The sequence below is a fragment of the Pollicipes pollicipes genome, unplaced genomic scaffold (assembly GCF_011947565.3).
Source record: "Pollicipes pollicipes isolate AB1234 unplaced genomic scaffold, Ppol_2.1 Scaffold_6686;HRSCAF=7923_pilon_pilon_pilon, whole genome shotgun sequence".
NCBI lineage: Eukaryota > Metazoa > Arthropoda > Thecostraca > Pollicipedomorpha > Pollicipedidae > Pollicipes > Pollicipes pollicipes.
The window spans coordinates 20124685-20255539 of record NW_023596921.1 but is presented as its reverse complement, the minus strand read 5'-3'; the positions used below and the strand labels follow the sequence as shown (position 1 = coordinate 20255539).

The 130855-nt window shown below is 51.6% G+C and overlaps 3 protein-coding genes across 9 annotated transcripts; 2 read left to right on the top strand and 1 right to left on the bottom strand.

Moving 5' to 3' along the window:
• Positions 1 to 13785: 13785 nt before the first annotated feature.
• Positions 13786 to 47176, top strand: LOC119107361 (calcium uptake protein 3, mitochondrial). Of its 7 annotated transcripts, XM_037230787.1 has the most exons (14): positions 13786 to 13998; positions 26598 to 26739; positions 27495 to 27605; positions 31422 to 31469; positions 31915 to 31997; positions 35622 to 35708; positions 39022 to 39088; positions 40496 to 40552; positions 41408 to 41458; positions 43769 to 43889; positions 44243 to 44371; positions 45170 to 45333; positions 45887 to 46044; positions 46342 to 47176. In XM_037230787.1, exons 1-14 carry the CDS (start codon positions 13786 to 13788, stop codon positions 46411 to 46413), a joined length of 1503 nt encoding a protein of 500 aa, XP_037086682.1. In that variant the 3' UTR covers positions 46414 to 47176. The 7 variants fall into 7 exon arrangements, with proteins under 7 accessions (XP_037086682.1, XP_037086685.1, XP_037086684.1 ...); XM_037230790.1 differs by lacking the exon at positions 35622 to 35708; XM_037230789.1 differs by lacking the exon at positions 40496 to 40552.
• Positions 47177 to 47491: 315 nt separating this feature from the next.
• Positions 47492 to 100563, bottom strand: LOC119108034 (secretin receptor). Its single transcript, XM_037231617.1, has 11 exons — positions 100555 to 100563; positions 68884 to 69078; positions 68284 to 68449; positions 67344 to 67468; positions 61309 to 61461; positions 57544 to 57708; positions 56864 to 57038; positions 53531 to 53658; positions 53120 to 53190; positions 48476 to 48659; positions 47492 to 47839 (listed from the first exon to the last, which is right to left on the bottom strand). Exons 1-11 carry the CDS (start codon positions 100561 to 100563, stop codon positions 47492 to 47494), a joined length of 1719 nt encoding a protein of 572 aa, XP_037087512.1.
• A 4056-nt stretch (positions 100564 to 104619) lies between these two features.
• On the top strand, positions 104620 to 105782 carry LOC119108033 (GH3 domain-containing protein-like). Its single transcript, XM_037231616.1, has 3 exons — positions 104620 to 104834; positions 105022 to 105238; positions 105561 to 105782. The coding sequence occupies exons 1-3, from the start codon at positions 104620 to 104622 to the stop codon at positions 105780 to 105782; spliced, it is 654 nt and encodes a 217-aa protein (XP_037087511.1).
• Positions 105783 to 130855: the final 25073 nt, after the last annotated feature.

Here is a 130855-nt window from a genome sequence, read left to right as displayed (position 1 = left end):
GAGTGGGCCGCTGCCTGTCCGTCGGTGTGAGCTCCCAGCCGCTGTCTGTCCGCCGGTGTGAGCTCCCAGCCGCTGTCTGTCCGCCGGTGTGAGCTCCCGGCCGCTGTCTGTCCGCCGATGTGAGCTCCAGGCCATTGTCTGTCCGCTATCCGTCGGTGTCCGCCGGTGTGAGCTCCCAGCCGCTGTCTGTCCGCCGGTGTGAGCTCCCAGCCGCTGTCTGTCCGCCGGTGTGAGCTCCAGGCCATTGTCTGTCCGCTATCCGTCGGTGTCCGCCGGTGTGAGCTCCCAGCCGCTGTCTGTCCGCCGGTGTGAGCTCCCGGCCGCTGTCTGTCCGCCGGTGTGAGTGGGCCGCTGCCTGTCCACCGGTGTGAGCTCCCGGCCGCTGTCTGTCCGCCGGTGTCAGCTCCCAGCCGCTGCCCGTCCGCCGGTGTGAGTGGGCCGCTGTCTGTCCGCCGGTGTGAGTGGGCCGCTGTCTGTCCGCCGGTGTGAGTGGGCCGCTGCCTGTCCGCCGGTGTGAGCTCCCGGCCGCTGTCTGTCCGCCGGTGTCAGCTCCCAGCCGCTGTCTGTCCGCCGGTGTGAGTGGGCTGCTGTTCGACTGGTGGGCTCGCAGACCCTCCGACCGCGCGCGCCGCGGGCAGCGGGGCGGAGGAGTGAGAGGGATGGTTAACCGGTCGGGATGCCGCCGGCAGCGTGAGCCAAAGCTGCCTGGTCGAGATCAGATTGGCCGGCTGAGGTACAGACCGAGCGACAGCGACGTGTCCACTCGGTCCCGCCCTGGCACCACTGCCCCAACGGCAGCTGGTTGGCTGCAGGATAATTCTCTGCACGCCCGACGGGGAGGGGCTCTACAAGCGCTGGTTCTCTAACATAATCGGCCTTCGGCACGCGTGTTGTCACCGAATTAAGTCACTCGGCGTATGTGAGAAGACATACGTGCGTGTCACTATTGGCACGATAAAATCGGGATGTGAGTGTTTTGTAACATGTTGTGAGATTGTACCCATGTTTTTGACAATAGGAGCTGAAAGCTAGCTTTGGAGAAGACGTACCAAATTCGATATGATCGGCCTGACCACAAAACACCATTTGCTTATCGAACTGCGTATATGATTCTAAGGACAAAGTAGATACAGGGCGATGAGACCCGGGGGCACGGGGCACGATAGTGAAAATGTCTTGTGTGTCCTGTCCGGATGTCTTGTCCGATGTCGTTATCCACTGGCATCTTTACCTACAACTTTTACGTCAGCTTTTACACAGGTCAACCGACATGGTTCATTGCTCATGATAATCCTGCCTGGTAAAACAAGTTCTACATGCATGATATTTCCGGTAATTAAACACGACATAAAGCATGACGCCCGCAGATTCACGACATGGAAATACCACCAAATCATTGCATTGATTTACAATGAGCTACCGTTGGTGAAAGGCAGAACTTGTTTAGGCGACATTCAGACGGCTGCCGGCTACCGACAGCATTAAGCGTCTTTTGCTGTGATGGTGTGCTGCGGGCGACGTCCAGGTGCCACCAGAGGGTCCGCGATACCAGTGTTAAGAGCAGTCCAGTCACTACAGAGGCTGGGCCATTCCTTCTAACTGCAAGCAATTCAGACGAATATATTCAAACACGAGAAAAGAAACCTTCGTGTTTGTCAGAAAACTTTTTGTCCGTTCACTGACAATGGGTTTTATTACGATGCTGCGATAGGTTATCAAGCCAGAAATGCGATGCTGGTTTTTATCCACTGGAAGCCCCGGCACATGTTTTATTGCATGCATTTTGCTCACACGTCGAACGGGTTTGCATCCCACCCACCGCGCTACTGCCACTTAAGGGCCATGGTTTACGTTGTTGTTGCCTCACAACTTCATTAAACTCTCTCCATGCCCACACTAGGCTGAATCACACAGGCCGTGTCTGCGTCCATGTCTGTGTGCACGGTTGCTCCTCCCAGAACATGGCTGTCCGACGGCGCGGTGAAATATTTCGGGGTCGGGTCGGGCCGGGTCGGGTCGGGACCGTTCTGGATTGGGTCGGGCCGGGCCGGGTCAGGTCGGGCCGGGTCGGGACCGTTCGGGATTGGGTCGGGTCGGGTCGGGGCCGTTCGGGATTGGGTCGGGCCGGGTCGGGTCGGGTCGGGTCGGGTCGGGTCGGGTCGGGTCGGGTCGGGTCGGGCCTAGCCGGGGCCCCTCGTGCCCGGGCCGGGGCCGGTCCAGACCGCGGCCTGAGCGGGGACCATTCCGTGCCGCCGGCATGACCGCGTCTCGTGTTCGCTGTCGCCCATCGACGACCCGTCTCGGGTGCTGACGACCGGTACACTGGAGCCGGCTACACGGCAGCGGGCCGGCCCCCGCGCTCGCTTCAGCCAGCGCAGGGCAGTCGGCCACGGCATCAGCCCTCCGACCGCCCAGAGCCGGCGTCCACCAGCGTCCTCCATCGGCAGATGTCCGGGGAGATGGCAGGAAGATGTGGGAGACACGCATGGGAGACGTCGGTGAGAGACGGCAGGGAGAGGTGGGAGACACACATGGGAGACGTCGGTGAGAGACGGCAGGGAGAGGTGGGAGACGCGCATGGGAGACGTCAGGGGAGACGGAGCCGTACCGCGACACATTATCAGTGAGGATCAGCCATCAGCAGACGCATCTGGGGTCAGCCCGCACCCCCCAGCGCGCCGGGCGCCGCGCGGCGGCGGCAGCGTCACCTACCGTACGGACTGTCCTTCTCCTGAGTGCTGTTGACGACGCCGTTGGGCAGGATCTGCAGCAGATAGCCGGTGGACGAGTAGACGGAGCGCGCCTGCTCCGAGGTGCGTACGTTACGCTTCACCTTGCCGGGGCCGACGCCGGGCCGCTGGGCCGCCGACGCCGGCGGCGTCAGCCAGAGCAGGGCGCACAACACTAGTATCGCGGCCGGCACTCCAGCTGGCCTCATCGCTGGCAGTGGTGCGCGTGCGGTCAGCCGCCGCCCATGTCAGGCACGTGGCCGGGCCCCGTGAGCGCGCTCGGCCCGGCCGTCCTCACATCACACCCGATGCTGACACCGCGCGCCGCTCGGACCGCGGCGGCTGCGTCGACTGGCGCGCGCCGGCCGCCGCCGCCGCCGCCGCCGCGCCGCCGCCGCTGCCCGCCGCTGATTGGTCGACGCCGGCGGCCGCGCACCGCGTAATTAACGACGGTTTTCGGCTTAGTTTTATCCGATTAATTGATTGTCGTGCGCGGCCGTGTGGCGACAGCCGCCGGGGGATGATGAAAGAGCTGGGGCCAAGAGGCCGCCCGCGCCCCTGTGGCCACGGTCGGCACCTGCCGTTAACACCCTGGGCCCTGGCCACCAGGCGAAAGATGGGCACAGGGGCGAAATGCGGCGGTAACGTGTTGAGATTACGGCAGATTTGTCATATGGGAAGGAGGATGACTTCTTTATAAAGCTGTGATGCTTTTCTGGCTTCTGTTTAATTTCAAGTAGCGATAAGTGATGACCGTGGTGAGTTATGAAGCTCATCAATATATCGTCGTGGCCTATTTTAGTGCTGGTACATGACGTACTTCTAAGATGCTCAAACCGAAGCGTCTTAGACGTGATACACCTGACCTGATACAGATTGATTTAACTCCTGACCTAATGAAAAATATCATGCACGTATATCAACAGTTAACGATCGAGGAAGACACGAATTTAACACTCCCAGACTTCCGAAAAATGGGCTTTAGGGATCAAGTGTGCGTAAGGAGACATGATGCGTAAGTTTCGTTGTAGGTCACACGAACCCTTTGTTTGTTGAACATATATATAACCTTGTCGCACGGCACAGGTTAATCACCCAGTTCAATGTTGTGAAGAGCTTGCCTACATACGGCAACATGCAAATCCCTGCTTTAGGTACTGTTGCAACAGGCATATTGTGCGAGAAAACAATGGGGAGAGTTTCACTGCCTTGCCTAGTCGGATTATGGAATGTCATGTGAGCTACACGGTTTAAGTCAGGTGGCGCGCAAGTTTCGGCGCGAGCCGCGGGACTCGAAGACACTTGAATCCTCAGCCACGCGCAGGTGGCCGTGCGCTGGGAGCCAGAGCAGCGCATGGCTTAAATGGCTTTCTATAGTCTAGCTGTGCGAGGCATTGAAACTCTCATCGTTGTTTCCTCACGCAATACGATTGTTGCAACAGTAGCCATACGGTGGGGGTTTGCGTGTTACCGTGATGAGCGTAAGCGAGGTGGCCACCTAAGCAAAAGGGGAAATACCGCTGATCAGCTTGGCATGGTTCATTTGCTTTTGCAGTCCCCGCGCCACTGAAGATCTTAAGAGACACTTTCTGTGAATGGAACCGAGATTAATAATATCCCGCGTGGTGATGTTACACGGCAGGAAACGGTGAACGATGGCGGGTGTTTTGTGAGTGTCGAATCTTTTTCTAAATTATATGCATGATGTTTAGAGCAGCGATGTGATGCGAAGTTCGGCATGTAGAGGAGGCAGTCGCTTTTATTCGCAGTAGCATTTTGGCTGCGAGAATACGTGATAAGACTACAATGCAGACAGGCTTGTCTGGGTTTAGTGTCGTATGCGACTTACGAACGTCCCTAATTCAGCGCGCGCTCAAAATCGGGCGCGCCGATCTGGGTAACTGATCGGGCGGGTGAGTCGGGCAGGCGGGCCCGACCGCCAAACCATCCCCAAATGCGTGTTCATCATTGAAATGAGACTACGTTGTGTTGAAGAATGACAATTTATTTTCTTCCTTTTTTCATATCATGCGTAAAAGCACTGATTTGAGCAGCGTGACATACATGGCCGCCAAAAAGTGTGCAAATAGGGTAGGCTTTATATGATATGTAATTTGTTCCTTAATGATTGTAATATTACGAGAAAACATTGGTGGTCAAAAGCGAGCGGACTGGTGATCGGTCGCAAGTTTCACGGGCCTGCAGGTTCACGGAGAAACGCAATTTGACACCCGTGTGCAAAACGGTTTTTGCAGGCTTCCTCATCATTTTATGATTCAAGCGGTTGAACAAAGCATGCTTAGAGCATCATTACTCGGATGGTGTATTCTAAAGTGGTCTAAGTACCGTGAGACCCTATCGCATGTTTCGGGGCGGGTTAGGCTAAGCCGGCAAAAGCTAACTCCAATGGATCGACTTCCGGTGTGATTCGGGCTCCCCGAAGAATATCGTCGATGTCATTATCATGGTCTGCATATTGCCAGATACTATTTACGATATTTTTGCAGCTTCTGCCCGTATCTTCCTGTAAATATATTCTCAGCACACCCCAGCTCCACCTCGTCGTGCCTGGCCTCTGTGGCTGGCAGCAGGGTCCACAGTTCGGGTATTTGCTTCTTGTCAGACCCCTGTTGGTGATGAACATGGTGGGCGCGCATGACTCTTCGTTGAGAACGATCTCGTTGAAATGGGAAATCAAGCGACAGACGCTGAACACCGCGGTGCCGTTGAGTTCTGTCTGCAAGCCTTCCTATCTACGTGTACACTTAATGACTTCATGCTTCAGCGTGGGCCTAAATTTAGTAAAGTACACCAAATTCATGTCAGTTTTAAGCAAATAAACCTACATAAAACATCGATTTAAATTTATTTAAGCTGATTGTTTTGACTGATTGATTAATCAAAAAGGATGATTAATAAACTTTTTATCACGTTTTATACTTAGGCTCTTTGCAACTTTATGTCTTATCTAATCCCTTGTGTGCCCTACAGGACTCTGTAAGCATCTGGTGTGTTAGTATTCATCCGTAACCACCTCCTCAGGATCTGCCCTTGATGCGTACACAGGATCAGCCAACCATCCCGATGGGCGGTCAGTCAGAATGATTGCGTCATTGGGCTCGGACATGCTTTGTTTGTGGTTCGCAGGCATGGGAACACGACGCGCTGGATATAGCTACTGGCTGTTCTGTCCCATCCACGGCAAATGAGCTCGCGCCAAATGTGCTCCCGTACGTCCCCGAAGACATTAGGCTAGTAAGACACAGGGATCTTGTACAAGTCGTCGTTATCCTCTGCTCTGTCTCTGACGTTCACCCACTTCTGCCGCATCTGCTCAGACGGACCAAGGGGCCGGTTCAGCCGCTTCGTAACTCACGTTAGCACTGACATACTCACTGGTGCGAGTGAATAAACTGTACTAACGGAAAATCACATTTCAGAATCAGGAGCGATGAAAAGAAGACATGGCTCGCGCTGTACCGTTGAATGCACCTTTGTTCTGAATTTTGCCAATATTCGTGTGTAAAACCCTACAGATGCGCCGTACTACCCAGTCGAGTCACTGAGCCAGCTGAGAGTCTCTGACGCAGCCGTGCGATCCGTGATAACTATGATCAGTCCCAACAAGGCCTGTAGGGCTGGCAATACCAGTTCCCCATAATCAACGGGCGAGCGGACTGCGAGCTAGTCGCTCCGCTCACCAGCAAGCAATCTTGGTGGGCGGAGCGACAAACTCGCAGCCCGCTCACCAAGATTTGTAACCCCAGTGTGAGTTCTAGTGTCTTCCTGGGAAGGTGGAACCAGGCAAACCACACACCAGTTTTCAAGAAAGGCGACAAAAAGTAACCATCGGATCACAAAGGTATTTCCCTGCTTCCTCTCTTCCGAAAGCTACTGAAACAGGTTGCGTATGATGAGCTGCGCCGCCATGTCTCGCTGATGTGCCGTCATCAGCATGGTTTTATTGTTGACATTAAGTTGGCTTGGGCAGCCATGTCAGACGACTACCAGAGGCATACTATTTACCCTGTTTAGTCGACTGCTTTTCAGAGCGTTAACCGTGAGCTCCTAACCCGCGAGCTAAACCACTCATAACGTTTGAGAGAATCTGCACTGCAATGGCCTGTTTCGTAGTGGTCCGACAGACGTCAGAGGGCTCCCGTCAAAAGAAAAACTTCCGATTGGAAACTGGTGACCTCCAGCGTGCCGGAAGGTTCACTTTTGCGCCCCCCCCCCCTCCCCCTTTCTTTGTTTATTTAACATATTCCGTGCGTCATTGAATCCGGCTGCCTTTTGTATGCCAATGACGTAGCAGCTTTCCATAAAATTACACTTCCGGCTGACGGCCTGCTGCTACAGAATCATCTTGATTATCTGGTAGTGTGGTCGGTCAGGTAGGGGCTGTCCCTCAGTCGTGTACAAAGTAAAACACTCGCAATGACCTTCATGTTCCCGGCATGTTGTGCCATGTGCCCGTCCAAAGTGTTCCAAGTGAGTAGACCAGACCAAGTATGCATCCATAGAACAGCGCTTTAATATGTGGGTAACAGTAGAGACCTTGGCGTAATGCTGAATCAAACTAACCTTCGCTTCACATGTCTCTGACATAGTCAGCAACCAAGCAATTGAGCACTTGGTCCCCTAATTCGGTCATTCCAAGTCGGAAGCAATAGGTCAAAATTCAACCGAAGCCCAACGATGGCTGCGCATGTTGCAAACGTGCGATCGGTTTTTGAATATTGTAGCGTGGTCTGGCGGCCAATTTTCACGCAGTGCTTGCCGGTCCAGTACACTGCAAGCCTCTTATTTGGTTTTTACTCACACATTCTCCGGGCTCACAGCTTCTCGTTCTATGACAGCCTTCTGTCTCACTTTAAAATCCCATCCGCAGGAGCACGAAGAGTACAGCACGACTTACTCTTCTGAGAAACATTTTCCTACGTAAACTGGACTCTCAAATCTCGCCCAGCTGCTCCCCTTGCTTGTGTCGCCTCGATCGACCCGCACCCGAGCTGTGCTCGCTGTACCTCGCGCTCGTGCGCAGACAGTACAGAGCGGTCTGTTTTGCAGGGCGCCTGACATTATGAACACCTTTTTAGCTAGCAACACTGGCACGGATATCTTTCATTACAGTTTTGGGATTTTTAGAGTTCAAGTGATCAAGTTTGTTTGAGTCTGCAGCTTTACTTAGCTTTGAGACGCTTCACCCTTTACTTATGATTGCAATACTGTGTGCTATGTGTTTATTGCATTTCATTTAAACGGCTTCGCCAGCTAGGAAAACGTTGCTCTGTTGGCGATAAAAGATAATAAACAAATAAACCAAACCCCAGGAGCATGCATGAGTATGCCCCAAACAATGTTTGCCGTTTTTTCCTTAGCTACATACGTGCGGGTTTGAGTGCAGCGCCCATGTACTTCGACAGAAATTTTAAAAGTGAATCCAATGACTTGTTGCCACACATGTCAGCCTTCTCGACGTGGAGAAAAGTTCTGGAGCCTACTGCCCGCAATAGAGAAGGTGGATGCCTTCCAACCATCTGGTTGGCGTTTGTCTCGTTATCAGTGGCAAGAGCTGTTCCAACTCCTACAGAACTGCTCCTTGTGGAATTTGACAGGGTTTTCACATGCTGAACACCGCAGTCTCGTTTTGTGACAGCAGGCGTCGGCCGATTTCCCGCCCCACTTTCCTTGCTGCATACAGCTGTGCATTGCTGTACGTCATGTACATTCATCAGCAAGCTGTACAGGTCCGGGTTAACTAGTTTGCTTGCTTCTATGATTCCACCGCAGCACAGCACACCCTGCTCTCGCATTACAATGCATTTTTCAGATTCGATAGTTTAAAGGCCGCAGTGAGTTCAAAACCTCCGTCAAACCACAGCATTTAGTGAGCATTTGCTTCCGTATGCGTTGAATCGGAGTGCGTGAGCACTCCGATCCCCCGAGAATCGGACCACCAGGATCACTCTGAGAATCGGAGCAAGAGTGTCAGCCGCCTGCCGGAAATTTATTTGCGCGTATTTGTTTTCAAACACTGCCTAAACGGCATTGGAGTTGATGCCTGCCTGTTATCTAGTCACCGGTACACTCGCCCGTTTTAAGTTTCATGCAGATGGCACGATGTTGGTGGGAGAGTAGGCAGATATTGTAGGACAGTAGGCAGATGTCATGGAACAGTAGGCAGATGTCGTGGACGGTAAGCAGATGTCGTAGGACAGTAGGCAGACGTCGGTGGGACATTACGCTGATGTCGATGGAACAGTATACAGATGTCATCGGACAGTAGGCAGATGACGGTGGGACAGAAGACAGATGTTGTGGGACGAACGCTTGTCTATGCTCGCTGCTGCACCTTCAAGAGGGCAGCAATCAGCAGCGCAATCTTACTCAATAAATTACTCATTGAAAGTTTTGCCATCAAAACACTGGTACTGGTGGCTTGACCTGGTGACTGAGGTCCACGCTGCGAGTGTGTCCAGCTGACAGTTGCTCACTCTGTGGAACGTCCCGTATCCTGATCGAAAATCTGCAGCCATCTTCTTCAGGCTCGGTGGTCGTTTCCGCTGTAGGGCAGCGTACCAAACTGGAGATAGGCCCGGCATCTGATGCAAACTCTGGAAAGTCATCTTAATGTCTGCGATGTATCCATACAGTGCCATTGTATAGTTAATAGACACCGCACGCCGCTGAAAGGTATACAGCGTAGAATTTATATTCTCTTGTCGCCATTTTAATGTATAATATGCCGCATTGCTCTCTACAGCACAATGACGTCTTGTTTGTCATGTGGCCCCTTTGAAACGATTCAGCCTGCTGAATATCCTTTAATCAATTTTGTATTACTATAACTTTAGGAAAATCGGGACCCCTTCAATTCAAATGTCACCGGAGCACAGGTACGGGGGTCACCAATGTCACAAGGTACGTAGACCATTGCACGCATTATCCCATACATCGAAAACCTTGACATCCAGAAACCATAATTTGCCACATCTATATTTGACATGGACTTACAAAGCTGTTAACACCAGCCAATTTTTTGTTCTTATTCCCTTAAAATGGACGCCAAGGTATGAGAAATCAGTCCCGGGTGCATAATTCTACATTTGACCGTTTGCATAATTTCACAGCCCAGGAGTTCACTGGACGACTCAGGAAAAATATTGGGCCAGGTTAGGTCATTTGTAAAGGAAAGTTATGTTATCCAAGCAGATAAAAGTGCAATGGGTTATTTATATTCTGGTGTCCATTCCCAGGCTACACAAGGTAAAATTGGGTTGCTGTCAACGATCTTGTTGGTCAATGTCCAATATCGATTAGTGTACCGCGACCTCTAGAGGTCAGCTTGCATTGAAAGGGCTTACAATCGCATGAGTTTGCATGATTATCTGTCTCGGGGCGGCATTTTAAGAAGCTTTAAAGCACATAAAACTGTTCGCGATTTATCGCTACGAAGGATACAGTGTTAACATGCCTTGTAATTTAAGATCTTTGGGATGTAAAGTATGGGGTGCACAAACTGATACATTTCATGGGCACTGGAACAGGAGTTGGGAGTGGGGAAGGGACCGTGACCCCATATTTTAAGGTGGAGGCTCAGCAATGATAACTGGCTTACCCATATTTTAAAGTTTAGTTTGCGTTTACTTTACTTTTTACTACCCTTAACGTGTATGGCAAATAACCAAGCTCACCAACCATCAAAACGCGCTGGACAAAACCGTGCATGCGGTAAACAGCAGCATATCTTACTACCACGCAAAGCGAATGGAGATATTTCGGAGAAAACTCCAGGTCACTCTTGTACCAGAAGCCCTGTTGCGTCTTTTAATATAGCCTTGTTCTTTTGCCTGTCTGTTAATAGTCCCTGTAGTATATGCTTGTGAATTCCAAGATTGATATCTCACGATGACATTTGGCGTCGTCCAGCATGTCCAGCAAAACTCGTGCTTACATAAAATGCTGGTGTTTGACCCAAGTCCGCAAAACTGCAGTTATGATACTAACTGGTTCACGGTTTTAGCAATACTTTAAACGCCCACGAGTTCGTGGGCGTTTTCGGTCGGCTCCTTTTAACACTTTTCCATATTTGCCTGACCGATGCACCATTTTTAGGCATTTCATGCGACGCCAAAACAATATAAGGCGCTCCAATGAAGGCTTCACTTAACCGAGTATAGGCTGAAATAAGAATGCACATGCTCACATGCATTCCAATGATAATATCATAAGCATAAAAACAAAATGTAAAACGATCTTTCGGCCTTAAGCCATCCACAACTTCTTCCAGCCATCTACGGTTGTACGCAACCCGTAGATGGCTTGAGGCCCAAAGCTAGTTGTAACTTTTCGCTTGCTTTTATATTTATAAGGTAATCATTGCCATGCAGTTGATCATATGATGTCTTATTACAGTGTCTAAAATTAAGCCAGAGACCCTCTGCACACTGAAGGGCGGGTAAAGACTGTGTTGTGAAGCCTTTTTATGCTTGTTGTTTGCATGAACCATCATTGTTGCCCATTGTGGTTTCGCCTTATAGGATATGATTAACCACACTAACTCCTCACGCGCCAGGCATGAGACACTCCGACGCTTCGAAAGCCCGATTTATTTAGAGTAAGTCTTCAGGAGGGTGGCGGCATGCTTGCGTAGGTACGTGCCGCTAACCGCCGCGGCCAGCAACGGCAATCAGAAAGTCGTGATCTGCGCCAGGCATTTGTGAGCGGCTCTGATGTCAGGGGCGGCGACAACGGTTCACGAGGTGCGATTGTCGGCCAGGGGCAGCACATTGCAGCACCATACACAGCAGATGCTGCAGAGCACTTGTAATGAGCTTATCTAGATGTCACGATTCATCGCCCGCGTCAACAAGCAGACTAAAATGCACCAGCTTTATGACTTTTGTCGCCTTGGTTTGGCAGGTCGTCTATGAAGCTTCCAAATTCGTTCTGCCTCACATCGTGCGAAAAGCTTATCTCTTGAAAAGTGCTCGGCGAAATGCAGACTCATAAGAAAAAAGGATTGGGGATGGATTCAAATTCAAATGCTGACCAGTCTGTCCCCGGACTTTATTTTGATATGTTAGCCGTGGAGGCCTCTGCGACGACCCAAAATGCCCCCCTCGCGCTGATGGAATTTTGCTCTCCCACTGGAAGCAACGCTGAAACAGATGAACGATTTAAGAAAGCTGGATATTCTTGTTTACCAAATGGTGCGGATCAGTTGAGCAGAAAAGATTGTGCACCAGTCAAAAACAGCTCCAAGCTCCAGGCGTATGCAGAGCATGATAACAGAACATTTGTTTTTCTCCAAAATTTGTTGTGGTGGATTTAAAGTGAACAAAGTCCTGAATCTCCCACTCCCCCTAGCTGGTCGCTCTGCCTTGTCTCTCAGGAGACGTTCCTAAGAATACCCCGAACCTGCCTTCCCTCACTTTTTGAAACGTGCCTTCGCCTATGATTACTTTTAAACCTAGCAGTCAAAATCACAGAACACGATGACCCATTAACGAATGATAGGATTGTATTTTCGGCACAAATTTACTCTGGATTGTAATTGATTATATCGTGTTGAAAAAAGCTGTGGCATTTTCTGTCAACACCCATAAGCCCTAGCATGGAACCCATGACGTGGCCATTTGTATCTCCGTCGATTTCTAATGGGGAGACAGTCCACAACCGTGTGAAAAATGTCGAGGCATGAAAGCTTTTCACGTGGCGTGAATGACCAGAAAAAGCATGCCACCATCACATAGAAGGAATTCGATGGCCGAAATGTCTGAAAAAAATGCTAGGTCAATTAAGGTCAATGCCAAACTCATACCCAGATGACGTCACATGGGCATCGCTGGAAAGCTGATTTCATAGCAAATTAAATTATCTTCACTAAACTATGCCTTTCTTATTTATCGCTCAAGGACGAATCGAATGATGCATAAGAAAATGCAGTGCCGTGCACCTGGAGGTTGAATTGAAAATGCATCATCAAATCCGTTTAGTTGGGTAGTCGGGGGCCATGAACTAAATGTGGAGCAGGCTTGAGTGAAAACAAGGGAGTTGCCGATGTCTGCGAACTGGGCAAATTAAACCCACGACAACTTTGTGCACGTAGTCATGGTACTCAAGCAGCACTTAACTTGCAACGGAGTCGGAGTAAGATTTGAGTGGCCTGGTTTGGGCAGAAGAAATGTTTAGTCGACCCAAACATAAGCGATAGTAATCGATAGCCTCTGAAGACGATAAATAGAGAGTCCAATGTGTGCATCGTTGTCTGGTTTTCAAAATGCATGTCCCAATCGGACGAAGTTCCGCAAAATGAGTCATGGAAGCTGAGCAATGAAAAATAACACAGTTAAACTAAATTGTGCCGGCAAATAGGTTTTCCAGGACCTATCCCGATTTGTTCTCAAATTTGTGCGTTTGGCGGGGGGTTGGGGGGTTGGATGGAGCACCCTTGACTGAATAGAAAGCTGCACCTTCACATGTCTCATAAGCGCGAAACAAAACGAGGCCAATTCTGTGTGAATTGTGGATATTCATTCAGTCCATGTAACGCGGGTTGCTATGCCGCCAGCATGACACCGTACTATCGCCTCATGCCAATCCACGTCTAGGTTGATGAAGAAGCTCACGTAAGCTCGCATGACGTGCAGTATGAGGCTTGACTTTGCCTCCCCGAAATCGATTTCATCTTCGTCTCACGTCTCTTTGCGGTTGATTCCGACACTGAATCAAAACAGCAGCAAGCGGAGTTACCCAACATCATTTGCATACTGTTGACTTACTCCGTTCCCGACTTAAATTCATGCTTAAATCGAACTTACATTCGTGTGCATCAATTTCATAATTCAATGTGGTGAAGTGCATTTTAGAGGCAACTCAGCAGGTAATCGTTCAGTGGGATATGTAAGCCGTTGCTTCAGTGCTCTCGGTAATCACGTTTGTTCGTTTCTCAGGGAAGAAGGAAATTTGTTTTCTCCTTCATATATGGCAGCCGATTGAAAACGGCGTTTGGCTGGGTGACAACAGCTGATATTGTAAACAGAAAATCACAATGGCGGGCTGGAGCGGGGGTAGGCTTTTGAGGTCTTGGTGGCGTTTCTTCGATAAATTTGAGACTACTGCCTTCAAGAATTCTCAGATACTGACGAAAAGGTCTTTGGCTGTCAAATCCATCGGTGTTCCGGCGATTATTGCTTCCGCTGCGCTGTGCTACCTCGCCTCAAGAAAGCACTGGTTTGGCGCAGTTCACGCCCTGAAGAAGCAGGTATGTGGAACCTACACATGTACATAAGTTTCAGGGTTGACAAGGCTCTGAGCTGCATTAGGATTGAAAACGGCGAGACATTTATTGGTACGAATGGTAGTTGTACCATAGTAAAAGGTAGGTTGCTCAGTGTAAGAGTGAGCTCCCTAAGGTCCAGTCTGCCAGCGTTGGCAGACCATTTGATGAGATTTTGGGCCGGGCTTCATCCCTCCACAAAAGGGTTAACCAGCTTTCTTGCTTGCAGCAGGACCCATGATCTGATGATTAAGGGTGGTCTGTAATATTTTTTCATAATCAAATTTGTATAGATAGTACAGTAATAATAGCCTTACTCCCCAGATAGAAACCAGGAGATGGGGATAAAGATTTTGGGAACACACATTTATCAAAACAAAAGCAGACGTGAATACCTCCGCCATTGATTTGATAATGGCTAGTTGCTGAAATATCAATGCACATGTATCTCCATTCTCACAATTTTTCTCCAAGGAATGAGGCTGTTGCTACCATCTTATCTATATGAATAATGTTTCTCATGATTGCACTTAAAAACATATGTGATGATCTGATTTCCATCAAAGCTATCAATTGTTTCCATTGCTCTGCTCAAGAGTAATGCAATTCACGCAATGTGGCATCTCACAGCTTGCATTACATATCCACTTTGCGATATGCCTCTGCGTCATGTAAAAATATGGCAACCATGTTGCAAATATGAGGTAGAATTCACGGGCGGAGATCCTGCCTAGCCTTTCTTGTGTATGTAATTTGCTACTGGGTTGCTGTAAAGGGAGTGGTCCTCATCTGTATGGTAGTTTTGAACTGAAATAACCATCTTGAAGACATTTTGGTGCAGTTCACAGCCCTGCCTTTCTTAAGACTTAAATCCCTTTAGTTTCTGAGATACAGACCCTCAAAAGTAAGGAAAGTATGTGTTGGAGACTTTCAAAGTCACCTTGACATTCATGACATAACATTACTCAAATCTGCCATTCCATAAGCCATGCAGCAACCAAGGCTGAGAAGAATATAGTGGTTGTCATTCATATCTAGCATTTGTGAGCATTATTTCAAGATATAGTACCATGATATAGTTCTCAACTAATGTTTTGAGGATGTAATGATATCCTCAAATTATGAAATTCTGAACAGCATATTTACTAAACACTGAAATCATGTTGCACCACATCAATAGCTCTTCTAAATCTGGTATGTTTTGCAGACTGGCTAGAGGCATTGAACTGCAATGCCATCTTCATGCACTTAGGCTTGTTTGATGTGTGTTGATCTGCAATTGAAGTACTGGTCAGTATGTTGCCATGTTGCAAGTGTCCCCACATTTCCAGTACACAACATCCTAATTACAAGAACTCAAAATGGAGGAGAACACTGACTGCATGACCAATTGCAGTCAATGCTCCTTAAAACCTTTGAAGAAGATACTGATAATATCATATGACCCAACATGTGCTTTTTTTCTTATGCATAACTATGATCTCAATTTTTCATTATGGATAATTTTGATGTTAAACTTTTTAGTTATAATGAATGATGCTACTTAATCATGATAGTGATTGATATGATGATAATGGTGCTAATAATTTACTATAACTGATGTGTACTCACAATTATCCTCATAATTGATACTACACTTCAGAAATAATCATCTAAGGTTCATTGGTATTGGTTGGTGGAAGTTATGGTTATTTATATCTTGCATTTAAAGTGGAGGTTTCTATGCACAGATTCAGGTCCATGTTCAATTTAAGATTAGCAGGCCCATGGCTAGATCTTTCTACAATAATATGTTTTGAAGGAAAGAAGTAAGGGTAATGCATCCACCACATCATCAGAGAATTGCACACAAACAGTTTTTCAGCCTCTTATGTTTATTAGATCCTGCTGTTAGCTGTTTTAACAATGTTAGTGTTTCATGACTTGTTTTTAGGTCAGTGTCAGGAAGTGTGGGCATTTAAGCTGGCTGAAGCTGGTTTCTGCCACTTGTTGGCCATTGTTGCCTTTTTTTGGGGGGGGGGCTATAGCTGGCAAAAATTCTGACAGACCTGATATTCCAAATTTGATAAAATGCAGTGGCATATTTCAAAGGCATTGTTTCATGTTTATTCAACAAGAGCACCAACAGTACACTGAAAATGCAATGACGTGATCAAAACATGTAGCATATTTGGAGTAATTGGAACATGAAGTGGGATCCTAACCATGGGCCCTACTACTACTAGTGCCCATGGACTATGGTCCAAAACATGTCATTTTAAAATTATTTGTAAATTATGGCTGATTCAGACTTATTTTTCGTCATTACCCTGTAATTATGAAGCACTTTTAAGCCTACTACGAGTGAGACTTCAGCCCATGGACCACATTCTTCCATCTGGTGAATAAGCCGGGCCGACTGTTGGGCCTCCGCAAGAAATCAGTCCGTCGCGGGAAGCGAGCTACGGCGTCTGGGACGTCCTCCGCCATCGCCAGCGTCCGAGTGTGGCCAGGGAGGGCCGGCCCGGCCGCTCGTTAGAGTAAAACCTGGCAGTCACAGCTTGGGTGCTCAGCATCCTCAAGCACCCCACACTCCGGGCACAGGCCATCGGAGCAGGGTCTGTTCCGCCGGAGCGGCGCTGCACAAGACAGCGGACATTGGCTGACGCGGAGCTGATGCAGCACCACGTGCTGGTGTCTGCGCCGGCCATCCTCATGCTTCAGACTGGGGCCCCTGTTCGGTCTGTTTTGGACCTACTCGGGCGGCACGGTCGTGTGGTAGGTACCAGGCCACTTCTTCAGGCCCGGAGGTCGGAGAGCGCTTTAGCCGAGAACTGGTCGACACCTTCATTTCTTTTGGTGTAGCTGGCTGCCCCCATTGGCTGCTGGGTTCATTTACCCTTCGCCCACGATTTCCGCATGGTCCGGAATCCAGACAGCTCGGTCGGTCCTATGTCGACTCAGACTGGCCAGGCTGGGCGCGTGCTGAGCCGCCTCCAGGAGCGCCGCCGTTCTGACTGGCATTAGGCTGTTCAGGCTGGCCAGGCTGGCCGCGTACTGGCCCGCCGCCAGGAGCGCCACAATTCTCACTGGCATATTAGCCTGTCCAGGCTGGCCAGGCTGGCCGCGTGCTGAGCCGCCGCCAGGAACGCCACCATTCTGACCGGCTTTAGCCTGTCCAGGCTGGCCAGGCTCGCCGCGTGCTGAGCCGCCGCCAGGAACGCCACCATTCTGACCGGCTTTAGCCTGTCCAGGCTGGCCAGGCTGGCCGCGTGGTGAGCCGCCGCCAGGAGCGCCGCCGTTCTGACCGGCATTAGTCTGTCCACCAGCCACCAAATACGCTCCAGGTGGCGTTTCCTCGGCGTCACTCTTCGTTAATGACGTCATCAACGCCCGTCCTGAGCGCGTTTTCGGAGGACCCGTCGGTGAAGCAGGTATTGTCTACCGCTGGGTAAGCTGCAACGGCACCCTCAGCCGCTGCTCTTCTGGGCCCGGTAGAGTCGATCCGGCTCGCTGTCCTGGCTGAAGTGTCGAGCACGCTGATGCGGCCTCCGGTGCTCGGGCAGTGAAGTCCCTGCTCGTCCCTTCCGACGGGACGTCCGCCGCTGGCTGGGCGGCTTGCTCCGGTCAGCTGCCGCCCCGGAGACGGCGTCTGGCTTGCCTTCAGGCGGTACGGTGGAACGGCACCTCCGTTGGGAGACGCTCGTAGTGCCACGCTTGTTTGCTTCGGCGGGCGCCATTCTTGCCCTGGTGAGAGCGGGATAACTCGTGATGGGTGGTACGCCTGTGACGGCACGGCTCGCCTGTCAACTGATGACTCGTGATGGGTGATACGCTCGTGACGGCACGGCTCGCCTGTCAACTGATGACTCGTGATGGGTGATACGCTCGTGACGGCACGGCTCGCCTGTCAACTGATAACTCGTGATGGGTGGTACGCTCGTGACGGGGCGGCTCGCCTGTCAACTGATATCCTGAGGCTCCAATATCGCTCCACCTGACTGATGCAAATTGGGATCTTTTGCAGAGATCTTGGGATTTGAAATCCTGTCTTCGAAAATCTTGAAGTTTTGAAAATCTCGAAAACTCGAAATCTTGCAGAAATAATTCCCTATTTGTTATCAACTATTGGAGATAGTTGCGCTATCAATATGATATTGTTTGGCTCAGGTCTAGATATCACTCGTTAGCGATGGAGAGAACGTTTTGGGTAGATGATTTTATTGTGCACGCCATTGGCCGAATGCCAATTTGTAGGTGGGCGGGGAGGAAAGGTGGGGGAAAGGGGGGGGGGGGGTTGAATCGTCCGCTCCTGGTCCCATTGCGTCATTATCTTTGCAGGTCACGCCACAACACTCTTAAAAAACACTTGTGGAAAATAAAGTGGAAACTACGGTATCGCAGATCATCCCGATCTCACGTAGGCCTTCAATTCGGTTTGAAAGGAGCAACTCAACCCTAGAGATCGATTGGCTCGGACGACAAGGTTTGAGACATCTCTGAGGGTACGTCAAATAATATTCATGAGCCAAACAACGGAACTTATTCAATATAAGCCAATGGAAGCCCACCTCTTGCGAAGAGGATCATACAAGCGGCTGATATGTCCCGAAAAAGTGTTCTATGCAGTGGTTTAATCCGGGAACACATACAATTATGGAATTATAGATCTGCGAACATAAATCACATTATGGAATTAAACTCAATATCGCGCTCGTGTCAGTCCATGCTAGTGGACTTGCTGCCCCTGTTTTTTCGTCCTCATAGCAGATACTTTGAGCTGCGAAATAAATGACAGTGCATGTTGCAATATCACGGGGGCTTAGTTGCACGGGATAGATCGGGGAACGAGCAGGGAAAATGGCTACACCTGACCCCAAAATACGCCAAAAAGACGGGTCCTTCTCGTCCTTAGGTCACTTCGTTCTCAGCGTTTGGAGCGGGAGGGGCTGGAGATCCTTAACTAAATAGGAAGTTTCCCTTGCAACATTACCACGTGGTCAGCACCTGTCTATTGGCGCTGCAAGGACGGTTTTTCAACTCGGACTTGATTGGGTTTTATCGCAATCCCCCCCCCCCGAGACCTTTGTATTCGTACCCCGTGGGAATTCTCCCGGGTGAGAACGCCTCGTGCAGAGTGACACTCAGGTCTTGAACGTCTCCAACGTGTCCCAGCTCCATAACAGCGATAGCACATGTTGTCGGGACGAGTGCGTCTGAGAGTCGTCGTGAACAATTTACGTTTGATTGGATTACGTGTTTGTCGGCGCCGGAAGCACCGCGCTGTCACGACGATCGAGGTCGCGTTGCAGCAGAAGTCCGTCAGATGGTGACGCAGGTTTGCGAGAGGAAGCCGGCGTTGGTGCCAGCGGCATACTGAAGGCAGCCTGACTGCAGAATGCGGCAAGTTGTCTCTAAAACAAATGAGAACAGTAGAGCCGAAAAGGACATTGCCAGTCAAAAGGAATGGACCACCAGAAGTTTTTTTTTGCTGTTGACTATCACTGATGTCTGACAGGTAGGAGAGAAGCCATTTGAACGCGAAACCTCTTAAATAGCAAGTCTGTTTTAGTTATTAATAGCCAGCGAGGGATCGACGTTCTGAAAAGCGTCGGAGTAGCCGGTGTATATGACACCCGTCCGGAACTCGTCCGATGTGGCCTCTTACGCCGCCACAGAATAAACTGCTACATTTGTACCGCAAGATCGTGGGAGGTAAAATCGTTTTGTTTCGCGCGCAGAACTGATGAGGCGGTAACGATAGAGTTCGTGGAGGACGACGCGCGGCAATATTTTTCCGGAGAGAGGAAGTTGATACACCGACCGACGTCTTGATGGGAAGCGCTCTTACCCAGACGCAACAAGCATGGGTGCAGTTCAAAAGTGCAAAAGTGAGAACATTTAAGTTGTTCTGAGCCTATTCGGGCTGAAAAGCGACTTTGTGCTGTCAGCGTTCACCTCGTTCAAAAAGAACATAAGTTGAATGTATTTTGGTGGGAGCCTCTGCATGGTAATGATGAGTAAAATGACACTTGCCATCCCGTGAGAGGTACATGGCGGCGCCCGGGCGTGCGGAATCCCTGACACCGCACCTCGCTGACGGAGGGTAGGGGGGGGGAGGGGTACCGCGGCCTCCATGGCGGCGCGTCTGGCGCCGCTGTCTCCGTGCCCTGTCGCCGGTGTCCGGTGCCGGCCGGCCGGCCAGCCATAATACGTGCTGACCCGCCGGCCCGCGGAAGTGCGCCGGCCGGCGGAATGTGGCCGGCCGGCGGCGGCCGCGGCGCGTGACCGGCCGGCCACACCCCGGCTACAGATCGTGGTCAGGGGTCAGCGCAGAGTGCCGGCTGGCCACGCGGCGATGTGGCCGCCGACGCTGCTCGGCGAAGCACAGGTGCATTGCGCTTTGGCTGCTTGGCAACGTCCGGGCTGCGGTGTTGGGGGATGAAGCTGCGATTGGACTGTGTCCACCGGGACGTGGCTTTTGACGCTGCCCGGACGTCAAGGCGACGCCGGTGCAAGTGTGTGGGCACAGAGCCGCATGGGCTGAGCAGTGACGCTCCCTGGTGACGGCAGCGACGGTCGGTTAGGTGTCGGTGACGGGATGCCGCCCGCCGCCGTCTGCTCCTCGTGCCCTGTCGCAGGCGTCGTGGCGGGATGTGTCTGGATGCCGTCCGCCGCCGTCTGCTCCTCGGAGGACCGGGTGGCGGGATGTGTCTGGATGCCGTCCGCCGCCGTCTGCTCCCCGGAGGACCGGGTGGCGGGATGTGTCTGGATGCCGCCCGCCGCCGTCTGCTCCTCGGAGGACCGGGTGGCGGGATGTGTCTGGATGCCGCCCGCCGCCGTCTGCTCCCCGGAGGACCGGGTGGCGGGATGTGTCTGGATGCCGCCCGCCGCCGTCTGCTCCCCGGAGGACCGGGTGGCGGGATGTGTCTGGATGCCGCCCGCCGCCGTCTGCTCCTCGGAGGACCGGGTGGCGGGATGTGTCTGGATGTCGTCCGCCCCGTCTGCTCCTCGGAGGGCCGGGCGACGGGATGTGTCTGGATGCCGCTCGCCGCCGTCTGCTCCCCGGAGGACCGGGCGGCATGATGTGTCTGGATGCCGCCCGCCGCCGTCTGCTCCCCGGAGGACCGGGTGGCGGGATTTGTCTGGATGCCGCCCGCCGCCGTCTGCTCCTCGGAGGACCGGGCGGCATGATGTGTCTGGATGCCGCCCGCCGCCGTCTGCTCCTCGGAGGACCGGGTGGCGGGATGTGTCTGGATGCCGCCCGCCGTCGTCTGCTCCTCGGCGGACCGGGCGACGGGATGTGTCTGGATGCCGCCCGCCGCCGTCTACTCCTCGGCGGACCGGGCGACGGGATGTGTCTGGATGCCGTCCGCCGCCGTCGGCCGTGCCGGTCAGGCTCGGCCGCCCTCGTGGGATCACGCCTGTCCGGCCGTCGTCGGCCGAGCGGCCGTGCAGGCGGCGGTGTTGAGTGGCGCGCCGGGGTCGCGTCTCCCGCGGGCGCGGCCCTGCACTGTCGTCACTGGTCCTGCTCAGGTGTCTGACACTGCCGCGCGCGCGCGGCGAGCTGGGCGCACCAGTGGCTCGTCTGCTCTGGGCCTGATCATGTGGCCCGGCCATGACGTCACGTGCGCCCCGCGCCTTTTGAATCTTGCGTTCGATGGCAGGTGTGGGAACTTGTCTGTGCAGGATTGTGACGGCTTGTATCACACCGTTTTGCATAATTAGCTGGAGCAATGGCTCGAGTCGGTCAACTGTAGATGAGACATGCTCTTATAAGCCAGCCTACATTGCCAATAACGATGGCCTCAAAATACTCATGCGTTTTGAGGCGGGTGGGCCGGGCGCCGCCTGCAGCGGGCCGCGCGCCGCGCGCCGGCCGTGCCTTATGCGGAGATGGCCGGCGCTGGTGGCCGCTCGGCACGTTTGTTTTGGCCGGCGGCCGGCGGCCGAGTGAGCCATCCGATCGCCGGTGGCCGCTGATTGTTATTGCCACCCGGCCGGGCCGGCGTGCCCGCCAGCGGGCCCTTCCTGCACGCGACCCGCCGCCCGCAGCCGGCCGGGCGGCGGCGCCGCTCGCGCGCAACAAGGGCACGCCAGCGGCGGAATTGAGCGGTGGTGGCCCGGCCGCCTTCCCCGACATCCCGGCCCGTGTAATTGTTTTTCTCTTGTCGCAGGTGATAGATAGCGCACCGAGGCGGCCTGTTTTGCTCATGTAATGCATGCTAAACGGCGGATACGGCCGGGCGAGGAATGGCGCATTAGCGGTCGTTTGTCCGGCATGCGGGCGGCGCGCGGCCGCCCTCTCTCGGCCCCAAAACACGGCCGGCAGGAAAATCTCGGCCATTTATCACGTCCGTCGCTCCTCAGCACGTCATCAATCGGAAATCGTGCCGTCTCACGAGCCGAGGCCGCCTGACAAATAGACGAGCGTTGCGGCCCGGCCCGGCTGCCAAACAGGTGGCGAGGCACCGACTAAATTTAGGCTAATATAATCAGCCGGATGAGTTGATTGGCGCGGTAAACGGTCGGCTGTGGCTGGGCAGACGGGCACCAGGGGCGAGACTGGGCCAGGCGCCGGCGCGCGGCCGCCGTCTGAGCCTGCCCGGCCCGCCAGCGCTGCACGGCACCGGCCGTCTGGGCGGCGCGGACCCGGCACCTCACCGGCACCGCTGGCCGGCTGCACGCGCCGCTCCACGGACCAGCCGGGCCGCCTGGTCTTGCGATGGCAGGTGACTGGGACACTACGCTTGTAATGTGGCAGGAGAGCCGACCGGCGGGAAGCCTCGACTGGCTGTGTCTTTGGTCAGCAAGGGATGCCTTTGGAATAAGTTCTTTCCGCCTCCTTTGTTAAGTGCGTAGCATACCGGCTTTACGCTATTGCAATTGCTTAATTGTTTACAAGTTGTAGTTGCTTAATATGCTCATCTGAGGCTATTTCGTAGAAATGCACTATAAGGTCAAAGGTCAAAATAAGGTCAAAATTATTGACGCCACCTGTTTACGGTGCCCTTTATTTAACTCCTTGGAAATACTGTACTGCCAAGGTGTTCTGACAATTCTTGGATGATAGTTGATATTGTTTCTCGAATCACATGCGTTCTCATGTCATTCAGCCTTATCAATTCCTGTCGTCGACCGCCATTTTTAGTGGCAGGTCAGGAACTACCGTTTACCGTTCATTTTACCGCTACTTGAGTCGGTGGCTTAATCCGCGATCGCCTATGGTCAAAAGTAACCCCTCCAAATTCCTGCAGTAATTTACGAACCATGCCAGGAATGACCACGAAATCTTCGGGACCCGTCAAACTGTCGACTGGACACATTCTGGTGAAACTACTGTTTCGATGCCGGATCCGCTGACGGAGCTGTGACGTCACTCATGACGACAGGCCGCCGGGCTGCATGTGCGTACAGGCTGTAGCCCGTTCCGGCAGGCTTTTGTTTTCAATCATTTTGATGTGAGCGAGCAATTAGATGGGCTGTTTGTCATCCGTTATCGATCATGTCATATGAGGGACGCGTGTGACCGAAAGGGGTCATGTGAGGTCAGCTTGCAAGTCTCGCACTGAAGTGATATGACCCGCGCATTCCTGGTAGTTAGCCAGGAAATTTGAGTCATTTAACGAGCCAATTAAGAACCGACCAGAGGACACTATGACACAATAGGACGCCCTCGCCGATTGTACCGCCTTCACGTTACATAGTTCTTTCGTCTGTGCGTAATCCGTCGTTTTGACCTTCCTGAAAATGGTTTATCATGCAAAATGACCATTAAGTATTAAATCCTATATATATATATATATATATATATATATATATATATATATATATATATCATGGATTAAATACACGTGTTGTATTTTTTACTGTTATGTCATTGTAAATTTTGAAAGGTCATTGTTTGAATCGTGTGTGTGTGCACTTATTATGTTCGGCGCCATTCTGTTCAAACATGTTTAAAAACAATCGCGACACATAGTACTCCCTATCACCGTAGTGATGTAGCATATATCTTATCTGCATGTACGTCGCATATGGGATGTATATGTATCCCAAATACGAATGTCCAAAACTCGATATTCTTAGTAGGTCACAAAGGTCATTGCTCCGGTCACATTAGGTTGGTGGAGCGACCTGACATGCATTTTTCTCCAAAGGAAGCGCCAAACATCATTTATCTGCGTAGCATCCTTGACATCACCGCCAGCCATCGACCTGTGTTTTACCAAGCATTGGAGAAGTGCAGGCGACACCGGCCTCTCATCCGAGTTTTACAGTACCGGGAGCACGGCGGCGGGGTGATCGGGACCGCGACCTGCATTACAGAGCGGCCGCCCAGCTCTGGCGCGCGGGGCGTCGGGCCGCCGCCGCCGCCGCCGCCGCCGCTCGAGTCGGCCGGCCCGTGGCTGGCCTGCGGCGGCGGGTGGGGGCGCACCGAGCCAGGAGTAGGGGGGGGGGGGGGGGGGGTCGGGCCAGACGCCGGTGAGACGTTCGACAGCGTAGTCGACAGCGACTGAAGGAGCGCGGGGAGGGGCGGGCTCGGGGCGCCTCGGTGAGGCGGTGATGGCTCGGCACGGCCCCGAGCTGCGACTGCCGTCTGCGCTGGACACACGGCGGTCGGGCCGAATGTCCGCGGCCGGCGGCCCTGCGACGGAGGGCGCGCTGCCAGCAGGCATTGTGTACCCGTCGGCAGGGTGCATGCCCCGCGCAAGACGCGATGCTCTGGAGGGGAGGGGGAGGGGCTCGACGGATGCCGTATGGCGTAACTACCAGCGCGGCCGGGCGCGGCGCGTGTCGCCGGGTGCACCGGGCCCGGGGGTGACTACGGGCAGGCGCTTCGTAGCCGAAGCAGGCGCTGCCGGCTTCGTATGCCCTGGTTCTGTGCTTTTGTCGGGCCGATCTGGTGTTGCTGATTCATTAAGCGAGTAGTGTTGCACTACAATGAACCAAACAAGAAACCGACCGGATTTTGCACTACTGGTTGATGAAAAGTCCCTATAATGGAATCTATGCAGATTTCGTGGAAAAACTCAGCCGACCGCCCTCCATTTGATGAGCACGCCGGCACATTCTCAGATGATTTAAACATCGTGCGGATTATTTGCCATTCGATAATGAACCTGCTTGAAAAGTACACCTTTCAATGAGCTTTAGGCACATTGTCTTTTTGAATCGTCTTATCACTCGCGCGTAACCATCGCTGCACACAATCCTGGCTTGTAAGATGGCTTTTGACACGATCACTGCGTGTGGCGCGGCGCGATCTGATTTCGCACTGTGGGACCACTAAGCCCACGAGCTCCTGATTACTAATCGGATCAACGGGAGCTTAGTGGCGTTTGCGTCAGTCGGGTCTTCGCTTGACGGCCTCAGCCCGCGCGTCGCACGGCCGGACCCACGCGCGTCGCGCGACGTTCTGTGAAGAGATTAATCCTGTCTGCAGGATGCTCACGGGGACGAAGGAATGCACGTGGCGCGCTCCCGGTTATCCTGGTATCGATCATCGCGTGATCCCAGACGATCAATTATGTGCCATCTCACCTCCCAGAATCGTCCTGATGCTTGCAGTAAGCGGAACCCCCTGCTAGCCTCCGAGAGCATGTCTTCCAGTCAGCGGGCCGTGGAGGTACCTTCCCAGGCCCCATCATCCTGGGATTTTCGCGACTGTCAGCGGCGACATTGCGGCGCAGATCGCGCGTGGCGTTTACTGCGGGCCGTGTATCAGCCCTGCGAACCGGCGTGGAGGCAGGCTGTGGCCGGGCGTCGGTGACGGTGACCTGGTGACGAACCGACGGGGAGGCTGGCTCTGGCCGGGCGTCGGTGACGGTGACCCGGTAACGAACCGACGCGGAGGCTGGCTCTGGCCGGGCGTCGGTGACGGTGACCCGGTAACGAACCGACGGGGAGGCTGGCTCTGGCCGGGCGTCGGTGACGGTGACCCGGTAACCCGGTGACGGCCGGGCGCCGGCTGGCGTCCGGCGGCCGGACGTGTTGTGCTGTGACGGCAGACGCGGCGGCCCGGCTCGGCAACAGGGCGCCCGCCGGCCGTGCCGGACCTGACGGCCGCGGCGCACCTGCTGACCGGCGGCCAGCCGGCCAGCCGGCGCGCTGTCAAGCGGCCGAGCCCTCCCGGCCGCGACGCAGCGCAGCCCGGAGGGGGCCGGCCCACAGAAGCACTCGGAGCCGGCAGGGCGCCACTCTGTGAACCATCCATGCGGACTCGGGTGGCCGGCTGACGGCGGCTGCGCTGCTGGTGCCCAGCTGTGTGCCGGTGCGGCGTCGGCCACACGGCGGCGGTTGATCGCGGGCGGCGGCGGCCCCGTTGGCCAGCTTCTGGCTGCCTGAGGCCCGGCCGGCTCCCCACCGCTGCCAGCTGAGCCTGGCTGGCGACCTCTCGGTGGCTCGGGCCTGATTGGCGACACCTCGGTGGCTCGGGCCGTGTCTACAGTCTCTGCCCCACATGAGAAGCACACCACTTCAGTGACATGGTGTTGGGTGCTCATGGCACCCTAGTTCTCACCACATCCCGCTGATGTGGGTCTCGTGTGGAAGCTGGATGTCCGCGTTGTGAGCGGCCGTGTCAGTGCCTTGTCTGTTTGCAGAAGGATGTGCTGGAGTCGTCGGCGCTGAAGCTGACGTCCCGCGAGCGGCGCTTCATCAAATTCGCCTCCGTGGAGTACAAGGGCCAGCTGTACATGACCACTCAGGACTTCATCGAGAGCATCACTGAGGCCGAGCCCAGACGTAAGCCGGCCAGCCCAGCTGGATGACGCGTGCGCTCGTGCAACTGCGGCTGCTGCCGGGTCTCCTTTTTGTCGCGCGTACTAAGACGTGTCTCCTCAAATGGCACGTTCTGGCTAAGCCAGTCATGTGAGGACTCATGTGTGATTAATGGCACTAAGTTTGAGACGTGCCGTACGGGGACGGCGGCCCCTGACGCTCGCCGATTTTTAATGTCTCCTCCCCCCCCCCAGCGATGACTTCAGTGACCCATTGCCTTCTTGCACCGCGTTGTTGTACAGAAGACGTCGCTCGATGTCGTATTTTTCGTGTTCCGGACCAACCTGTTCCTTGCATTGCCCGGAACCCCCAGAAGTGGCCGTCACTAATCCTGTCCTGATCGCGTATGCGATGTCCAACGGCGGAGCGTCGCAGAGGTAGCCGGTTGGTGGTTGCGCGCCTCATGTTGCCACATTTGCTCATCGCCGTGCCCGTGGCTGCTCAAGTCGGCAGAAAGGCCGTTGGGGGCATTCTGCCGACTTGGGGAGGGGGAGAGGAGAGGGAGAGGCCGCAATCACTCACGTCTGGACGTGTCCCCCCCTGACGGGGCTGAACACCTTGACGCGTCGGGCGCTTGCGCAGCTCACGACTGGCCACCGGCCTGCAGAGCGTGCCGCGGCGGCAGGCGGCAGCGCGGTCAGCACGGGTGCCGGTGCTGGCGTGGCTGCGCGTGAGCGCCCTCCGGCCCTGACGAGACCGCGGCCGGTCGTGTGTTGCAGCGCGCCTCAAGCGCCGGATGCTGCTGCAGCGCGACCTGGACCACTTCTACGCGGTAACGCCGCGCGCCAGCAAGAGCACCACGCACATGTTCCGGGACCTGCATGACACGGGTAATCAGAGGGGCCGACCGCCGGCGCCCTCCAGCCGACCGGCGCCGTGGCGCGGGACCGCGCCGCAGACGGGTGGTGTGAGGTCGGGCGGGAGGCGGGCGGGGGCTGCGTGTGTACGGTGGCGCCACCTGGTCGCCATGTGCCTCGCCCTGGTGGCATCTGTGTGCACTGGCCGCTGGGGGAGGGGCCTGTCCTGGAAGGTCCTGTACAGCGTCACCGACCTCAACGCCTCCACACAGCCGTCATTTGGCCGTCCGTCTCGCCGCCGGCGGGCTGAAAGAGCGGCGCCGCTAGCCAGCCGCGCTGCCGGCCCGACGTGGCTGCTGACCGGCGCCGAGCTGGGTGGGCCCCGCCCGCGCCCCCTCTCGGCACTGGCAGGCGTCGGGGCCCTGTGGCGGGGCTCTGACCGGGTGTATTTTGCACACAGGTGTGGAGCGCTGTGCCATAGTGGCAGACGCGTCCTCTGTCGAGCACAGTGAAGCTTTTGTCCCATTTTTTTTTCTCAAAGATGCGTGGACAATTCCTCGACCACTTATCGACATTGGTGTTGTGTTTTGACGCCGGGTAAAACGGACGCAGCGCTGCGTGTCAGAACACCGTGGTTAGAACTGCGTCATAATGAGGAATCGGTGAGGTTACGTCCAGATTATTAGGTCGATCATTTCGCTTGGACTTGTAAGGATTGACTGTAAATCAAAGCCGCACACTAAAGCACCCGGTTTTGGCTGTGGTTAAATATAAAGGAATTTCCGGAAATATTTTCCTTCAGCGATAGTTAGATCATATTCTGATTCTGAATATCATGCCATACGACGGGTGAGGAGGCGCAGCAGCTTCTTGACTGTACTGGCCTGTCTCCTCAGCATACAGAGGGCACTGATGTATCTCTCTGCAAACGAACACGGATACGACAGTGAGAAGTCCCAGGATGTGGTCGGCGCCTCGGCCGCAGCGTGGTTCTGCTCTGACGGCTCGGTTGGGGCTGTGGTCGCTGGCCTGTGGTAATACGGTATTGGACGGCTGCTTTCCTGCGTACCGCGTCCGCACAGTTCCGGCAGTGGACAGATGTGGGCGGCTAGAAATCCGTCGCGCTTACGTTTCTGCGGCTCCTGCTCAGACAGACGAGCTCTTCTGCGTCGCACATGGAGCGAAGTCATACGGCGTCCGCTAGGAATGCAGCAGCCTCCGCCGGGCATGCCGCACTGTAGCGTTGCGACGCTTTGCGCAGTTCAGAGGCCCAGTGCATCGCGGCGGACCGCTAGCGTATTACTGATAGGCAAAGCAAAGGCGCGCCGGCACATGATTTACTGTCAATAAGCGTCTTAGGCTGATTGATGCTTGTCTAACAGCCGGCGTATTCCGACGAAAGGAATTTTATCAGCCATTGACACGTCTCTACGCTCTTGACTCGCTCTTGATTTAGTGAGTTTTCAAACAGATGCTGAAGACACTTTTTTTCGCTAATCTTACCTATTGTGCATACTAATCAGCTGGTACCAGCCAAGTGTCTCAGATAAAGGGAACAATACCGCCTTATCTTGTTAATGTCATCTCTCCATATTCCTTCCAACGTCTGCATTTAACCGCAGCACGGGAAGTGGGCGGCCTTCTTGGACCTTCTGGTTACATGGCACAAGGTCGCCATGCTGGGGACGATTGTCTGGCCCGCTAGAGGTACCGCTCGCCAGCAGTGGCTCACGCTCTCCATGGCTGCGGGCCGATGACAGCCTGCTCCACCCGTAAACGCCTGCGGCGTAGCCGGAGGGGAGGCTAGGGGACGGGACTGGTGCCGCTGCTCTGAGGCCACGGCAGCTGGTGGTGCAAGGCCTCTGCCGCTGCTTGTTGCGCGTCTCCAGCGCGCAGTGTCGTACCGCATGCGGTCGTCACACCCCTAAAGCGGCTGCCATTGGTCTGCTTCGGTGCGTTCGCTGCCAGTGATCGGACGCAGGGTCGGCTGACCTGGCTGGGTGGTGCGCACTGGTCCGCTGGCCTGGTGCCGGTGAGGCCGAGTCCGTTGACCTGGTGAGAACTGCATGGTGCGCTGGCTAACGCCCGTGCTGACCGGTGAGGACGCCGTGCACAGAGCCGGCAGCCCAGCACGTGTCCGGACAGGCCGGCAGCGCAGGCGTCAGGCTGCGGTGCGGTGTCTGGCACTGTCGAAGGTGCCCGGTGGGAGTTCGTAGCACCAGCGATCTGTGGCGGCGCCGCGGCTGCACCCGCACCTACAGCTGAACGGAGAGCGGGCTGAGTGCGAGATGGCGGGGGACGCTGCCCGCCCAGCTGGCAGGTACGCGCCTCCGGGCCAGGAGACCTTCCAGTGACGACAATGCCGAGGAGGGAGTATCGTCCGTGTCCTGAGCAGCGGCAAGCCTGGCCTGTCGTCGGTGGGACCACCGGACGAGACATGCCGGGTGGTCGGCGAGCTGCGCTGCTCGGCCTGTGCACTGAGCGGGCACCGCGGTTACGGCGACCGTACCGACTACAATCCTGATGACGCCGGGCCAACCGCGCCGGGCGAAGACGCGTCGCACGCGCAGAACTGCACGTGACGCGAGATCACGTGGGATCGCGTCGCGCTGGTAGGCTGAGGCCGATGTTTCTGCCGTGGCTGGTAGTACACTGAGGAAGGACCCGCGGCGTGTGTGGGGATTGGCCCGCGCTGTCTCCCGGACCGTGTCCGCATGCATGGCGCGCTCGTGAGGTCCGCACACCTCTCCCCGGAGGGAGGGCGTGTGTGGGGATTGGCCCGCGCTGTCTCCCAGACCGTGTCCGCATGCATGGCGCGCTCGTAAGGTCCGCACACCTCTCCCCGGAGGGAGGGCGGGGGTGGGGATTGGCCCGCGCTGTCTCCCAGACCGTGTCCGCATGCATGGCGCGCTCGTAAGGTCCGCACACCTCTCCCCGGAGGGAGGGCGGGGGTGAGGATTGGCACGCGCTGTCTCCCAGACCGTGTCCGCATGCATGGCGCGCTCGTAAGGTCCGCACACCTCTCCCCGGAGGGAGGGCGTGTGTGGGGATTGGCCCGCACTGTCTCCCAGACCGTGTCCGCATGCATGGCGCGCTCGCGAGGTCCGCACACCTCTCCCCGGAGGGAGGGCGGGGGTGAGGATTGGCCCGCGCTGTCTCCCAGACCGTGTCCGCATGCATGGCGCGCTCGTCAGGTCCGCACACCTCTCCCCGGAGGGAGGGCGTGTGTGGGGATTGGCCCGCGCTGTCCCCCAGACCGTGTCCGCATGCATGGCGCGCTCGTGAGGTCCGCACACCTCTCCCCGGAGGGAGGGCGGGGGTGCGGATTGGCCCGCGCTGTCTCCCAGACCGTGTCCGCATGCATGGCGCGCTCGTGAGGTCCGCACACCTCTCCCCGGAGGGAGGGCGGGGGTGAGGATTGGCCCGCACTGTCTCCCAGACCGTGTCCGCATGCATGGCGCGCTCGTAAGGTCCGCACACCTCTCCCCGGAGGGAGGGCGGGGGTGAGGATTGGCCCGCACTGTCTCCCAGACCGTGTCCGCATGCATGGCGCACTCGTGAGGTCCGCACACCTCCCTCGGAGGGAGGGCGGGGGTGAGGATTGGCCCGCGCTGTCTCCCAGACCGTGTCCGCATGCATGGCGCACTCGCGAGGTCCGCACACCTCTCCCCGGAGGGAGGGCGGGAGTGTGCCTCGCAGGATTACCTCGTTCTGTGCGATGTCCCCATGTTTCTTGCGTACACACTGCGCGGTGTGAAAAGAGAATGCAGCGTGTTCGTGTCCACCTGGCGCCCGGGCGGGCGTGCGTTGTGGACGCGGGTGAAACTAACACAGTCGTGTTCTTTCCAGGGATTATATCGTACACAGAGTATCTCTTTCTGCTCTCTGTGCTCACAAGTAAGTGCGAGAAAATGGGGTTTGCCATGCAGTTGACTCATTTAATTTTGATTTGTTTTCTTTTAGTCACAGTGTACTAAATTTGTCACGCCTCATGTGCATGTGTCGTGTCACTAATCGGCATCAAGTTCGAAGCATCATTTTCGTGTGGCATCATTCCCTGCCGTGCCATGAGTCGAGAGCCCCACGCTTTCTCCGAATGGCCGCAAGTTTGCCGGTCACCCGTGTTTTATTGACACGTGCATGGTGTCTGGAGTCGTGTTTGTTTGTTTTTGACCGCTGGCTGATTTGTATGGTCGCCTGTCTAGTGTGGGTGTCTGTATCGTGCTCCCGTGGCTGGCTCTGTGCGTGTTGCGTACTGTGGTGCTGCCTGCCACCGGAAGGGGTGAGCACAGCCGCCCGGCGAGACGGTGAAATGAGTGATGGTCCCGCCGTGCGTCCACAGAGCCCGCCACAGGTTTCCGCATCGCCTTCAACATGTTTGACACCGACGGCAACGAGCGGGTGTCCCGAACGGAGTTCCTGGTGGTACGTACTCGGCGCCGGCGGCCGACGGCTGACTGGGGCTTGGCGTTGGGTCGGCGGGACTGGGCCCCGGCTGGCTGAGTGTCTGCTGGGCGTATGGCGAACGAGGCTGGGTGGGGTGCGGTGGCGGCGCACGGACCGCTGGCCGACCACGGCCGCCGTCGGTAGCCCCTCCCGGGCAGCGTCACGGTGCCGTGGCTTTGGTGAGTGTGACAATTATTCACGAGTTGTGGCCTTGTCATTGCAAACGTAACTGTTCCCAAACGATTAACACCAATTGGTCGCGATTCCTGATATTGTGTGCCTTCGTGTTGAGTGTGGCCGGAAGGCATCCTGCCATTGGAGTTTTGCATGGTGATGGTTTGGTTTCCCCTTGTTTATGGTTTTATTGGAGCACACGCTTCTATTTAAGAGACACCATCTCCCCGCCACATGGCACACACACACACACACACACACACGGGCGCTCGTCCCAACCCTGCCCATATTCCACTGCCCTGACGGTGCATATTCCCTCTGCTCCGGGGGAGGGGACGTGCTGTACCATAACGTGTCGGGAGTCCGCCCTGCTTTCTGTCTGGGGGCGCCTTCCCATCCGCTGCCTCCCGATCTTGCCTTTTCAGCCCAGTCTGGAGGCTTAGTGGCTTTTCTTCCACGCTGTGTTCTCCGCGGGCTCTGGGGTGGCTGTCCTCCCTTGTCCCGAGCGTTCCCATTGTCTGCTGCCTGGCACGGGCTTGTTCTCCGTTGCTAAGGTCAACTTAAGTCTGCATCCTTCTCTGCCTCGAGGCTGCTTATTTTCCTCCATCGCGAACGTGCTGCCTATTTTGCCTCTGGTGGCTGCGTACTTCGTCTTGAAGGAGCCTATTTTCCCTTACTGAGTGATATTCGCCGACGCGTGGTGTTTGTATTCCTCGCCGTCCCGAGCCTGTCACTCTTCCCCGCTTCGATACAGGCCGTTCTAACTCGCCTCGAGGCTGCACTACGTAGCTCCCCAGCCTGGGAGGGGGAGGGAGGGGGCGCCCGCCCCATTACAAGGATACCTCATTCCATTCCGTCTCATAGGTCCCTGCGCTGTTATGTCTCCAGGGTGCCTGTTGTGTCCCATCACGAGCGTGCCCTTTATCCCATGCCTCGTTCCGAGTCTACTTCTCGGACCGGCGAGTGTGTGGTGTGCCCGTCTCCGTCCGTCACAGCCACACTGTCCAGCTTCGCGCCCACCGCTTCGGCCACGTCTTCGCGCCCACCGCTTCGGCCCCGTCTTCGCGCCCACCGCTTCGCCCTCTCTTCGCGTCCTTCTCTGCTGCTGTGCAGCGTTGTGTCGTTTCCTACCGCCCGTACGCGTTCTGGGTTGTACATAGGAGCTACCGCCTTCGCATGTGCTATTCTCGGCCGAGAACGTTTTGAAGGGGACAGAACAAGACGACATTTCGTGGTCGCTGACCCTGTGGGGCTCGCAAACTTCCTGACACTGCCGTAAGTCATCATGCTAAGAACATCTTAAGAGCGTGATGGTTTAGCACAAGGTGTTTAGTGCATACGCACTGCACACGTCAGCAAGCGCGGCTGGTGTGTCTGCATCTGTTACGACAGCTGGCGGCGCCGCGGCCCGGCATGTGGTGGACTGAGGGTGCGCCCCGGCCCGGCATGTGGCGGACACGGGGCGTGCCCCGTGCCCGGCATGTGGTGGACTGAGGGTGCGCCCCGGCCCGGCATGTGGCGGACACAGGGGCGCGCCCCGGCCCGGCACGTGGCGGACACAGGGGGCGTGCCCCGTGCCCGGCATGTGGCGGACACAGGGGCGTGCCCCGTGCCCGGCATGTGGCGGACTGAGGGTGCGCCCCGGCCCGGCATGTGGCGGACTGGAGGCGTGCCCCGTGCCCGGCATGTGGCGGACACAGGGGCGCGCCCCGTGCTCGGCTGGTCGGGAGCCGTGTCGCCCCTCGCATGGACGCGTTACTGAGTGGCACAGTGCCGTACCCAGGCTGTGGTGGGGTCGTTTCATAAGCACGATCGCACCAGCCAGGATGTCGTCAAGTATTTTGCTGCTGTGCAGTTGTACAATGACATGTGGTTCGGTAACGTACGTAAGGAAGACGGCTCGGCACACACAATTTCGGTATTGAACAGCCACTGAATGCTGGTTAAAGCTACGCCCCACAGAACGTCATGGATAAATTGCCAACCGTTCTATGCGAGTCCAATAAATTTCCCGCGACCCGCAGTCAGAAATTGCACACATTCTGGCAAAGAGGTATGTTGAAGGCGCATCGGGTGGCGGTGGCGTTATCTCATTTCTAAAATAACTCTTTTCGCCTGTTTAAGTGGGGATGAATGCTTTGCAAATCAAGTTGAATGCTTTGCAATGGGTATCATCTAAATTGGTTTAGGGAAGGAAGCATGCGTCACAATATAAGGCTTTATGCAGCATAATCACGTGTTCACCAACACTTTTATCAAGATAACTACTAGAGGCCAGAGTGACGTTTTTCCTGTAATGTTTTCTGTCGTTTGAAAGGCGTATTTATGAATTTCTTTACATTTTGACTGAGCACAAGAAGGTTCATAGGCATTTACATGAAATTGGCGTACTATGTGAAGTAGCAAGACGCGAGATAATATTCCCCGCCCGAGAATACACATAAGAATAATGAAAAAGTTAGGATAAGTGCGATATGGGCGAAATTGAGCAGGTGGAAGCATGCTTACGCAAGTGTAATGTGCTTGCTTAAGTTGGGTATGATGCTTGGGTGCCGCCGTTTCCTGATGAATTTACAAACCACAGTGTTGTTCAAGTTCATGGTGTCCCCTCATGTATTCACCTTTTACACGTTGCTCAGGGCTGAACAGAAGCACGCTAACCAGGTTTTTGCACGCCGCCCGGGGTGGAACAGAAGTACACTAACCGGGGCCTCGCTTACACGCCTTCAATAATACGCTCATCGTTATTATGCGGGGTAATATGGCTAGCGCCAATGATGCGTATTTTCGGGCCAGTACAAGTTTCGTGATTTAGATAGAGCCTTTGACTGCAGAGGAAAACGCACAGTGGCCGCTGTTGTTAAAGCGCACAGTCTGTTTCGTTTTTTCGGGCTCCTTTGGTGAGAAATCTGTTGAATATCAATTGCCTATCAAAGTGTAAGATTGCAACGTGAACTATGGTGATGGCTACGCCGAATGATATTTCGGTCGGTACTCCCACTTTTCAATACGGAAGGGAGGGGAGCGGCGGCACTCAGACTGATAATCGCGCGAAATATGTTACCGCACAATGCGGCCCGCTATGGATCGAGACCAGTACTGGCGGTGGCGGCCAGGCGGAAGGTGCTGTCCGTGCTGACCGGAGCGCCGCGCCCATCCGCCTGAGGCGCCGCCGGCGTCGGCCTCCCCTGGCCCGGTCCGGCCCTCTTCGGAGCGCCTGAGGCGCCGGCCCGGAGCCGCCTCACGGGGGCACGGGTCGCCCCCAGACAGCGCCCTAACTCTGCAGCTGACTAACGTCAACGGCGGCCCCAGCCGACTTGTAGTGTTGGCGGGCGCCCGGTACCGGGACACGAGCGGCGCCCCGCCCCCGGCCCTCGACCCGCCCCCGCCGGCGGCAGCAGCTCGGTGACCGCGCCTCTGTAACTGCAGATCTTACGTCTGATGGCACTAAACATGCTCGAAGAGCTGCGGGTAACGTTGTCTGACGAGGAGGACTACGTGCGCACGCGCGCCGCCGTGAGTTGGCCTGACCTGACCTGACCTGACCTGACCTGACTGACCCGACGTCTGGCCTCCCTCCTCGCCTGATCATCGGCCTTCGTGTCCCTGGCTCGAATATCTGGCTGGCTGCTTTGTCTTGTCCGGGCCCGGCAGGTCCGGGCGGTGTCGATCGCCGTCCCGTCCCGCTCGCGCTCGCGCTCCGGCTCGCTCGCTCGCTCGCTCATGACGCCCGCTCAAGAAATGCAGCAAGTGTAGTGGGCGGCAGGAGGCCTGAAGCTAGGAGGGAATTAATTTTTTATATCCAAGGTGTTTCGAAATCTATAGCAATGCGTTGTCTCATCTGCTGCATTCGAACCCAACGGACGACACATTCCACTGCTGCGATTTTTCTTCCTGCGGTTTTATCTCGATTTATGGCAAAACTTAGTAACAGCTCGATGTTATTTTTTAAAAGGCACCTGTGCAAGGCGCTGCGCTGTACAGCTGTGAAGAAGCTGCTACATTACCCCAGGTGCCCTGCGGCTGTGTGGGGCAGCGTGTCAGCACTGAGCCGAGCGTCGTAGCCGTCGCTCAGGGCTTGGTGGCGATGGCCGGCTGGCGCGAGAGCCGAGTGGGAGCGGGCGGACGGAGCGGCGCCGTTCCGGCCCGGCCCGGCCCGGTGGCCGCGCTGGGGGCTGATGCACCTCACTCACCGCCCGTCGGGAATGCGCTCTGGTGGCTGTGACTAACTGGCACGCGTTGCTCCTCATCCTCCTGGTCCTGCCCGCCAGCCGGGCGACGGGGGCGCGCGCCCGCAGCGGCCTCTCGGGTCCCGTCGCCGCAGTGGTCCACCGCGCGACCAGTGCTGAGCCGCCCTCCGGCTCGGCGGATTCGAGTGAGCTGCGCAGCTGCGCGCAGACCCCGCCAAGCTGTGGCGCTGGGCGCAGACGAGTGCAAGGCATGCTGCCAATTAAACTAGGCAAACTGACACCATGTACTCGTCGTGCATATATGATGCTAGTTGGCCGGAATTGGTCATTTGGCAAGAATTACTGGTCACTGTTCGTCACAGGACCTGTCTCAGCATGTTAATTGGGGGAGAGTCCGCACCAGTAACGTCCAAGCGCCCCAGTACAAACGAACCCCCCTCCCCCCAGGGACAGTGCTGCTTTGCCGGCCGCTCACGCTCGACCGCGTCTTTGATACGCTTCAGGCCGAGAATGCGATGATGATATATCTGTTGAGGCAGCTGTTCACAAATAGTATGATTGAGAAAAAAAACTGTAAATGAACTCACAGCTGACTAAAAAGTCGAGATGGGTTTCAGAATTTTGCCAGCTGGAATTTAATAGACGTGGATGATTGCATACTGGAGTAGAGATATCGCCAATAAGAGCTCTTCACGCTTTTGACGATTCTTTTGAACTCCGTTCTGATTGGTTCAATTTCATGAGCTGCTGCGATCGCAAGCGAGGTAAAACATCTTATAAAATGTGGCGAAGTGGGTTGATAGTCCACGTAGAAGGGGACACCGGAATGCTGATACGGCTGAGAGGACATGCTCATACGCCAAAAAGCCATTCGTCCACGTGCGATGATTGCAAAGCAGTCCACCACGCCACGCGTTGCCGATGTCTCGAAGGCAGTAGTGCTCAAATGGGTAAGTTTAACCTTTACTGACCACTGTGACATGAAATTTGGAATCTATACTTTTTTCGTTAGTCTAGCTCCGGTAAAGGGACTGAGGCACGTCGCTTTGTGTAGTTTATATTGGGATCCAGTTAAGTGGAATATTTTTTTGGGGGGTGGGGGGTGGGGGAGGGGGACCGCAATCAGTTGGCAATTTTGAACTTGTGAACGTGTCGTACGACGTTAATGACCCACAGTTTCCATGCTTGTTGGCCTCCGGTAAATCTTACTGCGCCATGTCCGGTGGTGTACTTATTGCAATGGTGGCACGGAAAGATTGCTTTAAGCATGGCGGCATGTCATGTTAGGCGTGTCAGCGCTTAGGTATCTCCGTAATGAAAAGTTCATCAATCCTCCAGCGATTTGCTCTTAAAACAGGCCCTGGGTCACCACTTTGTGCAGCTGGTCTGTTCATTTAATTTGTAGGAAGCGTTCCTGCAAAACCCGACAATTCTCAAAAGTACAAGCACCTTTCACAGAGCACATACCGTTTATTGGGTACCTCTATGATGTCTGCCTCCTTTCAAGTTAGGGCAAAGCCACATTTCAAAGCGCCTCCAGCAAATCCCCTCACACATATGGGTTGCTTTGGGAATTTTCATTTATGTTGAGTTACACTCGGGTCTGTTTTTGTCGGTTGTTGCTTTGAACTCTAGAATAGGGGAACTGTAATAATAAAATCGATAACGGAACCCGTCACTCGTCAGAAATCTATAATCTCTGAGTTTAACAGGTCTGCAATGAGCGTGAGGGAAGGTGCCTGGAAGCACTCCCAAAGCACCTTCAGAGCTTTGGTTGCAAAATCGCGCCGTGTGGTCTGGTTTCTGTTGCGTTAACTTTGCTGTGCGAGGCAGTCCTCGATGGTGACAGTGTTGTTGGCCCGTTTCCCTCGCGTCAGTGGGTCTCGCGGGGTTGTAGTGCGTGAGCCGTGGCCGGCGTGCCCCGTACCGGGACGGCAGCGACCGCCGTGGTCGGGGACGGCCGTCCGGTCCGGCCGCGGCCCCGCTGGCTCCGGCCCGTCCCACCCATGGGCGCAGCGGCTGCTGCGCGGCGTCAGTGGTGCTCGTGAATTTCGTGTAGTCGGCCGCGACGTTCTGTTCGCTTTCGTCCATGGTTTGCGTTGTATTCTGTTATCCTAGGTTCCCTGTGTTGAAAAAATCCTAGAGCAGCCTGGGCCTCCTGCAAATATGCAGAATTTCTAGCGCCTCTACTTGTATGAATGTGCTGTGCCTTCTGTTTTACTAATAGCACTCGGCTTAGTCTGTCAACTCTGCATCAGCTTTAGACTTCTGAGCATTTGTTGGTGGACGGATCTCTACTTTTATTCAGCTATTCTTCTGCCGTGTGCGTGCACTGAGGCATCGACGCTTAAGGCCAACACGCCCTGTCCTCAGGCTTATCCCATCCACTGTTCTCCACAATTGTAATAAGTGATTCGTACGTATACATTTTTTCATTTAAATATTGAGGATTCTGTCTGACTATCCTAAGTGCTTAAGTATTCCTCGTTTGACATTTATTACGCTAAGTATGTGAACTGTTGAGTTGCATCGCCTCGGTTCATTTTGCGTCAGTGGTTGAGTTTGTCGCCGCTAGATGGGAGATGGGACGCTAACATGTGCTGACCAGTGTCCTTGTGGGTCTGTGTTTTGCATGGCAGCTGGAGAAGATCTTCAGCCACGCGAGGAGGGAGCGGCGCGGCTCGAGCACCACCACAGACTCCGAAGGTGGGTCCTGCGCTGGCCAACAGCTGCGGCACCGCCGCCCAACGCAACGCCGCCCAAACGGCACCACAATTGTCACGTTGACCATAGGGACGGCTTGTCGGACCAGGGCAATGGTGAAGCCCCGGGCTCGACTGGGACTATGTGCGCCTGTTACACTGTGTGCCAGGAGCTGCCAGTCTCGCGTGCGAAGCTGGAACAGAACCCTGCGCGTGCGCTGTGTATGGTCACATTGGCGCTGTGATGTCCTGGCTTTTGTTCTTCCGTACTTCTTCACGTTCTGTACGTAGTTCTCTCCTTTCATCTGCGCGTTTGGTCGTGGCTTGCGCCGGTCGGTTTCAGGTTTGCGCAGCTTCGGAAGAGCGCTGTGCCAGCGGGCCGCGCGCCGGCCGGTGCAGGCGGCGGACTGGGCCATCGGCCGGGGTCCGCTGTTGGCGGCAGGGCGGGGTGGTGCCGCCGCGGCCGGCGCGCCGGCCGGTGCAGGCAGCGGACTGGGCCACCGGCCGGGGTCCGCCGTCGGCGGCGGGGCGGGCTGGTGCCGCCGCGGTCGGCGCGCCGTAGCCGCTGCACGAGGCCGGCTGCCGGGCCCGCGCCGGTGCGCTCCGGCACCCACAGTCTAGCTGTAGCTGCGGTCGGGGCTTGGTCGGGGACGGTACATCACCACAGCGACAGCACACGGCGGCGCGCCGGCAGCAGGCTTGTCGGACGTGTTCTGATGACGGCCCTCTTCGGGATATGCATGCGGTACTATCGCACTTCTCAACTTCGTAGGAGATCGGCGGGCTGAGACAAGTTTGTTTGACATTTAACATGATAACGAAGTGCTCCACACTATTTTGTATTGAGTGTTCAACTGCTTGAATACCCAATAGCTGAAACAATGCGAACTGCGTGATACTGCTGATAAGGTGGCATTTGCCACAGCTGGTGGTGCCTGTGGTGTGGTCTTTATGACTTGCTGGATATCACTGGGGCCAGCTAGCTCAGCGGTGCCGTACGTCAGAGTGAGTTGATTTCGGTTGGCACGAGGACATTGGATTAAGGGAGGAGGAAGCGTGACCCTGGATATAATCAACTTGCGGTATCGTCAACCGTTCCTCCTTGGTCAACACGTGACATGCGGGAATCGTAATAAGCTTTATGATGTTACGGTGCTATGACCCTGTTTAAGACGGATCGGAAGTTCAGTGTTCAACTATGACACATTATACGGTGTACGTTCTATACACATGCACACACATTGCATACACCTGCACATATACACACGCAGATAAGGCTTGGGGCGCTGCGCTGGGTGCTGGTGGCGGCTGTCTGTCTGGGTGCTTGGGCGTGTTATCAGGCGTGAGTTGTGCGCTCTGGCCTGGCGTTGGTGACCTAAGCCATGTTCTCTCTTTCTCTCCCACCGTGTAGGCTTGTATAAGCTCGACTACGATCCCCGGGCTCGTGTCAACGTGCTCAGGAGCGGCCGTAAGTGGCACCATGGGCACAGGCAGTCGGAGGCGGCGGGCGGCGCCGGCTGCCCCGCCCGTGTGGATGACACCCTCCCGCCCTCACCGTCGCCCACGCTCGTGCATCGCGCACACACGCACACCCATACACACATACTCAGACCATCCACTCGCGCACACACACCGTCACCGACGCCCACGTGTCGCACACTCGGACCACCCACCCACTTACACCCGCGCACACACGCCGTCACCGACACCTTCATGTTACACACTGAACACCCGCTCGTTCACGCTTGCTGGGCGTCTCCGCACTCGAACGCGGACTGATCACACACACACACATATGCCCCTCACTATGCTCGCAGACGCATCTCCACTCTCTCGGCGTCAGCCGTGCGCTCGCCGCCTTACACTCACGTCCTGATACACCTAGTCGCGCACACCCTTGGCCTTGCTCGCAGTCACTAGCACCTCCCTCTCCCCTGTTTTCTGTACCATTCCATCACTTTCTCCCTTTTGCTGTCCGTGTTATGCTCTCCTCTCCGTCCCTGCCCCTTCCCTCCATGTCGTCTGCTACCACCCATGCATCTGTTACTGCTGTCCATCTCTATCTTTATCTTTTCCACCATATCTCTCTTCCTAGATCACCATATTATCATGTGTACCGCCTTTCCCCATCTGTTTGCCACCGACGCCTCTTTGGGCGTCTAGGTGTGACCGTAGAGTAATGTTTGCCCCGTGCGCGGCGTATGGCTGCCGGTCGCGGCCGCCTCGGGCCCTCGGCCCTCTAAATAGATGTGGCGTGCGTGCGCGTGTGTGTGTGCTGCATGGCTGGACGGAGGCGGCCTGACGCTGCCCTCTGCCGACCCAGGCCCCCCGGCCGGCCCGCTGGACGTCCGCACCATCGACCGCCGCCTCTTTGGTACGCCACCCGCGCGCGCGCGCACCCGCACGCACCCAGTGACGGGCACGCTGGCTAACGGCGGCCGGCGCGACGGAACTAACGCCGGGTGGCGGCGGCCGGGACTGGCAGTGCTGCTAACGCGCTCTGCGGCGTCGCGGTGTTCTCACACGCTCGCTGCCGCCGACCGTACTGGCGGTGACCGGTGCCAGCTGGCGGGTAACCTGGTGGGGCTTTGGTAACGGTGATGACCGGTGGGGGTGATAACACTTCGCACCTCGAACGAGCTCGAGCGCGGCAGTCGGCGACTCGGTTCGGAGGAGGGTTGATACCGCGGTGGCATGATGTTACTAATCGGCAACATTTGCGGGCCAACCACAGAACAGATCCACTGCAAGGTGGACCTAACAGCGTGTGACAACGTTTGCGTGCTCTTTTAACGGCAGCATGGCCGACTCAGGATGTCCAGGATGGTTTGCGGCCGCGTAGAACACAAACCGCAGCGGTCTCGTCACAACACGGGGCGCACCACCATAACGCATCGGACTTACGTGTGAGGCCCGGGCGCCGTGATAGTCGGAATTAGCGACCACGTTTCGCACATTTTCACTCACGCGGCGTGTCGTGCCGTGCCGTGCCCCTGTGCCTGCCGGTGGTCTGCGGTCTGCCGGGTCGTCGCCGTCTCCAGCGGTAGTGCCGCCCCGCACCCGCCGGTCCCTCGCCGTGCGCTGCGCCGGCCGACCGCGGGGTCTGGCCGGCCGGCCGGCCCCTGGACTGCCCAGCCCGACCGTGTGCCCTGCCGTCCGCACGTGCCCGCCGCGCCTGGCTCGCAGTGTTGCACGACTGGCGTGTCTCTGGCTGTGGCGCGCTCGCTCGCGCTCTACATGTGTCTGTGTGGCCGGCCCTCCACTCCCGCGACTGTGGTTAGTGGCCGGCGGAGCTCGACGGCTGGCAGTGTTGTGCCGGACTCATTCGGTCAGGATTAAGTGAAATTGGACCTCCGCTCGTGCCCGGCTGTCCGGAGAATCCAGCAATTGCGGAGAGCTGCTGTCTGATCGATGGTGGGCGCCGATCGGAGCGACTTTTCCCTTCCGGCGCGGGCTGCTCCCAATGTACCGAAAACCTTTGACTGCAAGTCGGCGAAAACATCCGAACAGGAACTTCAAAGGCTCAGGCGTCCGTTCTCACACCAAGAGGAGAGGAGGGGCATGCCAGACGCTCTGCTCCATGAGCATTCGTCGTGTGCTACGGTCGTGATAACGTCTGTTGCGAGTAGATGTCTGAATAATAACGTTTGCTGCATGTGGCCGGCTGTCATCTTGTGTTGGTCTCTTCTGCCCTGTCATTTTCACTGCCCTGTTGTATTGGTGGCTTCTTCACAGTTTCTCTCAGACACAGTATGTCTGACTGTAGCTGCGGGTTATTCCTCAGCGAACATACTGATAGATATTGCGTCGCTGGGTGGGTGTTCGGTGTCATCATTAATGCATGACTTCCTCGAGGTTTTCCCATGTCGGACTCACGTGATATGATGCGAAACGATTGTGACGGTGTGACGCTGTCGACACCCCCTCCCCTTCCATCCGGTCCGACACGGCGCGGGGCCGCGAGAGTCCTCTGACGGCGATCGTCGATCGGACGCACCTGCGTGAGGGATAAGGGGTCGGGAGTCGTGGCGTAAGAGATAAGGGGCGTAGGGGTCGTACAGAGGCGCGGCGCGCGGACGGCCGCGGACCTGAATGACCTGCCACGGGCTTGACTGACCTGCTGCGGACCTGACTAACCTGCCGCAGACCTAACTGACTTGCCGTGGACCAACCTGACCTGCCGCAGACCAAGCTAACGTACCGCAGCCCAGCCTGCCCTGCCGCGGACCTGAATGACCTCCCACGGGCTTGACTGACCTGCTGCGGACCGGACTAACCTGCTACGGGCGTAATCCATCTGCCGCGGACCTGACTGGCGTGCCGCTTGACTGACTCTGTCGTGCCGCGAACTTGACTCTATCGTGCCGCGGACCTGACTCTATCGTGCCGCGGACCTGACTATCGTGCCGCGGACCTGACTGACGTGCCGCTGGCCTCACTCTGTCGTGCCGCGGACTTGACTCTATCGTGCCGCGGACCTGACTCATTGGGACGGGCGGTTTTCGGAGCCTGCTGGATTAGATGTGGGGTGGTGACGGGGGCGCGGCAGAGTCGTCACCACCCGCTGGGTCGGCGCTAGTAGCACGACAGACGAACACAGACCACCCGCTCCACGTGCTGGCGCACCAGAAGTGGTGTCGCTGGCAAACGTGCTTTCGTAACGCTGGGCGCGTGCCTGTCGTAGGCTCGGACGACGACGTGGAGGATGACATCCTGCAGCAGAAGAAGAAGATCAACACCACCCTACTGGTGCACTTCTTCGGCCCCAAGGGCGACCATGAGCTGTCGTACGACGAGTTCAAACAGTGAGTTGGCATGGCTGCGAACGGCCCTGCAATATGTGACGAATTAGAGGTCTCTGAAACTCCAGGGTGCAACGGTTGCCCACACAGATCTCCTCTGCTGTCAAAGTTGCCGTGGCTGGAGGTGTAGGGCCTACTACATTAGCTGCAGCAGGTGTGGGCTCTTCTATATCCGTTGGACTGCATGCGGCCTTCAGTTGCGGACACCGGTGTGTCCAACCTTCATGTATACCTGTTACATGGATGATCTACATACATACATATATATATATATATATATATATATATATATATATATATATATATATATCACAAGGTGATAGTGGGATCAGAACCTGACGACAGCGCTTCGTCAGGTTCATGGAGAACCTGCAGGAGGAAGTGCTGGAAATCGAGTTCCAGGAGTTCGCCAGAGGCTACCACAAGATCAGCGAGGTCGAGTTTGGCAAGATCCTGCTGCGATACACCTATCTGCGGCCAGACCAGTGGGTGTTGGCCTCCGGCCGTTTTGCAGCGGGGGGGGGGGGGGGGGGGGGGGTAACGCCCCGGCGCCGGGCGTGCCCCTGCGCGCGGCGTGTGACGCAGGTCGTGCCGCCACCGCTCCCGTTCGACCGGCTGACGGCCGGCGATCCGCCCGGACACTCATTAAGCCGTTGGGCTGGTCGCGTGCTCTGCCGATAATAGGACGGGCGCCTGTATGGGCCGGCAGGTATTGGGCGGCGCGCTCTCAATATCGGCCCGGTTCCGGCCCCAGGAAGCCATGTGCGCGCCGGCTGCCGGCCATCAGTATGCCCGGCCGCTGGGTTCCGTGGGCCGGCTCCGTGGCCGGCCGATGAGGCGACGGCCCTCCTCTACCGGCTTGCGGCTATCCTCTGTGCAGACTGCCGCCGACTCCTCTGTGCCGTCTGTGCAGCTATCCTTGTGTCGAATGGCGCTGACCTATGTGTAGACCGGGCCGCCGACTCCTCTGTGCCGGCTGTGCAGCTATCCTCTGTGTCGCGACAAAATAAAAATGGAATATTTCGGGGCGTCGGTTCAAGGGTGACCTGTTGTGACCTGAGGACCGAGCTCGCTTGGTATGCTCGTATTCAGCCTGACTTCTGACCCGTGCGTCGCTGCGAGCGCAATCCCCCGGTATGGATTCCTCAAACTTTCATGGAGTCGGGGTTCACTGTTTGCTGAGGGGAGCTTCTGGTTTTGTGTGGCACGGTGTTACGGTGCGTGGCTCGCCGTCGGCCGTGAAGTGAGGGTCGGCGCTGCGCCTGAGACCAGCCCGTCTCCAGGTACGACCTCTACATCGACCGGCTGGTGGAACGCATGGAGGAGACGTCGTTGCGAGGCATCACGTTCGGGGAGTTCAGGGACTTCTGCAACTTCCTCAACCAGCTGGAGGACTTCGCCATTGCCATGCGCATGTACACCATGGCCGACCAGCCCATATCTCAAGGTGGGACACTGTGTGCCGCCCCGGGTTTGTCGAGGGCGGTTTTCCCATGTATCAGTGTAGAAGATGTGCCCAAGCATGCGTTGTGGATGTTATCGTGTTTGTTGTCTTGATAGACACACTTGACCTAGAAATGGGTGTTTTTTCAGAACCTGCCTCGCAAATACATAGTTCTAGACCTGGTACGAGACACCTAAATTTGACAAGCTGATTGATTGTCGCGTGCAGTTACTTCATGGCTTGTTTGAGAACTTGGTCAACTGCATATATGTGTAGCGTGATTAACGTTGTCAGCACAAACGACGTACAGTACATTACCGTAGGCCAAAGCATTGCCGTCTGGTAAGCTAGCGGTGCCAGACTGGCGCGGCCGGCAGCCATGTGTGTCGTGTCTGCCCGCCCGGCTGTCCGGTCGTGCTGCCGCGGCGATGCCGTGTTGTTGGCTGCCTCCGCGGCCGCGGTGCTGGCGGCCGCTCCAGGGGGGGGGGGGGGGGGGGGGGGGCGCTCGGAGTCGGTCCTGACCTGAGTGACCCTCGGTCGGCCGGCCCGTCGGCAGACGAGTTCCTTCGGGCCGTCAAGATCTGTACTGGCAAGTCGCTCTCGGACCACGTGGTCGACACCGTATTCTGCATCTTCGACGAGGACGGCGACGGCCAGCTCAGCTACAAGGAGTTCATCGGCTTCATGAAGGAGCGTCGGCAGCGCGGCTTCAAGGTAGCTGCGGTGCCGCCGGCGCGGGCCGCCAGCTGGGGGTGGCGGCCAGCATTACGGCCGGTCCTGGCGCCGCTCATGTTGGCACGTTCAGTCGGGGCTCCCAGCGATTATACCGGCTTGGTTCGGGCAGTCGGCACACGCTCACGTGGCCCACACTCTTGACCTTTCATACATTCGTGCTTGCTGTCGTTTGTGATTCAGAAAGGTCGCGGAAGGGGATACAGATGTATGGGGTGCGGCGCCTTACGCTCTCGGTCCGCCCGGTCCCAGCACTAATCCGGCTCGCCTGCCTTTCAGACCACTCCGCGGACCTTCGGCTGGCAGGCGTTCAAGTACTGCGTCAAGCAGGAGATGCGCACCTCCTCGTGAGCGTGTCGAGCGCGGCGGCGCGCCCCAGTGCGACCGGAGCCGTGACCGTGGCCGGGCGCCGACCGAGCTGGGCCGGCGGCTCGGCGAGCCACTCTGTGCAATGGCCGGCGAGCGGCGCCCGGCGGCCAGGCCTCGCTGGCCAGTGGTTTTAGTCATTTGATGGGACAATGTCGAGTACTGGTCCATACAACTGAACACACGGATGATGTGCGGTGTTGACGAGTGGTGAAGAAGACGCTATGAACAAGCGCGAAGCCTGTAACATCTGCCTCGGTACCTTACGTGGATGTGCGTGTCCGTGAGACCATCCCACTGTCCCGGCAGGTGGTATTTGCGTGTCAGTGTCACCGACAGTCATTGCCAGCTCCGTTAGTTGTTACTGTTTTCGCCATGCTTGTCGGGATGGTCAAGTTGTGTCCCTGTGGTAATGTCCGTTTGTGCATGGTGTTTTTGAATTCTTTTTTTGGTTCGATCTGGGTGTTTGCATTACATATGATAGCCACCGCATAACGTGATCTTCCCATGCGCATGTGCGTGATATATCCTTGTTCGGAGAGACATTGATGCTGTCTCTAGCGTGTCCCCGTTTTTGTCCTGGCGTGTGTGGAAAGCTCGCAGTGGTTGAATCCGCTGACAAATGTAAACATTGGTGGGCGGGGTTTGACGCTGACTTTGCTTGCTGAAAATTAAATGGCTGCTGCGTCCGTTTCAGCAATACCCGTTCTGTTAGCGCAAATAATGCATAATTGCAAGAAACTTCCTCACATCGGCGTTTTGTACTCATCACTGACACGTCTGAATGGCACGCAGCGCGCGTGGGTTCGATGTTCCATTCCAGTTTGATTACCAACCGCACTGCGTCATAACGCACATAGTTCATAGGACACTGACTTAGAACGCCAACACTGCTATCTGAACAATCAGCCACTTAAGCGCAGGAACAAGGCTTCGGTCAAGCCTCCAACAAAGCCTCTGTGTGCGGCGTCGCTGGTGGGCTGGCGGTGCGCCCGGCCTCACAGGTCTAGCGTGTCCGCTGGACCGCCGAGTGGCCCCGCCGCGGGTCGCGCCGGGGGCGCCATTAGGCGGCCGTGTCGGCTGGCGGTCCTGTGCTTGGCCGCTCGCCGCCGCCGCCGCCGCCATCCGGCAGCGAGGTGAAGGTCAGGTGCTGGGCCTCGGTCGGCTCGCTGCCCAGCAGCGAGGTGAAGGTCAGCTGCTGGGCCTCGGTCGGCTCGCTGCCCAGCAGCGAGGTGACGGTCAGGTGCTGGGCCTCGGTCGGCTCGCCGGCGTCTGTCACCTGGTGACGTCGCGGCAGCGCCACACTGCTGGGCGCCTCGGTGCTGAGCGTGCGGCGCCGGCTGGGCGCCCGGCCGCCCAACCCGCTCCGAGCCTGCAGCACTCGGTACTGACGCCGCAGCTGCGTCCGCACCTGGGAAGACCCCGGTCCAGACGATAGAGTCGGCCGCCGGGTGGCCAACTGCGAGAGGTGGAACGGAGATGCTGGAGGTGGGGGCTGAGGTGGAGGCGATAACACAAAAACGCCGCAGTATCTTCGTACATGCATCTGGTACCACTTGCATGCGAATATCCAACAAAAATATTTGATAATATGCAAGGGCCGAGCCCATTAAGGGAACAGAATGGCGCCTCTGTGACAAGTACCATTGTTACTTCCGTACCGTGCGGAGGAGTGAGTGGTGCAAAACCAGGCGTGGAAATTTGAGCGAAGTTCGGCATGTATGACTGAAGTGAAGAAGTCGTTTGACAAAAAGTGGAATGGCGCGTTTCTGACACTTTTCAGTTCATAGTGCTTGTTTGCCATTCTTAAATTGTATTTGGGTAATCCCACGGCACACGAGTACATTCATCACCAGTAGCCGTCCGCTTATTTAGGCGCACGAGTTTGTCAGATGTCGCCCGCTGCGACACCAGGCGTGGCGTGGCACGACCGCGCTACTACCCGGTGTAGCGCGGTGGTGCCGCGCTACTGCCACGCACCTAAAAAAAAACAAAAACAAAACGGCAGCTGCGTCTTGGCGGGCCCGGCCCCAGCCGCGAACTTTACCTCAGCGTTTGTGTAGAAGTATATGCAGGCGACGACGGCGCCCTGAAGGCCGCTGATGAGGTAGCTGGCGATGTAGTAGGCCTGCTCGGCGGCGCAGTCGACGTCTTCCTTGGGCGGGAGTGCTGTCACCAGGAACTGCAGGCCGAACAGCGGCACCAGCATGGCCAGAGCGCGGAACGACCGTCTGCCGCACGGACGGCAGGGGGGGGGGGGGGGGTTTAAACTGCAGCCCGAACAGCGGCACCAGCATGACATCGTCTGCCACACGTACAGCAGGCGGGTTCAATGCTGAGCACGATAATGCACCTCGTTTTCCGTCACAAAGAAGTATACTCATCGGAGATCATCAAATTTTTAATTGGGCCGGGACCGCTGAGATTTTGCTCAAACTCATAAGGCCAGTAGCGATGGACATGCTCGTCCGTGGCGCATCCCGATTTCCACTGTATTTTAGGCTCCAGAAGTCATCGAAGTTGAAGACCAATGAACGCCTAACTCCATGTTTGGTTCAAATTTAATAAAGATTATGATATTAAATCGACCAAAGGTTATTGAGGTTCCATATAATTTTGCATGCACCGTTCTGCTAGGGTTATTAATTAGAGTGACGAGAACGACATGCACCATCGTAATGAGCATGACGAACCGTGATTTGTTTCAATAATCGATTCTGTAAAATAATGCAAGCAAGCATGGGATGACCTTGTTCTTTTTTAACTCATTTCGATACACTCTTTTCATCATTAATAAGATCACGTATTTCTTTCTAGGCAAGGGGGGCCTTTTAAGAAGAACACTAAGGGGTACATGATCGTTCCCGTCTGGAGCTGCAGGGACATTCCGTTCCAGCCTTCCGGCTGCCATTCTGGCAACATGGGCGGGATCCCTTGGTCGATCCGGAGGGCCTTATAGGGATACATCGTATGGCATTCGTCCCTTCTTGACGCGGGAGGCCTTCTGACCCATGCAGCTGGCCTCGGATCGACGCAAGAACCTCTTTGACGCAATAACATCCCTGATCGCCGCAGGCGGTCCACTAATTAGCGTATATACCCAGTCCGGCTTAACGGACCCATGCCGGGATTAGGTTGGGGGCCCACCGTTTGGTACCGCGGTCCTGACTGACACAGGATCCATCCATTGTCTCAATGCAAACACTCCTTATAAGCTGAAATGTTTCCTTTCATTGACAGGGGACCCCGACCAGAGGTCCTCTGTCATTCGGGGTCCCGTCCTCGTCCCTGTTGAGCAAATGTTCCCGGCCGACTTGTGGCTCCTTGTTGGCAAAGGACATCCTGTTAGGCACTGGGCCACTGACCGATGCAGGAGCCCTGCACTATCGCGGGAGCCCCGACTTCGCAAATCGCGGGCCCGACCTTGTCCCCGCTTGGGAAATGGGTCCCGAGAGCTCGAACCGACACAGAGCCGACTGTTCGGTGTTGGTGATCTCTGGCCGAAATAGAGGAACGCTCTGTCTGAGAGGTACCCGATCGGTACAAGAGACCCTCTAACTGACATTTGAGATCACGGCCCCAGGGGTGGAAGTCCTTAATGTGACCTACAGCCAGCCCTTCGGGCTCTTCAGCCCTCCAATCGGACTTTTTAACTTTGGTCCCGAGGGGTCTCTCTTCGGACCTCCTCAAACAAAGGCGGTATCCGACTCGGGGCCACTAGCTGACACATGACCCCTTGTTAGCCACTGACTGTGCGCCCCTGGCCGACACGGGGCCCACACATTGTTTCAGGGACCCAGGCCAATGCAAGCCGTAGCCCCTAGCCTTGCTCCTGCTTGGGAAATGGGCCCCAGGGTTCAGACTAACAGGGAGCCAACTGTTCGGTGTTCATGGTCTCTGGCCAACCGAGACACACGCATTGTCTCAGAGGTCCTCAAACGGTGCGGAGGGACCTCTGACTGGTATTGCAGGTCACGGCACTACGGGCCGCGATTCTTTTTGTGACACTCAGCCAGTCCTTCGGGGCCCTTATACCCTCCAACCGAGCCATTGATCGTCGGTTCCGTTTAGCCGCCGGGTCCCTTTCGCACCTCATCGAACACTGTCCTTGGTCGGCTCGGGACCCTTAGCGAATACAGGACCCTCTGTCAGGCATCGCGCTGCGGTCGATACCGACTCGGAGCTGATTGTGCGGTACTAGTGATGCCTGATTGACATTTAGGCCCATTTCAACGCAGGAGGTCCGCGATTGGTGCAAAGAGCGCTTTACCATTTGAGGGTCCGTCCTCATAGGCCAAGGCCCCGAAATGAGGCTCGACTAGCGTTTCGTGCTTTTAAGCAATCCAATCGGGCCCTTGATCGTCGGTCACGGTGGGTCTTCCAGGGCCTCCTCAAACACTGCCTCCGGCCGGCTCGGGCCCCTCGCCAACACAACACTTTGAGGAGGCCCTGTGACCAGGGCCTCCTCAAACACTGAACCTCTGGCCGACTCGGGACACTTGCCAACACGGGGCCCCCTGTGACCAGGGCCCCTAAAACACTGCCTCTGGCCGACTCGGGACACTTGCCAACACGGGGCCCCCTGTGACCAAGGCCTCCTCAAACAATGCCTCTGGCCGACTCGGGACCCTTGCCAACACGGGACCCCTTGTGAAGTGCTGTGGAACCTTGACAGACACAGAGACCCGGACCAATGCAATTCGCTGGCTCCTGCTTTGTCCCTGCTTGCATGGACAAAGCAAGAGCCAATGTATACATAGCAATGTATACATAACAGCAGTGATAGCCTTATTCATCACAAGAAAACCAGGAGAATGGAGATACAGATGCGTTGATATTTCGGCAACATGCCTCTATTGGAAAGAATATCAGAAGTAGCTTCAAAATTGTCTGCTGATCCTGCTCGACCTTTCAGTTTTTTTAACAGCGAGCCCCATTTTTTAGAGGTCGCTAACATTCAGGGGATTAAACAAGGAGCACTTGCCAGCCATCACTACGACACAGTGCTTGTCTAACTAAAAATGTGAACAAGTGACAAATACATGTACATGCAAAGGTATTCAAGTTAACAGTGATGTGATGCGTGCTAGCTTAAAATCGTGTACATGTATGAGTGATGCCTGACACGTGATGTGCGATGCCTGCCTAATTGAAATCAGTGGCATGGACAATTGATCCGCGAGACGTGATGTCTGTTCACTTAACTCGCTTGCATGTTTGAATAAAGCATGACAAGTGATGCTTGTTTACTTGAATTCGTTTGTATGCACATGATTTGTCGCGTATTTTAATTCTTAGTTAGATATGCACTGTATCGTGGTAATGACTGGCGATCGCTACTGGTTTAATCCTCTGAATGTTGGTAACCTATTAAAACCATGCCTCCCTGTTAAACAAAACCTGAAAAATCGAGTAGCATCGGCAGGCAATTTTGAATTTTCTACTGGTTTTCGTCTCGATAAAGCCATATTGCCGAAACATCAACACATCTATATCCCCATTCGCCTGTTTTTTTTCTGCGAGAAATAAGGCTATTACTACCGTCGTTCCTTGTTTTGATTACAACCTGGTTCCTGGGTTTTAACATCTTTTTTGCGAAGGAGCAGAGAAAAAAACAGATTGAGCACATATGCATCGCACGTGTCCAAACAATTCCAGAAGTTGGAGCTGGTTTCCGGTGGTTGAAGCCATGTCAGTGATCACTTGTCTGGACACATGCGATGCATATGTACTCAATCTGTTCTTTTCTCTGCTCCTTCGTGCACACGATAGGTAGATTACGGTTAAAGCCCACAGGCACATCGAGTGGGAGGTTAGGAAAATCGTTTGTCTGAACGCATCACCTGTAACACGCTGGGGGAGGGGGGGGGGGGGAGAGGGGGGGTTTCACTGCATAATTATGTCCTTGTCTCAAGCAAGTCGTCTGTCTTCGCCTATCGGCAGACCAGCTTCTGACCCGCCGGCCTTTTACATGTTAGTTTGGTAGGAATGGCGGCGCCGTGGAGGACGTGGAGGACGCGTCACTCACAGCTCCCATGGCGTGAGCGACCGTTCCCCATAACCTCAGTGATCCGAAATGTCCGCTGTCTGACATTGTGGGGATCGCAGGCGCTTTGGTCAGCTGATGATGATTGTCGAACGCATGTACATGTGCTCTGGTCTCATCCCTTTCTGCTACTGCTTGCACTTTGTTTGGCGCGTGGCGCCTAGCGCCTTTAGCGCCGTGGTCGTCACGCTCCACACTGCTGCTCCTAACCTCCTTTAAGTGCTGTTGATTGTATTGTACCCTTATTTCCAAGGATGTTCCCACCTCTGACTTCGTCGCTTATGCTATGCCATCTACATTCCAACATGCCGTGTTTCCCATGTCATCGCGATGAACGTATGTTTTTGAATGCATGAATAAATACAGTGCAATGAATTGCCACCGCTGAGTTGTGCGCGTAAGACACGACCCACCCCGCCGAAGCAACTTATTGAAGCCGTCTAATCACACTGAATACTCGGTGAAAGATACGAGTGGACGGGTTTTTGACCATTGTAATAGACATCGAACTCGACCTGACTTGGTCAAACACGAGCATGGGCTGCAGGGATGTTCGAGCACTTTAATGCTGCGCATCCAATTCCTCATTCTGGTCGCAGACAGAAACCACCAGCTGTTGCACTGCACGTATGATGCAGGACTTACCTCCTACCCTCTGAAGACTGCAGTTTGGTGTTGAGAATGCGTAGCACGTTCACCATGAATACCAAATTAAGCTGAAAGGGCATCGAAGACTGATTACCCATGCGAGTAGCTTAGTGTAACAACAAAGGCAATTGGCAATCAAGTAAAAAACAGGCAATCATAACAAATGTAAGTGCACTGGCTAAATGTTGGCGCAATCGGGTTAATACATTTGAGGCAATAAATAGTCATGACTTTTCCTATGTACGTAAATGAATGAAAGCCAGCAGGCGATGATTGCCATGCGATCGTAATGATCGGCGATCACATTCACGTACCACTCAGTGCGCGGAATCAATAGGAATGGGTCAATTGGTGAGCTCCACAAACAACAGCTGGCATGGAGGTCGCAGCTGGGGACGCGGCTCGTACCAAAAGGCAAGCGAGTTTCGGGGCGTCGAGGATCCAGACCAGGTGGTGCACGTTCAGCATCCAGCAGAGTTCGTCCTCGAGCAGCGCCTTGGCCGCTGCCCAGCCGCCGACGAACAGGGCTGGAACGCCTGCGGGCAACACCGGCTGTGTCAGCCGCCCTCACGGCTCCCCCACCCGAGTGGTGGAAACTAGTAAGCCGACATGAGATCTGTAATTCAAAACCAATAGTTATATTCATGACAGTGTCTATGGTGATGGAGGCGTCGATTGAGGTCAAACTTACGTTAGGTCACTACCATAAGCAATTTAAGCAGAATTTGTACCATCGGACATCAACGGACGGACATCAACATTGTAAACTTAAGGTCATTCAAGCTGACGTCAAGGGTACCTCACAGAATAACCTCAGGTGACAGATATCCACCGTCCGGAAGTAATTGTTTGCATGCTTTAACCAAACCCCTTTGCTGTTCTTTCAGGATACATGCATTTAGGGACGTGCGAGGAAACGTTTAAAATGTACTTATTTTATCTTGTTTGGCCCGGCGCAGCAGGTTAACATAAAGCGATCTAGTCAAAAGTTCCATGACATGTGTGGAGCTGCCACCTGCCCCGTCTCTGAACTAAGTTCTAACAAATCTGATGCAAAATCGGCAGCAGGTTATGTCTAGAATGATTAAAAGCACGGGTTCCAATAGACACCAATACAATATTTAAATCATTGCTGCGAACTTGAGTTATTTAAAAGCCAAGTTTCATCTAAAATGTGAACCGAGTAACTTTATTACTTAAGTAAGTTTGATACTCTCAGCATCAAGCACCGTTAATCATATTTAAACAAGTATTTCATACTGGCTCACGTACCATTCTAATGAATGACCATCATGGTCGGTTTTGAGCATATTATTGTTTTCTATGCTATCCGATATTCTAGTTATCCTTCGACACTGAACGCTGGGGAAGCAACAACACTGCAGTAACTGGCAACGGTTAGCACCAGCAAAAGACATGAGAATGCCAAAACCCCTTTTGATTTGATTGCGCAGGATATTGTTGCATATCCCCCCGGCCATCTCACGTTCTACATTTTTCAAAGGCTGCCTTTTTGCGCTGTAATAGTTCTCTAAAGCTTTGGCCTAACACGGACTGCTATGGTAGCAAGCATACATCAGTTGTGTTTCCTATGACGGCAGTGTGTCCTATATCATCTAATCATGCCTACGGTCACTAATTGTTGATTATCAGGGTGGTGCCCATACCTTGCGGACGAAGATGGACGCAAACAATTTCAAGATTTCTTGGAAAGAAATAAACGACAGGAAATATTTTACTGTGACTATTCCCCCTCCACTTTCTCGAGCGCTTTTAAATGACGGAATGCGCAATTTTCTCAGAATACCATTTGCGGCTGCAATTTATCAAAACGTTATAACGAATCAAATCTTCCACACAGAGCACTTCCGTGAAGACTGCTGACGTGCCGCTGGGAAGATGTCGGCAGGTGAAGAGTTAGCATGATTGTAACGTTAGCAAAGCCGGGGTGGCCCGGTGCGTAGCACCCAGCCGCCCTGCTCGCGCACAGGACAATAACAACTACCGGCACCAGAAGCCGGACAGGCTCCGCAGGCTGGCGGCCGCGGCCCACGCACATGTAACGGTGCGCCGGCCGCGCACACACACGCACGCGCGCGGCGGCGGCCAGCGGCCAGCGTATCTGACGTCGGGGAGCGGCGCCGGGCCGCCGCGCCGCCCCCGTCCGGCGCGCGACCTTGTTACGCCCCGCGATTGCGGCCCCGTCCGCGCCTATCTCGAGCCCGGCGCGCACAGAAGCGGAATGTGCACACGGCCGCGCTCGGACCGTGCCTCCACAGTCCGGCTGAAGTGACGGAGGCGTCAATCCGGGGCAGTCTCGAGACTGACCGACATGTCGGCCGCGTCCATCCGGCGCAAACGGCCGGCGCAAGGCTGTGAAATCTGACTGAAGTTGTTGAAAAATCAGCTCACCGACCTTATCTATAGGAACTGAGCAAATCATCGCTCAGGGCTGCACGTCTAAAGCAACCCTGAAAATTGGCGCCATTTCGTGCGCTACTGGCCACAACGTGCATCATCTGTGTCCACAACAGTGACCAACAATAGCCAACAATGACCAACAATGACAAACCATGAGACAGCAGATCCCAGAGTAAACAAGCCTGGAAGAGCCGCTGCGCAGTTCACACACCAGAGACAGCAAACATGCCACATGCATGGCGTCATCTTGTATCGGCACTCGCTCAGGGACTCCCGACACTTCTATTTCTAGAAGGTCCCGTCTGTGGCTGCCACCTGTGTGCGGTGAGGCGGATAAGGCATTCGTCGCAGCCTGCGTGTACACCTCCGGTCGCGTTGTTCTGCATCATGTCCACGAACACATGTGTACCTGCCGTCGTCCGTGCTGAATAAGGCTTGTCATGTCCCCTAGTCGGCCCAGCAGGGCATCAACCCTCGCCCTGATTCGCCGTTTTTCGTAATGCGGACTGATGGGGAGGGGAGAGGTCGATGCGCCCCCTGGCGTTTCGAAACTAAGACAGATAGAGCCGGTGGATTGATCTGAGCGAGATTTTGCGATTGGTAATGGTTTGTATGTGACTAGGTGAAAATTGACCCCATTTTGCCGGGTCAAAGTACAACTTTTCTCAAAAATTGCACTTTCTAGCTTTACAACCACATGTATACGAAGTTATGCCGCTTAGCGACACAAAACCTGTGCTGGCAGCCAATGCAGGTGTGTTCTCCCTAAATGAAACAACGTCGGTCCGCCGCGCGCGTTCCGCAGTACCGTCGGAAGCCGCCCGCCGCCCTCGCCGGCCGTAGATCGCCGCAAAGTGTTCCTCAAGAGTCACCGCTGCTCCGAAAGCGAAAATCCTCGGCACACAATTTTGGAGTGAAAACGCACGCAATGGTCGCACTGGATACCTCATCGGCTTCTGAAAATATGGGCGCGATTACAACGTGTGCCGAAGTGGTACCCTCAAAAACGTTAGGTCACATAGACCCACCTGCCCGCCCACCTTCCCTCTGTTACGGCGAGGGGTAAAGACTTCCTCAGCTCCGGATAAATGCCAGTGCTCAGTGCCCCAGCGTAGCGAAAAGAACACGCTACATCATTCCCCAGCCTAGCGGGTAAATGTACCACATGGAAGGACCCGGCCTGTCGAACAGACACGTAAGCTCTCTCAACATCAGTGCGCGTGGCACATGATATTTTCCCATGCCCTCCTTGCGACAGGCTGACACTAGAAGCGACTTTAGGTAAGCCGTTCTGCCGATCCACGTCGGCGGAAGTCTCACCCCATCCCAGCGTGCAGAACACGTAGGTTTTGAAGGGCTTGGCGAAGGGCCGGGCGACCGAGTGGTGCAGGCCCAGCCCGACGGTCAGCATCCAGGTCCAGGAGCTGAGCACGGCGTACTTGTAGAGCGCCTGCAGCAGGCGGCAGCCGATGCCGCCGTCCGTCCCGTCCACCGCCTGCCAGCCGGCGCCGGCACCGGCTCAGACACGCGCGTGCCGGAGTTCACCGGCGGCCAGCTCTGCAGCGCCGTGCCGGCGGCAGGGTCGCTGGCGGTTACCGTGTGACTGTGTGTGTGTGTGTGTGTGTGTGTGACCGGCGTGCCCCGAGGCTGTGGCGCCACGTGCCCCGTTCAGGCCGCCCCGACACTATCGGGCTATCACTGCACGGATCTCGAGCGGCTCGCTGTCATACGAATGCAAACACCCGAGGGCGGTTGCCTCGCATTACAAACTCGTGTTCGTCAATATTGACTGGTGTCTCAATTGATGGAGCGCTGATTACAGCTGTTTGGTGCCACGATTAAGTACAACTGCTTCCTCAGCCGCCTGTTGAAGTGGCCGGGAGACAACACCGGCGCGCCGGCCGTCACAAGCGCGAGACTTTTTCTGCGGGCGGGCGTTCGCGCCGCTCCGCCTGCTCGAGCCGAGACGGGGCTCGGCGCGCGCTGCGGCCGGCACTGACCCCCGTCAGGTGGGAGAGGTTCAGCACCACCGCCCGCCAGACGACCATCACGCAGCGCACGAGCAGCGCCGCCATCAGAGAGCCGTGCAGCAGGAACTGGCCCGAGTGCAGACTCCGGATGATGGCGGTCAGCACCACGGCCGGCAGCAGGACCAGCATCGACACCTGCCGCGCGGCACAGTAGCTCAGTGATACCATTGGCAGCGCAGGACCACAGCTAACACGCCTGCAGCACCGCACAGAAGCCTGGTCCGGAGAACGGGAGCACAGCGCCAGACGGATGACACCACGAGACAAGACCACAGTACGCACACGTGCAGTACTGAACAGTAGGGGAGATCGAGTGCAGCTGTCGGGCGGGTATGCTGTACGTTGTACAATGAGTGCTCCTTCCGGGTTAAAAACTGCCGTCGCTGACCGTTACTTTAGCTGTTATAGTCAGCAAACCGTTAATACGGCTGACAGCAATTTTCCAACGTCAGAAAATTCGTGTTTGTGTATGATAACAGCTGATTGCTAATATTGACTATGATAGCTCATTAAGATCTTCTTGCACTTGTTTGCCTTTGCGCTTGGCGGGTTAGGTTTATATGAAACATGCCTTGGAGGTTTTCGTGCTTAAACCTGGAATGAAAGAGTGGGAAAGTTTCGACGTAATGGAAATGGGGAATGTGTAGGATTGACGAAAAGTGGTTGCTGTTCTGCAAAATGTACCAAGAGTGAGTGGATCACGAATATGTTTGACCACACTATGAAACGGACACTATCGCATAACATACACTTGACAGCGTTCCAGGTCGGTAGCGAAGTTTTGCTTTTTCGGTGACCCCAAATATGTATCATTTCAATTTCCAAAATATGAACGAGATATGGCCTGCTAAATGGAAGATGCCTCTTAAGCAAAATGCGTCATTTCTCACATACCCAACCCGGCAATGAAATGACATTTAGGGCATCCAATGAGAACCTGCACTTAGATAACCGCAGGATAATGCACATGCAGAAGGCATATTAACAACAGCCATACATTTTCTGCGCACTGCATTACATAAAATCACACGTTCTCACTCCAATCCCCGGTTACCAATATCTCGTCATCTAAAAACCGGGTACCCCTGCAGTCTATTCGTCAGTTAAGATGGGTGCCGTGTCACCAATATCTGTGGCTTCCAGACCCATGCGCTTTTGCTTTCAGTGGATGTGGCTATGATAGTGAAGTAATCCACGTTCATGCTCCGGGTGAGCCATGTGCCACGCATCAATCAAAAACGGCTTTCTGGGTCACCATTTTGCAAGCATGTATACACACGGCGATATGGCGAGAATACACATGGCGAGCCAATGGTGTTGTTATATGGCCAATATTAGATGAGTGGTGATCCCTTTGCTAATTCCTTACCCTATGTGCTAGAGTAGGAGTTCAAAAACAGAGTGTCATGCGCTTTCCGTCGTGCAACGTTATGTTTGTGTTTTGTGACGTTCTCTCAGTTTGTGTTTTGTGACATCTCGGTTTGTGCTTTGTGGCGATACCTCAGTTTTTCAAGGTCCACAGAGAAAGGTTGCCTCGAGTCTAACATTGAGCGCCTAACTCCTTTGGGGCAACGCACGGCATCCGAGATCATTCTACAACATTCGAACGGTTAGAGCTTTGGCGACCTTGCCGTTTCGAACTGTACGCGTGGCAATGTTTCTGGACGACTATAAAATGCTGCTTATCATTGATATGATCTCACCTGCGCCTGAATAACCTGGAAATCAACTTTGTCACACGCTAGGTATTCTTATGTTTGATAATGTTTATCATGATTCCGTGGAATAATTTGATATCGGCTGTAAGATTTGGTCTGAGTGAGCTCAATTCGAATGTTCAGTAAAAATTTCACGGGCAGCGATGACTGTTAAATTTGTTGTGAGAAATCTTCCGCCGTTAAAGCGTCTGGACAAGAACATCTGGAGCGCAGAAATCCATTAGCAGGTAGGCGGAACATCGATTTTGCGTTCTTGCAGCGCGGGACTTCCAGGATTGATTGGATTGATGGATCGCTATTAGTGATCGGACATGTTAGGTGTGTGCTTAAACTTTTGTGGTTTAGTTGCAAAGGAGCAAAGCTCAACTTTCAAAACTTTATTACAATGCGCTGAACAGTTAAGGTAATGCTTTCGAAACAAGGGAATCAGTTGATGACGTCATCATGTTGTCAGTGTCCAGAATATCACCACAAAGGGCATTTACAGCTGGATTGTCGGCATCCATGATTTTTTACCTGGACGGCGATAGGCATCTGAAATTATAGATGTCATGGTGTACATCTACCACACTTATAATAAACATTATAAAACGCCGGTTAGGATGGGCTTTTGGTCACAATATGATAATCATGCATCATAATTCGTCATTGCTTTCTTTGGCTCATGGAAGCCAAACTTGGCCCCCAAATGCATGGTGGTTTGGTACATAGTCGATAATTCGGATAGTTAACAGCGCTTCGGCTGCTGTGGCCATTTTGCGTCGGCTTATAGCTCCCAATACACTAGAATGCTATATCAGTTGGTCTAAGTAAGCCCACAATATTTCCAGAAGCTTTGAAATCACCGATTTGACACATCTTCGAACGAAGATTTTTCGGTGGTAAGTAGGGCTACGGAGTTATATGCCATAAGTGAAAGCCTTTATGCCCAAACAGCAGCCCAAAGCCCCATATCTTGTCTTGAATTGTTTTTATATAAGATGCCGCCAGCTTGTCTTCGTGACTTTGAAATCAATCAACCATTACTAGCTCACACTGGCTCTCACACAAAAGCCACATCAAGTCAACGTATAAATGAGGAGACTTAAATGCTCCGTGGCACTACATGTAATAATCCAGCCAGGCAGGAAACACGTGTTACAAACCAATGACTACAGGCAGACCACTCACATCTGACAGTAAATCATGCGGATTGGAAGCGTAGAGAGTTCGTAAAAATATTACGATTTCATCGTGATCGTGGCACACAAGCCTTGGGCTTGTGTACTACAATTTTTGATTTTTGTCAAAAACGCAGCATGTTCTTGATACGGAAAGCGAAAACCGTTCACTTGATGTCAGGTCCAAAGTAATACGACCATAACGATTGGGGACACAGCACCACGAGGACATCTCAAGATTGGTGGTACAGTACCCCGAGGACATCTCAAGATTGGTGGTACAGTACCCCGAGGACATCTCAAGATTGGTGGTACAGTACCCCGAGGACATCTCAAGATTGGTGGTACAGTACCCCGAGGACATCTCAAGATTGGTGGTACAGTACCCGAGGACATCTCAAGATTGGTGGTACAGTACCCCGAGGACATCTCAAGATTGGTGGGTACAGTACCCCGAGGACATCTCAAGATTGGTGGTACAGTACCCCGAGGACATCTCAAGATTGGTGGTACAGTACCCCGAGGACATCTCAAGATTGGTGGTACAGTACCCCGAGGACATCTCAAAGATTCCAACTGTTTGAGAGGCGTTTTATCTGACCTGCAATGCTGTCAGACCCAAGATAATTGTTAAGTTATTACGCGTGGATGGAAATCGTCACGGCTTTTGGCCTTCTTTAAGTTCATTCGAGTCGAGAAATTCTGAGACGGAGACTTCCCAGAGGTATTGCAATGACCTATTAAATCCATCGTCTTCGCCGATGCGTGCGGGTACATATCCGACCCCGTGCGAGCCGCACCTGCCGTGTAGGGCGTCCAGCTCTCACTCAGAGGTCACGTCAGCACTTCCCGCTTACCACGTTGCAGGCGATGTTGATGTACTGGCGCACGAGTCCGTGCCAGGTGTTGGTGCAGTCGCCGTAGTCGGTGTACTCGCCGTGGGGTGCAGATCCCGCCCACGTGCCGTTCGCCGTACACTCCTTCTTGGCGAACACTCGGCAGGACGGCCGCTGCGGGCAGCGGCATGGTGTCGAGTGGCGTGGCAGCGGCATGGTGTCGGTGGCGGGGGGCAGCGGCATGGTGTCGGGTGCGGGGCAGCGGCATGGTGTCGTGGCGGGGCAGCAGTACGGTGTCGGGTGGCGGGGCAGCGGCATGGTGTCGGGTGGCGGGCAGCGGCATGGTGTCGGGTGGCGGGGCAGCGGCATGTGTGTCGGGTGGCGGGGCAGCGGCATGGTGTCTGGCGGGGCAGCGGCATGGTGTCGGGTGGCGTGGCAGCGGCATGGTGTCGGGTGGCGGGGCAGCGGCATGGTGTCGGGTGGGGGGCAGCGGCATGGTGTCGGGTGGCGGGGCAGCGGCATGGTGTCGGGTGGCGGGGCAGCGGCATGGTGTCGGGTGGCGTGGCAGCGGTACGGTGTCGGGTGGCATGGCAGCGGTACGGTGTCGGGTGGCGTGGCAGCGGTACGGTGTCGGGTGGCATGGCAGCGGTACGGTGTCGGGTGATGTGGCAGCGATACGGTGTCGGGCGTCGTGGCGCCGGCATGGTGTCGGGCGGCGGGACAGCGATACGGTGTCGAGTGGCGTGGCAGCGGTACGGTGTCGGGCGGCGGGGCAGCAGTACGGTGTCGGGTGGCGTGGCCGCGGTGCGGTGTCGGGTGGCGCGGCAGCGGTACGGTGTCGGGTGGCGTGGCAGCGGTACGGTGTCGGGCGGCGGGCGGCAGCGGTACGGTGTCGGGGTGCGGGCAGCGGTACGGTGTCGGGTGGCGTGGCAGCGGTACGGTGTCGGGTGTGTGGCAGCGGTACGGTGTCGGGTGGCGTGGCAGCGGTACGGTGTCGGGTGGCGTGGCAGCGGTACGGTGTCGGGTGGCATGGCAGCGGTACGGTGTTGGGTGACGTGGCAGCGATACGGTGTCGGGCGTCGTGGCGCCGGCATGGTGTCGGGCGGCGGGACAGCGATGCGGTGTCGAGTGGCGTGGCAGCGGTACGGTGTCGGGTGGCGTGGCAGCGGTACGGTGTCGGGCGGCGGGGCAGCGGTACGGTGTCGGGTGGCGGGGCCGCGGTACGGTGTCGGGTGGCGTGGCAGCGGTACGGTGTCGGGCGGCGGGACAGCGATACGGTGTCGGGTGGCATGGCGCCGGCATGGTGTCGGGCGGCGGGACAGCGATACGGTGTCGAGTGGCGTGGCAGCGGTACGGTGTCGGGAGGCGGGGCAGCGGTACGGTGTCGGGTGGCGGGGCCGCGGTACGGTGTCGGGTGGCGTGGCAGCGGTACGGTGTCGGGTGGCGTGGCAGCGGTACGGTGCGGGGTGGCGTGGCAGCAGTACGGCGTAGGGTGACGTGGCAGCGGTGCGGTGTAGGGTGACGTGGCAGCGGTGCGGTGTCGGGTGACGTGGCAGCGGCACGGTGTCGGGTGACGTGGCAGCGGGGCTGGGGCTCCCATGAGTGGAGTGTGAAGTGTGTGAGTGAGTCATGTCATGTGAGCCATGAGTGTGTGAGTGAAGTGGAGATGAACCCCCACTTCTTCCCCATATGCGCCAGCGTCGCACCAACACTTGTTGGGGCGTCCATGGAAGCAAGAAAACCCCTGAGGAACAGCCGGGGTCCAGAAACGACAAGACACGGCCAAGAAAAAATTGGGGTTTAAGCCCATCCGAGGTCTTGATTGAACCTGGCAGCTCCAAGAGATCAGGGCTTCAACAGGAGAAATGGTCAAAAAGAAATAGGAACGTCAGAGCGACAAGTACCGCCAGAAACGTTGGGAGCGGCAATCATGCACGGGGTTCCAAGACGACCAAAGTCCGCACACAGCACTATGGGGCCACAATAACACCAGACTGCCTCCAAGGCATCACTTGCAAACACCCAGTGCCCTAAGAATATTAGCCACTTGTCTGTAGTCTAAAAGATATTCGGCATGCGATGCAATCCGGTAAGCGAATACGGGGAAAGCAGCCTTGGTTGACCCCCAGAGACAGATGTCTAAGCGTCTCAGGAAACCCAAGACGTGTGACTTAAGGCCAAACACCAGCGAGGCATGAGCGCCGACTGCTCTGGAAACGTCGAGAATGTTCCTAAAAGGCTGCAGGGACTTAAAGGGTTAACCAAAGACAAGCTAATTGCAAGTGGGCCAGTGCCTGCAGGCGCTCTCTAGACGCCAGAGTGCCTCAGAGCATTCAGAAGAAGATGCCTTGCACTAGCATGAGACCGCCACGACGGTCAGACGACTCCTGCGAATGTCCGAGGACACCAGGGCATCCAGAACCCACTGGTGAGTGTGCAGAGGTCTTCGAACGCCTGGAAGCCCGCATGAATAATCATAAGTTTGGTTGCGTCGTCTGGTCACGAGAGGTGGCCAGCGAGGATGATCGTGGACCAGGATCATTTCTAAATCCGCGAGAAATGCATGGCGCTCGACGAATTCTACGAGACTTATAGGCGCTTCAGGCGGTCTCAGAGCCTTCTCATAGACGTCACATATTGGCCACGCTGTCCAGTTTGTCTTTGTCCTTTGAGCGTCGAGAGTGATACATGGGCATACTCATACGGAGTTAAACATCCCGGAGCACAGTCAAAGTTTCAACACAGTGTGGGATTTTGCTGCATCCTTCTGTGGCACTGACTTTAATGATTATGCAATCACATTCATTTAGTCGCAGTTTTGGCCTCAAACGTTTAATCAAGTTTAAAGTTCATTTGTTTACTTATCGATCCACACAACACATGAAATTACTGCCGCCTCAGGAACAAAATAGTTGAAGAAGCTATCTGGTTTGTGAGCTATCGACCTATTGTAAGCTAAATTGGTCGATCCGGAAACGGCACCTGAAATAATCGTCTTGCACATTGCATTATGGGTGGCGTAACGGAACGCATACATAATTAGCCTGCCCTTGATTAGCCCGTTCTGAGATTGCAAGATTTCAGGGTGACATCACACACTCTTACCCTTAAACACTTGGTAGCCCGTTCTGAGATTGCAAGATTTCAGGGTGACATCACACACTCTTACCCTTAAACACTCCCGCAGAGCATTGTTACCATTAAGTCTATGCCGTAAAATTTACTTTCCGGAATAACAATTCTGCCATACAACAAAAAAGGTACAGAAGAACGATCCTGAGTCCTGACGAGCCCAGGTCAGCCCAGCTTCCACCGCTGTCAGCCCAGCTTCCGCCGCTGTCAGCAGGGCTTTACGACCTTGAAAGTCTGCAGCCCTACAACGGCCAACATCAGTGTCATGTTGGAGAAGGTCGATATGGGGCTGACCCCGTCTGAAAATCTGCGCGGGCGCCTAATGGTGCGCCGTATTTAATTAGACATCTGACAGAACGCTAACGTCATTGGGCTGATGTCGACGCTCCCTAATGCTCTGATTCTAGTAAGTCATTTACGTATGAATGGAGCCATCCGTTCACAGCGTCAGTGAGTCTGAGTATTCAGGCTGAATGACGATTAGCCCGAAATTGAGACGTCATCACTCAACCGTCGTGCGAAAGCGGTGTTTGCAGATGACAGCTAAATCACTGCAAATACTTGCCTTTTTGCTAGAATTTCACTTCGAGAATGACGATATAAAATCGATAGGAATATATGTAACGAAACCGGAATGTGTCTATATAACTACCCTGTTGCGTACACATTCTAGTAAAAGTCGTTCACCTTGAAGTTAAATCTTTTCGCCGAAACAGTTTTTCAATCACGATTTCTTTTGTAACGGTTGAGATCTCACTGAAATACATGACCGCGGGAAACAGGGGGAGGGGGGACAAGGTGCTAAGCCCCAACTTTCTGAAAGCTTGATACTGGCCCTAGGGCGTTGGCTAGAAAAACTTGACCAAAAATGGCTATCGGCACCTATCTTGGTCGGATTACTGTCCCCTACGCTCAGTCAAGTTTAATACACATTCCTACCTATTCTGGTCCTAATTGTCTTCGCAACTGGCTCTCGTGATGTTCCTGCCTGTGCACATATACAATTATAACCTTCTAAATGTGATATGAAGTTTGAGTCAGCAACTTTCGTGGAATACCACGCAGCGACAGTTTGTTTCAAGAGCAATGCGTGATCCGAGCCCCGCCGAAGCACAGAGCACCCAGCATGATGGCTAGGCCGCGCGCGCTCCAGTGGCGGGCCGGTGGACCGACCCCTGTCAGCTCTGAGAGGTCTCCATCTGACGTCACGAAGGCGGCTGTTGGGGGGGGGGGGGGGACGGGTCTGCCCGCGCCCGCTGCTGGCGCCCTGCTGCCGGCGCGGCGGCGCGAGGGCGCCTCGCCCGGCGCTGCGGCGCCCCCGCGGTCCGTTTGTGTTGGCGGGTGTATCACCCGTCTGTCAGGGCGACGCACGCTTCCCAACTAGGTCGGATGAGCCAGCGGCAGCGTTCGCCGGCCCTGGTGGGCTTCAACTCCTGACTGGTGTGCCAGCCATGCACGCAATAGTGAAAAGAACGGATTGTGGGGGATGTGTTTGTAAAGAGAAGAAGAACGGAAAGGACGGATTATGCCTTCCAAACCAATGCTGCGCTTTCACGCTGCAGGGACATCAGATACGTCAAGTTGGATTACTTCTCACAGTCACCAGTCCGATGACCGTCCGGATGCGGGAAAGACGGGATGTTTTCTTAGCAAACGGACACTGTTAAGTGTCCCCAGCCAGTGACTAGCCAGCGGCTATCTATGGATAGAGGACAGTGAGTACATCGTCTGACAGCTTCCGGGAGCTGTGAGGGACCTTCAGTTCGAGCTTGCTTGAGAGGTCACCAGCAACAGTCAAACCGCACCACCCGCTGGCCTCACGCCGCATACCCTGCCATGGTCCAGTCCTGGTGGACCTCGAGCGTAGCAACTACACATGGCCAATGGCCGTATGCAAAACTGTTTTGGGAGTGCTCTCCTGGTTTGTCATTCAGGACATGTAAGGCTGGGCGCATTATCATACTATGGCCAATCATGTCAATAATCACCGTGACTTTTCATGCAACTGCATGAAATGTGGCGGCGCACAGGCAATGCAATGAGCACAGGCTATTTTTTATGCAATGAGCACAGGCTACTTTTCATGCGATGAGCACAGGCTTCTTGTAGTATTCGATAGACCCGAAGTCCCTTCAACAGTCTTGGAGCCTGATGGATCTCATCAATGTAGCCTCGAACTGGCATGATGGCATGGCATACACTACGGCATGGTATTTGTAGAAGCAAACCTGACGACAGAGACCGCTCACGATAATTCGCCTGAATGTGTGACGACATGGTATTTCTCATTTTGCAGTAGAAAATATCAGGGAAGACCCTGCTCACGATAGTTTGCCCATCTCAATTGTGGGATTATCTCGGATCCCTCGGAAAACTCGAGTTCGACCATCAGAGGCATCTGCCAGCTACCGCGGAAGATGACGCATTGTTTCAGCAGCGGCGGCGTGAGCACCACGCAGGAAAAACATCAGTTTATCTCGTGTGTGTGCGCGCTGATCCTGTGTAAACTAATGTCCTGTGATAATGGTTTCCGGTATGCCTTCATAATGCGTGCTAACACAGTGGGCAAACACCATTTCGGACCGGCCGCCATTCCCAAACAGGGCCAACGGCTGTGAGCAATAAAATCAGCCTAAATGCACTGCAATAAGCCAGTTCGCAATTGCGATTGACGGGCTGCAAGGCCGAGCCGACGGCTGTGACCGGTGTCGTCCGCCGCAGCGGCGCCGCCACAGACGGACTGGGCCGCCACGAACGGATGGGGCCGTCACAGACGGACGGCGCCGCCACAGGCGGACAGGGCCGCCACAGACGGACGGGGCCGCCACAGACGGACGGCGCCGCCACAGACGCACGGGATCGCCACAGACTGATGGTACCGTCACAGACGGACGGGGCTGCCACAAACGGACGCCGTCACTCACCCGGTGGGTGTATATGTAGTCGGGGCACGGCTGGTAGACGGTGGTGCCGGGCCGCGTTTCGTTCCAGCACAGCCAGGCGTCTTCCGTAGCCGGACAGTGCTGACCGCGGTCGGCAGCACCAGCCGCTGAAGCGAAGGCCGCCGTCAGTTGGACCGAAACCGACCATCCGGCATGCCGATCCTAACAGATCAACTGGTGTCAGGACTGGCGCGGGTCGATGGATGCAGGCTCACCGCGCATGTGGAGTGAATAAGAGAAGGCCATAATGACTGCTAGATACTATCGCGCTAGACAGTAACTCTGATCGGTCGAGCAATTTATACACAGCAGGTGGGTATACACTTATCCTGATATGCATAACCAGCAAGCGTATGCTCACACACGCGAATAAATCACAGTCCCGTGATAAGACCGCGGTCTCTGAGACATATGTCTCAGATATGCCATGTAGATATATTATGGACATATGCCTGATAATACCATGCAATGAAATCAAACATAGCGTTTGTAGCTGCCAGCTGCGGGTTAGATCCAGCCGTTCCTGGAAATTGCAGACCCAGCAGCGCACCGCATAACATTTGCATGCCGAGCAGGCAAGAACCCGCGTTAATTCAGCACACACCACGCATTGTCTGTAAGGCCCGTCTCTTCTTCACCTATGATTCCTGTGCACCATATCCTTGAGTCATCACCCATCCGAGCCATTGATGAGGGAAAACCAACTAAGACCTCGCACTTGCTCTCGTCAGGACGCCGCGACAGTAGGGCTCACTTGTTCCCCAGGCATCGCAAGACGCCGCCACAGCAGGGCTCGCTTGTTCCCCAGTCGTCGCAGCTTACCCGCTCTCTGCAGGCGTTGCGGGACGAGCTCACCTGCTCTCTGCAGGACGTTGCGGGACGAGCTCACCCGCTCTCTGCAGTCGTCGCGTGACGAGCTCACCTGCTCTCTGCAGGACGTTGCGGCAGCACTGTTGCGAGCTGCGGCAGCACTCGGCCCATTTGGCGGCGAAGTGCGGCTCGGCGAAGGTGCGGGCGATGGCGTCGACCGCCGCCGGGTCGGAGAGGTTGGCGAGCAGCGCCGTACTGCCATTCGCTGTGTGCAGGTACTGTGCGGCACGGCAGGCCGTTCATAGCAGCGACAGGCCATGATGTCAAGGGCTTTCCATTTCAATGCAGCGGGAGAATGCCAGGTTTGCCTTAGAGTGAGGAGACTTTATGTTCGAGGCGCTCAGAAAACGCACTCTTTTATCACTTTATCACGACAACGGAGCTTCTCAATACGTCACGAAAATTTGCACAACATTGCCGGCTGCTCAGCAGGTGGAACGAGCCTATATGTCCTATATGTCAACGTTATCACATTTTTGCGTCTTTACTAGCTCCAAAAGCTGATGAAAAGTAGGCTCGTCATACGGGCGGCCTCTGCAGCAACTTGCACCACAGAGTGGGATGCGTTCCGTTGCACCACATGGTAGGACGATGACACCGTTTGTAAAAGCGCCACACGCACACACACACGCACCTACACGCACATACGTACGTATATAACCGAGGCCGACCCATTGACCTGCCAGCGACGCCGCCCCAGCAGCAGGCGGCGGCCCGGCAGGAACCAGTCGTGACCGGAGTAGGCGTAACACCACGTGCAGGTCACCAGGTCAAACTGGGCCGGCGGGTAGCTGGCGCCGTCCCTGAATCGACACAGTTTCTGCGCCGCCACCTCGGAGCGGACCAGCTGTGAACGAGGACGAGCAGCTCACGTGAGTCTTTCCACCGGGCACGGGGAGCGGGGTGATGTGACTTGTCTTTGGACGTCAAACCGCTGCTATAATGTCAGTCGATATATTTTTCAAAAAGTTTCTTATTGCATAATTTGTGAGGTGCATTTGAGAGGAGCATTACGCACATGGATAACATAGTACTAATAGCCTTATTCCTCGTAGATGAACCGGAAAAATGGAGAGATAGATGAATTGGTTTTTCGGCTACATACCGTTATCGTAACGAGTATCAGTAGTAAATCCAAAATTGTCTGCCGATCCTACTTTTCAATTTGGTATGCCGGCCCTCATTGGCTGTTTGATGCGTATGACGCTTTGCTATTGCTAAACCAGTTTTTAAGTGCATTTCCCCACTATCAGTCAGTCATCATCTATCAACGATCTCATGGGAGTCATGGGTATGCCCTTTTTGCGTTGCGGATTGAAATACACAGAGATGGTTCTAAACTTGGTGGCTCTGCCTAAACGTCAGATTCACATTGCCTGTCATGATTTGAGCTTCCTCCACTGAGCAGAGGCAATTCCACGAACAGGCTGGAAGGCAAGCCAGAAAAAATAACAGTTTTTTTTTAGTTAGGACACCGTTTTTTTAACACAAAGCAACAGGCATGACTGGGCGGCAGGTACCACACCAGACACGCCGTGAATGATAACCTGCCAGCTTTACGAGACAGAAAGGTAACCATCTCCAAAGCAAACTTAAACTTCCACAGAACAAAGACCTTAAACAAAGACCTGCGCTCGAGTCCACCGGTGAACCTGAGACCTGAGCATGCGCTGCTGAAGTGTTCGAGGAGCTCTGTGACATGGTGCTCTTCCAACACGGGAAATGTGTCATATCTATACCTCCTCTACACCTTGACCTCATGAGGAAAAGTGTCCAAAATGTTGAAAAATCTGCAAGCTACACAAAACGCATCCGCAAACAAAATAAAGGCATATGCAGAGGGAACGCTAGCAAAAAGTGTGTGCTAGTGGGGGGGGGGGGGGGGGGCGAGGAGGGAGCTGCAACTGTCATTTATTTGGAGTTGAAATTCACTGAATGCACAGTGCGGTATGTCAAGGCTTATTGCTGGGCGTATGAATATTTGCGTAAGGCAATGATTCACATGCACAAGTTTTCCTTTTCTGACTGATGGCATGATGCGAATCGGCGTGATGATGTTTCAGAGGCGTACACAACTTGGGTCGGAGCCAGTCAGCATGGGCTAGGGAATGGGACAAATATTTTGAAAGCAATTTTTCAGACTATTCTTGCATCCATATGATAATCATCTGCCGTTCATTTCATAGCTCCATCGCGTGATTTCGGAACACAACGGGATGAAATAAGGTTATATAAAAAGCAGCATCATGTGCGAGTATGCTACAGGAGCTAATTCGGGCTTACGCTCAGACGTTCAGCCTGAGAACCTTAGAAGGGAGTTTGAATGATACTTGATGTTGCATTTCTGCGCCAAATACCATCAAGATTACAAGATGTGTGTTCTGATGCATGTTGATTAGCAACGTAACTACTTATCTTATCTTCAGGAGCACTGATATACATGAAATGCTGAACTGCCTCTGAGTCCTTTCTTACCCCACAAGAAGCAGGCTGGAAAGTGCATTCTTACTTGACCCTCATCTTCTGAGTGGAGGTGTCTCAGTATGGGTTGAGGGCGTGGACAATATCCTAACACGCGCCCGGGTGGCCGGCCAGATACCTTTCGCTCGGGTGGGTTGGGGGGGGGGGGGGTCAATTTGACCTCCCCTGAGATCTCAGGAGATAGAAGGCCTAGAGACACCAAACTTACAAGGTGTGTTGATGTTTACGTGAAATCACTTAGGTAAAATTTTGAGGTTCCTAGGTCATGACCTTCGGATCAAATAAGGTCAAGCAAGGTCAAATGTTAGGTTGGTCTCTAAAGTGACCCCAGAATCTGGCTAACCGTTTCTAAGGTATCTGCAGGTATCTAAGGTAACAGGTATCTGCCCTTCCTCGGTGTTGCGGCATAGCGAACAGGCGATGACACCCACACTGGAGTGCTTGGAGGACGAGACATGCGGTCAGGTATTTGGAGGTCAAAGTGGTCAACACAGGGAGACAGGACCACCCGTGCAAAGGGCGCAGATATTTTCGTCGAGTCGAAACGGAAATGGGAGAGGGATGGACACTTTGATCAAACTTGGAAACCCAACACACTGTCAAAATAGCTGCTCGGATTAAAAAAAGATACTGTGGTCAGAAAGCACAGGTCACGACAATTGGTGGAGGAAAATTAGCCTTTCGTGATCATGCCTTACACAAAATGAGTTTGCAAGAAGATTATGCAAATTTTAAAACGCTCGTGCAAACACGTGACCGGCGGCGAATCTATAAAGAAATTCACATGCACCTAACTTAGCTTAAAGAAAATTAAAAGCGGGTCAAAATGCGCAAAAGCTGTTGCTAGGTAGTCATGCAAAGGCCTAAAGGAATGTTCCTAATCTAAAGGCATTGATGTAAGCATCAGATATGCTGAAATAAGCCCATTTTTTACTATCGGTATACTTTTGAGCGGAAAAGGTTTCTCTAGAAAACACAATTTTTTCATTGAGTAAATATGCTCCTCACTACGTTATTGTCTAATTGTGCCATGGCACCTTGCACGACGTTGATTGAGAGCCAATTGACAGCCGTTATATCTGGAAATAGAGATCAAGAACGCCAGGCATGAACGCATTGACAATCATATTTTTCGTGGCCTTAATCGCTGAATGACTTAAAGACTGGCAGGATTTGAATGACGTTATTATGCAGTCATGTATCCCTGGGTGACCTTGAAATAGTCTGCACGAAGTAGTCTGCACATCTTCGTGGGGGTATAGCTCAAAAACTTGAAGAGGTTTAGGTCTTAAGAAGAGCGTGCCTGTTCATTGAACCAAATGGTTTTCAAGATGGCTATTTTAGTTTAAAACCTCATACAAATGTGAAACACTCCCTTCAAAGACACGAAGCGGTAAATGCCAGAGATCGGCAAGAAAGAGGGATGTAGACAATTTAGGCTTACCGAAATCCTTTCTAGTCAATCTGCTTCGCAGGAGTAAGAAACCTCTTGGACTTTGTGGTAGCTGGTGAAAAAGAAAACAGTTTGATCCCTTTTAGGACGGCTACTGAGATGCCAGTGAGTTGAAAACTGGGTTTGCTGATAGTGGCATAAAGGAAAGGGTAAAATTATTGTAGCTAGGACTGAACAAAGGAGGAGTGCTCAGTAGAATAACGTAACACTGGTCGCGTTAGCGGGTTTGGGGTCACAACATGTCATTCACGTACGCGTCATCTGGTTTTGTTATTGCAATGTGCAGTTCATGAAGGAATTGCGTTGAGATGAGAATGTGGATGACACAGTAGTAATAGCTTTATTCATCGAAAAAAAAAACCTGTGGGAATGGAGAAATAGGTGCGTTGACATTTCGGTAGCATGCCCGCATCACAACGAATGACAGGAGCAGATATTCACTTCTGCTATTCGTTTCGATAAAGACATGCCGCCGAAATATCAACGCATCTGTATCTCCATTCTCTTGGTTTTTCTCAGAGGAATAAAGCCATTACTACTGTCTTATCTACCTGCATAATGTTCCTCGCAAATGCTCTTATCAACTTACGTAGATGTGGCGAGATGGAAGAACATAGGAATGTGTTATGGTGGCATTTGCGCGTAAATCCCTGTGGCACGTGCATATGTTCTTTCACACAAACTTGTACGTGCCCTTCTACGGTTACAGTTATTAGCCAGCATGTGACAGTATAAAATTCTGAGAAATTACGTTTTGACATCGTATCACCTGCCCATGACGTGTTTTAGCACAAGATCGCAGTAACCGTCTGCCTTAACTGTAAGCGGGGGGTCTCTTGTCTTTGTTGTCACAAAGGGATGTGTGTGTCTGAAATTACAAAGGGGTGTGTGTCTGAAATTACAAAGGGATGTGTGTCTGAAATTACGTGCGACTGCTGCGTATTTTCTTAGTGAGAGGTCGGCTACATTTGTCTTAACATTGAGCAATCGAGGCTAAAGGATTGGGGCATGTTATCAAAAACGCTGACATTAAAAAGGCAACTGGTTGAAATATTACTATTTTACATTAAGTCCCGGCATTTATCTGGTATCACTGGAACTCCCCTTGACGTCGCGCGACGTCGCTCGCGTCAATGCCGGAACACAAGCCTTTCCGCCAGACCGGCGCAGCCGATGGCGGCAATCCTGGCGCAATCGGTCAGCGCGTCCGGCCGCAGCACGCTCGACTTGGCTGCGGATTTACGGCGGTTTGGGCTGGCGACTCTCAGAATATCGGGCACGCTGCGTTAGCCGACCGAGATTCGGCGGGCGGAGAGACGGTCGGCGGATCGAACGGTGCCCAAAGTGAGGCGTTCCGTGCCACGATGCTCGTGAGGTTGCACTCTTTCTCCTTAGGATTCGATTGCGGAAGCTCACCTAGCGCAGGTTGATGCGGCGATGGGCTTCCAGATGAAGGAGTGGTTGGGTGACCTGTTTCGATTGAACCCAGCCAGTGACCTGTTTCGATTGAACCCAGCCAGTGACCTGTTTCGATTGAACCCATCTGTGGCTTGCTCGGGAGGCGTGAGTAAATATTGGCACCCCTCTGCTTTTGTCGCCAACTTATAACTGCCAGGAGGGCGAAATTTGGCTGACTGGCTCGTGACATACATGCCGTTGGAGGAACCGCTGTTTTTTTATCCGATAGCTTCGACCTATGGCGCGTGGGACGCGCCAGCTGAGCTGCACTCATGCTCATTGAGGCAGCTGAATTGGCAGCCTTTAAAGCTGCAGGGTTCGAGCTTCAGAAGTATCTTCTGTGACACAGCGCTGCCTAGATATGACAATATTACGAAAAGTATTAATAAAGTGTAACTTGCGTGGCGTGCAGAATGACGGACTTGGAGCACGCTGAGTCACGAAGGCCGTGGTCCAAAGTCCCCCAAGTAATTCGGCAGAGAAATATTCACACAAGGCATCCAATCGTGTCCCAGTGAACTCTCCAAGTGTCAAAGGTGGACATGCGGCTCACGCGCCTGTTTGCTCGGCCGCCATGTCTCTATGAGTGTCGTCCATTCTGGAGCAGTACCTGAGCGGCCAATCCCGGTCTTGTTTGTATATCTAGTCCGCCCGACGCTGCTATGATCCCTTTGCAAATACCATCTCTTCAGCATGAGGAGAGGCCTGTCAAACTGCACGTGCCGCGCTGGCAGAAACCCGCCGCGGCTCAAACGCCGCGTGAAGCACCGGCGGCGCCGAGGAATGAAAGGCTGTCTGCAAAGGTCTTCCGCATGCGCTTGGTCCATGTCACCAGCTGCTTCAGCAGGCCCTTCTCCGATCGATGTGTAGTTTGTGAATGGCGACAGAAACAAATTGGAGACGTTTGTTGTGGAATCAAAGTATCTTCCACAGTCGGTACCACAATGCAATTGTGACGAGTGTATAAGCCTCATGTACTCTGTTGAGTATGACCTGGGTCTTGAGCAAAAATCAGAAGGCAGGTAGAGCACATATCATCAGATGAATTACCACTAGTGTTCGTTCTATAATCGATTTGTTGCTACTCTCAAGGCTTGTGGTCATGACGTGGTCAGTAAGATACTGCTTTGGCTCACCAACGTAAAATGATCAGTTCTGTCTCCCATGTAGTTCTCATCATCAGTGTGAACAAACTGCTATTCTACTAAAAGATTGCGAAGTGTCCGTGCTGCCACAATGAATATACGAAGACGGCATCGACTTTTAGAACCACGGAATCAAGGGAATTCAGACTGCTCTTCCGTTATGTATTCGGTCCGTTACTGAGAGCGATTTGTGTTGCCTGCAGCGATGAACTCTTTCACTGAGAGCGAGTTGTGTGGCCTGCAGCGATGGTTCTGTCACTGCGAGCGAGCTGTGTTGCCTGCAGCGATGGCTCTGTCACCACTGCGAGCTGGCTGTGTTGCCTGCAGCGATGGTTCTGTCATTGAGAGCGAGCTGTGTTGCCTGCAGAGATGCCTCTGTCACTGCGAGCGAGGTGTGCTGCGTGCAGCGATGGCTCTGTCACCACTGCGAGCTGACTGTGTTGCCTGCAGCGATGACTCTTTCACTGAGAGCGAGCTGTGTTGCCTGCAGATATGCCTCTGTCACTGCGAGCGAGATGTGCTGCGTGCAGCGATGGCTCTGTCACCACTGCGAGCTGGCTGTGTTGTCTGCAGCGATGGTTCTGTCACTGGGAATAAGCTGTGTTGGCTCTGTCATTGAGAGCGAGCTGTACTGCCTGTAGCGATGGTTCTGTCATTGAGAGCGAGCCGAGTTACCCGCGGCGATGACTTGGTCACTGCAAGGGAGCTGTGTGGCCTGCAGCGATGATTCTGTCACTAAGAGCGAGCTGTGCTGCCTGCAGCGATGGCTCTGTCATTGAGAGCGAGCCGATTTGCCGGCAGCAATGGCGGTCGTCCAAGAACAACGCTGATGATTCGATGGACCTACATACTTGACGGTAGCGCGCTGTGTAACCGTTTCTGCAATTTATGACCACATGCATACAGCTGGACAGACAGCAAAGACTGGATTATTGATACAGAGATATCAAGTCTAAATTCTCGTCGGTGTGGTCACCTAACTTATACAGGCTAGCTATCTTAACAAAAACCTCCAAGTAAAGGTGACCATACGCTTGAAACTGATTGAGCCTGCTGGTAAAGTTATACGGTCTCATTTACTCTAGAGCAATGCGGAAATGATGATTGAAACGATGGATTGTTAATCCCGGTGCATGCAGGATTACGAAACATTTCGCCACTGTGCTTGTGTTGGGTTACGAAGGTGTAACACGGTTCATCGCAATGCTGCACCTGTTTGGGTACTACAGACTAAAGAGTTCTTGCCTTCTGCAAGCAAATACCACAGTCAAAATTTCTTAGAATTATTGCAGCGGTAAGAGCAGCCGCCTGCCAGAATAACAAAATACTATATGCCGCCGGGAAACGATGGTGAATATTTCTAAATACTCCACACCAGAAACGATTTTTTTAGTTCGCTCAGTTCCTTTTTGAGGACCCAGACATGTCAGACATATTCTGATAGCTAAGACGACGTAAACTGAAACCTCTAAGAACAAACATGGTGAGAAATACCGTCACAAGCATCTGTACCGGAAATTTCTGGTCCAGTACCTGTGCAACTAGGGCATCATTGCCGGCAAGGCTCCTCGATAGAAAGGAAAGTGGGTATGTGCCCACACCACTGTAGACAATTCTGGAATCGATCATGTTGTGTTCCTTTTTGCCTGAAGGGTATTGCAAAGCAAACTCATCTCTGTCTAAATGACTCAGAATTCGTTCGAAACCTAAAAATGTGTCATTCCTAACCAATCTCGCCATCTTAGGCGGAAGGAGGGGGAGGGGCACGAACCAGTTGGACTTCCATTGGTGCGCCCTTGGGTACAAGTGCTCCTTGTACCCTTTTTTACGGTCATGGCCCGGGTAAGCCCATCGCTGCTCTGGCAGATGGTCCAGGCGATCAGAACGTCAGCCCTTGTTCAGCTGGTGTTTATAACTGTGTAGGACTGAGGATGCGGAATGACGCGGAATGAGGATTGAGTCTGTCAGACACTTCTGATGTTTCACGTAGAATGACACGGAAACTTTAACATTCATATCTGTGCAGCTGATGCTATTGTTGAGCAATTTATCTTGGCTGATTATAAAGAATGCAAAAGAAAGAACGCAGTTGCAAAAATCATACGCGGCGTACAAAATAGATGCGCTCTTCAGGAGCGTGCGAAGACGTCCACTGTTACATCGCCTTGATAAGCGCATGACAAAGTAAGAGCCATAAGCACTGTGATGAATTGGCTCCACGGAGATCACTGAGCCAAATGCAGCCCTGATAAATTTCCTGCTGACGCTAGTGTCCAATTCATATGCATGAGTAGTAGACGACTTCTAGTCAATCTTGAACGGGACCATTGTGTGGCGTCCGTCGAACGGTCGGTCCTAAGCCTGGTTCGAGCTTGTTTTCTTCATGGCAATTGATGTGTGGCTACATTTGGAACGACAGCCATCATTATGGGGTCAACGTCAACAGGGTGACTCGGACGTCGTCTCCCACCCATCTTCCTGGCTTATCTTCAAACGTGATTGTGCATTTCAACCGCGTACCAATCACACCCAATGACGAAAAGGTGCTTTCATGCCCACTACCGTGACTTGCCATTTCGTGGCCGTGCCGCCTCCGCCAAGCCTACGTTCCGGCCTCACTCGCTGCATGTCCGGAGGACACTGGCCGCTGCCTCACCTGCACGAGCAGCAGTCCGGGCAGCAGGGCGGCCGGCAGCCGCATGTCTGGCGGTGCTGGCTGTGCGCGGCGGGCGCCGTTCGGTGGCGCGCGCCGGTGCGACTGGCCGGGCGGCGGCCGTGCCGGGCGCGGCGCCGTGTCGGCCCGAACTCGGCCGGCGGCGCGGCCCGAGTGGCGTCCGATAACGCCGCTGACCAGGGCGGCGGCGCGGCGAGCCGCCGCCGGCGTCGGCGGGCCGCGGAAGACGGCAGCCGGGGGCACCAGTCTTCCGCGGAAGACGGCGGCAGGGGGCACCGGTCTGCCGCGGAAGACGGCAGCAGGGGGCACCGGTCTCCTGCGGAAGACGGCAGTCGGGGGCACCGGTCTGCCGCGGAAGACGGCAGTCGGGGGCACGGGTCTGCCGCGGAAGACGGCAGCCGGGGGCTGCGGAAGACGGCAGCCGAGGGCACGGGTCTGCCGCGGAAGACGGCAGCCGGGGCACCGGTCTGCTGCGGAAGACGCCAGTCGGGGGCACCGGTCTGCCGCGGAAGACGGCAGCAGGGGGCACCGGTCTGCTGCGGAAGACGGCAGCAGGGGGCACCGGTCTGCTGCGGAAGACGGCAGTCGGGGGCACCGGTCTGCCGCGGAAGACGGCAGCAGGGGGCACCGGTCTGCTGCGGAAGACGGCAGTCGGGGGCACCGGTCTGCCGCGGAAGACGGCAGTCGGGGGCACTGGTCTGCCGCGGAAGACGGCAGTCGGGGGCACGGGTCTGCCGCGGAAGACGGCAGCCGGGGCACCGGTCTGCTGGCCAGCTGGTGAGGTCCAGGTCAACGCAGGCCGCTGCCGGTCTGGCCTGTCGACGCGGCTTCCCTCCCGTGGTGATCCAGCCTCTCCGATGCCGACACGGACGGACACTGCCTCCAGACACTGCCTCCCAGAGTCTGGTTGGCATCAGAGGAACTCCTGACCGGTAGCGGTGCCCGCTTAGACGACAGAGACCTTTAGCTGTAGGCTCACGACGGCCTGGACACTCGTGACATGGTGACCAATGTGACCTTGCCAATGTGACCTTGCCAATGTGACCTTGCCAATTTCTCAAAGGATTTAAGACGCATTCTGCCTTGGGAAGTGCCTAGTGTCCGGGAGCTGTTGGCTGATATACTTAAACGCCTATCTTAAGACAAAGTCTTGCGTCAGCGCGTTATTGATGGTGGCCAAACTGCAGTGCATAAAGACACGCTTTTGCTCTATGCTTGGTTCCAGCTGGTAGTCTGCCCCTAACCCCTCCTCCCCGCTTTTCTCCCGGAGCCACCGTGCATGACTCATCAGCAGGAGCATGAATGGTTCATCCCAGACAACGTCCGCCCGGTGCCGGGGTCCGCCCCCGCAGCTCAATCTGTTGGAACGTCTGCTTCACAATGCGTCCTTGGAGGAGGGAGGGGGGGGGGGAGTCTAGTCGCTTCGGCGCTCGCTATTGCCCCCTGGCTTGTATGGTCCGCAGACGTTGACAACGGCCACTCAAGGCGAAACGGGCAGAGGACGGAGTAGACGTTCCCGACGTGCTGGTCGAAAGATCGCGCACACCTGCCGGATTCCTTCAACAATTGTTCCAAGAGGGAGGATCGCTTCCAGTGATAAGGCACGCAGCGCACGAGCCCGTATCACACTTTTAATCTGTTATTTATCCCAATGCAAGCGAATGCCTAATGCAAGCTTCATGGAACCGAAAAAAGGGAAATGCTATCTGCATTCACAGCATTAGCTCAGTGCCAAAATTGATGTTTCAGCTTGTCCTATATTACCCAGACTGTCTTGGATTACATCTGCGAGCAATATCCCGGAGACCGACGCTAGTTGTCACCGGGGTTATATCTCCGTCACAAGGAATACAAAAATGCATCAAGCAAAAAGTCCTGTTTGCATCGGTCCACCATATTAGCGGTGTTCACATGCGCGTCAGAGATGACCAGGGAGGTAAAAATTACACTTTGTCAGGGCTTTTTCACATGACGTTATCTACCTCGGGTTTCAGCAGGTGCGAGCCCGGACAGATTCCGGGGCTCAGCAGGGGCGAACCCGGACACACGCCGGATCTCAGCAGGTGCGAGCTCGGACAGATCCCGAGTATCAGCTGGCGGGACGGGCGACACCCGGTTCTCTTCGAGACCCCGCTCACATTGCGAGCGGGCCATGATGAGAACAGCGGAACTCAACGAGGACTCCACGAGGATTTATCGGGATATTTCGGGGACTCTGCACAGATACCCACGGAGAACAGCTGAGGGAGCACTTGTCTTCAGAAAGGCAACCACGCGTCGCTGGTCGGCTGCGAGCTGCCCGTTATCTTCCGATGACGCGGCCCGGGCTGGGCAAACGGGCTCGTGCAGCAGCAAAGAGTGGCTGTAGATTGGTCCCAGCTGCAAGCCCAGAGGATATACGACCGTCCCATGCACCGGACCGAGGTAGAACAGCGTGAGGCCGTAAAACGATACGAAACGGAAAAGGAGTTCTCATGCAGAAGTCAAAGGGAAAGAAGACAGACAAAAGGCTGAAGAGGGTGGAAGTCACAGGCGCAACCAAGGAGGAGGGGGGGGGGGGGGGGGCTCCCAATTCGTCCGCTTTTTATTTTTGCTTGTTTTCACCATAGATGACTGCTGCCAGAAAGTTAAAAATAGCATGATGCCTTCTCACTGAGCTTTGCTCTTACCCACTCTCCTAAAAATCCTGGGTGTACCCCTGATGGAAACTCGGGGAGAATCCAACCTGGGCGAAAAAGCACCACCCTGTGCGGTCCACGCGGAGCCGTTAACTAGCTCGAGGCCCGTTGAGGTGCGGTTCCAGTGCGCGGTTGAGGCCTCTGGCCTGTGGGCGCATAAGTGCATCGAGAGCAGGCGGCTGGCACCCGTTCACATTGGGGATATTGAGTGAGGAGAACCATAGGCTGGCCAATCGAGCGCTCTTAAGCTTTGTCTGTTGATGATGGCCCGTTCCGGTCGTTATCTTTGTGCTAACTAAATCTAGATAACGCTGGGTTATACTCATTACGCGATTGTCACATGATCTTAACACGTGCTCGAGTGGCAAACGGCTGCTCCCAGAGGCCTTTCTAGGATAATTTTCAAAAGGCGCAGCGTAGCTACAAAAATCTTTGCATAGTTCTAACCAATAAAATAACAAATATTTCGGGTATAAGACAATTAAATATACCGTTTAAGCTCACTTGCTTATGACAAATCAAGGTCAAGCCACGACGGCCAGCGCAAGACAACTTGAAGGGAATCGTTCTATTTGGTGCGACAACAGTATTAGACATTAGTATGAGCCATAATATCTGGTGAAATTGCCAAACAAACAATAAGACAATTACAATGAAGATTACCACCGCTCTTTTGAACTTGGGTCAGGCATGAGAGTCTGACCATGATCGAAACAAACCTGCTTTTTCTGACGAGGCTACTTTGTGGGTAGTTTCTGAGGCCCACTCTGAATTTCTTGCTAACATGGACCGCAACAGGCATCTTCTATGAACTTCTCAAAGGTCAGAGTAGGTCACTGACCTAAGATAACCCAGATCAGCCCTTTCAGGAACGTACTGCCTTGCGCAATCCTTGACGCTTATTCAAATTTGGAAATCGAGACAGACAGACAGCAATCGTTTTATTCGATATAAACAGGACGATCTGATGGCGGGATCATTTCCCTGCAGTAAAGGTTTTCTCGTTCGGCGCATGGCGAACTCTGCTGAGAGATTGGATCTGTCAGCGGCCGGAGCTGGACTGCTCCCCTGGCTCCGAGATTGGATCTGTCAGCGGCTGGAGCCGGACTGCTCCCCGGCGGCGGGAGCGGCAGTGGCCCGGCGCGGCCTGATGCTGCGTGACGACATCCTGGAAGCATAGGAAAAGCTGGAAAAACCGGATGCGTAGAGATATTTGGAAAACCTGCACGTCTCTGCCGAATTGCGCTTGTAAAAAACCTCAAAGGGAGGAAAACCAGCACGTTCTGGCCGAATTGTGCTATGGAAAAACCTCTTGGTTGGAGGGAAAAACTGTCCGCGGGAAATTATGCAGGAGTCTCTTGAAACCTCGAGATATGTAATTATTTACTAGCAATCATCTAAGTTCGTTTTGTGTGCATATTTGAGGAGGAGAGCATTGAGTTCTGGGTGAGGGCCGCTAAGGGTGGAAGGCAATGTGAATACAAGTTTGAGCTTGTTCGTGAACTGGACGAGTTTTTCACAGCAGTGTCTGCACGTGGGTCATGTTTTCACGCTCACACAGCACTCGAAGCCGGAAATTGACTGTGCATGGGCGGAACACAGGGCTGACGTATCACCTTGTCACCGTGAGAGATGTCTCAGAAAGTGGTGGTCTGCAGGGTCCTGTCCCTGGCTGGCCAGACTTTTGAAATCGAATCTGTGACCCGATGTGACCCAAAATTGTGCGTTTGCGTGAAGGTCTCTGACTGCTGTTCCAGAGGTGAGATATTGTCGCCGAATGTTAGATAGAAACAGCATCGGAAACATCGAGTGCTGTTCGCTAAAAGCAAGGTACCAAAAGCCCTGCAAGAGGGGTTTTCCGGTAAAAAGAAAATAATTCACGGAATGAAAGAAGGGCACGTGCCCCGTTCGAGCCCTGCTCCCGCCGGCCGTCGGTGGCCACCGCCCTGACCCGGCTGCTATCGGGTGCCGGCCGCTGTTGGCGGGAGGCGAGGTGTCCACGGCGTGCTGCAAGAATGGGTCAAACCATTGAATGGAATGTGTAAACAGTGCAGTGGACAGGTGCAAGCAAAATTGGGTGTTGAACTGGAAGAATCAGAGGCCTCAAACAGAAATATCCACAAATCGTAGGACTGGACAGAAAAAAAATACAAAATGACAATAAAGGGTGAATATAAAAAGAAGTAAATGTATTTTCAAAGAAGACAGCATTCTTAGTGACATCAGTGATGGTGCGACTGAATGACATCAGTGATGAACATCATTGATATGTAGTTCGTAATTAAACACAAGAAAGACTCAAAATAGAACGGCAGAAACTTCTCTCCAAAACTTGTTGGTGTATGATCAACAGCTTCAATAGATGAGCACCAGCAACAGCAGCAGCATGCAGCGTTTATCGTTGTCTACTTCTTGTCACAGGGCGTGGAGTCGTGACCTCTCGACGGGAACATCACGCGTGCCGCTCGACACCTGCGGCACATGGCGCTGTACTGCGCTCCCCTGCCAGAAACACCCACCTAATGAAAACACCCGTCCCGGAGAAACGAGAACCTCTCACGAAATACCTCGCGTAAACCATGGTTTTCCGCTCGCCGTTGTGGCCGTGGCGGCTGCAGGCACCCGCCCGAACGTGCTGGCACTCTCCGGAAAACTAGCTCTGAAGGATCGTGCACTTAAAACGTCTAACAGCCATGTTGTCAACTCATCATGACTTTGCTTTGTTAATTTTGTCTTACGAGGTGAAGGCACAATGAGCAATGGACATTGGCAGTTTGATTGCTAAAACGCCCGCATAGAACGGTAATATCACAATTTGTACTCGGTTTGTTCAGGCTTGGCCGGAAACGATCAATTTTCTTCTGGATGTTCATGGAGTAACTAAAAATTATGCATATGATTGTAAGCCTGAAATGCCTAGCTTTTGCCTGAAATCCCGGACTACGTCAAACGGCTACGATAGATTTATCTTGGACTGATTATGCCAGCTAGACAAATGGGTAACAATGGTGCCGGCGAGAAGCGTCCGCGAACTAGTGGGCGTTTCAAACAGCACTTTTAAATTTTTAGTCAGATAGAATAATCATGATAATTTTATGAAGATGGTATGAGATACCAACATTATAAGAAATGTCTAGCCTTTTGAAATGCCGAAGTGTGCGAAACTCCTATGACACATCCACCTTGAAAATCACGAGCATGTCTTTGTAAGCGGGCAGGCAGAAGAACCAAGTTTATAATCAAACAAAACGCAGCTTTGGATACGAGAAGGCACCGGAGTTCGTCCCAAAATATCCCCATTCACCCGCTGAACATGGAAGCAAATCACGCTGACATGTACGATGTGAAGCAACGTTTTGAGGTGCGCATTTAGGAAAATGGCTGGTGAACTAAGTATCGGCATGCATGGTTTAGGTGTCACAAAATTTAGCTTAACACGCGCTCGGGTGGGGGTCAAATTGACCCCCACCCCGGAAGGTTCTTCCCGAATGGTTTCCGAACGGCGCGGCGTAGCCGCGCCAAATTTTACATAGCCGTAGACAATTGAATAGTGGATCTTTCAACACCACAAATTTATATGTACCTTGTTAGGTCGCTGACCTATGGCAGACCAAACGCAGACCATGCTTTCAGTGAAGACAATTTCAAGGGAATCGTTCAATCTGATCAAACAACGGAGGGTCAGACGAAGTCATACATATCTGAGATGCTTTCTTAAGCAGCACAACAGTTGAATGAGCAAGTTAAAATGACCTAAAGTCAGGTACGAAGGTCTGACTAAGGTCAAAACCAACCTGTTTTGTCACGCTAGACCTTGCTGTATGAGATAGCTTCTGGCGCTCATTTCGAGTTTATTGATAGCAGGAACCGCATTATAGATCTTCCATGGACCCCTTAGAGGTCAGAATAGGTCATTGACCCAAAATGACCTAGGTCAACATTTTGTTTTAGGAACATACTGCCTTGCGTAATCATTGTCGCTTAGTCAAATGCAAAACTCAAATAAATTAAGGTCACTGACCTTAAATGAGAATGCGACCTTTTGCTTAGAAACGGTTATCTACGTTCTGGGGGCACTTTAAGGACCAACCTGGAACTTGACCTTGTTTGACTTTTTTGACCCGAAGATAATTACATAGGAACCTGAAACTTTGATCTAAGTGAGCTCACGCACAGGTTAACACACCCTGTAAATTTGGTGTCCTTAGCTTTCCTAGTTCCCGAGATCTTAGGGGTCCAATTGATCCCCCACCCGAGCGAAGGGTATCTAGCCGGCCACCGGACGCGTGTTAACATAGATAGGCTCTGTAAAAGTGTGGATAGGGTAGGAAGTAGCATTACTTGCCTCCCAACTTGAAAAATGAGGGGCTTGGTCCCCTTGGCCGCCCATGTTCCATCAAGCATGCTGTACTGCGGTCAACACGCTTTGGAGAAGCGCCGTGCAGAACATTAATATCTAACTGAAATGGTCACTTTTCTGGATATAGATCGATAGATAGACAGATGGATGAGAGAGAGAGAGAGAGGGAGAGAGAGAGAGAGAGAAAGAGAGAGAGAGAAAGAGAGAGAGAGAGAGAGAGAGAGAGAGAGAGAGAGAGAGAGAGAGAGAGAGAGAGAGAGAGAGAGAGAGAGAGAGAGAGAGAGAGAGAGAGAGAGAGAGAGAGAGAGAGAGAGAGAGAGAGAGAGAGAGAGAGAGAGAGAGAGAGAGAGAGAGAGAGAGAGAGAGAGAGGTATATATGCATATATATATATATGAACTACTCCTCGTTTGCTGACGTCGTGGCGCGCGGGATTTGATGGTGTCATCGCTCACCATGCTCAATTTTGTCCCCGCTGAAGCACGTCGCACTTGTCATGTGATGCTGGCAGATCTGAGGCGGAAACCACAGTGTTCGGCTGCGACGGTCCGGCCGTATGCACCACAGTGTACGAGCCCGTGGCTTCCCCAGCTGTCCGACAATTTTAAATGGATAGTATGGGTGCTGACTGGACTTCAAAGCCTGAAAATATCAAATTCCTCCACTTTGTAAATGCATCCATTGTAAGACCTACAAAATAATATATATATATATATATATATATATATATATACGCACACACACACACACACACACACACACACACACACACACACATATATATATATATATATATATATATATATATATATATATATATATATATATATATATGTCAAGACCAATGAACACTATATAAAAGTTGAAAAACAGATATTGAGAGGAAAGTTTGGATTGATCCCCGGATGTTGATATTCTACCTCGTTTGTGGAGCAGGCGCTTTGCAAGTATATTGCTTTGTTCTGCTGACTGACACTATAACTTCTGAGCTCGTCAAGGATTCAAACCCCTAACTCGGATTTGACGCTTCGATGAGGTTCGCGTTCTCTGTGTGTGTCAGGTGAACAACATCAATAAATACCTGCGAAATGGTTGCACAGTGCAGCCCTTGACAGCCGGAGTACGGCGATAACAGTACACGATAACCACCGAGAAACACCCGCTGGGCTGGGGATCAATTTGACCCCCAAAGAGTTTTCGTGAATCATTTCCGATCTGCGCGGCGTAGTCGCGCCAAGCATTGCATGTCTGCAGGCTAATGAATAGGGAGCTTTTTAGTACAAAGACGAGGTGTTCCTCATGAGGCCGATGAGCTATGGTATTGTTAATAAGGGATGAGCACGGGTCCAATTAGCCGTCTTTGGTCTACGCCTTGGAACACCGGATCACTTACGCCGTTACTCACATGCTGGGAGCGCTTGTTCAACCAGTTCTAAAACCATGCGAATCGATGTCATACCACCCAGGCTTCTTCCCGGAGCCGGCCACGGAGCCGGCCACGCAAGCCACTGTCAAAGGCTTTTGGGGTGTCAGCGGCTGTCAGACAGGCGACTTGCCTCTTATCTCAGCTGTTGACAGTGGAGTTGGCAGCGTCCAACCAAGATCGCCGACTCCGTGGCGTTTCCGGGGCCAAATCCATTTGTTGATCACCAAGCATGCCATCACTAAGCAGATACGCCATCAGTTAATTGCAAGCCGTGCGCTCGGTCACTAACCAAAGCTGGCAGAAATATATGGGCCAATTGGGGTTTGGGTCGGAATTATTACCCGATTTCAGGAAGCTCATGAGAAAAATCAAGAAGCGACCGCCTCACTCACAAAGTGCAAGACGACCATTGATCGTCGGTCCGGTCACCGAAAATGTTATCACCATCATTGCCACAGGCCTATGAGCCAGAAATGTGCTTCACCACCGCAGACAGTGGAGCAAATTATGTAGGGTGCCCTTGAACAACTGAAAGGCCACAAAAAGTCAGGGGGCCTCTCGAGCAGTAGAAGGGGCGTTTGAGTGGCCGAAAGGGTCATGAGCAGCCAAACAAAAACGCGTATCCAGATAGCGAGAAGCATTAAGTAAGGGACACCAAGTGACCAAGCGGGCCGCTCAGCAGCCTGTAAGTCCTCATCAGTCAGATCCGTCAGAGGGGCAAGATGGACCACTGAACAGCTCAAAGACCCATGAGCGGCAAGGGGAAACTAAGCAGACGGAGAGCCTTGTACATCAACTGCAACCCCTGGTCGTCCTACTGGATCCTGAGCAGTTAGGAACCCACCAACAGCCGGAAGGGCTCTTGGGCAGTAAGAGGGGCCACCAAAAGAGCCCCGAACAGCTAGCAGGACCTTGGGTGCCCAAGAAGTCGCGGGGATACAGCTAAATGGCGTTGACGGCCAAACGGCCCCCCTGAGTGAACAGAGGCCCCTCCATAGCTGGACGAGCCTTTAGGTGATCGGAGGGTCCCTGAGCAACCAGAGTGCCCATTGGTAACCAGTAGAACCCCGGGCGGCTGGTGAAGCCCCTGAACAGTCATCAGAAACACCATAACCCGCTGGGGAAAACCAGGACCAACAGAAAAACTAAAACCAGCGGAAACCAGTTGGTTGTGTAGTGTTTGCCGCTGCTCACTACAGCCTGACTTCAGTCTGTCGCACCGCAGCCTCATCCCGCCGTCAAACTGTTCCGAAAACATAAAATGCCAGTAGTAAATAGAACACTGACGTCACTGACATCACTCAGAGCTGGCCGTCAGTCGAACACAGCATTCTGACTTTTCGAATGCGAACACAGCCACGGCTAGGAGATTTGAAACAGATCAATAGACGATGGCCGCGACAGCGCAGGGTCAACGGGTAGTGGTGGCGCCACCTGGTCCAAAACATTCGCCGCAGTAACGTCACCTGGTTACAACCCTTTCGCAGCAGTAGCGCCACCTAACACCTGACGATGGCGAGTTTGCCAATGCAGCGTGAAGATGATCAAGCTAAAACTGTTATGCCTGTGCAGGCGTTATGATAATGCATGTCAAGTCAGTGACAAAACAAGGCCAATTTCACAAGACTCAAGGTATTCGGCGATTGATTCAAGAAATAGGAATGGGTGCAATGATTTCATCCTTTTAGCCCTCGCCTTGCGGAAGTTTTTCACCTTCGTCCTACTTTGGCGCGTCAGGGTCCCGCTAGGATCTCGTACCCTAAGCCAGCTAGAGGCTAGGCGAAGGCGGCACTTTGAAAGCTGTATGATCAGGACCTACATCAAATAGGGCCCGAACAGAATTTTTGTAGGATGTCATTTTTTGACCGGTCAAAATCGGGTCAAATGGTAAATTAGCAATGAAGATCTCTCCAGTGACAATAGGCTGCCGCAAGAACAAAGTTGCGCGCAAGGAGGAATTTTAGTGCTCTTGAAAAGCTTGATTAGATGGGCACTACAGAAATCGCACTGTTATGCAGATCACTTATTATATGGCATAGATATATATATATATATATATAATATATATATATATATCTTGTACGTGTAATTGATCATGTTGTTGTGTGATGTTGTGATTGTTTGATATTATATATAAATATTATATTTATTTATATATATATATATATATATATATATATCTATATATTATATGTTATTTATATAATATATATAATATATATATATATACTATAATATATATATATATATTGATTATGATATTATTATATTTATATGAATGTGGTGTGTGTGTGTGTGTGTGTGTGTTGTGTGTGTGTGTGTGTTGTGTGTGTGTGTGTGTGTGTGTGTGTGTGTGTGTGTGTGTGTGTGTGTGTGTGTGTGTGTGTGTGTGTGTGTGTGTGTGTGTGTGTGTGTGTGTGTGTGTGTGTGTGTGTGTGTGTGTGTGTGTGTGTGTGTGTGTGTGTGTGTGTGTGTGTGTGTGTGTGTGTGTGTGTGTGTGTGTGTGTGTGTGTGTGTGTGTGTGTGTGTGTGTGTGTGTGTGTGTGTGTGTGTGTGTGTGTGTGTGTGTGTGTGTGTGTGTGTGTGTGTGTGTGTGTGTGTGTGTGTGTGTGTGTGTGTGTGTGTGTGTGTGTGTGTGTGTGTGTGTGTGTGTGTGTGTGTGTGTGTGTGTGTGTGTGTGTGTGTGTGTGTGTGTGTGTGTGTGTGTGTGTGTGTGTGTGTGTGTGTGTGTGTGTGTGTGTGTGTGTGTGTGTGTGTGTGTGTGTGTGTGTGTGTGTGTGTGTGTGTGTGTGTGTGTGTGTGTGTGTGTGTGTGTGTGTGTGTGTGTGTGTGTGTGTGTGTGTGTGTGTGTGTGTGTGTGTGTGTGTGTGTGTGTGTGTGTGTGTGTGTGTGTGTGTGTGTGTGTGTGTGTGTGTGTGTGTGTGTGTGTGTGTGTGTGTGTGTGTGTGTGTGTGTGTGTGTGTGTGTGTGTGTGTGTGGTGTGTGTGTGTGTGTGTGTGTGTGTGTGTGTGTGTGTGTGTGTGTGGTGTGTGTGTGTGTGGTGTGTGTGTGTGGTGTGTGTGTGTGTGTGTGTGTGTGTGTGTGTGTGTGTGTGTGTGTGTGTGTGTGTGTGTGGTGTGTGTGTGTGTGTGTGTGTGTGTGGATAGGTCATTATGGTTTTAATGACAGGTACGTATCAGAAAAAACTGTTTATAAAACATCTATGGCGTGCATTCCATTCGCAACATAAACACTTTTTGTCCCTTTTGAGTAAAATGTAATCTGAAAGGCCTCGAGAATGATTACAAGTTGAAATGAATTATGCATAATATACATACATATATATATATATATATATATATATATATATATATATATATATATAATAAATATATAATAAATGAAATGATTACAACGCTCCAACTGACATTAGAAACCAGATGATAACGTGATGCGACCACGTGATTCGGACATGTACTAACATTTATGTGACCTTTCATAATAAAACCTTCCGGAGCAGACGGACACTTTGAAACATTATACCAAATGTTGTCAGAAACATCGGGCTTACGTCATATCACAATAAGATTAAAACAAACATGCACTGTAGTTACCTCCGTCTCCCGCTCTTGAACGGCAACGTGCACTGCCGGCCACCTCCTCTTAGTCTTGAACAGGAACACGTATTGCCGGTCAGGTCCCTTTCCCGTTCTTGAACAGGAACATGCACTGCCTGTCACCTCCCTCTCCCGCTCTTGAACAGGAACATGCACTACCGGTCACCTCCCTCTTCCGCCCTGAAACAAAAATACACACTATCGGTCACCTCCCTCTTCAGCCCTGAAACAGAAACACACATTGCCGGTCACCCCCTCTCCCGCTCTTGAACAGGAACACGCACTGCCGGTCACCTCCCTCTCCCGCTCTTGAACGGGAACACGCACTACCGGTCACCTCCCTCTTCCGCCCTGAAACAAAAACACACACTACAGGTCACCTCCCTCTTCCGCCCTGAAACAGAAACACACACTGACGGTCACCTCCCTCTCCCGCTCTGAAACAGGAACACACACTGCCGGTCACCTCCCTCTTCCTCCCTGAAACAAAAACACACACTACAGGTCACCTCCCTCTTCCGCCCTGAAACAGGAACACACACTGCCGGTCACCTCCCTCTTCCGCTCTGAAACAGGAACACACACTACCGGCCACCTCCCTCTTCCGCCCTTAAACAGGAGTACACGCTGCCGGTCACCCCCTGTTCCGCTCTTGAACAAGAGCACACACTGCCGGTCACCTCCCTCTCCCGCTCTTGATCAGGAACATGCACTGCTGGTCACCTCCCTGTCCCGTTCTTGATCAGGAGCACGCACTGCTGGTCACCTCGCTCTCTCACTCTTGATCAGGAACACGCACTGCCGGTTACTTCCCTCTCCCGCCCTTCAACAGGAACACGCTCTGCTGATGGAACAGTATCGCCTACGGGATCATTGATTTATTCGTGGGGATTCATATTCACTGGTGTAACCACGAATCTGAGATCGACATTGAGCGGCGGGTAGATCAGGGTTGCGATTGGGACTGTGATTCAGATTTGAAGCGAACGGCCTGACCTGTAAATTCTATTTTGATGGGAAAAACGCGAAGTATGTACATTCTGCGGATAACATAAAGGCAAAAAATCCCCAAGGATGTAAAAATATGTCGGACTATCACCGTAGTTTGGTGTGCTGGAGTAGCAGTTATACAACGTTTCAGCCAGTTCTCCTATCGTTGTCAGGTGTTATTGATTCCTAAGAACTGGAAGGTGAAACTGAAGTGGACGAAAAGTTGTGTACTTGCCACTGCCGCAGGCCAAGACGATGGTCCGAATAGGTATCACATACTGAAACTAATGACTAGTTTTAATCCTTTTGTAAAACTATGGATAAGACAGTAGTAATGGCCAGAAAAAACAGGAGAATGGAGAGATAGATGCGTCGATATTTCGACGGCATACCTTTATTGAATCGGATATCAGTAGTGATTTGGGGACACTATTCTCAATATCCCCATTAATTTCATCCCAAGAATCTCCATCACTATTCCAGTATTTTTTTGCAGATCACTATTAATATTCGTTCCGATAAAAGCGTGTTGCCGAAATACCAACGCATCTATCTCTCTGTTTTCCCGTTGTTTTTTCACGAGAAATAAGGCTGTTACCACCGTCTTATCTCTATGCATAATGTTCGTCCCAAGTGCACTCCACAAATTCCGTAAAACTATAGGCAAAACTGCAATTCTCAAGCGCACTGGCGGTTATGTATCCCGTCGGGCCCACTTAGAAATTACACGCATGCTGCAAGCCCCGACCTTGTAGTTGCACCGACAAGGGCACTAACTATGAGTTACACGCCCCAGGCGGGCCCTATACAACAAAAAAGACCAGGAATATTCGAAGGGTTGCGAGAATATGCGGTCTCTGAAGCTTAAAGAGACCCTAACTGGCTTGTGGGGGCTCTGAACATATGGAGGCGCATCCCTTTTCAGTGGTCAGAGCTGCCTGTCAATAGTCAGACCTGAAGCCAAAAGATCTCTTGAGCGATTAAAGGGGCCGGAGAAGAAAGGGGACTTGAGCTTTTAATGTGACTTCTAGGCGTCTCAAGTGTCAGAGAAGGACCGAGATGCCACGAAATGTCGTAGGGACTGTGATGCGGTAGGGAGGGGGGCGTTTGGGCGGCCCAGGTGGCCTCCGATGGCCGTGGCTATGCATGAAATTGGCTCTGACGGCCATACAAGCGACCGAGCGGCAAGTGGTGTCTCAGTAACTAGATGCGCGTTTGGCGGCCAGAGGTATCCGATTGTGACCAGACGGGCTCTGGAAGGCCAGCAAAGACCCTTAGCAGTCGTCGGTCTTAAGACCTTGAGCCCAGAAGGGCACTCAGCAGCTAAATGTCTCCTCATCGACCTGCGGGGCACTGGGTGACCAGGGGGTCCACAAGCAGCCAGAGGGGCTTTTGGACGGTGCGAGGGCATTGGAGTTACCGAAATGGCTCTGAGCAGCTAGCAAAGCCACGGATGTCCAGACGATCGTAAGGATGCTGCTCAATGGCTCTATGCTCTGGCGACTGAGATGGGCCGTTGAGCGGCTAGTGAGCTCTCAATAGCCTTGTTGGTCAGAGGATCACTGAGAGATCAGTGGTGCCTACCGACCATCGAAGTGGCTATGGGCGGCCAGCGAAGACACTGGACAATTAAAGAGGAGCACTTTCGGCCAGGGGCTTTCTGAGTATCAGCTAGGCGTTAGGAAACAGTGAGGCCAAAGTCGGAAAGGCTAGCTTGTTATTGAAAGTGCACCGTCGCATGGTTGTAGCATCGCGCAGTGTTAAAGGTGCCTTGCGTTGCGTTGTTTATAGTGACGTCGCTGTCATGATATCATGCTCAAAATATAGCTTATGTTAATCACAGAAACTGACGACGACATGAGAGGAGATGATAAAGTGCGCTGCCTGGTGTACCGGACGTCGGCCTGTCCACCATGGCGCCAAGCTCTCCATCAAAGTGCTTACTGCCATGAATGAAATTGCAAGGTTGTAGGCCTGCAGTGTGACGAGTGGTGCCGCGCATAAAACACCCACTGCTGTAGGTGCCATTATCGCGGCCTCACAGTACACATTGCTGGCGCTGCAGATAATCTGGCGATCTGGCGTCTCTTGCATGGATATCAGCGATAACTCGGGGCACAGCTGATAAATTGTAAGCCGGTCGCAAGGAGGGCTCACTGTTCAGTCTGTGTTCGACACAAAGCCTGTCTCCGGCCACGAGAGCAGCGGTCGGGGGAGCCCATCAGCAGCCATGGAGCTGTTCGAGCTGCTGCGGCTGCTCTTCACCGGTACGTGACCTCGGCCGCAGACACTTTCAAAACATTGACATCAGGGCAGGGGCGCAGCTAGAACCGTTGTAAGGGGAGGGGCACAGTGGTGACAAAGATGCCCGTAAGTGTGAAATTCTCCCAGAAAATTGCTGGATATGATCCGCTTCATTTTGAGGAGAACGATTTTCTTCGTTTTAGATTCATCTGTTTTAACTAGAACAGAAGCCAGAAGCTACGGGAAAACACAACTCTTGTTACATTTTGAACGAAATAAACTGAGGCAGCGAGCGTTAAATTACATGGAATAATTATTCAGCACTAAGGTTTAACCTTTCGCCAGAATACATTAATAAAACAGCGAGAGCACAGACATCATAAGGGATAACTGCGACAAATGACTTGAATATGTCAGTTTAAGGAATTGAAAAACAAACCGGAAATCCAAGACTATTCGAACCCTTCGGCGTGTCTATTTATTGTTTGAACCTGAACACACACACGTCGTCGTAAGAAATGTTTGATGAACGTTGTTTGATTATAAACGTTTAGGCATATGATCTGGGCGTGGCGATAGACACTCGTGCACGCGTGTGTCGCTCCATGCGTTTCAATTTAAGATCCTCACGATTGGCATGCATCGTGATGTTCGTGCCATGTCCATGCCTTCTGATATTCGACAACCTTGTACTTTAAAAACCTGCTGCATCTACATCCTTTTTTATTTTGATCTAAAGCGTTATCTAAAAAAACTAGATGGCATTGACACACTGCCCTAAGAAATGAGAAAGGCAGCGTGCCAAAGATGTCTTAAGATGCTGCAAGATAGCATGTGATGCAAAATCAGCATACCATTAGTGATGTGTTCAACCACCAAGCGTGCACAATTGTGTTGCATTTCCTTAGCCAATTTCTTTTTCTATTAAGCACATGCGCATAGGAGGTTCCGAGAAAAAAAATGGGGGGAAGGTGGAGGGCAGGCACCCCGAAAGGTATCTCAAGTGATGTCTCTGCATCAGGAGATCATCTTCACGCTGGTTTCCATGACCCACATAGCGATAACATGCAACCGGATGGGGATTGGCCCAAAGCCTATAACGAATACATCCTAGCACACCTCCCGGCTGTCTCCAGGCACCTCCGACAGCGGCGACATCCCACTCGCCTCGACCCTCCCCTCCCCCCTCCCCTCCCCCCCACCTCCAACAGAACAGCTTCGGCGGTGGCCGCCAGGCGTTCGCGATACGCTGCCCGGCACCAACCGTCCGGACAAAACCGGATCGTCCGGTACGGATGACGAACCTCTGGGAGAGGACGGCAAGATGTGGCTCCTCATCAACTGACCACACAGAAAGCCGCATAATTTGCAGCATCAGATAGGACGGCAAAGTTGGGTGGGATGCTGCTCACTTCCTGAAGGAATGAAGGCGTAGTCCAACAAAATTGGACAGCTAAATCTGCAGTGGCTCGATCTTTCGCGTCTGAGGCCATAACTGCTCTGAGGAGATCTGATGTGCACAGTTCTGAGCAGGTGAGGGTTATACGCTGATCAGTGAACCCGGGCATTCGCATTACACTCCAGTTATTGAATTTTAATCATGGACACCACGGGTGTCGATTTGTATTTTTTGCGAGGGCCCTGCCCACCCTTATGTTGAGTTGCGCCCCCCAATGTTGGTTTGACCGCCCCCCTCACAATTTTTTTTGCTGGAATACTGCAAAAAACGAGGGCAAAAGATGACTATAGCACAACGACTGTTGTCTCCGATCTTTCTGTATAGTGGCGTCTCGTAACACTTTCATAACAAAAAGTCACGGCTGCTCTCACCACAAGATAAAATCGCAACAGCTGAGCGGATAAACGATGTAATAAACCTCACAATCCTAGCGCCATAAGACATGCACTGGTTTATGAGGTTAAATTGAAAAAACTCTTGAATATGGGGATGACCTAAGTCATTCATGGGTTACCCCGTCCCCGTCCCCCGTAACCAAAATGTGTGCCGCCTCCCATGACCGCCATAGAAGAGCGCCATCGGTGCTCTAAGGTGGCCATAAAAGGAGCGTCTTCACATGCCGATCAGAAGAGACGCGTGAGTGCAGTGCTTGCTCCCTGGATCTAACCCTGAATTACTTCTGCAGTGCTTAAATTAAAGACCTTTACAAATATTGCAAATATTAAAAACGTACATTGCGCTTTATCACAATAAAGTGGGCTCAATCCAGTGAGAAAAATGTGGGGAGGGGATCGGTTCGTCCCCCCCCCACCGGTGAAAACCCTTAACCCCATTTCGCCCCCCCCCCCCCAATGATTTACGAAATTTGACCGCCCTGATGAAAACCACACAAGCGAACTAGAACAAACAGGCATTTACTGTGGAATTATGTAAATGACCAAACCCAACCAAACAACCCCCCCCCCCCTCCCATTCTTACCAGTTGAGACAGAATCATACACTAGGACAAGGTAACATCCAACTTCACCCGCTCGATACCTGCTGCAGCATTTACAGTCATTTTAAAGCGACAGGTCATGGTGGAGGGACGCAGACAAAGCGTGTGTAACAAGCGCATAAAAAATGCTACTTTCTCAAGAGAATGCTGATTAATGCAGAGAAGCTCACAAACTCCTCGCGTGTTTGGCAAAGGTAAGACAAAGGAACGCTACCGCGTAGTATGGCAAAGCGCTGAAAAGATCCTGTTTGCTTCAACAGCCAATATGTGACACCATACCGGACTGATAGATATTTTTCAGGACCGAGGCTGCTGTTGCAATTTCTAGCTGAGACCAAGGGAGGAGGGAGCATAGTCCCCAGCGATGAAGGCCCTCGGAAATTATTTCCGGCCAAGCAGGCCCAAGTGTGGCATGCTTTTTATCAATGTTTTTGTGCGACGGACGTAGAAATGTAACATTATTCTGCCCACCAAACTTGGGTATGACATCGTAAATAATACTCATGAACAGACTACTACAGAGCTTACACAGTGCAATTAAAGGGAACAGTCCATTTGCGACCATGAGTGTTATCAACCTCAACACTTTTCGAAAATGCAACATTTTATCACAAATGTCATTAATCACCAAGCATTATCATCGGTTGTAACGAAACTTCCAACAATATCACCTGCGGTCTGGAACACTGCCAACGATTTTCTGTCGTTTTTATCTTTGGGGCTGTTCAGCAGAGTGCAAATATGAGGCAATGAAATCAGTAAAGAAACAAAAGTGAATGACTTACTCGCAATATTAAGAAACCTGAACCGGAACAAGCTGCTTTGGTTGAATGTTGGGGCACGGTCCATGGTTGCATGCAACCCCCTTCTGTTTTGAAAACTCTCTTCTATCTCGTTTTGGTTTTGTATGCAATTGTGTGCCGTCCCCGAATATTTACACACGAATTTAGCTAAGTATTTCAAAACTGCCAATACCATGCGATCACTAAGACCTCCTTCATGACAAACTTTTTTGTTAGAACCTTTCTTGAACAACTGCTTGCGGGTGAAATGGTAATACATTCAGACCCGCGGTCAAGAAATATGTCCTCAGATAAAATGCCCTGAGACTTAGTTTTATATCACATGCACGAGCTAATGGAAATAGATGTCGTTCTATATGATGAAACTTAACCAGCTAAAAATACTTTGAGATATCAGGTAATTTATGTGAAAAGTATAATTTGCTGGGCATAATCATGCAGCTGGCACCTCCAATATTACCTTTGACTCTTTCTGAACATTTGCTCAAGTCGTTACTCGAGAGAAAACTTCCAGTCAACTCGTAAAGCTCAAAGTTATAGCTGCTGATAGAAAAGAGTGTTGTATCGCTGTTAGCCAGCTATCAGGTTGTTGACCGGTTTTTTCCGAACGTCTTGAGTGTCATGTTTTGAAGAGGGTTTATCGGCATCTTATCAACAACGGGCTTCTATCCTAAAATCAAAGTGGACATCGTACCTCCGCATGAGCTTGGACGAGTCCTTAATCCTATTTCACGTTAAAGTATCTTAGTACGCGCCCGGATGGCCGGTTGGATACCCTTTGGCTCGGGTGGGGGTCAATTTAAACCTCTAAGATCTTAGAAACTAAGATAGCTAAAGACACCAAATTCACCACTTACGGTGGACTGTACGTGAACTCACTTGGGCCAAAGCTTGAGGATGCTAGGTAATGACATTCGGGTCCAACAAGGTCAAACAAGGAAAAACTTAGGACTGGTATCCAAAGTGCCCGCCGAACATAGATATCTTTTCTAAGAAAACGTTCACATGCCCATTTAACTTCAGTAAACTTTTTTGACCCTTTTGAAGGTCACGGCGACCAAAATCATACGGAACTGCTCTGAATTTGCACTTGAATAAACGACAAAGATTGCGCTAGGCAATATGTTCCTAAAAACAAAACGTTGACCTGGGTCATTTCAGGTAAGTAGCCTATGCTGATCTTTAAGAAGTTCATAAAAAATGTATAAGGCGGTTTCCGTAATCAATAAAATGGAAATGAGCACCAGAGAGGACCGCATACCATAAGTCCCAGATAACAAAACAGTTTCTTGCCTCGCTGTGACCATTTTACACGACCTTAGGTCAATAAAATTTGTTTATCCAATTGCTGTGCTGCCTAAGAAAGTATCTCAAAGATGTACGGCTTCGTCTAGCTCTTCATTGTTGCATCAGATTGAACGATTCACCAGAAATTGACTTCGCTGGATCCATGGCGTGATTTGGACTTGTCGTAGGTCGGCGACCCTACGAGGTAAATATGAATTTCGATACTAAGCGGTTTGCTATTCAACGGTATACAGCTATGCAAAATTTGGCGTGGCTACGCCGCTCCGTTTGGGAGCCATTTTGGAAAAGCCTACAGGTGTGTCAAATTGATCCTGACCTGCGAGCGTGTTGATATTCCGAAGTACTTCGATTGGATAACACGCGAGAGGTTGCTCTTCAAGTGTGGGAGCCATTTCGGCCTCGCAAGAAATGTGCTCGATTGGCTAGGCCTGCATATCTCAGCGAGAAACTTACCGTCTGATCGCGCGATCCCAGGTCCACGTCGGACTTCGGTGGCGAAAATTGAATGTGCCGCAATGCTCGACACGGCCCGGTCTGGTCTCTGACGTCAGTTGAACTTAAGCGCGGCCGCTGCCACCGGCCGCAGGCCAGGCATGCCATAGGCAAACAGCGAGCGTCAAAAGGGATTCGGACATCGTCTGGGGTCCGTGCTGGAGGCACTGCTGCCATTAACATATGGAAGCGCTTACCTTGACGTTAATGAACAAAATTAGAAAGTCACTAGGTTCTCTATACAACAAATTTTCCCCTGGTGCGCTAGCCAAATGGATCTCACTTGCACACTTAAAGGGAGTGTTCCACATTTGCATAGGAGTAAAACTGAAAAGGCCATCTTGAAGACTATTCAGTGCAGTTCACAGCTTTGTCCTTCTTAACACCTAAGCCCCTCTAGTTTTTGAACGGCACGCTTGCGAAGATGTGCAGACTTTTTCGTGCAGACTATTTCAAGGTTACCCAGGCACACATGACGCCGTAATAAAGTCCTTCACATCGTGGTAATTCAATGGCCATGTAGCGATAAAAAACAAAAATAAGTGTAACGGTCGAGCCGTTCATGACTGGCGTTCGTAACCACGATTTTCAGATAAAACGTCCGTCAATTGTGACGCAAGATGCAATCCATAATGAAGGACGTATTGTGGAGCATATTAACTAAATCAAGTAATGGTTTTGTCTGGAGCAGTTTTTCTACCTAATGGTATGCAAACAGTTATAAACAAACTTGTTCCATCATATCTGATGCCTGTTCCAATATCTTCAAATGTGGAGCATTCCCTTTAACTGTGACGCACAAAACCAGCCTAACTTTGAAGCGTTTGAGACGGCAGTCGACATGACGAATTGACGGTCGCCCCGCACCAATACTGAATCACGAACCCAGTTGAAACTGTGCTCACAGTATCCTGCAAACACAGCTTTGGGAGAGTATTATGGCAAACGTTTTTCACAATAGATAAGCGTTGACTGTAATTTTCTCCTACCATTTCTCAGATACGCTACAGATATCCTGACGACCAAAGACTTTCTTCTGTTTAACATCATGTCATCAGTACAGACCACACCACACAGTTCGAGCATGAGTTTATTTTCAGGCTGGGATAGAGATCAAGTGATGTCGCGATTGGGCTCGCGCCGCTGCACCACGCCCTGCCGAATGGTGGCTTCGTTGCGCTACCAGCGGGTATGCTCGGTGAAACAAATCTGAAGTCTGTTTTACTTATCTTGCACACCGCTCCAGAAGTACAGCCGAATCTATGCGAGGAATTAGGTGGGCTGGGTGTGTGTGCAATGGATAGGACTACAACGGGGGCAAGGTGACCTCCTGCAGTGGACTGAGAACCTGCCCCATGGTCCTGCGACAGTGGACTGAGAACCTGCCCCATGGTCCTGCGACAGTGGACTGAGAACCTCCCCCATGGTCCTGCAACAGTCAGCTGCTTCACTCCAATGCTAGTGACGATCGCTGTACGGAACACTGTTGTAATCCAGCTCATAGGACTTCATGGCGCTTCTAGGTAGGACGGGACAACGTTGCAGCGCCCGTGCTATCTTGCAGGGCTTAGGAAATCCCTCTATCGTCTCGTATGTATTGAAGTAGGTCATATCGGACAGATTCGATTGCGATGCCGAATTGGAGTAGATCATATCACACAGACTCGATCGCGATCTTCAATGTGATCTTGCTGAGTGTTATTGGGTTTCCTTCGTGAGGCTGAGACCATGCTGTAGGCGTTCTGACTGGATTTGATTATATCTGCCCTTTAAGTCCGTGCAATGCGGGCCACCGGTGAATCTGACATGGCATGATTACTGATCAGATCAAGGCTCTCCAGTTGAGCTTTTTCACAGTTGAACTCCGGGAGTCAGCGTCGGCCATGGACGATCCCCACCGCATTAACGGTGCTGTTCTGCATGCTGAGGCGGAGTAAGTGACGTCACGGCACTCAGAGCCACCTCTCCCGCGTAAGAGCAACACTTCACACAAAGCACGCGTGGTGCATTTCGAGATGGTCAGGTACTAAACTGGCTCTGACCTGAACGCCAGAGCTCGAGGGGACTCGAGAGGGATGCCCCATCTCCCGTCTCGTCGATTGATGGCTTTGGTAATGTTAAAGGGAATGCCTCACATTTGAACATGTTCAAGCAAGCATGGGGTAGGATGAAACGAGCTTAATTATAACTATTGGTTTATCTTTAAGTGGAAAAGACAGCTCTAGACAGCACAAAGCTATGTTTAGTAAATATGCTCCGCGTTGTGTCATGGTTTCATTATTTCATCGCACCTTGCATAACATTAATGGAGATTCACTTGACGACCGTGATGTCTGGAAAACGCGCTCACGAACGCCAGATATGAACGCTTCGACATTTATATTTTTCTTGGCCTCGATCGCCGCATGGCTTATGGGATGTCAGAATCTGAATGGCATCAGATGTGTCTTGCGATGCAGCACTTACATGGATGCACGTTACTTTTTCGTGCGCAAGAAAAAGTGAACTTGCAAATACGCCTTTATACGCTTGCCATAAAAGAGGGAACTTTTGGAAACAAGTGCATGGAAACGGGATTTTGTAGCTAGCAAACCATGTCTCTGGCTGGCGTTAGCTTTATTATGCTTACTTTTCAGTGTTGGTCGTTATTTGTGGTCTGGCCATGCTGGATATCCGACGGCGCGGGTACTGCACCGGGCTCAGCTGGCCACTGCTTATGAAGCTCTACGTCGTACGCCAGCTGGGGTCTATCAAAACGTACCTGATGCATCGCAAGTTCGAGAAAGATGTTCGCCACTTCCAGGAGGTAAGGCTGCAGGAGAGGTCTATTGGTCGTTGGGCGTTGGTTTGTGGGTGTTTCCCGCTTGCCTCCTGCGGAACAGCATTCCGATCGTCCAGTCCACTCGAATGACACAACCGGGTGATGGACCAAGTCCTTTCACAACAGGCCATGCCTTTATGGGCTTTCGTCTTAGAACCAGTTCGTTCACTAAAGACCAGTTGGTTCTCGCCTACCATTGGGACTACCTCAAGTCCAACAATATGCTGACCTATTGGAGTAGAAGGAGACACCACCGTGGCAGAAGTGGAACTACCGTGGCATAAATGAAGCTATGGTGCGTGTGGGCAGCACGTACCGGACCTTTCACCTCATTTGAGTACAAGCCGTGTTTGTGGGGCGCACCCAATCATCCTGAACGAGTTCAACCTCATCGCAAAGCTCGAGATAGTGACCGCTGGAGCAAAGCGAGGCTGGTGCACACAAACTTGTCGAGCACGTTGCTTACCATGGTATGATCTTCAAAGGTGTACCGAACTGCGGCAGACCTGGGAGGTGTCCAGGCCTGCCCCTGCCGCGGCTTTGAGAGACGTCATGGCTGTATGTAGCTGTGTTGAAATCAAATACCGTATTTGTTTACGACTCCATTCCACATGGTACGTGTGTCCTCCCAGTCAGCATAACTTCACTTTATCAAAAGTGTGTTGGGACGATTCAGCGGGAATGGGACGAAGATGGGACGATTCAACGTCCGTTTAGATCGGAGTTTTAACAGGGGCCTCCGGCGCCGAAGGTCGGACCGCCTATTCAATGCACGTGGTAGGCCGCCGACGGAGTGATTCCAAGCGCCGGCAAGCAGCGGCTCGCGCGGAGTGCAGTCGAACCGCTCGGTGGCGCCACCTCGTGTATAGAGAGATGGAAGCACAGTTCGAGGCGATCTATATCAGACAGGCCTTTGTATTAATAATGTGGGGGTCGTAATGGCCGAGTGTATAGTGCGTTTCCCACGTAGGAATGCCGAGGTTCGAGTCCCGGTTGTGCTATGGTGACCCCTGAGCGCTAATATGGTGAATGCAGTCGCTGGCGCTCTATATGAGGCGCAACGACTTGCGTTTCGCTCTCTTTCAAAAATAAGAAATAGGAAGTTCTCATAAGATGCGACTATGGGAGCACGACTTCCGGGAAAACCCAAGTTTAAGGAATATTTGCACACTTTCAAATTTTATGAAACGATCTCGAATGCCCCTTGAATCTATTTCAAGCAACTCTCCGGTGGGTGGGCTTCTATGTTGATCAGGTTACATGATTCACAAATCATCCTCATCAGGCCAAACTTTTCTACCGCAGCGTTTGACCTTCTATCGAACTTACAGCATTATGTCCAGTTCTCAGAAGTCCAGTTCAAAATTATCTGCGAAGACGTTTTAATTTCCAGAGGTGAAGGAGAGTTAACGCGCCCTCTGGTGGGGTCAGTTTGAACCCGCAGCTGGTTTTCCTAAACATCTTCCGGGCGCCGTGGTGTTGCGTCAGGCTTTAAAAAGCCGTAGCAAGTGAAATAGCCACTCTGTTCGCACCACAATTCTAGATTTATCTTGTAAGTTCTCTGAACTATGGCAGGTCAAAATCAGGCCATGGCTGGCAGCAAGGGCAATTTCTTGGGCATCGCTCAACCTGGTGCGACGAAAGAGTGTTAGGCGAAGCCATGCATCTTTGAGATGGTTTCTTTGACAACAAGACAATTGCATTTAAAATTAGGACTTCTTCTGACCTTCGGGTCAGACATCAAGGTCAAGTCAAGGTCAGAACCAGAATTATGTTTTTACTGGAGACATTGAGTTGCGGGGTAGCTTTTGAGGCACATTTTGAAGTCGTTGAGCACAGGGAGGTGAACAAATGTGCTATTTGAACTTCATTAAACTCAGAAGACAATACTAACCCGGAATGACTCCGAGCAACCTCTTGCTTTAGCAACGGACAACTTGCGTATTCTTTGACGCTAATGGAAAATCGAACATCAATACAAATTTGTCGGTTTTTGGTCGCCATGACATTCTGAAGGTTAATTAACGTGACTGAGCTGAAATGAACACCAGTGGCCTACTGTTTAGTATAGTTATCTAAGTTAAATATGGTTGGATAATGTCTGAAGGAACAACACTGATCTTAAGTTTGACCTTTTTGACCTTAGTTGACCTTAAGGTCATGACCCATGGATCTCAAGTTTTGACACAAATGAACAAGCATACCGGCCTACCTATCTTGGGAATCTGGTGTAGATCCTCGGGGGTGAATTGACCCCTACCCCCTCAGCGACGTCGTATTCAACCGTCCACCGGCGTGCGCATTAAGAAAGAAACGTCGGAAGCGGGAAGTCGGTACCAGAAATGTCAGCCTTTTCTGAATGACAAGGTTTGGCACTGACATTTACGCTTTGTCTTGCACCTTGCATCCCCCTAGAACAGCTCTGAGGCTGTGGATTCGTGACCGACAGCTGATTCTCAGCTCAATGCGCCGAACTGTTCTCATGATAACCCAAGACGTCCAGAACGTCCACCAAAACAACGCTCTGGACGAACTGGCCTTCGGGCAAGAAAGATGAACGCACGAGTTATATGAGACGTGGATAAACAGAACCGCAGCAGCGTAGGCAAAGATGTAGCGGAAGGCGTCGTGACCCGACGCGGAGAGACAGCACGAAAAGGACATTGCGTTCTCCGGTATTTCTTACAAAGCAACAGTAAGCTCTTAAAGGTTCATCTTTGAATGTAAAAGAAGGTTCTATCTCATGACGTGGTCATTTGGACAGTTGCACCTAAATGATTTGCCGTGGTCACCTGCAGATATCACTTTGATGTACAGGCTTTGATTGCGCTATAAAACATCTTTACTGAGCGAAATTAGAACATCGTTTTCTTTACATGTAGTTCGCAGGCCAGGTTCGACCCACGGCTCGCTTCGACTGCCGTTTTCTTCCGTGTTTGTCTCGACAGCACTGGCCGGAAAGGACGGTCGTGTACGGTTACATCAAGGCGGTTAGTGTCAGTCCTGATCAATTTCGTCCATTTGCAGGTGCAATTCCAGTTCCTGATGAATCGGATTCGTCGGTGTGAGAACACGGCCTACGGTCGAGACAATGGCTTTAAATCCATGCATACCCCTGCCGACTTCCTTCGCAACCACCCGATCACAGAATATTCAACAATGGATAGCTATGTCAACCGAATGACAGACGGAGAAAAATCAGCACTTCTCGGGGACGAAGATAATATCTTCATGTTCATTACATCATCAGGAACAACGGGCAAGAACAAGAAGATTCCGCTGTCGGATCAGGGAGCAAAGGACATACAGTCTCAACTGTTTCATGGTCCTTACCGGTGGGCTGTAGAACGAGACCTCGCTCCGTGGAATCTGAAGAGAATGATGAGTGTCAACAATGGCCGCACTGTTCAGCACACCAAGTCAGGTCACGTGTTGGGTGTGGCAGCCAGTGTATTCTATTCGAAGGCGATGGCTTTGTTCGCACCTCTCTACACAAGCCCTGTCATCAGTATGCAGGTGAAGAGTGAATTTGAATCGCAATACATCCACATGCTCTTTGGGCTTCGGGACAAGCACATTTCTGTGATAATTACCGTCTTTGTTCATAATTTCCTTAGCATGATGCGCCGAATGGAGGTCTTTCAGAATGATCTCGTAAACGACATTCGTCGTGGTCGTATCAAAGACGACCTGAACATCTCTGAACACGTTCGTGCCGAACTGAATGCACAGCTCACGCCCATGCCAGAAAGAGCCGAGGAAATCAAAAATGAATTCGCGAAAGGTTTCAAGGGCATCATTCCACGGCTGTGGCCAGATGTGAAAAGCATCAGTGGTCTTTGGTCAGGAAGCACAAACGAGGTGTACTACAAGGAAGCCAAAGCTCTGACTGGTCCAGATATCACTATCATCAGCTTCACATACAGCGCGTCAGAGGGCTTTATGGGCTCCAACCTCGAATCTACCCGCCCCGGATCGCCCAGGTACACTCTCATTCCGAGCATTATGTTTTTCGAGTTCCTGCCGATTGTCAACGACCGCATTCCCGATCTGGACGAGATCAACCCCAAGGAGCTCCTCCTCAGTGAGCAATTGGAATTGAACAAAACGTACGAGGTCATCATCACCAACTCCTCCGGCTTCTATCGACTCCGGCTCGGGGATGTGGTCCGAGTGGTGGGCTTCTACCAGCAAGCTCCGCAGATCGAATTCCTCTTCAGGTGGGTAACTCAAACTGACCAAGCAGTCAGCGTCCGCACTGCCGTGGGGTTCACCAGTCTTGTTTTGATGCCAATGGAACTGTCCTGCCGTGAAATGCTGTTGGAACATGTAAAATGAAATGCGGAAAGTTGCGAGCTGGATTGCCGTCGGACACCTGTCTAGCGTGACCTTTCATCATGTGACCAGGTCAGGCCAGAACCTGAACGTGAACGGAGAAAAGCTCTCCGAGGAGGTGTTCTTCCGCGCCCTGCGCGAGGCGGCAGGCCGCTGGCCGTCCACTCTCAAGGACTACACGGTGGCCGGCAGCCAGTTCGCGCCCAGTCACCAGGGCCTGCTGGACCCGCACTACCTCCTCTTTTTGGAGCTGGACGGCCCGGTCCTGACTGAGGAGCAGACGGGGCTGGTGAGTGGACCGGGCGCCGACTCTCCTGCAGTGGCGGTGCGCGTTTCAGCAGCATGCGACGTCAGTAACCGGCCGTCCAGGGCCAGCTTTCCAATTCCCCCCCCCCCCCCTCGAACTAATGCTTGCTCTTAGATTAGTCGCCGAAACATGCAAAGCATGACCATTAACATCAAACTCGCTTTCTCGGACGACGTTTTTGCGATAGCACCGATACAATGTTCTCACAGTGCGTCGTCTTTCAACTCGTGTCTCAGGGCTCGAAATCAGCTGCGCCGCAGACCGCACCGCCCACGTGCTGTGTAAGCACAGTCAATGTTTGCAGGTGGATGACATCCTTCGGCAGCAGGACGAAGAATACGCCAGCTTCCGGAAACTGGAGAAGATCGCCAAAATCCGGGTGTACCAAGTGGAGCCGGGAGCCTTCTCGCGCTTCCGTGCACACCTGCTGGCGACCACGGCCGTCACGGCCGGCCAGTTCAAGATGCCCAGAGTGCTGAAGAGCCGTGACAGGGTGGACTGGTTCCTCGAGAATGTCTGCAACTGAGCCCTGTGGTGCCGATCACTGCCTAAAATTATGAACTTCTAGTTAACCCAGTCCGTAGCTTTTTCTGACTGAGGCAGCTTTGGTATCATGCCGCTTAACTACATGCCCTGCTTCTCGCCTGTATCTTTACAGCTTTGTGAAATGTCAAGCCATTGTGATCTCTAAACTGCTTGTGTCGTTGTGTTCACCGCGCCTCTGTGAACACTATGTGTTTTTCTCCGAAGTTGTCCTGAAAACTGGAGTTGAAAAAACATTCGCCTATCCATAGCCCAGTGTACCAGCTTTTCTGTCATGCCCTGAGCTTGTTAGAGCCCTCACCGTGTCCATATCACAGATCAGCTTCTGGTGACGGGGTCGTTCGTTATCGTGTTTGGATCACCATAGCCATGTCCATATCACAGATCAACTTCTGGTGACGAGGTCGTTTGTTATCGTGCCTGGATCATCATAGCAATAAGCCGACCTTATGTCATGGCTAACTTGGTCCAGCTGTTAAGCTTATATTTAGAACACTGGGAAGCCGCATGGTTTCATTTGTGCGCTGAATCAACCAGAGTATGCAGTTCAGTAGAACTGATACGCCGGATGTGTTTGGCTTAACTGATAGCATGAACGCAATACAATTGAAGATCGACAGCTCTGTTTAACGTTGTATTTCTATAAGACCAGGTTAAGTCTCTTCCGTTGCTGTCAGTGGCGAGTAAGACAGCTTTATTACTTTTTGCACGATATTGCTGACATGAGTATGAAGGCTAAACATGGCGCATTCATCTTCATGGATACATACCTCCACGGTTACATGGTTACAGTGATGGGGAGACGAACAACGGCGACTTTTACATGCTACCAGCACCTGCAAATCAAGCCGTGTGATTTGTAGCTCGTCCAACGATTTGCAAATGTGGCGAAAGGATTTTTTCCAGCGTCAGCCAAGTGAAGACTTTCCAATGCGCTACATTCCTTTTGGTGGAGATGTTTTGGTGGAGTCATGGTCCATGAAGCTAGCGTCTTATTCATATTATCATTCAGTATCCGCTTTTGGATTTGCCCACACGTCATTCACTCAACCTCACCGAGTTACTGGCAACTATAAGGTCCAATTTACCTGCAGCTATGAAAAATATTAAACAAGTTAGCGCATTATTCATATTAGCATCTAGTATCCGGTTTCGCTTTCGCCCAAACGTCCTCCATTCAACCTCAGTGAGTTATTGACAACAGTCAGGTCCGTCCTTCTTTCGAGGATGAGATCCACGAAATGTCATGACGGGGTACGGACGTGAAAAGATTTCACTTTACATACCGACAAAAAACAGACAGCACATCGAGAGCTTTAAGCTTCAAGACGTACTTTGACACCTACGGTGCCCTCTGCCCAGATAACCTGACCTCTCAAAGTCATCCTTTAAAGTCGAAGTCAGGGTTAAACAAGCAGAAACTTCATGCCAACTTATATCATAACGATCAGCCATGTGTTTTACGCGGCAAAAGATAGTTCGTCACGCAGAATACTCTACATCACAGTAGCGTGCGAGATACCGCGTGTACTCCTGTCCTCCGACGGAATAATCATGAGCGGCAGTAATAAATTTCTAGTTGTTTTAGAGAGATTGCGTTTCGGTACATTTGGTAGGACTGCTACTACTGAGCTATCAGCTGACGGTACACCACACTCTTCTGACTTTATTCGTTTGTTTGTCGTTTAATTCTCCGGCAGCGTGCATCGAATTAAATGTTTGAGTGTTGTAACTGGAACATTATATTGTTTTGCATTCCATAGGATTATCAACGGACCATATGCTACCAGTACAACACGCCCATCCTCTGTAGGTTTTGAATTTTGTTTTTCATTGCCTCTCCCCCTCCCCACCGACAAGGTGTCACTCAATGCTGGTGAGTTAACTGTGAAGGGCTTATTTGCTGGCACGTAGGAGGATGGATGGAGGATAATTCGGCGCCCTGGCAAAAATATGGACAATGAAACTGGAAGATCGTGGTTTACTGCGTTCCATGGAACTGTCATCTGACTATCACCTGCCAGCACAATGCACCTGTCTCATTTTAGCTTTGATTTGTTCGGTTTGCCCCGACAGCCTATCAGTCAATGCTGGAGGGTCGACCTGACTGGTGATTTAAACAGGGAAGACCGGATACTTATTTCAAGCAACTGATTTCGCGAGAGGGTGCAACCTTGCCGTACCTATGTTGTTGGAGGGTAGTAACGTTGAGCAATGCAACTATTGCATCGACAGACATGACGCATTTTCTTTAAACCACCCTGTGGCAGCGCAGAGCTAGCGACGGCCTGCGTACCCATAAAGGTGATGGTCATCATGCAGTAGCTTGTAAAACATACTTGCAATTAAAGTGAAAAATTGTGACTCGGTACATGCCATGGTACCTGTATCTGGCTACCAGCTGCCAGTATAACTCATTCGTCTTATTTTGGTTTCCATTTTTCTGTCGGCCCCCAAAGTGCATTTTTATATGCTCTTAGGCCGTCAGGAACGATGATTTGAACAGATACGTCATCCAATGTGAAATTATTTTCATAATGCGCGTCAGGTGCAACCTTGCAATAAGGACGTTACTATCACACATGTGATAGCAACGTCCTATATCACGGTAGCACATGTGCTTACAGTATAAATCTCCCATGGGCAGACACTACATTTTGTGTTGAAATCACCCGTTGGCAGCGGAGAGCTAACGGCGACTTGCCTGCACATGGGGTAACCGCGGACAGTTCCGCTCGGATGGAGTGTTAGGTATTTCACCCGCCGCAGTGCGGAACTCGCGTGCCGCCTGCAGTCGGCGTTGTGCGCACAAATGTGGGGGGGGGGGGGGGGCGAGCGTCGGCCCATGTATGGCGCGAGCCCGGTTGTGCCCGACCCCGCGGGGTGGTTAGTTCGGAGATCTGCCGCCAGGCGGCCGTCGCCTGGGTTGCCGGCTACGCCGGTACTGGAGACGAGGCTGGCCGCTAGGTGGCGGAACAGCCGTACCAGGCATCCCAGGAGTCGCAGCTGAAGGCCGCGCGTGCGCAAGGAAGCGAACGTTCGGTCCCAGACGAGTGCGATGTGGGACTACATGGGCGGTTTCTCGAGGCACTCCGCACCGTGTCCTCTCTTGAGCAGGTCCTTGGGAACGGGCCAGAGAACTTGGGACTCTGTAACCTTTGCAAGGAATTCTTTCATATGACGCGAGAACATAACAGGAGCAACTAGTCATCTGTTGGGACTAGGCATCCCAAATTGTTGTATGCTTTCTTTTCGTGTCGACTAGAAAAGTTCTTCAAAATGCTTCAATTAATAGAAAATATTTCTCCCTGTTGGGGCTGACAAAAAAAACCTGCCAGCAGCGGCCGCCGGCGCATGACGCCACACGCCATTTGACTTCGTGGTCACGTGACGTGACGTGAACAATACTGTACCGTGTTTGCTGCTGACAAACGTGCTGACAACAGATCGAACAGGGCCGTGGTTGTGCCATCAGTTGGCAGGCGGGTCTGCAAGTTGTGTGTCCGTGGATGAATCTTGATAGGCTGCCAGGCATCTGTTCGCATCGTTGTTATGCGATTTGCGTGCCATATTTAGTTGTACCAGACAGCTTTATATAGTACAAGGTGTGGGTGTCGATTTCTCAAAATGACGTGTGGGTCGGAGTCGTGAAAGTCACCAAAAGGGATAGTTGCGATATATTTTACTATATGCACACACCACACACACACACACACACACACACACACACACACCACACACACCCACACACACCACACACACACACACACACACACACACACACACACACACACACCACACACACACACACACACACACACCCACACACACACACACACACACACCACACACACCACACACACAACACCAACCCACACACACACACACACACCCACACACACACCACACACACACACACACACACACACACACATATATATATATATATTATATATATATATATATTATATATATATATATATATCAATAGCGATGCGTGATGGCATATTTAAAGGCTAAAATGTGCTTATCCACAGCAATCACATACGCAAGCCGCATTTTGTATTAGTTTTTTATGAAACCCACCACTGTTATGTAACAGAAGGGGTGCAATCACACCTGTCATTTTCATACTGAAATGCGAAATATGCCCATAATAGTCATTTTGTAGTGAGGAACGTTGTCAACCCTTTGTCTATATATTTACAAGAATGGACTGTCCATGTCTATCGCAACCATTTTACACGCACGCTCTCGACAAATCAAAATCCAGTCGGCAAACTGCGTGCAGTTTAGTTTTAAAAAACAACTGCTCCTCCACGCATCATTTAAAACAATGGTTCTCATCCATTCCGTAGCTACGCTTAGGCCAATTATTTTATGTTCAGAACGACTTTTCCCCGTTTGTTCCAGTAAACACGCATTGGTAGCCTGCTGTACTCCTGAGGTGCACCGTTCCAAGATGTGTGACTCTGAACAGAAAACTACCCTCCCGGACCCTGCTGCAATTCGAACGTGCGGCAAACGAAACGCCGGTCTTGACAATGTCATGCTCAATCCAGTTAGACTGTAATAGTGTTACTACTTGAGCTGGCTGTTAAGTGATTATGTGCATATGATGATGCATGCATACTCGGTGCTCAATGAGCTCCCCCACGCTTAGCCAGCCTTACCCTATTCGGACGACACTGACGACGATCGTACATTCGAAGATCCGTTATCATTTTGACTGAAAAACTATCTTTCCACCTGTGACCGCAACAGAGATGCAGTGAAGCATATTCGTCGGTAATGGTGATTGCAGTGTTTACGCAATATATATATATATATATATATATATATATATATATATATATATATATGCAGCGTTTGCAATAGCACAACGGAAATCGTTGTGCACTTCTGCACAAGTATAAAATTGTGGTGCGCACAACAGGGTTCAACGAAAGATAACACCCAGGTTACTGGATCTCTTTCAGATAGTCTGCGTAGGCGGTGGATGGGAGCGCGGAGTTAACAAGGCCCGTCCCCTACGAAAAATCTTCGGACGTGTTCCTACTCGTGTTATCCTTCTATTTACCCGTCTCCACTGGAACAGAAACCGGAAGCCACCGGACGATGCAATATCGTCGTAATTTAAACTCAAGAAACTCAATGAGACAGGCGTTAAATAACTGCACCAAACGAAACTTTTTCATTATTTTCTGAACTTGCTCTTACAATGGTTCAGTGTTTTTCTTTGTTAATACGCGTCCGAGTGGGCGGCTAAATACCCTTCGCTCGGGTGGGAGATCAATTTGCCCCCCCCCCCGCCCCCCTGAGATCTCGGGATTTAAGAAAGCTAGAGGTACCAGATTTACAGACTGTCTTGACCTGTACGTGAACTCACTTAGTCCTAAGTTTGAGCTTCCTAGGTCATGAACTTCAGGTCAGATAGGGTCAATCAAGGTCAAATTCCAGGTTGGTCTCTTAAGTGCCCCCAGAACCTAGGCGAACTGCTTCTTAGCAAAAGGTCCCAAGCCTACTTGTGGTCAGTGAACTTGTTTGACCTTTTGAAGGTCATGGTGACCAAAACCATACAAGGCCGCTCTGAGTTTTGTATTTGAAGAAGCGACAAAGATAGCGCTAGGCAGTATGTTTCTAAAGCAGAATGTCGACCCGAGTCATCTAGGATCAATGCCCTATCTGACCTCTGAGAAGTCAGTGGAAGGTGTGTAATGCGGTTCCTGCTTTCAATAAATTCGAAATGGGCACCAGAAACTATCCCATAAGCAAACCCTAAAGTAATAAATCAGGTTGGTTTTGACCTTCGTTTGACCTTCATACCTGACCTTAGGTCAACGTAATCTACTCATTAAATATTTGCGGTGCTTAAGAAAGCATCTCAGAGGTGCTACGGCTTCGTCAAACACCCTGCTATTGTATCAGATTGAACGATTCTCGAGAAATTGCCTTTGCTGAAAGCATGGTCTGACTTTGACCTGCCATAGGTCAGCGACCTTACAAGGCATATCTAAATATTTATGTCAAACGATCCGCTGCTCAATTGTTTACAGCTATGCAAAATCAATGTGCGTGGGAAAAATACCCCTTTCCTAATATTCATCTCTTAATGTCTGGTGCTTGTGATGCCGTTGCATGACACGTAGTTACATAGTCTTATGGAGTGTGGGTCTGATCTCGAGCTCGGAATGCAGCATTTATGTTTTCAAAAATTGCATGGCATTCATCAGCGACTTCCGTCAGTTCTGCGGGAGTACGGCACCGAGCGCGTTGTCATAACACTCCTAACGTGTTTTACACGTGCGTCATTGTTGTGCCGTCTGAGATAGACATTCACCTCTGCCGTTAGGTGCAGTAGAGTATCCCCAGAGAATGCGGCAGTCCCGGTAGTTTTGGCCCTCATGTCCGCCGGCGTCATGGATACCTTGGTAACCATGAAATAGTCTGCACAAAATAGCATGCACATCTTCGCCTGCGTCCAGCTCAAAACGTAAGGGGGTTTGCTTGTTGAGAAAGGCGGAGCTGCGAGCTGCACCCAATGATCTTCAAGATAGCTGTTTCATTTTAAAACTGCATACTAATTTAGAACACTCCCTTTAACGTCTTTGAATGGCGTAGTTGGATCAAGGGGACCCATGCTCACGTCAAGGAGAGAGGACACGAAACATCGTGGCACCCTAAAGTTTAGGGCCCTGGAAACAAACCCTTGCATCCCGGCCATTGCACTGTAAGTTGCTCTGTATGGTATGTTTTATATGAGAACCCATATTACTGTGCGCAACCGCAGGAAGAGAGGTGTGCTTAATATCCCTATATATGGAATTTGTTCGTTTTCTAGAAATTATTGTGAATCCCGCCATTTCCGGCTATGTTTTACGTTAAAAATGTGGCAAAATAACCTAACGTTGGCTGCTAAACATGATAAAAATCACGTTTTAAGTTGATTGCTAGCTTATTTACAGCTAGCCGGCCACTCATGGTGATCAGCCGATGACTGATGACTAATGCGTAGCTTTTGCTTTGGGCGTTATGAAGATTAGAATATCCTAGTACTAAGAATGTATCCAAAGCGCGATGCACAAGCAAGATAGGTTTCACAAGTTAAACAACTAACGGAAATAACGCATACAAAGTCAACGAACGTCAAAATATGTTTGACAAATGCGCGTAAAAAAATCCTCGGCCCATATCCGCCGCTACTCGAAGGCTAAGGCACCAAGGCTAAAAGGGACGAAACCTGAGCGATCACGGGTGCCGCGGCGGGCAGCAAAGAGGCTGCTGTCAACAAGTAAGGGATCCTCAGAACAAGGGAGAAGAGCCCAAGGCCAACGTGGTAGGCCCCTGAACCATCGGGTGCGCCCCGGCGGACTGACATAAAGGGCCAGAGCACATAGCCCTCCAACCAAACGGGAATTGCCCAAGACCACTGTGCGCAAATCAATGCCTTCGTGCTATCACGGGTGTCCATACAGTTTAATAGAAAAGGGCCCAGACAGGAGTGAAGGGTGCTACGCAAAGGAGATCAATAGAAAAGAGCTTTAGGTCAAGGAAGAGGGCCTCTGAGTGCCGAGTGCCTTATTTCATATGGGCCTCAGCAACACCACAAGACCCCCCAGGCAAATGAATACAACCCGAAACTAATATGAAGGCCCCCTGAGCCACTGAGTGTACCCTGGTATATGGAGCCCTGGCCAAAGCATATAGAGCTTTTCGGACTAATGGGAGGAACTCGTGGAGGACTACTGATCGATCAAGAGTGCCCAGTCGTGTTTAGCAGATAGTGCCCCATCAGCAGCGTAGGGCCCTGCGAGAAAATTCGGAGGACACCAAGGGCGACGTGGAGGGGTCCTCAGCGATCTGATTGACCCGGCAAGTGAAGATGTAGGTCCCCGACAGCAGCGCAATGCCTCTAAAAGCGTAATAGGCCTCAAAATTTCTCCCAATCGCATCCCCCGTCAATCAGTGAAGAAGTAACTTCGTCTGCTGATGGGATCTTTATTTTTGGTTGTGACTGCTCATCGTGATCTTGAGGTCCAAAGACGTTAAATTTTATTGTGCTTCGTGTTGGAAAATTGTGCCTTTTCGGCCGGTCATGAGTCCCTTCGGGGCCCATGGGTCGCCTCGGGACACAGGAGGGCATGGTTCCGTGCCCCCCCCCCCCCCTTTCTCTGGATCTGACGCCGGCTCGAGTAGTTTAATAGAGAGGCCAGCACAAGAAGATAGGACCATTCACTCAAATAGCAAGCATCCAAGACACAAAATGGGGTCCAGGAATGGTCGAGTGAGTCCAGGCAGATAAACAGATGGGGTCCCCGACCAGAGCGCAGGGCCCTCCATTCAAATAAGAAATACTCCCAACAAAATTTGGAGGACCCCGAATGATTGGGTGCGCCGGAACAGGTTAATGGATGGACGTATTAGCGCGCTTTTAACCGACCTCTGAGGACTTTTCGTCCCCCCTCATGGCTGTCATTTTTTTTGCTTCACAGGCAGCTATAGCTACAACAAGCAAAGTAGCCAAGCTCCACGGATCAGTGGCAACTCTGCACACCCAGACACCAGTCGTTTACTTTCAGCGCCAAAAATGTTAAAAAGGGAATTGCTGTGCCAAAGATAACGTCGGGAAGGTACGTCCTCCCTGAGAGACCCTGAATGGCTTGTGGACACTCTAAACACACAGGGCGCATCCCTATTGTCAGAGTGTTCTTCAGTGGCCAGAGTTGCCGCTCAATAACCAGACCTGAAGCTAAGAGAGCTCTTGAGCGACAAGGGAGGGGGGCGGGGATGAGGCGGAGAAGAAATGGGGACTTGAGCGAAAGTGACTTCTGGGCGTACCGAGCGCCCGAGAATGACCGAGGTACCACGAGATGTCACAGGGATAGCGGCAGGGTAGGAGGTGCGTTTGAGTGTCCCAGATGACCTGGAATAACAATGACTGTGCATGAAATTGCGTCTGACATCTATACAAGCCACTGAGCGGCCAGTGTGCTCTCGGTAACTAGATGAGCATTTAGGCGGCCAGAAGTATCCAATGGTGACCAGAGCGGCTCTGGAAGGCCAGCAAAGGCCCTTAGCAGTCGTCGGCCACAAGACCTTGAGCCCAGAAGGGCACTCAGCAGCTGAATGTCTCCTCAGCGACCTGCGGGGCACTGGGTGACCAGGGGGTCCACGAGCAGCCAGAGGGGCTTTTGGACGGTGGGAGGGCATTGGAGTTACCAAAATGGCTCTGAGCAGCTAGCAAAGCCACGGATGTCCAGACGATCGTAAGGATGCTGCTCAATGGCTCTATGCTCTGGCGACTGAGATGGGCCGTTGAGCGGCTAGTGAGCTCTCAATAGCCTTGTTGGTCAGAGGGTCACTGAGAGATCAGTGGTGCCTACCGACCATCGAAGTGGCTATGGGCGGCCAGCGAAGACACTGGACAATTAAAGAGGAGCACTTTCGGCCAGGGGCTTTCTGAGCGTCAGCGAGGAGTTATTACGCAGTGAGGCCAAAGTCGGAAAGGTTAGCTTGTTGTCGGAAGTGCACCGTCACATGGTTGTAGCATCGCGCAGTGTTAGAAGCACCTTGCGTTGCGTTGTTCTTATTGACGTCCTTGTCATGATATCATGCTCAAAATATAGCTTATGGTAATCACAGAAACTGACGACGACATCAGAGGACATGATAAAGTATGCTGACTTATTTACCGGACGTCGGCCTGTCCACCATGGTGCCAAGCTCTCCACCAAAGTGCTTATTGTCATGCATGAAATTGCAAGGTTGTAGGCCTGCAGTGTGACGAGTGGTGCCGCGTATAAAACACCCACTGCTGTAGGTACCATTACCGCAGGCTCACAGTACACATTGCTGGCGATGCAGTTAATCTGGCGATTTGACGTCTCTTGCACGGATATCAGCGATAACTCGGGCCACAGCTGATAACTTGTAAGCCGGTCGCAAGAAGGGTTGACTGTTCAGTCTGTGTCCGACACAGAGCCTGTCTCTGGCCACGAGAGCAGCGGTCGGGGGAGCCCATCAGCAGCCATGGAGCTGTTCGAGCTGCTGCGGCTGCTCTTCACCGGTACGTGACCTCGGCCGCAGACACTTTCAAAACACGGACATCAGGGCAGGGGCGCAGCTAGAACCGTTGTAAGGGGAGGGGCACAGTGGCGACAAAGATGCCCGTAAGTGTAAAATTATCACAGAAAATTGCCGCATATGATCCCCTTCATTGTGAGCAGAACGACTTTCTTCGTTTTAACTTCATTTGTTTTAACTAGAACAGAAGCCAGAAGCTACGGGAAAATGCAATTTTTGTTACCTTTTGAACGCATTAAACTGAGGAAGCGAGCGTTAAACTACATGGAATAATTCTTCAGCGCTAACGTTTAACCTTTCGCCAGAATACATTAATAAAACAACGAGAGCACCGACATCATAACGGATAACTGCGACAAGTACTAACTTCAATATGTCAGTTTTAGGAATGGAAAAACAAACCGGAAATCCAAGACTGTTGCAACCCTTCTGCGTGTCTAACTATTGTTTGAGCCTGAATACACACGTCGTCGAAAGACTTGTTTGATCAACGATGTTTGGATATAAACGTCTAGAAATATGATATGGGCGTGGCGATAGATACTCATGACCGCATGTGTCGCTCCATGCGTTTCAATTTAAGATCCCCACGATTGGCATGCATTGTGATGTTCGTTCCATGTTCGTACATTCTGATATTCGACAACCTTATACTTTAAAAACCTGCTGAATCTACATCCTTTTTTATTTCGATCTAACGCGTTATGTAGAAAGACTAGATGTCACTGGCACAATAGCCTAGGAAATGATGAAGACAACGTGACAAAGATGCCTTAAGATGCTGCAAGATACCATGTGATGTAAAATCAGCATACTATTAGCGATGTGTTCAATCGCTAAGCGTGTGAAATTGTGTTGCATTTCCTTAGCCTAGTTCTTTCCTTATTAAGCCCATGTGCACAGGAGGTTCCGAGAAAAAATGGGTACGGGGGGCAGATCAGCCATCTCGGGAGGCATATCAAGTGGTGCCTCTGCATCAGGAGATCATCATCACGCTGGTTTTCATGACCCACGTAACGATAACATGCAGCCGGATGGGGATTGACCCAAAGCCTACAGCGAATACATCCTAGCACACCTCCCGGCTGTCTCCAGGCACCTCCGACAGCGGCGACATCCCACACGCCTCGACCCTCCCCTCCCCCCTCCCCCCCCCCCCCCCCCCACCTCCAACAGAACAGCTTCGGCGGTGGCTGCCAGGCGTTCGCGATACGCTGCCCGGCACCAACCGTCCGGACAAAACCGGATCGTCCGGTACGGATGACGAACCTCTGGGAGAGGACGGCAAGATGTGGCTCCTCATCAACTGACCACACAGAAAACCGCATAATTTGCAGCATCAGATAGGACGGCAAAGTTGGGTGGGATGCTGCTCACTTCCTGAAGGAATGAAGGCGTAGTCCAACAAAATTGGACAGCTAAATCTGCAGTGGCTCGATCTTTCGCGTCTGAAGCCATAACTGCTCTGAGGAGACCTGATGCGCACAGTTCTGAGCAGGTGAGGGTTATACGCTGATCAGTGAACCCGAGCATTCGCATCACACTCCAGTTATTTGATTTTAATCATTGACACCACGGATGTCGATTTGTTTTTTGTGAGGGCCCTGACCACCCTTATGTTGAGTTGCGCCCCCCAATGTTGGCTTGAACCCTCCCTCCCATTTTTACATTTTACATACGAATACTGCAAAAAACAAGGGCAAAAGATGATCACAGCACAAACACTGTTTTCTTCGATCTTTTTGCGTAGTGGCGTCTCCTATCACTCTCATAACAAAAAGCCATGGTTGCTCTCACAAGATACAAATCGCAACAGCTGAGCGGATAAACAATGCAATAAACTTCACATACCTAGCGCCATAAGCCCCTCAATGATTTGTGGGTTTAAAGTGAAAAACTCTAGAATGTGGGGATGACCTAAGTCCTTCATGGGTTACCCCGTCTCCCTTCCCCGTAACCAAAATGTGTGCCACCTGCCATGACCGCCATAGAAGAGCGCCGTCGGTGCTCTAAGGTGGCCATAAAAGGTGTGTCTTCACGTGCCGATCAGAAGAGACGCGTGCGTCCAGTGCCTGCTTCCTGGATCTAACCCTGAATTACTTCGATGGCACTTAAATCAAATACCTTTACAAATGTTACAAAGATTAAAAACGTATATTGCGCTGTATCATAATAAAGTGGGCTCAATCCAGTGAGAAAAATGTGGGGGGATCGGTTCGCCCCCCCCCCGGTGAAAACCCTAAACACCAATTCGGTGCCCCCCCCCCCCCCTCCCGTTTGGTTTACGAAATTTGACCGCCCTGATGAAAACCACGCAAGGGAACTAGAACAAGCAGGCATTTACTGTGCAATTATGTAAATGACCAAATGCAACCAAACCGACCCCCCCCCCCCCCATTCTTAACAGTTGAGATAGAATCATACACTAGGACAAGGTAACATTCAAAAACATCACACGCTCGATACCAGCTGCAGTATTTACAGTCATTTTAAAGCGACAGGTCATTGTGGAGGGACGCAGACAAAGCGTGCGTAACAAGCGCATAAAAAATGCTACTTTCTCAAGAGAATGCTGATTAATGCAGAGAAGCTCACAAACTCCTCGCGTGTTTGGCAAAGGTGAGAAAGACAAAGGAACGCTACCGCGTAGCATAGCGAAGCGCTGAAAAGGTTCTGTTTGCTTAAACAGCCAATACATGACACCATACCGCACTGATAGATATTTTTCAGGACCGAGACTGCTGTTGCAATTTCTACCTGAGACCAAGGGAGGAGGGCGCAACGTCCCCAGCGAAGAAGGTCTTCGGAAATTATTTCCGGCCAAGCAGGCCCAGGCGCGGCATGCTTTTTGTCAATGTTTTTGTGCAACGGACGTGGAAATGTAGCATTATTCTGCCCACCAAACATGGGTATGGCATCGTAAATAATACTCATGAACAGACAACTACAGAGCTTACACAGTGCAATTAAAGGGAAAAGTCCACTTGCGACCAGGAGTGTCATCAATTAAAGGGAAAAGTCCATTTGCGACCATAAGTGTTATCAACCTGAAAACTTTTCGGAAATGCAACATTTTATCACAAATGCCATTAATCACCAAGTACCACTATAGGTGGTGACGGAACTTCCAACATCAACTGCGGTTTTAAACAGTACCTACGAATTTCGGTCGTTTCATCTTTGGGGTTGGTGTGCAAGAGTGAAGCAACAGAATGCGAATATGAGGCAACTTTATCAGTAAAGAAACAAAAGTTGATGACTTTCTCGCAATATTAAGAGTCTTGAACCAGAAACAAACTGCTTTGGTTGAATGTTCTGGTAAGGTCCGTGGATGCATGCAGCCCCCTTCTGTTCTGAAAACCCTCTTCTATCTCGTTTTGGTTTTATATGCAATTTTGTGCCGTTCCCGAAAATTTGCACACGAATTTAGCTAAGTATTTCAAAACTGCCAATATCATTCGATCATTAAGATCTGTTTCATGACTAACCTTGTTGTTAGAACCTTTTTTGAACAGCTGCTTACGGGTGAAATGGCAATACATCCAGACCCGCGGTCAACAAGTATTTTCTCAGATAAAAAGCCCTGAGACGAAATGTTATATCACATGCACGAGCTAATGGAAATTGTTATCTTCCTATCTAATGAATCTTAACCAGCTAAAAAACAATAGCTTCAGACATCATGCAATTCATGTGAAAAGTATAATTTGCTAAACATGGCCATGCAGCTGGTACCTCAAATAATAATTTTGCCTCTTTCTGATCATTTTTTCAAGTCGTTGCCCGAGAGAAAACTTCTGGTGAACTCGAAAAGACCAAAGTTTTAGCTGCTGATAGAAAAGAGTGTTGCATCGCTGCTACCCAGCTATCAGGTTGTTGACCGGTATTTCCGAACGTCTTGAGTGTCATGTTTTTAAAAGGGCTTATCGGCATCTTATCAACAACGGGCTTCTGTCCTAAAACCAAAGTGGACATCGGCAGACAGACGATACTCATGTGCAGTTAATCTACCTCCCCATAAGCTTGGACAAGCTCTTAATCCTCTTTCATGTTTAGGTATCTTAGTACGCGCCCGGATGGCCGGTGCACGTTTCCCCTGGTGCACTAGCCAAATGGATCACACTTGCACGCTTAAAGGGAGTGCTTCACATTTGCATGGGAGTAAAACTGACAAGGCTATCTTGAAGACCATTCTGTGCAGTTCACAGCTATGTCCTTCGTAAGACCTAAAACCCTCTAGTTTCTGGACGGCACGCCTGCGAAAATGTGAAGACTTCTTCGTGCAGACTATTTCAAGGTTACCCAAGCACACATGACGCCGTAATAAAGTCCTTCACATCGTGGTAATTCATTGGCCATGTAGCGATAAAACAAAATAAGTATTGCTGTCGAGCCGTTCATATATGGCGTTCGTAACCACGACTTTCAGACGAAACGTCCGTCAATTGTGACGCAAGATACAATCCATAATGAATGTCGTTTTGAGGAGCATTTTAACTATATCAAGTAATTGTTTTCCCTAGAGCAATTGTTCTACCTAATTGCATGCAAACAGTTATAAGCGAACTTGTTTCACCATATCTGATGCCTGTTCCAATATCTTCAAATGTGGAGCATTCTCTTTAACTGTGACGCACAAAGCCAGCCAACTTTGAAGCGTTTGAGACGGCAGTCGGCCTGACGAATTGACGGTCGCCCCGCACCAATACTGAATCACGAACCTAGTTGAAACTGTGCTCACAGTATCCTGCAAACACAGCTTTGGGAGAGTATTGTGGCAAACGTTTGTTACCATAGATAAGCGTTGACTCTAAATTTCTCCTACCGGTTCTTAGATGCGCTACAGATATCCTGACGACCAAAGACTTTCTTCTGTCTAACATCATGTCATGAGTACAGACCACACCACACAGTTCGAGCATGAGTTCGTTTTCAGGCTGGGGCAGAGATCAAGTGATGTCGCGACTGGGCTCGCGCCGCTGCACCACGCCCTGCCGAATGGTGGCTTCGTTGCGCTACCAGCGGGTACGCTCAGTGAAGCAAATCTGAAATGTATTTTATTTATGTTGCACACCGCTCCAGAGGTCAAGCCGAATCCATGCGAGGAATTAGGTGGGCTGTGTGTGTGCAATGGATAGGACGACAACGGGGGCAAGGTGACCTCCTGCAGTGGACTGCGAACCTGCCCCATGGTCCTGCGACAGTGGACTGAGAACCTGCCCCATGGTCCTGCGACAGTCAGCTGCTTCACTCCAATGCTAGTGACGATCGCTGTACGGAACACTGTTGTAATCCAGCTCTCAGGACATTCTGGTGCTTCTTGGTAGGACGAGACAAGATTGCAGCGCCCGTGCTGTCTTGCAGGGCTTGCAGGAAATCCCTCTATCGTCTCGCATGCATTCAAGTAGGTCATATCGGACAGATTCGATTGCGATGTCGAATTGGAGTAGATCGTATCACACACACTCGATTGCTATCTTCAATGTGACCTTGCTGAGTGTTATTGAGTTTCCTTCGTGAGGCTGAGACCATGTTGTGGGCGCTCTGACCAGATTTGATTATCTCTGCATTTTAAGGCCGTGCAAGGCGGGCCACCGGTGAATCTTATATGGCATGATTACTGATTAGATCAAGGCTCTCCAGTTGAGCTTTTTCACAGTTGAGCTTCGGGAGTCAGCGTCGACCGAGGACCATCCCCACTGCATTAACGGTGCTGTTCTACATGCTGAGGCGGAGTAACTGACGTCACAGCACTCAGAGTCACCTCTCACGCATAAGAGCAACACTTCACACAAGCACGCGTGGTGCATTTCGAGATGGTCAGGTACTAAACTGGCTCTGACCTGAACTCCAGAGCTCGAGGGGACTCGAGAGGGATGCCCCATCTCCAGTCTCGTCGAATGATCGTTTTGGTAATGTTAAAGGGAATGCCTCACATTTGAACACGTTCAAGCAAGCATGGGGTACGATGAAACGAGCTTATTTATAACTATTGGTTTATCTTTAAATGGAAAAGACAGCTCTAGACAACACAAAACTTTGTTTACTAAATATGCTCAGCATTGCGTCATGGTTTCATTATTTCATCGCACTTTGCATAACATTGATTGAGATTCACTTGACGGCCGTGATGTCTGGAAAACGCGCTCACGAACGCCAGATATCAACGCTTCGACATTTATATTTCTCTTGGCCTCGATCACCGCATGACTTTTGGAATGACAGAATTTGAATGACATTATTATGACGTCATGAATGCCAAGGTGACTTTGAAATATTATCCCCGATATACCTATCCACATTTTCATGGGTGTCCAGCTCGGAAACTAGCGGGCCCAGGTCTTGAGAAGGGTAGGGCTGTGAATAGCACCGAAAGGTCTTCTAGATGGGCATTTCACTTCAAAAGCTTATGTAGATGTGGAACACCCCCTTTAATTTGAGTAGTTTTGGGGACGTTTCTACACCATACATAATACAGAATGTTGTAACTGACTCCACGGTCCTCAAATTTACCTCTCCTTCATGAAAGAAAAACTTCATACAAGCGTATATGGAGCATTTCGAAATGGTCAGGCATTGGACTGGTGCTGACCTGAACACCACAGTTAGAGTTGGCTCCAGAGAGACGCCCCACCTGCAGTCTCGCCGGTTTATTGCTAAAATGATGGTAATTTGAGCAGTTTTGGGGACGTCACTACGCCCTACATAATATAGAGTGTACTATGACGAAAACTGTATGTTGGAGATAATTAGTAATCAGAGCTCTCAGAGCATCAGAGCTGTCATTAAAATTGGATGTGTGGCAAAATTTGTGTAGAATTACGCAGTAAGAAGTGATCTGTACTGGCATTGCTCACTGTGAGGTGACCATCTTGCAGTGGCTGGAATCGGATGGTCCAATGTCCATTTTGAGGCCCAAATGAGACTTAGAAAGACGAGAAAGATTGGTGTCAAAAAAAGAAAAAGGGAGATCGATTAACTCACGCTCGAGTGAGGGGTCAAATTGACTCCCCCGAAGATTTTTCAGAATGGTTTCCGAGCGACGCGGATTAGCCGCGCCAAATTTTGCACAGCTGTAGACAATTGAACAGCGCATCGTTTGATATAACAAATTTAGATATACCTTGTAAGGTTGTTGACCTATGGCAGGTCAAAGCTTGGCTATGGTGTCAGGGAAGGCAGTTTCTCGGGAATCGTCTAATCTGATACAATAGCGGAGAGTTTGACTAAGCCATCCATCTCTGAGATGCTTTTTTAGGCACCACAAATATTGAATGAGCAAGTCACGTTGATCTAAGATCAGGTATGAATGTTAGACCAACGTCAAAACCAACCTGATTAATTGCTCTAGGGCTTGCTGTATGGGATAGATTGTGCTACTCATGCCGAACATTATGACAGCAGGATCCGCATTATGCATCTTCCATTTACTTCGTAGAGGTCAGAACAGGTCATTGAACTAAGATGAACCGGGCGGACACTTCGTTTTAGGAACATGCTGTCTAGCGTAATCTTTCTCGCTAATTCAAGTGCAAAACTCAGAGCGGTCTTGTATCCTTTTGGTCACCTTGACCTTCAACAGGTCAAAAAGGTCATTGACCTCAAATGGTCTCGTGATCTTTTGTTTAGAAACAATTGCCTAGGTTCTGGGGGGATTTTCGAGACTAATCTGGAATTTGTCCTTGTTTGACATTGCTTGACCTGAAGGTCATGACCTAATAAGGGTGGTCCATTCCAAATCTACGCGCTGGATGGCAGTGTTACGTCAGTCAGCTGACGCACAGCGTCTCTCTGTACCTTACGGTGTTCTTCCAGCCGCGTACGTATAATCGTCTTGGGATAAATGTGAACATTGATTTTGTTTGCATGTCGTTGAACACTAGTGATCGGTGTAAACGTGTGTTTGAGGTTCTACAGTTTAACCAGACCATCAGCATTCTAGCTGAGTGGTGGAACAATACACGTGACTTTTAACACCGCACTTAAAAAAGCTGGCGTCTTCCTGCCAAGGATTTCGAGATGGCGCGAGCTTTCTTCCAAGGTATCGGATGGTACATGTTGCATCGCCTGTACATGGGACCTGTATCAGTGATGCATTGCATTGACAATATGTCATTGACTGACATGATTGCCATGACTTATTGTCATCTAGAGAACAAGTGGGCATTTACATTACTGATGCTTACCCATGATTTGTACCTGAGCAACCAAAAGATAGTGGCAGCAGTCGCAAAAATTACTGATTGAAAATGGAATAAAACCATGTCATTGCACAAGCACGACGAATTACGAAATGGCACAGACGAGTGCATTTGATTCACATGACGAAACGCTTGCGCTCGCTTGCGAAATAACTTACTCCGTCACGAAAGGAATATAAGCACAACTTCCCCAGCATGTAGCCCAGGGTGGGGCAAGTTTTCTCATTTGCTAGATTATTCGGAAGCTAGTTGCCGAAGAAAACCAAGAGTGCTCTCCAAAACTTTACTGCTACATGTGGAGCAGAAGACTATATCTGTCTGCAGATCTAACAGTCTTAGTTCTATCCTCACCAGCTAGAGCAGGCGGGAGTTCAGAGCAAAAACTGATACAACTCTCCGTATTCTCCCCAACATTTTGATCACTAGATATTTTTTTTACACTTAACGAGAGAGCATGTGGGCAAATTAATCCGCAGATTATTGAGACTTGCACGTGCTGAAATCAGGGTGGTAGGCTAAATGGTTCTCAGCGTGAGGAGTAAATGTCAAATTCACCAGAAATTTTGCGATTTTTTAACGCGATTCCTGCAAAATCACCGGCATTTAGTGTAAGCTTCTTGCCCTCCGGGAGGTGTGACCTATAGGCCCTTTCCTTTGACATGCCGCAGGTTCAAATACACACATGACTCATTTGTCTGATATATTCGACATGGTTTTGTGCATAAAAATCGCTTACCGACCGAATATTGCGTGGAACTGGTTTCGTTATAAGCCTCTGACAACAAAAAATAAGTTGTGTTTTTGAGTAGCAAGTAATAGAGGTTTTCAAACTTTGCAATGGAAAAATGCGAGAAATTCCTTAGACAGCATCGTCCAAAAGAAAGGATTTTTTTTGTAAAGGAAATCAAATAATGGTGTTTGTCCCTAACTTCGCCCTAAAGGCCTGTCCCGATGGCAGCAGATGCGTCTTGCGATGTAGCACTTATGTGGATGCACGTTACTCTTTCGTGCGCAAGAAAAAGTGAAGTTGAAAATACGCCTTTCTACGCTTGCCATGAAAGAGAGAACTTTTGGAAACAAGTGCACGGAAAGGGGATTTTGTGGCTATCAAACCATGTCTCTGGCTGGCGTTAGCTTTCTTTTGCCCACTTTTCAGTGTTGGTCGTTATTTGTGGTCTGGCCATGCTGGATATCCGACGGCGCGGGTACTGCTCCGAGCTCAGCTGGCCACTGCTTATGAAGCTCTACGTCCTACGACAGCTGGGGTCTATCAAAACGTACTTGATGCATCGCAAGTTCGAGAGAGATGTTCGCCACTTCCAGGAGGTAAGGCTGCAGGAGAGGTGTATTGGGCGTTGGGCGTTGGTTTGTGGGTGTTTCCCGCTTGCCTCCTGTGGAACAGCATTCCGATCGTTCAGTCCACTCGAATTTCACAACCGTATGATGGAGCAAGGCCTCTCACAACAGGCCCTGCCTTTATGGGTTTTCGTCCTAGAACCAGTTCGCTCACTAAAGACCAGTTGGTTCTCGCCTACCATTGGAACTGTCTCAAGTCCAACAATATGCTGACCTATTGGAGTAGAAGGGGAACAACCGTGGCAAAAGTGGAACTACCGTGGCATAAATGAAGTTATGGTGTGGGTGGAGAGCAGGTACTGCACCTTTCACCTCATTCGTCCACAAAACGTTTTTTGGGCCTCACCCAATCATTTTGAACGAGTTCAACCTCATAGCAAATCTCGAGATAGTGACCGCTGGAGCAAAGCGAGGCTGGTGCACACAAACTTGTTGAGTACGTTGCTTACCATGGTATGATCTTCAAAGGTGTGCCGAACTGCGGCGGTGCTGGCAGGTTTCCAGGCCTGCCCCTGCCGCGGCTTTGAGAGACGGCATGCCTGTATGTAGTTGTGTTGAAATCAAATACCGTATTTGTCTACGACTCCATTCCACATGGTACATGTATCCTCCCAGTCGGCATAACTTGACGTTATCAAAAGTGCGTTGGGCAGTGTCATAGAATTGCTGACTTTGGGTGCAAAGCATCACCCTATGAGGAGGAATTTTTCACTCTTTTTCCCCACGTTTTGTGTGAATTTTACACTCCCGCCTGGTATTGTCTAATCGCACATCCCAAACCCCTATTTCCCTTTCTGAGGTTTTTCAGATGTCATCCAAGACCGAGCGCACTTGAAACCACCAAGCATAACCGAGGCTCCTCAGAACCTGGACACCTTCGGCTTTGTCCTGCCTCACCAACATCTGAATCATGTCTATGTATGCACAGAGCAAGGGCGCCAGTTACCCCCTAGCCCAAGAACCCCAGCGACTTTGCTTGCACGCATTTAGTTTGGATTGTTTACAAAAATACATTACAATGGGCAGCTGTGTACCAAATGCAAGGTTTTCATGCATCCCCTATTTTTTTGTCTCACCACCACACCACGAAAGCAGAGCCTGATTCAAACACCAGCAAGGCCTGGTAGAGAAGTTTAATCCACGTATTTCTTTTTCCCCGAGGAAACTTGACCGCTAAATTGCATCACCCCTGAAATGTAGGAGTGAAGGATTAAAGAAAAATCTTCCAAATTACATTTACAACGTGAATCCATTGCAGTACTTATTTTTCAGTCTTTATGTTTATTAAACTACTTTCACTTTTCTTGGTATCATACGAGTGCCATATCACTTTATGCTTCCTTCCCTTTCGAATACCTTTAGAGGTACCATCTGTTGCTTAAAATGTTGACCAAGTTGTCTGCAAGATGCTCCAACTGCAAACTTGTACGTATTTCGTACATAAATTGGATTAATTCGCCAGCCACCCAAACATGTTTGATATGTACCTAGGAGTGAACAATTCACAGGGAATGAAGGAGACAATTTGAGGCACGGAGCTTATTTTTATCGCCATTTTTGACCCATTAAACCCTTGTTTAACCGTTTCCTGGGTTCATGGCGGTGTTCAATAATGATAAACCTAAGCCTTTCGAGTGTCCAACTTATCAGGCTACCTGGCAAGGCTATCCCAATGCCGCCATACAGAGCTTTTGGACAGACCTGACGCAGCTAATGCAGAAGTGTTTGATGGCGAAATTCTGCCCTCTGGAGACGGTAATCATTCGCACCTCTCACTTGTTTCGCATTTTCATCTTGCAGGTTGGTGGGTATGATTGATATTTGTATTTGGAGGATGAGTGGGATGGCTCTGTCTGCCAGCAGACCATGCAAAAGGTGCTGACTTTTTGTCTTGGGGGAGCAGGAAGAAGCCAGTAAGCCTTTTGTTAACCAAGTAATTGCTTACCTTACCTGCTTTCAACACATGATCGGTGACCAGAGTTAGCCATTTTCTGTTTCAATCAATCGAGTTTTGTCATAAGACAAATTATGATGTCACAAGGCATGCAATGGGCCCATTATGTACCATATTCTTGATTACTTGCCCCAAATTTCTTGAAGTGGTCCCTCATGGTTGCTTTACCCATATATTTTCTATAGTTGTCATGGTTTGCTGGCTGGTTTGTTGTACTGTGTGTATATATGTATATATATATATATATATATATATATATATATATATATATATATATATATATATATACTACATTTTTAACACAGGGATACTCTTAGCTGCATAGCAATCATAAGATGAGTTAAAAATTAGTATGTAACAAATAGTCAGACCATCCCATTTAAAATGTGAAGCCAACATTTCAAACTTTGTCATTAAATATTCATAAACAAGCCTAAATAGATGCCTTTACTGCAGCTGAAAAAGCAGGCTGCAGTACTGGCATGGTGATCTAAAGGTTATGTTACTTTGGGAGAAGAAAGATTGTTTTGTGGAGCATACCCATTATTGTCCTTGACATAGGTTAACCATGGCAATCAAAATAAGTTGTTTAGAGCGATTTCAAGTATTTTGATTTGTGTGTTGTGAACTTTGTCTGATGTCAACAAGCACACACAAATTAACTGAATGAAAATACAAGTTGAAACCAGCCAAAAATTAGCTATATCGTGTTTCTATCACAAGTGCTGCTGTCAACAGATGGCGAGTTGAGATGATGTACAACATATGGGTTACTCTAAGTTAGGTTAAGTTGGTTAAGTGCATGGCAAGTGGCAAAGGGAATTGTGCAAAAGCAGTAACTCACAACTGCTGCTGTGACACAAACAGGTTAGATAGGATGAGATGACAATGCCTCTTTACGTTCGGCATAGTTAGGCTACTTTAATAGAATAAGCATTGGTTCTTTATAAGAAACAGTGGAAAAATGTTTGTTTTCCCTGACCCCATCTTAACAAACCCCAGAGCTATGTCTAATGTGCTTGACTTGGTGATGGGCTGATGTTTAGGAGTCCAAGGTTTTTTTATTTGGGTGTTTTATGGTTGTTGAATTTTCTTTTACTTTGTTACTGAATTCTTTTGCTTTGTGTGGTGTTAAATTGCTCTGGAAAGGAAGTGCAAAGTAGAGCATATTGGTGTTAATATTTGTTTATGCTCATTACACTGTCATGAAATTACTATGTTTTAGCGTATTCTCTTTCAGCTTAACCGTTTAAGATGTTAAAAAACAAAAAGTTGCGTCAAGTTTATGATATTACGTTCATGCCAACTTGAAATACATGTCTTTGTTTGCTAAAGCATCAGTCACGAGCTCATAAGTTCCATCTTTTGTGAATTCATTTTTTCACTCCTGAACGGTATTTTTGCGATGGAATTTTTCACTCCCACCGTAGTTCAAAAACAATTCTAGCTCACTGGTGTTGGGACGATTCAGCAGGAATGGGACGAAAATGGTACGTTTCAACGTCCGTTTAAATAGGACTTTTAACAGGGGCCTCCGGCGCCGAAGGTCGGACCGCCTATTCAATGCACGTGGTAGGCCGCCGACGGAGTGATTCCAAGCGCCGGCAAGCAGCGGCTCGCGCAGAGCGCAGTCGAACCGCTCTGTGACGCAACCACGTGTATAGAGAGATGGAAGCACGGTTCGAGGCGATCTATGTCAGATAGACCTTCGTATTAATAACGTAGGGGTCGTAATGGCCCAGCGTGTAGTGCATTTCCCACGTAGGAATGTCCGGGTTCGAATCCCGGTTGTGCTATGGTGACCACTGAGCGCTAATATGGCGAATGCAGTCGCTGGCGCTCCATACGAGGCATGACGACTTGCGTTTCGCTTTCTTTAAAAAAGATGAAATAAAGGGTTCTCGTAAGACGCGACTATCGGAGCACGCGTCCCGGGAAAAACCCAATTTTAAGGAATATTTGCACATTTTTAAATTTTATAAACCGACCTCGAAGGTCTCTTGAACCTATTTCAGGTTGCTCTCTGGTGGGCAGGCTTCCATATTGATCAGGTTACATGATTTACAAAACATCCTCATCGGGCCAAACTTTGCTACCGCAGCTTTTGACCTTCTATCGAACTTACAGCATTATATCAAGGTCTCAGAAGTCCAGTTCAAAGATATCTTCAAAAATGTTTTCATTTTTCGAGGTGAAGGGGAGCTAACGCGCCCTCCGGTGGGGTCAATTTGAACCCGCAGATATTTTTCCTAGACAACATGCAAACGGCGTGGTGTCGCGTCAGGCTTTAAAAAGCCGTAGTAAATGAAATAGCCTATATGTTGGCACTACAATTCTATATTGATCTTGTAAGTTCTCTGAACCATGGCAGGTCAAAGTCAGGCCATGGCTGGCAGCAAAGCAATTCCTAGGGCTTCGCTCAACCTGATGCAACAAGGAGTGTTAGGCGAAGCCATGCATCTTTGAGATGGCTTCGTTGACAGCTAGACAATTACATTTAAAATTAGGATTTCTTCTCACCTTCGGGTCAGACATCAAGGTCAAGCCGAAGTCAAAACCAGAAGTGTTTTTGCTGGAGATCTTGCGTTGCGGGGTAGCTTTAGAGGTACATTTCGAAGTTCTTGAGCACAGGGAGGTGAACAAATGTGTCAGTGGAACGTCATTAAAATCAGAAAATAATACTAACCCGGAATGACTCGGACTAATCTCTTGCTTTAGCAACAGACAACTTGCGTAATTTTTTACGCCAACGGAAAATCGAACATCAGTACAGATTTGTTAGTTTTTGGTCGCCGTGACATTCTGCAGTTCAGCTAAGGTAACTGAACTTAAATGAGCACCAGTGGCCTACTGTTTAGTAGAGTTATCTTAGTTAAATATGGTTGCATAAGGAGATTTGAAGGAACGACACCGATCTTAAGTTTGACCTTGTCTGACCTTATTTTATCCGGAGGTCATGACCCAGGGATCTCAAGCTTTGACACAAGTGAATGAATATACTGGCCTATCTATCTTGGGAATTTGGTGTAGATCTTCGGGTGTGAATTGGACCCATACCCCGCCTCAGCGGTGTCGTATTCAACCGGCCACAACCGGCCACAACCGGCCACAACCGGCCACCGGCGCGCGCATTAAGAAGGAAACGTCGGAAGCGGGAAGTCGGTAGCAGAAATGTCAGCCTTTTCTGAATGGCAATGTCTGGCACTGACATTTGCGCTGTATCTTGCACCTTGTACCCTGCAACAGCTCTGAGGCTGTGGATTCGTGACCGACCGCTGATTCTCCGCTCAATGCGCCGAACTGTTCTCATGATAACCCAAGACGCCCAGAACGTCCAGCAAAACAACACTCTGGACGACCTGGCCTTCGGGCGAGAAAGATGGACGTACGAGTTGTGTGAGACATGGATAAACAGAGCCGTGGCGGCCTGAGTGAAAAAGTTGCGGAAGAGGTCGTGACCCG

What these genes read in the sequence shown, in the direction of transcription:
- LOC119107361 (XM_037230787.1), top strand. Translation starts at nt 13,786, where the DNA reads ATGGCGGGCTGGAGCGGGGGTAGGCTTTTGAGGTCTTGGTGGCGTTTC. An exon ending in CACTGAGGCCGAGCCCAGAC is followed by an intron (nt 26,740 to 27,494) that starts GTAAGCCGGCCA and finishes CGTGTGTTGCAG; the next exon opens with CGCGCCTCAAGCGCCGGATG. An exon ending in CGACCAGCCCATATCTCAAG is followed by an intron (nt 45,334 to 45,886) that starts GTGGGACACTGT and finishes GCCCGTCGGCAG; the next exon opens with ACGAGTTCCTTCGGGCCGTC.
- LOC119108034 (XM_037231617.1), bottom strand. An exon ending in ACCTCTCCCACCTGACGGGG is followed by an intron (nt 57,039 to 57,543) that starts GTCAGTGCCGGC and finishes GCCGGCTGGCAG; the next exon opens with GCGGTGGACGGGACGGACGG. An exon ending in ACTTCTACACAAACGCTGAG is followed by an intron (nt 47,840 to 48,475) that starts GTAAAGTTCGCG and finishes GGGTCTTCCCAG; the next exon opens with GTGCGGACGCAGCTGCGGCG.
- LOC119108033 (XM_037231616.1), top strand. Translation starts at nt 104,620, where the DNA reads ATGTTTTTCGAGTTCCTGCCGATTGTCAACGACCGCATTCCCGATCTG. An exon ending in CAGATCGAATTCCTCTTCAG is followed by an intron (nt 104,835 to 105,021) that starts GTGGGTAACTCA and finishes TCATGTGACCAG; the next exon opens with GTCAGGCCAGAACCTGAACG. An exon ending in CTGAGGAGCAGACGGGGCTG is followed by an intron (nt 105,239 to 105,560) that starts GTGAGTGGACCG and finishes CAATGTTTGCAG; the next exon opens with GTGGATGACATCCTTCGGCA.